A 144,179-nucleotide genomic window follows, 5' to 3' on the forward strand; every position below is an offset into this window, starting at 1 on the left:
GTTCACATCCACATGAGAGAAGAGACAAACAGAAGATACAGAAAAAATATTCTTGAGCTCCCAAATGAATCTGTTTTTCCCACGTTATTTATACAAACGTCTTCCAAATTCTACCATACTTCTTCCTCTTGGCAGAACAACCTAGCTACATTTGTTATTCTACCCTAAATGCTATTTACTTTATTCACATGCTATTGATTCATGATAATGACATAGGATGAGGAAGAATACCAGCACCCAGGGCAACTGAGAGCAGTGCTTGCAGTCTGTTGACTAATAATTTGCTCCATTTAATCCTATTCCTACTCATCTGGCCACAAGGTTTTTTAGCTCATTTTTTTGAGTTCCCTGAAATGCAAAACATATACAATCTCTTCCTGCTTATATTGCCTGTATCTCTATGAATCTTGCTGATGAAAATTGAGTATTACAAACCCACATTCAGCTAATCCTACTAATCTAGTACATTTATTTTAATTCACAAAGGATTTCCAAATATATAAATATATGAGGATACCTTCCTGTTTATTTTATATCATGTATAATCAAACATAATGAATAAACTTAATATAAAAAATTCCTATTTCACCACAATGCTTCTCTTCAGGTAAATGTGACCCACCATTTTCCAATGAATTACATCTGCCTTTCACAATTTATTTCCCTATAAAAATAACTTTGTTTCTATATTTTCCCATTACCCTTCACTTCTTGGAGACTCTTGTACTTAGATTTAAATAATATTATTAGGGTAAAATTCTAATAGGAAAGAAATTTTGTATTCTATTACAAGTTCATCATTAAAAGAATATTGTCTATAAGCTTAAATTACACATTAGGGCCTATCTCTGGGAATGCTGTCTCCCAGGTAATTAGTTTTAAGCAAAAATACTTTTGTTTAGCACACAAGAAATATCCTGTCCACGGCCACCTATGAATAGCTGAAAAAAGGACGAAATTAACACATCCTCTCCCAAGGCTGACCAGAAACAGTAAATGCTTAATTTTACTCCTGACCTTTTCAGTTCAGTTCAGCTCAGTTCAGTCGCTCAGTCGTGTCCGACTTTTTGCGATCCCATGAACTGCAGCACGCCAGGCCTCCCTGTCCATCACCAACTCCCAGAGTTTGCTCAAACTCACGTCCATCCAGTCAGTGATGCCATCCAACTCTCTCATCCTCTGCCGTCCCCTTCTCCTCCTGCCCTCAATCTTTCCCAGCATCAGGGTCTTTTCCAATGAGTCAGCTCTTCAAATCAGGTGGCCAAAGGATTGGAGTTTCAGCTTCAGTATCAGTCCTTCCAATGAACACCCAGGACTGATCTCCTTTAGGATGGACTGGTTGGATCTCCTTGCAGTCCAAGGGACCCTCAAGAGTCTTCTCCAACACCACAGTTCAAAAGCATCAATTCTTCTGTGCTCAGCTTTCTTTATAGTCCAACTCTCACATCCATACATGACTATTGGAAAAACCAGAGCCTTGACGAGACAGACATTTTTTTGACAAAGTAATGTCTCTGCTTTTTAATATGCTGTCTAGGTTGGTCATAACTTTCCTTCCAAGGAGTAAGCATCTTTTAATTTCATGGCTGCAATCACCATCTGTAGTGATTTTGGAGCCCAAAAAAATAAAGTCAGCCACTGTTTCCACTGTTTTCAAGTTTAAGAGAAGTTTGAATTCTAACTTGGGGAAAATTATTCTTTGGGACATGAGTCCACCATCTTTTCAGTCTGCCAGCTTTCCAAGTACAGTCACCACTCCTTGCCCCAATAACATGTCTTTATATTTATTGAGCTGTCATGCAGTGAGCAGTATGAGCAGGACTTGGTAACAAAATGTATATTTGTTATGTTTTGTTTTGTAGATTACAAAAAGATTAAGACAACTTGAATAATTATACTGATAAAAAAGTCAAGAGCTGATATATTGGGTTCTAATATAACTTTACTAATTTCTTTAATATAAGAACTTTCAATCAATTTGAAAATCTTTTTTAAAGATATGTATATATCGAATATCTCTTTAACTTTTTTACTTAACTATGCTATATGCCATATTCAGAATTAGCAATTAACACTTTGAAATTGAAATTGGCTTAAATGGAATTGGCCTAGAAAAACCTGCCTGTCAATATCATCTTGACAAACTATCACTGACCTCCTACATTCAAAGCCAGGGAAGAAATCCAGCAAAATAAGAGATTTAAGGTAACTTGCCTGCAAGAAAGTCTATTTTCTTCACTGGAGAGTTTAACTGAAATTTTGTTTTCAGTGGTACTGCTAAGCAAAATTACCAGTGTAACAGTTTGAAGAAACATAATATATATTTTCAGAAGCAGCAGACAGGGAGAAAAAACTTAAATGAAAGAAATAAAACACCAATTCAAATAAAAGTTAGAAAAAAAAGGAAAATAATCAAGGAAAAACTTGTAAGACAATAAGATAGAAATGAAAATAAGTTAGAAAATAAAATAGAAAATCCAAGTATATTAGTAATTACAGTAAATACAAATGGACTGAGAATGACTTGAGCAACAAAATTTACAGGCTTACTCCTATACTCCAAAATTTAAAAAATCATTCTCTTCAAGCATATGTGAAAAAATTTATAAAAGTTAACCTCCTATTAGGCTATCAATCCCAGCAACAAATTTCAAAGTATTTAGTGACACCCAGACTGATTTTCTAACCTTGATGTTATAAAAAGATGACATTAAAATATACATTTGGAAACTCTAAAACACGTTCATGTCAAAAACAAACTATGATGAAAATTACAAAGCATGTAAAAATAGACAATAGTTAAAGGACCAAATACAAAATAACAAAACCCGTTAGATGCAGCTCAAGTGGTCCTTTTATACTAAAAAAAAATAAATAAATGAAACTGAGTTAGCTAAAATTAGAAAAAGAAACATATAATATTTAAGACAGAATAATGAAAAAAATTAAATACAGAAACAAATATCAGAATAGAATATAGCTAGGCGATCAGAATGACTCAAAGGAAGAGAAGTGAGTGTCATAGTTGTCAGACAGGTAAGGGAATGAAGGGGACCAGATGCTGCAGAACCAGTCAGGTCATAGTGAAGGCTTTGCCTTGTACTCTGAATAAGGTAGGGTGTCTTGGGAGGGTTTTAAAGAGACTAGTGACATAATAATTGATATCTTCTATTGAGACTAGACTAAAGTGGGGCAAGGAGATAGTCAGGGAGACCATTTAAGAGATTACTGAAGAAGAAAGAGGGGAGGACAACAAGACAGTAGAGGAGTAAGTGAACACGGAGTACATGTCTTTCCATGGATACATTGGGAATACACCTCCAGACACAGAAGTGCATGCAGAACACCAGCTGAGAGCGGACCGGAGGACCTGACCAGAGGAAAAGAATATATAGAACCACGCAAAACTCGGTAGGATGAAGGAAGTAGGGGAGAAAAAACGGGAGTGTTAGTAGGGCTGGGCCTGCCCTTGGGGGTAGGGGAACTGAATCAGGGATCCGATCCCCACACTGGGGCAACTGTCTGAGTCAGAGGAGAAACATTTAAGGCTGAGAGTGAAAAAGCTGATCTGTGGCAGCCTAAATGGAATGAGAATCAGGCAGTTCTTGTCATGGCCATACATACCCTGAACAGGGAAGCAGGTCCCCTGGAAGGCACAACAGCTGGAAGCTGGAGTTTAGGGATTGTGGAGCAACCCCAGGGCAAGCATTGCTATTGACTGTGGAGAAGTGAATCGAGGGGATGTGAGGGAGGTGGTTGCTGTGGGAAATACCTGTGGAGTAAAGCTGGGCAGCCTTGGAAGCAAGGTGATACTGCTGAGTCATGTGTAGGGGGTGGAGCCATCACCATAGCCTCTCCTGCCACATGCCAGCATCAGCAGCTGAACAATAGAGAGGCTGGCCCATCAAATGCCTGATGCACTGAACTACAGAGCAGGACCCCACCCAAGGTGTCCCTTTAAGTGCCTGATGCGCAGATCTACAGAGTAGGACCCCAGCCAGGGGGGCCCCTCTATGTGCCTGATTCGACGAACAACAGAGAAGGACCCCAGGCAAGGGAGCCCTCTAAGTGCCTGAATGGGCAGAGCTATGGAGAAAGACTGGGCAAAGAGGCCTTCTGATCACCAGCTACAAGAGGCTTGAAAAAAGACTCTGATAGGGTCATAACCCCTGTGGTGAAGGCAGTCCATGTCCCTGCACACTTGGCCCCACCAGGATCCCCACAAGCCCAGCAGCTATGCCACCTTCACACTCAACCCTCACTAGGGCAGAGCTGCCACAAGCAAAAAAAAAAAAAAAAAAAAAAAAGACTTGCATCTATGTGTGCAGGGTCACTTTGGTAGTGCCCAACTTTTTATGACTCTGTAGACTGTGGCCTGCCAGGCTTGTCTTTCAGGGGAGGGGGTTCTCCAGGCTAGAATATCAGAGCGTATTGGCCAATGCTGGTTGCCATACCCTTCTGAAGCACTATATTTCCTGCTGCCCTAGCCGCCAACTCCCCTGAGTACATGGTGCTGCCATAATCCCTATGACCCAAGCAGCTGCACCACCTCCACAACAGACCCTCACAGGGGCAAACCCAAGTCCTCCAGGGCATCTTCAGAAGCAGCCCCCAGTGGACAACCCACACGCAGAGGTGGAAATAAAATCATACTTGAAACCCAGGGACAGTGTGGGGAAGGAGGAAGACCCAAAAACTTCCCACCAGCTGTAAAGCTGCAGATTAAATCCACATTATCAACTAGGCAGACTCTGTGTCTATGGAATATATAGAAGGTCACTGAGAGCTCCCACAAAAGAAAATGCACTAGTTTTGATAATGAGTGATGTTGAACATCTTTTTATGTGTTTCTTAGCCATCTGTATGTCTTCTTTGGAGAAATGTCTGTTTAGTTCTTTGGCCCATTTTTTGATTGGGTCATTTATTTTTCTGGAATTGAGCTTCAGGAGTTGCTTGTATATTTTTGAGATTAATCCTTTGTCTGTTTCCTCATTTGCTATTATTTTCTCCCAATCTGAGGGCTGTCTTCTCACCTTACTTATAGTTTCCTTTGTTGTGCAAAAGCTTTTAAGTTTCATTAGGTCCCATTTGTTTATTTTTGCTTTTATTTCCAATATTCTATGTTGGTGGGAATGCAAACTTGTACAGCCACTATGGAACACAGTGTGGAGATTTCTTAAAAAACTGGAAATAGAACTGCCATATGACCCAGCAATACCACTTCTGGGCATACACACTGAGGAATCCAGATCTGAAAGAGACACGTGCACCCCAATGTTCATCACAGCACTGTTTATAATAGCCAGGACATGGAAGCAACCGAGATGCCCATCAGCAGACGAATGGATAAGGAAGCTGTGGTACATATACACCATGGAATATTACTCAGCTGTTAAAAAGAGTTCATTTGAATCAGTTCTAATGAGATGGATGAAACTGGAGCCCACTATACAGAGTGAAGTAAGCCAGAAAGATAAAGAACATTACAGCATACTAACACATATATATGGAATTTAGAAAGAGGATAACGATAACCCTATATGCAAAACAGAAAAAGAGACACAGAAGTACAGAACAGACTTTTGAACTCTGTGGGAGAAGGTGAGGGTGGGATGTTTCAAAAGAACAGCATGTATATTATCTATGGTGAAACAGATCACCAGCCCAGGTGGGATGCATGAGTCAAGTGCTCGGGCCTGGTGCACTGGGAAGACCCAGAGGAATTGGGTGGAGAGGGAGGTGGGAGGGGGGATCAGGCTGGGGAATACGTGTAACTCCATGGCTGATTCATATCAATGTATGACAGAACCCACTGGAAAATAAAATAAAATTAAAAAAATAAATAAATAAAAAGAAAGAAAATGCACTAGTTTTGATAGCTGTGGACAACAGAGGCACGAACACACAGATTAGAATCTGAGCTGCCCCCAGAGCAGGCCCATAGATCAGCACAGTGTTGGAGGGCATCCTAGGGAGTTGAGGTGGCCCGTGACTTCTAGTGAGGCAAAGGATTCTGACAACAGTGACTCAAGAAAAACATTTATTATTCTTATGTTTTGAATTGCTTTGTATATTCTTTTGGATTTTTTTTCCTTTTTTCCCCCCTTTCCCCTCCTCTGTTGTATCTGTCAATTTTATTGTCATGATGAAATCTAATGTAGCTTTTGAGCTTTTATTTTTTTTCAGTCACAATTTTTATTGCTGTTATAAACCTCTGCATCTACATTGGGCTTTTGTAGCTCTGTGGAGTTTTTCTTTTTTCTTTTCTATTTTTTTAATTTTAAATATTTGTGGGCTATTATTATTTTTTCTACATTTATTCCTTTTCTTGCTTTTTCTACTGTTGTTTTCCTCTTGCAGTTAATCTTTAACATATATAAATCTTTATGTACCTCTATTTAACTTTACATATCTATTCTTTCTTTCTTTTCTTGCTCTCCTTTCCTCTCAACATATTTGTCAATTTTATGCTCATTGCTTTATTCCCCAGTTGGCACCTTGCTCTAATTTTGTTTCCCAGTTTGTGCTTTAGTTAATTTTGTTCTGGTAGATGTAATATTTGGTTTCCTTTCTTTGTCGGGTCAATCTTTTTTAGTTTATTTTTGTTGGACTGTTTTGATTTTGCTTATAGGTGTACATGTGCATATTGTCACACTTTTTGTTGTTACTAAACCTCTGCCTCTATGTTGGGCTTTTGGAGTTCTGTGGAGTTTTCTTTTTTATTCCACTTTATTCTTTCTTCTTCCATTTAAAAAAAATCTTTTTCATAAATTTAATTTTTAATTTTTTAAAAAAGCCTACTCTATTTTTCTACATTTATTCCTTTGTTTGCCTTTCCTACTGTTCTTTTTCCCTTGAAGTTAATCATTAATGTATATAATTCTTCTTCATCTACCAATATTTAACTTTGCATATCTACTTTTTCTTTCTTTTCTTTTTTTCCTTTCCTCTCAACATATTTGCTAGTTTTATGTTCATTGCTTTATTCCCCACTTGGTACCTTGGTTTAGTTTTGTTTTCCAGTTTGTATTTTAGTTAGCTTTGTTATTAACTGGTAAATATGATTTTTTATTTACTTTATTCACTGGGGCAATCTATTGTACTTTATTTTTGTTTGACTGTTTTCACTTTGCTCATAGGTGTATATATATGTGTGTGTATATCCCATTATTTTAATTATTATTTGCCTGATTTTGAAACTGGCATTTGGGGTTCATCTTTGGTGTCTCGTTTTTGGATATTTGTTTTAATCTCACTTAAAGCCTCTTGTAAGGGTGTGGAGAAAAGGGAACCCTCTTACACTGTTGGTGGGAATGCAGATTGGTGCAGTCACTATGGAAAACAGTGTGGAGATTTCTTAAAAAACTGGAAATAGAACTGCCATATGACCCAGCAATACCACTCCTGGGCATACACACTGAGGAAACCAGATCTGAAAGAGACATGTGCACCCCAATGTTCATCGCAGCACTGTTTATAATAGCCAGGACATGGAAGCAACTGAGATGCCCATCAGCAGACAAATGGATAAGGAAGCTGTGGTACATATACACCATGGAATATTACTCAGCTGTTAAAAAGATTCCATTTGAATCAGTTCTAGGGAGATGGATGAAACTGGAGCCCATTATACAGAGTGAAGTAAGCCAGAAAGATAAAGAACATTACAGCATACTAACACATATATATGGAATTTAGAAAGAGGATAACGATAACCCTATATGCAAAACAGAAAAAGAGACACAGAAGTACAGAACAGACTTTTGAACTCTGTGGGAGAAGGTGAGGGTGGGATGTTTCAAAAGAACAGCATGTATATTATCTATGGTGAAACAGATCACCAGCCCAGGTGGGATGCATGAGACAAGTGCTCGAGCCTGGTGCACTGGAAGGACCCAGAGGAATCGGGTGGAGAGGGAGGTGGGAGGGGGGATCGGGATGGGGAATACATGTAACTCTATGGCTGATTCATATCAATGTATGACAAAACCCACTGAAATGTTATGAAGTAATTAGCCTCCAACTAATAAAAAAAATTAAAAAAAAAAATAGCCTCTTGTGGAGTCTTCATTCCTGACAAGAGATGAAACCCTGAGCCTTTGGAGTGGGAGCACTGACCCCAAGACCCTCGACTACCAGAGAACTAACCCTGTGGACTGTCAAATAGTGAGAACTCACGCAAAGGAAACCACTTGAATACAAGATCCAGCATCACCCAACCAACAGTTGCACCCTGTGCAGGATACCTCATGTAAACAAAAAGCAACAAACACAACAAAAATACAAACTCAATCATCAGCAGACAGGAGTAACACCTCACTTAGCTTTGCCCATTAAAGGAAAGACAAACAAGCAATAAAAAAACTCAGCACAAATATCACCCTATATGAAGCTTACATAAACCACTGGACTACCTTAGGAGGGCAGAAACCAAAAGGAAGAATGAATTCAAACTTGAAGCCTGGGAAAAGGAGACCTCAAACACAATAAGTTTTTTAAAAAAAGGATAATGAAAAGGCAAAGAAATACTACACAAATGAAGAAATAAACTAGAAATACAGAAGTCCAAATAAATAAAAAGGAAATAGGCAAACTACTTGAAAAATAATTCAGAATAATGATAGTAAAGATAATCAAAAACCTTGAAAACATAATGGAGAAAATGCAAGAATCAATTAACAAAGACCTAAAAGAATTAAAGAATAAACATGCAGAGAGAAACAACACAATTACTGAAATTGGAAATACTCTAGAAGGAATCAATAGCAGAATATCTGAAGTAGAAGAACAAATCAGTAAGCTTGAAGATAAAATGATGGAAATAACTTCTGACGAGCAGAATAATGTAAAAAGAACGAAAAGAACTGAGGATAGTCTCAGAGACCTCTGAGACAATATGAAATGCACCAACATTTGAATTATAAGGGTCCCAGAAGAAGAAGAGAAAAAGAAAGGGTATGAGAAAATTTTTGAAGAGATTATAGATGAAAATTTATAGTTGATTATAGTTTAAAATTACAGTTGAAAATTTCCCCAACATGGAAAAGGAAAAAGTCAATCAAGTCCAAGAGGCACAAAGAGTCCCATACAGGGTAAACCCAAGGAGAAACATGCCAAGACACATACTAATCAAACTAACAAAGACTAAACACAAAAAGAATATTGCAAGCAGCAAGGGAGAAGCAACAAGTAAAATGCACGGAAAACCCCATATGCTTAACATCTGATCTTTCAGCAGAAACTCTGCAAGCCAGAAGGGAATGGCAGGACATATTTAAAGCAGTGAAAGGGAAAAATCTACAGCTAAGATTAAGGTATCCAGCAAGGATCTCATTCAAAATTGATGGAGAAATAAAAAGTTTTTCAGACAAGCAAAATTTAAGAGAATTCAGTACCACCAATCCAGCTTTACAACAAATGTTAAAGGGACTTATATAATCAAGAAATACAAGGGAAGAAAAAAGATCTACAAAATCAACCTCGAACAATTAAGAAAATGGCAATAGGAACATATATATCAAAAATTACTTTAAATGTAAATAGATTAAGTGCTCCAAGCAAAAGACACAGACTGGCTTAATGGATACAAAAACAAGACCCATATATATGCTGTCTACAAGAAACCCACTTCAGACCTCAGGACACATATTAACTGAAAGTGAGAGGATGGAAACATATGCAAATGGGAAGCAAAAGAAAGCTGGAGTAGCAATCCTTATATCAGAGAAATAGACCTTAAACTAAAAAAGATTACAAGAGATAAGTAAGGACACTACAGAATGATCAAAGGGTCAATCCAAGAGGAGGACCTAACAATTGTTAAATATCTATGCATACAACATAGGAGCACCTAAATACATAAGACAAACACTAACAGACATAAAAGGAGAAACTGATAGTAACACAATAATAGTAGGAGACTTTAACACCCCACTCTCACCAATGGACAGATCATCAAAACAGAAAATTAATAAGGAAACACAAGTCTTACATGACATATTAGATGTGATGAGTCTCATTGATATCTTCAGGATATTCCATCCAAATGCAGAAGAATACACTTTCTTCTTGAGTGCACATGGAACATTCTCCAGAATAGACCACATCTTGGGTCATAAATCAAACCTCAGTAAATTTAAGAAAACTGAAATCATATCAAGCATCTTCTCTGACCACAACACTATGAGACTAGATATCAATTACAAGAAAGAAACTGTAAGAAACACAAACACATGAAGATTAAACATCACATTTCTGAATAACCAACAGGTAACTGAAGAAATCACAAGGAAAATTAAAAAAAAAATCTAGGAACAAATGACAATGAAAACATGACAACTCAAAAGCTATTGGATGCAGCAAAAGCAGTTCTAAGAGGGAAGTTTATAGCAATACAACCCTACATCAAGAAACAAGAAAAACATAGAATAGACAAGCTAACTTTACACCAAAAACAATGGGAAAAAGAAGAACAAGAAAACCCCAAAATTAGTAGAAGGAAAGAAATAATAAATATCAGAGCAAAAAGAAATGAAAAAGAAATGAAAGAAACAATAGTAAAGATTAATAAAACTAAACGCTGGTTCTTGGAGAAGATGAACAAAGTTGACATGCCTTTAGCCAGACTCATCAAGAAAAAATCAGCAAAATTAGAAATGATAAAGGAGAGGTTACAACAGACAATGCAGAAATGCAAAGGATTATAAGACTATTATGAACAACTATACAGCAATAAAACTGATAACCTGGAAGAAATGGACATATGCTTAAAAAAGTTCAGTCTTCCAAGACTGAACCAGGAAGAAATAGAAATTATGAATGACACAATTACAAACACTGAAATTGAAGCTATGATCAAAAATCTCCCAAAAAACAAAAGCCCAGGACCAGATGGCTTCACAGAAGCATTCTATCAAACATTTAGAGAAGAGCTAATGCCCATCCTTATAAAATTCTGTCAAAATATTGCAGAGGAAGGAGCACTTCCAAACTCATTCTATGAGGCCACCATCACCCTGATACCAAAACCAGACAAAGACAACACACAAAAAATAAAACTACAGACCAATATCACTAATGAACATAGATGCAAAAATCCTTAACAAAATTTTAGGAAACAGAATTCAACAACACAATCAAAAGCTCATACACCATGATCATGGTGGGTTTATTCCAGGGATGCAAGGTTTCTTCAATATATGCAAATAAATCAAAGTGATACACTATATTAACAAACTGAAATTAAAAACCATATGATAATCTCAATAGATGCAGAAAAGCCTTTGACAAAATTCAGCACTCGTTTATGATTAAAATTCTTCAAAAAATGGGCATAGAATCAACCTACCTCATCATAGTAAAGGCCATATATAAGCCTACATCAAACATTATTCTCAATGATGAAAAACTGAAAGCATCCCCCCTAAGACCAGGAAGAAGACAAGGGTGTCCACTTTCACCTCTATTATTCAACATAGTTCTGGAAGTCCTAGCTACAGCAATCAGAGAAGAAAAAGAAATAAAAAGAATCCAGATTGGAAAAAAACAAGTAAAGCTCTCACTGTTTGTAGATGACATGATACTGTACACAGAAAACCCTAAAGATAGTATCAGAAAATTACTAGAACTAATCAGTGAATTTAGCAAAGTTGCAGGATACAAAATCAATACAAAGCAATCATTTGCAATTCTATATACTAACAATGAAAAATCAGAAAGAGAAATTAAGGAATCAATCCCATTCACCATTGCAACTAAAAGAATTAAATATCTAGGAATAAACATACTTAAGGAGACAAAAGAACTGTACACAGAAAATTATAAGACACTAATAAATTAAAGATGACATAAATGGAGATATTCCATGTCCCTGGGTAGGAAAAAATCAATATTCTAAAAATGACTGTACTACTAAATGCAATATACAGATTCAACAAGATCCCTATCAAATTACCAATGGCATTTTTCACAGAACTAGAGAAAAATATTTCACAATTCATATGGAAACACATATGACCCCAAATAGCCAAAGCATCTGCATATCTTAGGTTACTGATATTTCTCCTAGCAATCTTGATCCCAGCTTGTGCTTCATCCAGCCCAGCATTTCTCATGATGTACACTGCATATAAGTTAAATAAACAGGGTGACAATATACAGCCTTGATGTACTCTTTTCATATTTGGATCAAGTCTACTGTTCCATGTCCAGTTCTACCTGTTGCTTCCTGAACTGCTAATAACCTCAGATATGCAGATGACCCCACCGTTATGGCAGAAAGTGAAGAAGAACTAAAGACCCTCTTGATGGAAGTGAAAGAAGAGAGTGAAAAGGTTGGCATAAAGCTCAACATTTAGAAAACTAAGATCATGGCATCCAGCCCCATCACTTCATGGCAAATAGATGGAAAAACAGTGGAAACAGTGACTGACTTTATTTTGGGGGCTCCAAAATCACTGCAGATGGTGACTGCAGCCATGAAATTAAAAGATGTTTACTCCTTGGAAGGAAAACTATGATCAACCTAGATAGCATATTAAAAAGCAGAGACGTTACTTTGCCAACAAAGGTCTGTCTAGTCAAGGCTATGATTTTTCCAATACTCATGTATGGATGTGAGAGTTGGACTATAAAGAAAGCTGAGTGCCAAAGAATTGATGCCTTTGAACTGTGGTGTTGGAGAAAACTCTTGAGAGTCCTTTTGACTCCAAGGAGATCCCACCAGCTCATCCTAAAGGAGATCAGACCTGAGTGTTCATTGGAAGGACTGATATTAAAAATGAAACTCCAATACTTTGGCCACCTGATGCAAAGAGCTGACTCATTTGAAAAGACCCTGATGCTAGGAAAGATTGAACGCAGGAGGAGAAGGGAATGACAGAGGATGAGATGGTTGAATGACATCACCGACTCGATGGACATGAGTTTGGATAAGCTCTGGGATTTGGTGATGGACAGGGAGGCCTGGCATGCTGCAGTCTATGGGGTCTCAAAGAATCAGGCACAATTGAGTGACTGAACTGAACTGAGCCAAAGCATTCCTGAGAAAAAAGAATGGAGCTGAAGGAATCAACCCTCCTGACTTCAGATTTTACTACAAAGCTACAGTCATTAACACAGTATGGTATTGGCACAAAAACAGAAATACAGGCAAATGGAACAAGATAGAAAGCCCAGAAATAAACCTATGCACCTATGTATACCTTACTTACTTTTGACAAAGGAGGCAAGAATATGCAATTGGGTCAAAGACAACCTCTTCAGTAAATGATGCTGTGAAAACTGGACAGCTACATGTTAAAAGAATAAAATTAGAACACTTCCTGACACCATACACAAAGTAAACTCAAAATGGATGAGAGACCTAAATATAAGACCAGAAATTATAAAACTCTTTGAGGAAAACATAGGCAGAACACTTGATGACATAAATCATAGCAAGATTCTCTATGACCCACCTCCTAGAGTAACGGAAATAAAAGCAAAAGTAAATAAGTGGGACCTGATTAAACTTAAAAGCTTTTGCACAGCAAAGGAAACTATAAACAAGGTAAAAGGACAACTCTCAGAATGGGAGCATATAATAGCAAATGAAACAACTGATAAAGGATTAATTTCCAAAAAATACAAGCAACTCATACAACTCAATGCCAGAAAAATAAGCAACCCAATCAAAAAGTTGGAAAAAGACTTAAAGAGACATTTCTCCAGAGAAGACATACAGATGACTAACACATGAAAAGATGCTCAACATCGCTAATTATTAGAGAAATGGAAATCAAAACCACAGTGAGATATTACCTCACACCAGTCAAAATGACCATCATCAAAAAGTCCACAAACAATAAATGCTGGAGAGGGTGTGGAGAAAAGGGAACACTCTTTCACTTTTGGTGGGAATGTAAATTGTTACAGCTATTATGGAATGCGGTATGGAGATTCCTTTAAAAATTAGGAATAAAACAACTGTATGACCCAGTAATCCCACTCCTAGGCATATACGTTGAGGAAACCAAAATTGAAAAATACACATGTATCCATCCCATTGTTCATTTTAGCACTATTTACAATAGGTAGAACATGGAAGCAACCTAGATGTCCATCAACAGATGAATGGATAAAGAAATTATGGTATACATACACAATGGAATATTACTCAGCCATAAAAGGAATGCATTTGAGTCAGTTCTGATGAGGCGGATGAACCTAGAACATATTATACAGAGTGAAGTGAGTCAGAATGAGAAATAAATATCATATTCTGACACATATATACAGAATCTAGAAAACTGAAGATTTTATTTACAGGGCAGCAATAGAGAAACAGACATAGAGAATAGACTTATGGACATGGGGAGAGGGGAGGAGAGGATGAGAGCTATGGAAAGAGTAACATGGAAACTTACATTGCCATATGTAGAATAGGTAGCCAACAAGAATCTGCTGTATGGCTCAGGAAACTCAAACAGGGGCTCTGTATCAATCTAGAGGGTTGGGATGGGGCAGGAGATGAGAGGGAGGTTCCAAAGGGAGGGGATATATGTATACTTATGGCTGTTTCGTGTTGAGATTTGACAGAAAAGTATAAAATTCTATTATCCTTCAATAAAAAAATAAACTAAAAAAGAAGAGGGAGTGGAGGCACACACACACACACACACGCACAGCAGATCCACACTGTACAGCAGAAACTAACACAATACGGTAAAGCAATTATCCTCCAATTAAAAATAGACTTTAAAAAAAGGTTACTTCAATAATCCAGGGAGAGATGGTGGTGGTTTAAGCCAAGTTAATGGCAGTGGGAACAGCTAGACACACTCAAATCTGGAATATATTTCAGGTATAGAACTGATAAGATCAGCTCATGAACTGTAGGAGACAGGAAGAGTAAAAGAAAAGCAGGCCCCAGAAAGGGCTGCAAAAGAAATATATAATTATTGATGAACTGGATGGTGTAAGGCATGAGACTCTAGGAACAAGTCCAGAGGGAACAGTTTATAATCTTAAAAACAAGATATGATCTTGGGGTTGGAAAACCAACCCCAGACTGTTTTCCAACTGGCTTCTCAGAGACACATGTTTTACATATCTGGAGGAAAATCTATAGATAAGAATATTATTCTTAGTTACTGATTTGTTATTGATTACTGTTTCTTAGTTACTCAATGGTTAATGATCACTTTGTTCTTTGGCCCTGAAGGCCACATGAGATATAGCTTAACTCCCTGCACATTCTTTCCTTCATGGTAGCTGCTGCTGCTGCTGCTAAGTCGCCTCAGTCCTGTCCGACACTGTGCGACCCCATAAACGGCAGCTCACCAGGTTCCTCCGTCCCTGGGATTCTCCAGGCAAGAACACTGGAGTGGGCTGCCATTTCCTTCTCCAGTGCATGAAAGTGAAAACTGAAAGTTAAGTCGCTCAGTCATGTCCGACTCTTCGCGACCACATGGACTGCAGCCTACCACGACTGAGAGTATAATAAAGCTGGCTTGGATTCAGTTTTGGCACCTCCACCTTGGAGCAGTGTTGGTCTCCTGATCCTCGCTTTTCACTGAATCCTTGTGTGTTGTTCCTCATTGTCCAGCCATATCGCGCTTTTGGAAACCCTGCTTGTCAAGCTTGTCTCGACAATGAACAATACATAGGGTGTGAGAGAAATGTCAAGAATGATAGTCCTCTTTGTCCTGAGGATGGAAGTTGTCATTAATTAAAATGGGAAAGAATATAGGAGTGATTTACATGATTTGGTGCATATTAAGCTCAGTTTCGGAGAAGGCAATGGCACCCTACTCCAGTACTCTTGCCTGGAAAATCCCTTGGACAGAGGAGTCTGGTAGGCTGCAGTTCATGAGATCGCTATGAGTCGGACACGACTGAGCGACTTCAATTTCAGTTTTCACTTTCATGCATTGGAGAAGGAAATGGCAACCCACTCCAGTGTTCTTGCCTGGAGAATCCCAGAGACAGGGGAGTCTGGTGGGCTGCCGTCTACGGGGTCACACAGAGTCGGACACGACTGAAGTGACTTAGCAACAGCAGCAGCAAGCTCAGTTTATTATCAGATAGTCAAATGAAGATATCAAGCAGGCAGTTGGAAATATAGGTTAGGATTCAGACATTATTTCTAACATAGCTAAGTCTTTACATATAACTTGAGTATGAAGAGTAGTGACTCAGATATCAAGTTAACTTATAGTAACACTGTAATCAATTATCCTCATCCTATTTCATCTGAGAAGATCCCCTGGAGTAGGAGAGGGCAACCTGCTCCAGTGTTCTTGCCTGGAAAATCCCACAGAAGATTCTGGTGGGCTACAGTCCATGGGGTCACAAAGAGTCAGACATGGTTGAGTGACTGAGTGCACACACAGACTTGTATACTCCAGGATCACAGTGAATCCTCAGACTGACAGAATGTATCGCCTTTTAACTCTTCTGACTCAAGATCCAAACATTTAACTAGGGTGGGACATTCAAATACATTACAAAACTATTTTTGAACCAGTTTCTTAAAATGCTATCAATGAAACTTTTATCTTTCTAATTAAGCAGTTATAATTGTTGGTTGAAATGGCACTTTCCAAGTTGGTAACTATTTTTGAAAATCTGAAATCTATAAACACATTTTAAAGCTAATTAGTACTCAGTAAATTGGTCCAAGTTACAGTTTCATGATCAGTTCTCTTTATTTAGATTCCACAGTTGTTTTCCTGCAAGGGAAGATTAAATATAACACTGTTGAAACAGTTATTCAAAATAAAATAAAATAAAAAATACCTGTGACCAGTACAGGGCCTAAATTTATTCAATGTTTTCTAATATTTACGCTTAATCTTCCTCTCTTTAATCATTTCTTGGGATAGTCAATGAAAAAACTTCCCTGCCCAGTATCACTCCAATAACTCCTTCCCATCTTGAATGGATTTTGCTTCAATAACTTTCTTCTTTTGGTGCCTGATGGCACAACTGCAAAATATTGTCAAAATTTACCCTTTGTTCTTGAAAGTCTCCATTACACTAAAAATCCTCTTAAATATTCCCACTTTCTCTTGATGCTGTATTTACATGTAAAGGGTCAGGATGCTTTTTCATATATCATTAAGTATTCCATATGACTTTAAATGCAAGTCTTTAATTACCCAAAGCTTCCTCCAACTCTGCAAACAGTTAATGTTCTTCCTCAGATTCTGATCTCCTCCCATTATTCAACTGTAGCCTGGCAGTAAAATCTGTTTGCTTATTTTTTTCATAAAGATCAGTCTACCTCTATCCATCTGGGCATCACCTCCTGTAACTTCTAGGAAACAATAATTTTTTGGCTCATTAATAACCAAAGGCAATACTGACCTGTCTGCTTGGTCCCTTTGGAAGAGCTCCATCCATTATTGTCTACATTTGATGTCTTCCAACATGGTCACATTCCCTTTAGTGAAAGGTTGGAGGGCTAGATCTTCTAACCAAACAAGAGGGAATAACACAATTTTAGGCAGTAGACTAACAAACATAGAAACAAGATACTCCAACTGATCAAAATAAGGAGAAGCAGTAGTTCTAATGTGTCATAATCTATACTCTGTGCCATGAATAAAGTTGTAGCTAGAAGTTAGAAAACACAGATCTTAGCACAAAGGGAAAAAAGCCAGAGTTCACTTGAATGGCATCCAAGCCCTTCTCCCTGATGAAAGCTTACAAGGCATATGCATGGCCTCACCCTATATTATTGGTCATCTCTGACCCACACCTTTGTCCATTGTCATGTCATAAGCATGAAGGGAAGCAGTAACCAGAGCAACCTAGGGTGGCATGTGCAGAGTTTATCATGACCAAAACCTCTTTTCTACTTAGTCTCCAACTATGTTCCTTGTTAACCTGACTTCTAAGGTCATATAAGCATGGAAGTATAAAGTAGCTTCTTCCTTGTCTTGCCTGTATCTTGTCTTAATGACAAAAATGTGTTTTTACTAATAAAATCCTGGATTTTAGCCCACAAGGATCCTCTGATCATGGGCTTCTCCAGGCAAGAATACTGAAATGAGTTGCCAAGCCCTCCTTCAGGGGATCTTCCTGACCCAGGGACTGAACCCACATCCTCCTGTGGCTCCTGCTTTGCAGGTGGATTCTTTACTTCTGAGCCACCAGGAAGTGGCATATATACATATACATGTACATATATACATACATACATATATATATATATATATACACATATATATATATACACACACACACACATATATATGTGTGTGTATGTATATGTATATACATATATATATATATATACACACACACATATCTATATGTGTGTATATATATACACACACATGTATATATAAGTTAAATAAGTAGGGTGACAATATACAGCCTTGACGTACTCCTTTTCCTATTTGGAACCAGTCTGTTGTTCCATGTCCAGTTCTAACTGTTGTTTCCTGACCTGCATATACGTTTCTCAGGAGGCAGGTCAGGTGGTCTGGTATCCCTATCTCTTTCAGAATTTTCCACAGTTTATTGTGATCCACACAGTCAAAGGCTTTGGCATAGTCAATAAAGCAAAAATAGATGTTTTTCTGGAACTCTCTTGCTTTTTGATGACCCAGCAGATGTTGGTAATTTGATCTCTGGTTTCTCTGCCTTTTGTAAAACCAGCTTGAACAGCTGGAAATTCACGGTTCACGTATTGCTGAAGCCTGGCTTGGAGAATTTTAAGCATTACTTTACTTCCTAAAGGAACTCTGTCCTGGGTGTTCATTGGAAGGACTGATGTTGAAGCTGAAACTCCAATACTTTGGCCACCTGATGCGAAGAGTTGACTCATTGGAAAAGACCCTGATGCTGGGAAAGATTGAGGGCAGGAGGAGAAGGGGAGGACAGAGGATGAGATGGTTGGATGGCATCACCGATTCGATGGACATGGGTTTGGGTGGACTCCGAGAGTTGGTGATGGACAGGGAGGCCTGGCGTGCTGCGGTTCATGGGGCCACAGAGTCGGACACGACTGAGCGACTGAACTGAACTGAACTGAACATGTACATATATGCATACATACATACATACATCTCCAGAATCTCTACCTCAGGAACTGATGACCACCAATAGACCTTGTATAATCACCAAAATAAAAATAATAACCATAACAAGAATTCCCAGTAAGTTATATCCCCTATCATTGTAGTTTTCAGTAAGCAGGACAGTCAACCTTTGTTCAACTAAGAAAGAGTAAAACAATCTCTTTAAAACAGTCTTTTATCACTGTGTAAAGAAACATTTAAAGTGTAGAGTCACAAAACATAACTACTTTTATGTTCAAATCATCTACTCAGTAGTTCACTGCAGAAAAAGTGCTATGTTAAACAACTTCTCATATACCCTGTAGACATGCTCAATCCAATACCACAGCTAAATGCTGACCAAAGAAGCCTATAGAATCATCAGTGTTAAGTGGGAAGCTATTCCATTGTATACAGCTATATAAAATATATAGATATTCCTTTATATATAGATATCCCATTTTATATGACAGTATGACAGCCCTTTGCTGTCAGTACCGTAGCCACTAGTGACATAAAGTTACTAAGCACTCAAAATATAGCTGACTGTGATGTGCCATAAGGGTGAAATGCACAGCATATTTAGAAAACAATTGTATTTTTTATTTTATTGTATTTTATATTGAGTACATGCTTTTAATGACACTATTTGACACTATTTTGGATATATTGGATTAGATAAAAGAAAATATTTTAAATAATTTCACTCATTTCCTTTTATCTTTTTTAATGTGGTTTCTAGAAAATTTAGAATCACATACAAGGATACACAAATTGGACATTGCTGCTCTGTACTAATTTTGAGCATATTAGGTAACAGTTTTGAAAGTTCTTTCACTGTCTGTCATCTCCCTTAATACCATGTTTTTCCAAAGAAAATTACTATGAAATAAAGTTTGCTTATTGTAGTATGTGATAAACAATTCCTTATTTAAGGAGGGAATCTGTTTGAAGCTAAATAAAATGTTCTGTCATTTTCTCAGAGTTTAAAACATGAAACCGGTAACTTTTATTAGATTCCAGTTGGTATCATTGGTTGATAATCATTGTGTGTGATTCTCAACACACAAGACAGATAACTTAAACAAATGGTGGAAACACAGGGGAGATGCTCCATCTTTTCAGTCAGTGCTATATTTTTCCTCATTTTCAATTAGCACAAGCAATTTTCTTGACATAGTAGCAGCACAACATGACTACATATGCTAAGTGATGTGAATTCATTGAGTGAATTCAGACCGTGAGATTTCCCTTGGAGATTAAATTACCTTTGAAATTCTTCTGCTGAAGCAGCATGATTTTCTCTTCCACTCAGTTCTTGGCCTGCAACCCTTAGTGATGTAATTTCATCCCAGGGAAAATGCATCTAAATGGCTGTGTGGTACTCTCTGTGCACTACTTAAGTCCAATATCCACAAATATTATGAATGATTTTTTTTTAGTCTGCTTTGCCATTCATCCAGCTGTCCTCAGGAACTACAGACAGAAAAGAATTAGAATCACTAGTGGCCTCTTCCCTCAATATCACGCATAGCAGATTTTCTTAAACAAAGACATGAATGATATGAGCTCTGTTTTTAAGCTAGGAGTTTTCTTCATTTCATTAAAGTTGTGGAGCAAAGATATTCTATCAGACTCATAAAATTTAGGGAGACTTTGGCCAGGTGTATCACTTCTATAAGTGATGGAATGAATACACAGAACTATATAAAAAAGATCTTAATGAACCATATTACTACGATGGTGTGGTTAGTCACACAGAGCTAGACATTCTGGAGTGTGAAGTCATGTGGGCCTTAAGAAGCACTGCTGTTAGTAAAACTAGTGGATGTAATGAAATTCCAGGAGAACTATTCAAATCCCTAATAGATGATGCCATCAAGGTTCTGCATTCATTATGTCAGCAAATCTGGAAGAGCTAGCAGTGGCCACAGGACTGGAAAAGGTCAATCCTCATCCCAATTCTCATGAAGGGTAGTACCAAAGAATGTGCTAACCTTTGGACAATTGCACTCATCTCCCATGCTAGTAAGGTCATGCTTAAAATTTTGCATGCTAGGCTTCAGCATTATGTGAACCAAGAACTTCCAGATGCCCAATCTGGGTTTAGAAAAGAAAGAGGAACTAAAGATCAAACTGCCAACATTCGCTAGATCATAGAGAAAGAAAGGGGATTCCAGAAAAACATCTATCACTGTTTCATCGACTTCACCAAAGCCTTTGAATGTGTGGATCATGACAAACTGTGGAAAGCAATTAGAGAGATAAGAATACCAGACCATCTTACCTGTCTCCTGAGAAAACCTGTATGTGGGTCAAGAAACAAAAGTTAGAACTCTGTATGGAACAACTGATCAGTTTAAGATTGAGAAAGGCGTGCAACAGGATTATCTGCTGTCACCCTGTTTGTTGAACCTACACACTGAGCACATCATGAGAAATGCCAGGCTGGATGAGTTACAAGCCAGAATCAAGATAGGCAGGAGAAACATCAGCATTCTCAGGTGGATGATACCACTCCAATGGCAGAAAGCAAAGAGGAACTAAAGAGCCTCTTGATGAGGGTGAAGGATGAGAGTAAAAAAGCTGGCTTAAGATTAAATATTAAAAAAAAAACTAAGATCATGTCATATAGCCCCATTAATGCATAGCAAATAGAAGGGGAAAAGGTGGAAGTAGTCACAGATTTCTTCTTCTTGGGCTCCAAAATCACCATGGAGGGCGATTGCAGCCATGAAATCAGAAGATGATTGTGTCTTGGCAGGAAAGCAATGGCAAATCTAGACAGTGTATTGAAAAGTAGAGACATTACTCTGCCAACAAAGATCTGTATAGTCAAGGCTATGGTTTTCTCAGTGATCACGTACTGTTTTGAGAGCTGTACTGTAAAGAAGGCAGAAACCCAAAGAATTGATGCCTTTGAATTGTGGTGCTGGAGAAGATTCTTGAGAGTCCCTTGGGCAGCAAGATCAAACCAGTCAATCTAAGGGAGATCAAACCTGTGTAATCACTGGAAGGACTGATGCTGAAGCTAAAGCTCTAGTATTTTGGTCATCTGATGCGAACAGATGACTCATTGGAAAAGTCTGTGATGGTGGGAAAGATTGAGGGCAGAAGGAGAAGAGGACATCAGAAGATGAGATGGCTAGATGGCATCACTGATGCAATGAACATGAACTTGGGCAAACTCCAGGAGATGGTGAGGGACAGGAAGGCCTGGCATGCTGCAGTTCACAAGGTCACAAAAAGTCGGACACAACTGGGTGACTGAACAACAACAACACCAATTCTACACACTACTCTTTTCTGATATCCTCTGATATATCCCTTATTGCTGGACAAAGACTGGATCTGCTATATACTGAGTAGGCTGAAGGAAATGAGAAGTTCCCTTAATTATCTAGATATGTGACTCACTCAGCTGTGTCATTTACTCATGCATCTAGAAAAGACAAGTAAAAGTTTTCAGTTTTGAATTATTATTTTGGTTTCATCTAGATCTAGATCTAGTCATGTTTTAAGTTCTCACTCACTTTTAGGTGAACATGCAGATTTCAGTATTGATATGGAATTGTGTTAAGTATGAAAATACAGATTTATAGATAGACAACACAATTCCATATCAATATTGAAATTTGCATGTCCACTGAAAAGCAAAATATACACTCCAAAATCAGACTGGGTAGCCCTCAATGCCCTGTGGAGTGATTCCAGGGGAGTACAGAACATGCAATTTCTGAAAATACATATTAAATATGTGTAATTGTTGCAAGATTTGGGCAGCATGTGTTGTGCTTATGGATAAACTCAAGTAAGATAGTATTTAGAGGATATGGTGGTTATACCTAAGAGTAGAATAAAGTTAAAATGGTTTTGAGGTCAAAACATTCCAATAATAGACAGTTGAAATCTTAATCTCTCTGGTACTCATCCAAAATCGTGGGCATGTTTCTTTCTTGTATGTTTGCAATGATTATGGTTGCTTTATTCAGGAATTCTCAAATTTATTATAACCACAAAATCTTGTTCCAGGGTTAGCAAACTTCTTCTGTAAATGTAGCAGGAAAATGGACAAGTATTTTCAACTTTGTTGGCCGTGTAATCCCTGTTGCAACTCTTCACTTCTGTCACTGTAGCATGAAAACAGTCATAGTCAATACATAAAGTAATGGGCCTGTCTGTGTCTCAATAAAACTTTATTTACAAAAACAGGTGATGGGCTGAAGTTGGATGGTAAGTGATAGTTTCTCAACCCCTATTTCATTCCAGTGAAATCTCACATCAAATCGTGATAGATTGTAATAATTATGAGTTGAAGTTCAAACACACAGGTAAGTAATACTACATTTGTTTCTTCCCATCATCTTCCAAATAAAAACTTCTATAACACCACTTGATAGCTAATTTTATCTCAGTAATTCTTGAATTTTATCCCTACCCTCCCCCCCATGATTTTACGTAGCAGCAATATAAAGCAGTGAGTTGGAGTAAGTGGGCCTCATTGTTCACATGTCATCTGTTTGTACTTGTTACCAGCAAAACCTCCATAAACAGGCCTCTTCATTCCTCACTCTCTGCTATTTGCTACCATGCTTGAAGCACAGATATTGGTGAAAACACTAGGAAATTCCAAAGACACACCACGCAGACATGATTCACAATGGCTTGGCACTTATTTTGGGTGCCTCTAGGGTTCTTTTTAATGTATTTTTTAAACTGCGTTATTGATTTATTGACACATACAAAGCTGTACTTATTTAGTGTACACAACTCGATGAATTTGGGGATAAGATATGCCTATAAAATCATCACCACCATCTCAGTCATAAACACATCCATTCCTTCTCAAGGTTTCCTCTTGCCTGCTTTATTGCTGTAATTTGTATGTGTGTATGTGTGTGTGTGTGTGTGTGTGTGTGTGTGTGTATGTTGTGGTAGGAACACTTAACATAAAATCATATATATGGAATTTAGAAAGATGGTAACAATAACCCTATATGTAAAACAGAAAAAGAGACACAGAAGTACAGAACAGACTTTTGAACTCTGTGGGAGGTAAGGGTGGGATGTTTCAAAAGAACAGCATGTATATTATCTATGGTGAAACAGATCACCAGCCCAGGTGTGATGCATGAGACAAGTGCTCGGGCCTGGTGCACTGGGAGGACCCAGAGGAGTCGGGTGGAGAGGGAGGTTGGAGGGGGGATCGGGATGGGGAATACGTGTAACTCTGTGGCTGATTCATATCAATGTATGACAAAACCCACTGAAATATTGTGAAGTAATTAGCCTCCAACTAATAAAAAAAAGTTAAAAAACAAATCTCTCCTTTAGCAAATTTTAAGTATACAATATAGTTTTGTTAGCGACAGGCACTATGGTCATTAGTAGATCTCCAGAAGTTATATATCTTGTATGACTAAAACTTTGTCCCCTTTGACGATCCCTCCCCATTTACCCTTCCCCACAGCTCCTGGCTTCAAGAGTTCTGAACCTAGGGTTTGACAAATGGAACTTTTCAGGTCACAGCAAGGCTGCTTGATTTTTTCCAGACTAGCAGTAGTGTCTCTCTGACAGTTCTCTCTCTGACCAATAAGATCCAGATATAAAGTGCTAACACAATTAGGTTGGCCCCATCTAGACCACCTCCCTTAATATAGTTGACTGTAGCATATAACCTAAATACAGGACTGGTAACAAATCATGTTCAAAGTTCCAGAGATTACACAGGTCACGTATATTAGGGGATGAGAATCTTGGAAGACATCTTAGAATTCTGCCTAGAACACTTGGGCAGATACCTGGAACCCTAGAGTTCCTCACATCCCAATTTGAAAATCCCCACTTTACATGATCATGGATCACTTTTGACAAGGGTACTAATTTGTCAGGGTGAATGCTATTTTTTCGTAAAGTAACATTACAGAAGGGTCTACTTTGTTCACCCTTGGTTGTCATTATCTGTTATTAATACTCAAGAATAGCAAGTTGAGTTAGAAAACACATTCTTCCTTGATTCCTAAAAGCTAAAATTTCCTCTTTGTTCCTGAAATCAGCATCTTTATTTGGTTACATTTTTCCTCACTAGAAATATTTTCAGCAAATTAAACCTCCCAAATATGATTAAAATAACTAGAATTTAGGTGTTCTCCTTCCTGTAGATAGGATAAATACACTCATTTAAAATAATGTATATTAAAGGTACACTCCTCTTTCCATTCAATTTTCTTTCTCTACTTCATTTATGCATTCATTTAAATTTTTCTGAGCGAGAGATGCAGATTCTTGAGATAGTGAGTGAGTGGATAATGGCATAAGGATAATACTTACAGTAAAAGAAGACTCAAGAATGGAACTCAGGGCTGCAGCACTATTTAAGAAGAGACTAAAGAAAAAAGGCTCTCACATAAGCTCATGCTTAAGCAGTGGCCAGGAACCAGTCAAAGAAGCCAAATAGCAACATCATCAAGCTCAACAGAGAGGTCATGGCACTATCCATCAGGAGACACAACTAGAAGGACATCGGTCTCTCTGAAGAATCTTTCAGAGTTCTGTCATGAGAACACTAGCTATCCTAGGTACTCTGAGCAAATATAGGGATTTAGAGACTGAAGCACCTATTGAAAGCCAAGGGGAGAAAAGAGGGTCATAGTTGAATTTTTTTAGGAAATCCGGAAGAAGAGTGGTTACTAGGACCCCAACACCACCAATAATTTCATCTGCTTTCAACCCTGAAGATGATCCAGGGGCTGCCAATTTCTAAACCTCTACCCACACATGCCAACAGAGAATAATGACTTCTCTTTCTAGTCCACATCCCAAATCTCATGTGAGTGGTTTTGTTGCTGTTCAGTTGCTCAGTCGTGTCCAACTCTTTGCGACCCCATGGATTGCAGCATGCCAGGTTCCTCTGTCCTTCACTGTCTCCCAGAGTTTGCTCAAATTCATGTCCACTGAGTTGGTGATGTCATCCAACCATCTCATCCTTTGTCGTCCTCTTCTCCTGCCTTCAATCTTACCCAGAATCAAGGTCTTTTCCAATGAGTTGGCTCTTAGATCAGGTGGGCCAATGTGAGTGGCTAGAAGAAGGAGAATATAACCCAGAATGGTGGAGGCAAGTGATTCTGGAAAAGGCAATTTCAGGTTGATGTAGAAAGGAGAATGGTGTGGTCAACTCACCCAGTGGTAAACAAAGACATTCCAGCAAACTCTTTAAGAGGTGATTACTAAGATTTTTTAGTCTTTTATATATGCTGGCACTCCGTTAAACATTGTATATGCCTTATCTCTTTTAATGTGATGTGCGTTATTATTCTTGCTGCAAAGATAGCAAATTGAAGACCCAGTGGGTCAAGGTTACTCAAGATTACATGGTTAATAAATGCAAGAATGGTGATAGAAGTCCATGTCTGTCTTCAAAACCACTATGTATTCCAACTGATTACCTACATTATATCCAATAAAGTAAAAGACAACTGACAAAGTTACATAAAATTATGAAAATTTTTGCTATCAAAATGTTCATACTGTGTATAAAAGTCAAAGATATCTTGAACAACATGCATTCCATTCTGTACATTTATATTCTTAATAACTACAAACTTTAACATTAAATCCTTAGGAATGAGAAGTATACTCTGACAGGCCTTGCCTCTGCAGTCTCCCCCACAGTTGTGACAATTTCAGTCACGTGACTTCTCCAGGAAGGCAGACCCTCTAAGGTTACCCCATTCTCTGCTTTAGTATAAAATCCTGGATCTTAGTAAACTTCTGAGAAAGGGGACTTTAACGATGGTACATATTTTGGGATAACTTGTTATTAAATTAGTTGCCAAAAAATTAGGATTGATTTCAGTCTTGAAAAATCTTTACTGTGATCTTACCAAGATAAACACATGTCTCATTTATACAATTAGGTTGAATATATAGATTGGAGATTGGAATTTGCTGTGTATCTGCAACATGGCCACATTACATTAATCAGAGAGTAGGCCTATGATTCATTATTGATTTTTCTTCCTGATATGATTGATACACAATGCAATGTTTCTTTTGCTGTTGTATTTCTCAAAGCAGCAAACTATTTGCACATCATTATTATTTTCATAATTTAATGACTTACTTTTTAATTCCTTTTTAATGGGACAGGAAACTTCATCCCAATATGTTATGGAAATCACAGCTAAAACTGTCTTTTGGAAAGACTGTGATATTATTTTTCCTAAAAACTGCTTCATTTTCATAAGATTTGAACTATAGTTATATTTAGATTCCTCACTAGCTCTTTCAAAGTATATATTTCTATTGATACCAACAATTTAACCTTATAATTTCCAAGAGTATTTAAATTCTCTCAATTTATATAGGAGATAAAGTTGAAAACAATTCAATGGAATTTTAAGGGTTGAAGAGCTTACTGGGGTCAGAAAAACTCCTGAATTAAAAAAAAAATGGTTAACATTGAGTTTTTTTGGAAGAAACCCCACAGAATAAGGTGAGAACCTGAGCAGTTATATAAATCTAACTGCAAGATATACTGTTTATCTATAGAAAAATAAATCATCATACAGAAGACAAACAAACCATAAAAGTACATTAGGTTTTCCTCAATAACTATAAATTATTTTGCTTCATTGAATTTTCAAATTGATTTTGTTAATTTTCACTTCACTCTGTTTTGTTGAGTTTCCTTCATGGCAGAGTAGGAAAGAATATGCCTACCAATACAGCAGACACAGTTTCTATCCCTGAGTCAGGAAGATGCCCTGGAAAAGGATCCCTTTCCAGTGTTCTTGCCTGGGAAAGCCCTTGGACAGAAGAGCCTGGTGGGTTACAGGCCATGGGGTCACAAAAGTTTCAGACACAACTGAGCACATAGCACACACATGCACACAAACACATACACACATATGACAAACCTTCCATATCTCATTTCAGTTCACTTCAGTTCAGCCGCTCAGTCATGTCCAACTCTTTATGACCCCATGGACTGCAGCACGCCTGGCTTCCCTGTCTATCAGCAACTCCTGGAGCTTGCTCAAACTCAAGTCTACTGAGTTGGTGATTCTATCTAACCATCTCATCCTCTGTCGTCCCCTTCTCCTCCTGCCTTCAATCTTTTCCAGCATCAGGATCTTTTTCAATGAGTCAGTTTGAAGCATTTGGTGGCCAAAGTATTGGAGTTTCAGCTTTGGCAGAAGTCCTTCCAATAAATATCCAAGACTGATTTTCTTAAGAATTGACTGGTTTGAACTCCTTGCACTCCAAGAGACTGTCAAGAGTCTCCTCCAACACCACAGTTCAAAAGCATCAATTCTTCAGTGCTCAGCTTTCTTTATAGTCCAACTCTCACATCCATACAGGACTACTGGAAAAACCATGCCTTTGGCTAGATAGACCTTTGTTGGCAAAGTAATGTCTTTGCTTTTTAATATGCTGTCTAGGTTGGTTATAACTTTTCTTCCAAGGAGCAAGTGTCTTCTAATTTCATGGCTGCAGTCACCAACTGCCATGGTTTTGGAGCCATCCAAAAATAAAATCTGTCACTGTTTCCACTGTTTCCCCATCTATTTCCCATGAAGTGATGGGACCAGATACCATGATCTTAGTTTTCTGAATGTTGAGGTTTAAGCCAACTTTTTCACTCTCCTCTTTCACTTTCATCAAGAGGCTCTTTATTTCTTCTTCACTTCCTTCCATAAGGTTGTTGTCATCTGCATATCTGAGGTTATTGATATTTCTCCTGGCAATCTTGATTCCAGATTTTGCTTCATGCAGCCCAGCGTTTCTCATGATGTACTCTGCATATAAATTAAACAAGCAGGGTGACAATATACAGCCTTGAAATACTCCTTTCCCAATTTGGAATCAGTCTGTTGTTCCATGTCCAGTTCTAACTGTTGCTTCCTGACCTGCATACAGATTTCTCAAGAGGAATGTCAGGAGGTCTGATATGCCCATCTTTTTAAGAATTTTGTGCAGTTTGTTGTGATCCACATAGTCAAAGGCTTTGGCATGGTCAATAAAGAAGAAGTAGATATTTTTTCCGGAACTTTTTTTGCTTTTTCAATGATCCAGCAGATGTTGGCAATTTGGTCTCGGGTTCCTCTGCCTTTTCTAAAACCAGCTTGAACATCTAGAAGCTCATGCTTAATGTACTGCTAAAGCCTTACTTAGAGGATTTTGAACATTACTTTTCTACTGTGTGAGATGAGTGTAATTGTGCAATAGTTTGAGAATTCTTTGGCATTGCCTTTCTTTGGGGTTGGAAATGAAAACTGACATTTTCCTGTCCTGTGGCCACTGGTGAGTTTTCCAAATTTACTGGCATATTGAGTGCAACACTTTCATAGCATCATCTTTTAGGATTTGAAGTAGCTCATTTGGAATTCCATCACCCCCACTAGCTTTGTTTGTAGTGATGCTTCCTAAAGCCTACTTGACTTCACATTCCAGGATGTCTGGCTCTAGGTGAGTAATCACACCATTGTGATTATCTGGGTCCTAATGGATTAGATGTGAGAGTTGGACCATAAAGAAATCTGAGTGCTAAAGAATTGATTCTTTGAAACTGTGGTGGTTGAACGGACTATTGAGTGTCCCTTGGACTGCCAGATGAAATCAATCAAATCTAACGAAATCAGTGCTGAATTGGAAGGACTGATGCTGAAGGTGGAGCTCCAGTACTTGGGCCACCTGAAGCTTCTAACTGACTTATTGGAAAAGAACCTGATGTTGCGAAAAATTGAAGGCAGGAGGAGAATGGGCCAACAAAGGATGAGATGGTTGAATGGCATCACCGACTCGAAAGACACGAGTTTGACTATCTGGGATTTGATGAAGGACAAGGAAGCCTGGCGTGCTGTAGTTCATGGGGTCACAAAGAGTCAGACACAACTGAACGACTAAACTGAACTGAATTTACTTTGATTCATGGACCTAACATTCCAGGTTCCTATGCAATATTGTTCTTTATTGCATTTGCCTTTACTTCTATCAACAGTCACATCCACAACTGGATGTTGTTTTCACTTAGATTCCATCTCTTCCTTCTTTCTGGAGTTATTTCTCCACTCTTCTCCAGTAGCATGTTGGGCGCCACTGACCTGGGGAGTTCATCTTTCAGTGTCATACCTTTTTGCCTTTTCATACTGCTCATGTGGCTTTCAAGGCAAGAATACTGAAGTGGTTTGCCATTCCCTTCTCCAGTGGACCACATTTTTTCAGAACTCTCTACTGTGACCCGTCCATCTTGGGTGGCCCTATATGGTATGGCTCATAGTTAGGGACTGAGAACTCCCAGGAAATTTGACTTTGGAGGCCAGAGGTATTTGATTACAGAACTTCCACAGGACTGGTGAAACAGACTCTTGGAGGGCACACACACACACACACACACACACACACACACACACACACAACGTGTGCACTCCAGGGTAAAGGAATAGTGTCCCCACAAGACACTGAACCAAACTTGCCTGTGAGTGTCCAGAAGTCTCTGGCAGAGTTGTGAGTCGACAGTAGCCTGCTGTGAGGTCAGGAGCACTGAATACAACAGTGTAGGTGTAAGTCTTTTTGAAGGAGGTGGCCACTACCATAATTACCTCTACCATTGTTTGGCCTTAGGTTAAACAACAGAGAGGGAACAGAGCCCTGCCCATCAAAACAAAATTGGATTAAAGATTTACCTATCATGGCCCTGCCTATCAGAATAAGACCCAGATTCCCTTCATGAAGCTTCCACAAGCTTCTTATCATTATCCATCAGAGATATTATGTACAACCCTGTTAACTATTCTTTTTCCTCAAGTTCTTCATCCCCAATTTATCTAATAAAATTTTCATATATATGTAACCACGTCAGTATCACAGCCCATTCTCCATACTTAGTTTCAACAGTAATTATTAATTATCAACAAAAAGACTAACCAGTAGCCAATTTAAGAAAGAAATGGAAAATTTCATTTAAGCCAACCTGAGGATTATAATCAGGGAGACAGTCTTTCAGGAAGCTCTGAGGATTGTTCTGCCCATTAGAAATCAAAGCATAGTTATCTAAGTCTTTGAGACCAAAGATTATGCATCAAATGATGGATTATTGACAGTTTAAAGGATCCAGATCTACATTTACCAAGTGAATAGTGGGTCTTGGGTCATCACGGCCCCTTACAAGATTAAGAAGAAAAGTTATCTTCTAAGGAGTTGAGACTTCTGATGAGATCAAGTAGGCTGGTTTCTCTTAAGGAGGTTTGGTTAATGTATTAAACAGGAATAGTGTCTCCTAAGGAGATCTGATTAATGCAGGTATCCAAATATACATTAAACTGGAGGGAGGAGATTCAAAGGACAAAGAAAATTTTACATTTAAACTTTTCTCATCTGGCCATAAAATATGAATTTTATTTATTCAACTGGATATGTAAACAAGATTGTTTTATAACCAAATTTTCAGAGTCAGTCTCTACTTTCATGTATTACATGAGACTATCCATTTAAGAACTTAAGGACAATTCAGTATTGCCATTTCTAAACATACCTGGCATTTGCTCACCTCTGATTTTTTACTTTTCTATTCACTATGCATAGGAGGTTCTGCTAGAAATCTCCACAGTTTACCTCTTTCTAGTCTTCACTTAAATGTAAATTTCTCAGCAAGGCCTATGCTAGCAACCGTAATACTCCAACTCCCTCTTTTCAATAATCCCAATATTACTTACCTTGCTCTATTTGTTTTCCTTCTCTAAAATACAAATGTGCAAAGGCAGAGATTTCTATCCATATTATTCATCAATGCCTCCTTGACACTTAAAATAGTATCTGTAACACAATATTTGCTCAATAAATATTTTTATAAAATAACTGACTTTTTTCACTGAAAGTTTGACCTGAAATGTCTATGATTACAAAAATCTACATCTCACTTAATAATTCCTTAGGGTTAAAAGTGATTACAAGTCTCAATTACATAAGATCTATAATATAGTCAACTCTTCTATTCTAGGTAAATAAAAAATAAACTGGGCTATTTCTTATGTTATTATCCCAGCTTAATAATATTAATTATCCCTTCATCTCTTTCAGTCAACCAGTTACTTTAGATTTACTTTTCAAGCAATTTACTTCAGAGATTTAAACCATGTAAGTCCTAAGCAAATAATTCATTAAACTTGAGAAAGAAAGCAAATGTTATTATGTATATTGTTTATATGTAGGGCTTCCCTGGTAGCACACCTGGTTAAGAATCCACCTGCAACCCAGTTCAGTTCAGTTCAGTTCAGTTCAGTCACTCAGTTGTGTCCAACTCTTGGTGACCCCATGGACTGTAGCAAGCCAGGCCTCCCTGTCCATCACCAACTCCCGGAGTTTTCTCAAACTCATGTCCATTGAGTCGGTGATGCCATCCAACCATCTCATCCTCTACCATCCCCTTCTCCTCCTGCCTTCAATCTTCCCCAGAATCAGGGACTTTTCAAATGAGTAAGTTCTTCACATCAGGTGGCCAAAATATTGGAGTTTTAGCATCAGTCCTTCCAATGAATATTCAAGACTGATTTCCTTTAGGATGGACTGGTTGAATCTCCTTGCAGTCCAAGGGACTCTCAAGCGTCTTCTCCAACACCACAGTTCAAAAGCATCAATTCTTCAGGGCTCAGCTTTCTTTATGGTCCAAATCTCACATCCATACATGACTACTGGAAAAACCTTAGCTTTGACTAGATGGACCTTTGTTGGCAAAGTAATGTCTCTGCTTTTTAATAAGCTGTCTAGGTTGGTCATAGCTTTTCTTGCAAGGAGTAAGTGTCTTTTAATTTCATGGCTACGGTCACCATCTACAGTGATTTGGGGGCCCAAAAAATAAAGTCTGTCACTGTTTCCATTGTTTCCCCATTTATTTCCCATGAGGTGATGGGTCCAGAGGCCATGATCTTAGTTTTCTGAACGCTGAGGTTTAAGCCAAGTTTTTCACTCTCCTCTTTCACTTTCATCAAGAGGTTCTTTAGTTCTTCTTCGCGTTCTGCCATAAGGGTGGGGTCATCTGCATAACTGAGGTTACTGATATTTCTCCTGGCAATCTTGATTTCCAGCTTGTGCTTCATCCAGCCCAGCGTTTCTCATGATGTACTCTGCATATACGTTAAACAAGCAAGGTGACAATATACCTGCAATCCAGGAGACCCCAGTTCAGTTCCTGGAATTGGAAGATCCCCTGGAGAAGAGACAGGCTACCCACTCCAGTATTCTTGGGCTTTCCTGGTGGCTCAGATGATATAGAATCTGCCTGCAATGTGGGAGACCCGGGTTTGATCCCTGGGTTGGGAAGATCCCCTCCATGGAATGTCTACCCACTCCAGTATTTTTGCCTGCAGAATTCCGTGGAAAGAGGAGCTTGGCAGGCTACAGTCCATGGTGTTGTAAAGAGCCTGATGTGACTTTCACATTAATTGTCTGCCTTTTATTTCCATGAGCCTAATTGATGATATTATGACAATCACTTCCTTTGGTAACTAATATATAATGTAAATGCACATGTTTGGCATAATGCCCAAAAAAGGTAACCTGAAAATGCTTTCATGATAGAAATCCATAAATATGAAGCAGAATATAACAAATGTACATTGTTATAACAACATGCATTGCTAAATTTATAAGAAATAAATGGTAATTTCCTGTGATAAAAATGAATAGAGGATTAAAAACCTAGAAGAAGCTGAGTTCGGACATCCAGGAAAATAGAAGCTATTACTGAAAATAGAACAAGTAATTTAATTAGGAAACTGGTTATGTAATAGATGAAAGGGCCAAAAGACAAGTATGATATAGTGAATAAACCAAGAGACTAGCTACATCGGGAAACCACATCCTAATTTTATGGCTGAGAGGTAATGGAGTTATCAAGAAAAGTGAATTGACTGAGTTCTCATAGTAAATGGTGGAAACAGTTTGGCTACAGGAGCTGTGTTCTTACCCACTGTAATATAAAATCTCACTGAAGAATAACGTGTAGATAAGGAAAACAATTAAACTGATATTTTAAAGTGGAAAATATAATAATTAAGTTATAAAATATAATAATTAAGTTATAAAACATAACAAAAATACTAAATAAGAAGCTACAAATGATTCAGTTGAGAGAGTCAATCCCTAGGTAGATTGATAAGAAGTTCAGGGTTCCCAAGGAGGAGAAAGGGGTCTGAGGCTCTCGAAGTGGAGATTGGGGGTCTGAAGTTCTCAAAGAGGAGAAAAGGACAAACTTTTTTTCTTTCCTCTGCATTCCCTGAAGTGAAATGAAATGAAGTCACTCAGTCATGTCCAACTCTTTGCAACCCTGTGGACTGTAGCCTACCGGGCTGCTCTGTCCATGGGATTCTCCAGGTAAGAATACCGGAGTGGGTTGCCATTCAGTCAATTACACAACTCGGTTTAAACTCTGTACTAGGGATTATACAACAACAATACTGGAGGACAGTTTCTCCTTCCTGAAAACCTTCTGACTAATCCTGATATCTTAGAAAGTCCTGAGAAGTGATCAATGAGGGGAAATTAACCCTACCAGCTAATAAAACATTGTATAAAGCCTCATTGATAAGAAATTATATGGAGAATGTACAAACAGAACAATGCAGCAAAATGAAAGTTCCTGAAATACCCAAAGATATATATGGGAATGGTATGACATATTGGTTTGAAAAATGTCTTTTTAGTAAATGGTTTTGAAATAGCTATGCAGCCACATGAATAAAAAATACTTCTTTCATCAAGCACCATGATCAACTCTACATGTGCCAGATGTTTAAAAGAAACCAATGAGAACATAAAAGAAAGAAAAAGTGTCAAAACTCTTTATAACCTTAAAGTAGAAAAAGCCTTGCTAATGACTGTGAATCCAGAAGTTATCAAAGATCAACAGTCTGTTAAAATACCCATTAACTTCTGCATAAAAAAAATTATCAATATCAAATGATAATGACATATTCAGAAATAACTTGAAAATTATATTACATACAAAGTTTTTATCTCCCTAAAGTAGCATTAAAGAGACTGATAATCCAATAAAAATGAGGAAAGTATATGAATAAACAGGTTATAGAAATTACAAATTGCCATTAAATGTATTAAATAGTGGTCAGTGTCATTCAAAATAAGAAAAATACAAATTAGAAATGAAAATTTGAGGTAATATATTTTACCTGTCAGATTGCCAATAATCTAAAAGTTTGACAGCTCTATTGTCAAATTCAAGGGAAACATGCATTCTGCCATGCATTGCTGATAGAAATGCAAGATGGTACAACTCCCCTGAAGGGTAATTTGTAAATATCAATGTCTATTCAAATTACAAATGCAATTTACCCTTTTGGGAAGTGATATTTCCTCTGGGAATTTTATTCTACACATATGAATGTAATAATTAGACATTAGAAAGGTATAAGTTTATTCACTGCTACATGATTTACAATGTGGGAAATAAAAAACAATCCAAATGTTCATTCATAGGGAATAATTGAATAAACCATGGTACAATCATATAATGGAGTTCTCTTTAGCAATTCAGTCAAGAAGCTCTCTATACACCTACATGGAAAGCTCTTCAGGATACCATGTGAAATTTAAAAAGAAAAGGCACTGTCCAATGGGGCGAGAGGAGGAGAGGGTGAAATATATGAGAGTAACATGGAAACTTACATTACCATATGTAAAATAGATAGCCAACAGGAATTCGCTGTATGTCTCTGGAAACTCAAACAGGGGCTCTGTATCAACCTAGAGGGATGGGATGCGGAGGGATGTGGGAGGGAGGTTCAAGAGGGAGGGGATACATGTATACCTATGGCTGATTCATGTTGAGGTTTGACAGAAAACAACACAATTCTGTAAAGCAATTATCCTTCAATTAAAAAATAAATTAAAAAATTAAAAAGAAAAGGCAATGTCCAAAAGTATAGTATAATACATTATGTGTATGTTATCTTTTCCATAATAAAAACACAAGAAAAATAAGAGCATATGTTCATATTTGCTTATTTTTCCTTAATAAAACTCTGGAATGGAGCAGAAACTGATAAAAGTAGGAATCCATGTGTATTATAGGAGAGGAATGAGATATTTTATTGAATCATTTTACTCTGTTTTGTTAACTATATGAATGTATTCATTACTTCTTCAAAAGTAAAACTATATTTTAAAGTTGAAAAGATATAAACATTCAACAAAAGAGAGAGGAGACAACAAAATTTTTAAAGCTGGAAAGCATATAACAAGGGAATAGACGATTTAAGAGACCAGTAATACAGTAATACCAGTAATATAGGAAGACAAGAATCTAGTTAATTTGGGTCACAGAATCCCAGAATGAGTCAGAATTGAAAGTAAGTGTAAATGGGTGGAACTGAAAACTAGAAAGTTAACTAAAAGTCAGTAGAAAAGTAGGTTTATATACCTATCTTACCATCAATCTGGCAGAAGAGTATACTCCTGGGAGATGTTAAAGCAAAGAAATTGTGTAATACCAGGCACAACTGGTAGTAGGCACACCATACAAAAAAATAGGGAAAGAGAAGAGGGAGCCATAATGGGAAGTAAGAAAGGAGAAGAAAAGAGGTCAAAGAGGTGAAGAAAGAAAACTAACAGTCACTGAGTAATTATTATGTGCCAGAGACTATTATAGCATTTTAATTATGATAGCTCATTTAATCTTCACAACCACTTCGTGAATTATGTACTATAATATTCTCTGCATCATATATGAAGAATTTATGATACAGTAAATTTAAGTCATTTGACTAGGATACAAATCTATTAAGTGACAAAGCTGGGAATTAAGAAGACAGCCTGCTTCCAGAGCCATAAGTTTAAATACTACATATATTAAAAGGTAAACATGACAGGCCACTTGCCATCTTGGTTCTTAGAAAATTCACAGCTGAGCATGCTTAGTCACCTCAGTCATGTCTGACTCTGTGACCCCATGGAGGTAGGGCCCCAGGCTCCTCTATCCATGGGATTTTCCAGACAAGGATATTGGAGTAGGCTGCCATTTCCACTCGTCCACCACCACTGCTATTGGTATGACTGCCAGCATTCCTCTGGAGAGTGTAGTCACCCAAAAGAGTCTCGCTGTGAACCATGTCAGTCCCACACATGCACACCAAAGAAAATCCTCCAACTCATTTTATGAGGCTAGAACAAACCTGATATCAAATCAGACAAGGACTATCAAGGGAAAAGATTATAAATAAATTCTGATAATAATTATAGATAGACTTAAAACACTAAATATTAGCCAAGTGATTCCATCAATGTTTAAAAAATAATATATCATGGCCAAATATATTTGAAGGCAGGAATACAAAGATAACAACAGAAAATATATTAATTTAATTCAACTAAAAAAATCTATGAATTATATTAATAGATAATTGATTTTAAAAAAACACATCAAACTGATAATGGAAAGAACATCCTAAACATGAGAAAGGGTATATATCAAATATTAGCAGTAAATGTCTCATTTAATGGTGAAACTATAGGAACTGCTGCTGCTGCTGCTAAGTCGTTTCAGTCCTGTCCGACTCTGTGCGACCCCATAGATGGCAGGCCACCAGGCTCCTCTGTCCCTGGGATTTTCCAGGCGAGAGTACTGGAGTGGGGTGCTATTGCCTTCTCCAAACTATAGGAACACTTACTTCTAAATGGTCTAATATTATCATTAGCAACATAATACTGGAGATCCTCGATAACATAAGACAAGAAAATAAATACAGTCAGCCCTCCATATCAGCAGATGCAGAACCCACAGACATGGAAGGTTGACTGTATTAGCTTTAGAAAGGAAAAAAATCAAAGTTATTATTCACAGGTAAGCTTTGGCAAGGCAAGACAGCATTTTTTATTATAAAGATAACAGGAGCTTCAAATTTTCCCAGATATTAGACCAATCATTTAATTCATTCATTGAACAAATATTTATTAAACACAAACTATATACCAGGCATAGTTATTAGACATTGAGAACCCAGCAGTAAACACAAAAATTCCTTCCCTCATGAAATTTATATTCCAGCAAACAGACAGGAATCAGTAGTACTTCTGTACACCAATAAAAGGTAAAACAAACCTATTTAAAATATGCAAATTACATTAACAGCAAGACAATAAATACCTAGGAATGAATATTTAAAAGTTCAAGTCCCTTATGAAGAAATTCATAAATTTCATGCAAAAACATGAGCAGACATAAATATCTATGTTCTAGAATGAGATTAAACATGTGACGGTTCTCAAATTAAAACATGAATTCAACCTCTAGATCTCAGTCAAAAAACCCAACAGCCTTTCTCAAAGGCTGAAAAACTGATCCAATAATTCATATGGAAGAGCAGGACAGACTATTCATGGCATTACTCATGTGTATGCTCAGCCAAATCTTCCCTTGCCTGCTTTCTCAGTGTTAAAGTGCCAGTCGCACAGTCGTGTCTGACTCTTTGCGACCCCATGAATGTACGGTGATTTCAGCCATGAAATTAAAAGACGCTTACTCCTTGGAAGGAAAGTTATGACCAACCTACATAGGATATTAAAAAGCAGAGACATTAATTTGCCAGCAACGATCCATATAGTCAAGGCTATGGTTTTTCCAGTGGTCATGTTTGGATATGAGAGTTGGACTGTGAAGAAAGCTGAGCGCCGAAAAATTGATGCTTTTAAACTGTGGCATTGGAGAAGATTCTTGAGAGTCCCTTGGACTGCAAGGAGATCCAAGCAGTCCATCCTAAAGGAGATCAGTCCTGGGTGTTCATTGGAAGGACTGATGCTGAAGCTGAAATTCCAATCCTTTGGCCACCTCATGCGAAGAGTTGACTCATTGGAAAAGACCCTGATGCTGGGAGGGATTGGGAGCAAGAGGAGAAGGGGATGACAGAGGATGAGATGGCTGGATGGCATCACCGACTCGATGGACATGAGTTTGAGTAAACTCCAGGAGTTTGTGATGGACAGGGAGGCCTGGCGTGCTGCGATTCATAGGTTCGCAAAGAGTCGGACATGACTGAGCAACTGAACAGAACTGAATGTATGTAGACTGCCAGGATCCTCTGTCCATGGAATTCTCCAGGCAAGAATACTGGAGAGGGTTGCCATGCCCTCCTGCAGGGGATCTTCCCAACTCAGGGATCAAACCCAGGTTTCCTGCATTATAGGCAGATTCTTTACCACTGAGCCACCAGGGAAGCCCCAAGAATACTGGAGCCATGACCTCCTCCAGGGGAATATTCTCAATATTGTGTTTATGTGACACTAAAACATCCAGTTTATTCCATTGACTTAGTCCAAGATTAGTCAATATAGGAGGAAAAATAAACATAAAAAAGCATCAGTTGGAGAATTCATTGCTTTTTGACTAGTTTATTAAGTAGAAATTATTAAATGGCTATCATGAGACATGATTGTGCATACTTTAGTAAGCTGCAAGTAACATTTCATAAGCGGCCTCATTACAATAGCTTTGGAATAATTTTCCATTAGAACAAAAGGTTTATCAATGGTCATCTTTCATTAGGCGAAAGAGAGGGGGAAAATGGGCAGATTCTTCCCTACCTAAAATACTGCTTTCTAAAATGGTTTTAACTTTTGCATAACAATATGACATAATGAAAAAGAAGATAAGTGCAGGCAAATGCAGCTTATTCCCATAAAATGAGAAAGTACCCTTGCAACTACAAAAGAATTCAGAATGCTAAAAATTAGGTCATCTTAGTATAATTTAGCCAATGAAACATCCTGATACCACAGGAAGACCAGGAAGAAAGCACAAATAGCACTATCTTCTTCATTTCAATTGATAATATTAGTGTGCATGATGGACTGGGAAAGATACAACCTTTTTTCCCCTCTGACAGGGAAGTAGATACTTATAATCACCCTTGCTTTTTAGAGATTCTCTACTTCTATGAACATTCATTCATTTAAAAGAAAACATTTATTGGTTGCCAACTCTTGCTAATAAATCAGACACATTGCCTTATTGATTAGTTATCTTTTGCTGATTGACAAATAACACCAAACCTTAGTGGCTTAAAACAACAGTAAATATTATCTCTTATTGTTTCTCTAGGTCAGAAATTCCAGTGTTCACTTCACTGGGCAGTTATGGTTTATGTCTCTCAATCAGATGCCAATCATCTGAAGGTTTCACTGTGGCTGAGATATAAGTTTCCAAGGTCACTCAATTGCATAGCTAGCAAGTTCGTGCTGGCTGAGAGCTGGAGAGTACTGTTCTCTATGTGGTCCTCACCACAGGGCTACTTGAGTGTTCTCATGTGGCAGCTGACTTTTCCCATTGCAAGTGATAGTAGAGCGATGTGGAGCATGTTGCTCTTTACGACAACCCTGGGAGTCATAAGCTACCACTTTTGTCATATCCTATTGATTACAGTCAGGCCTGATTTACTGTGGGAGAGGATAACATAGGGGTATAAATACAAAACACAAAGATCATTGGAAGCCATATTGAAGTTTGTTTCCATACCTTCTTTCCAAACAGCTCACATCATGTAATTCCAATACAGTATGATAAGTGCTATGGCATATAATTTTTAATCCTTAGATTTGACTATCCCTAGAGAAAACTGCTGCTGTTGCTAAGTCGCTTCAGTCGTGTCCGACTCTGTGCAACCCCATAGATGGCAGCCCACCAGGCTCTCCCGTCCCTGGGATTCTCCAGGCAAGAACACTGGAGTGGGTTGCCAAAACTAGACTTTTCCTATTACTCTTCTCCAAAGACCTAAGATACAACAGGGATTTAAGACCCCAAAACACTCACCTTATCCTAATTTTGCTTTTGGATAAAGCTGACAAATCTTAAGAGCTGTTGTTTACAATTTTATCATTTTGACAAGGAAGAAGTTAAACTTTTAATATCAACCTCAGAGAAGATGGCATTTGAGGTTAACACTGAAAAAGTCAAACAGAATGCTTAAGGCAAGCTTATATTTCAAAACTGGCATATTGAAACAGGAATGATGTTTTCAAAATCAGATTTTAAACTTAACCTGGTTTTCAGTATGCTGCTACTGCCGCCAAGTCACCTCAGTCATGTCTGACTCTCTGCGACCCCATAGAGGGCAGCCCACCAGGCTCCCCCGCCCCTGGGATTCTCCACGCAAGAACACTGGAGTGGGTTGCCATTTCCTTCTCCAATGCATGAAAGTGAAAAGTGAAAGTGAAGTTGCCCAGTCGTGTCTGACTCTTAGCAACCCCATGGACCGCAGCCCACCAGGCTACTCTGTCCATGGGATTTTCCAGGCAAGAGTACTGGAGTGGGGTGCCATTGCCTTTTCCTGGTTTTCAGTTTAGCTTCCTGAAAATAATATTCCAATTTAAAATGGGTTTTATAATTGCCTGTTAGAGGATTAACTCCATAGCTGTTGAGAATTACTGTTATCCCCAAATGCTGTACTACTCAAATATCAAGTTTTGAGCTCAAAGTATAACCATTTCTCCCAAAGGTCTCTTCTAATTGGACCAAACTGTACAAGTGGACAAGAAAAGAAGAGGGAACACGGTTTCACCTGTTTGTCCCTCTCCAGGTTAATTAGTGAGCTTATGGTGCTGAGAATGATGGATATTAGGGGTATTGCCTAATTAGGTAAAGAGAGTTCAAATGGGAAAACAGGCAGTAATTATTAAGGGGCAAGTGCTTGAATGTGTTTTGAGGAACTTTACTAGAAAGGAAGACTAGGAAATCTAAAAGCCAAAATCCCAGAGCTTTGCCTCCAGTACAATAAAGACTCAATACTTTCATGCTCCTTTGTAATAAAGTTTTCATAGCAAAACCATGTTATGGTTCTGATCTAACTTAACCTGCTGCTGCTGCTGCTAAGTCACTTCAGTCGTGTCCGACTCTGTGCGACCCCATAGATGGAAGTCCACCAGGCTCCTCCATCCCTGGGATTCTCCAGGCAAGAACACTGGAGTGGGTTGCCATTTCCTTCTTCGATGCATGAAAGTGAAAAGTGAAAGGGAAGTCGCTCAGTCGTGTCCGATTCTTAGCGACCCCATGGACTGCAGCCTACCAGGCTCCTCCATCCATAGGATTTTCCAGGCAAGAGTACTGGAGTGGGTTGCCATTGCCTTCTCCGCTAACTTAACCTAACCCCTTGCTATTCAGTTGTTTCGTATCTGCTAGGGGCAATTGCTAGAGTCTCAAGAGAGGTGAAAAGCAGACTCTACCTCTTACTTTCAGGATGCAACCACTTAACTTTCTACACAAAGTAGAGTGGTGTTCAGAGATTAGAACATAAATTCTCAAAGCTTTACCCATTCGGTTATAGCCATAGCTCTAATACGTTATTCATAAGAGTCTGCTGATTATTGGAAGTGAATTTGTATTTGTCTCTTTCTTTTCAATTTGGACTGAGTTTCTATCTTGTGTCCTGTATCTGATTACTTTGTAAATGTGTTAATATCCTATTTGGACTGGCTATCCTGATGCTCCAGGCTTCCCTTGCTCAGCTGGTCAAGAATCCTTCTGCAATGCAGGAGACCAGAGTTTGATCCCTGGGTTGGGAAGATCCCCTGGAGAAGGGAAAGGCTACGCACTCCAGTATTCTGGCCTAGAGAATTCCATGGACTGTATAGTCCATGGGGTCACAAAGAGTCGGACACAACTGAGCCACTTTTACTTTTCCTGATGCTCATCTTTACTTTCTTAAAGCAACTTGCCTCATTGCTTGGCCAGTTCCTGTTGGCATCACATACTAGGACTTAAAATCACGTCTTTACTCACTATACTTGTTGTTTGTTACTTTTCTTAGTTCGTTTTCAGCTGTCATCTGAATGCACTTGAAGGCAAACCCTAGTATCCTTGTTTTCTATGTATTTTTTGAGGCTGCTTCTCTATCCCACGGTCAATTCTGTGGGATAACTGATCTTTTTGCTTAAGTCAGCTAGAATTAGTTTCTGTTGTTTGCCACCAAGAACACCAACTGAGACTTAGAGCAGAACAGATACCATGCCACAGGTATCCAGGGATATACTAAAAGCTAGGATTACTCGGTGTAGACTGAATGCCCTGATAGAGCCTATGAATATTTACAGATAACATCCAGTAGCCCATGGCATACAATGACAAAGCGGATTATTAAATTAGGCATCTAGGCATCCAGAATGTGGTAATCAATGAAGGTAAAATTTGGGGGGAGTAGTGTCACTTTTTAGGACACAGGCAGACATTCAAGGACCCTGGGGCAGAGGTGGATGCTTCCAACAACTCTGGACACCTTATGGAAAAAGAACAAGATTTTCAAACCCCTACATCTAGAATCAAAGGCAAGGGTTTATGAGACCATGATGCTAAACAAATCTATTGTCTCTCGCATTTATGGGGTTAAGAAGAAAACCCAATGTGATCCTGTGAGTTGCCAAATCACAACTGCAGTTAAATACACAGCCTCACCCATTCCATACTAGAAACGTTATGGCAATGAACAGAAACAAGTTGGTCATAGATAATAGAAAGGATAATATCAGTGGATACAGAGGTCTCAGAGTATCCCCAAACCCAAATACCCACAACCAAAAATACCCCTGCCTCTCTTAGAAAATAAAAGTATGTAATCCATGGATACATAATCAAGCTTTTAAGATGATTAATTTCAAATGCTTAACCTAACACACAGTGTGGTGAACTGCACAGAGAGTTCACCACAATTAAGCATCATTTAGATTTATAGTTAGTCTTCAAACTTAAATTGTTTATGAAACTCTGTGAAAGGTGCTCAGTCATATCCAACTCTATGAGACCCTATGGACTACACAGTAGATGGAATTCTCCAGGCCAAAAGACCAGAGTGGGTAGCCTTTCCATTCTCCAGGGGATCTTCCCAACCCAGGTATCGAATCCAGGTCTCCTGCATTGCAGGCAGACTCTTTACCAGCTAAGCCACAAAGGAAGTCTTGTGTCAATGTAAAAATAATTGTTAAAGAAGAGACATATGATGGTAAAACATGGTTCTTTGAAAGTAATGAATACTGAGAGCATTAATATGGTTTATGAAATCCAGAGGTTAATGGGAGGAGAAAGAATTACATACAGTTTCTTTCACATGTTAAGAAAAAATTAGACAAAAAAATACAGAAACAAAACACCTTGAAACAGAGCAGTTGAAATCTCTGTTCAGGTTTTTAGCCTCCCAGTTGCTAACTGCTGCTTGCTTCTTTAGAATGTCGCCCTGCTTTTGTGCAGGTCTGAAGCAAGCTAATTACATGTTTAATGGGAAACATATTGGAAGATTTCTCATTCTATAGTTCTCGCCTCTCTGAAGATTTTCCCCTCAGTATCCATTCACTCTAATAGTCACAAACTTGCTTCTAGAGGATCGGTCCAGTAAAGTCGCCACTTGTTTTCAGCCAAGTGGGAAGTGTTTTCAGCTGCTCATGCATGCTTCCCTTTTTCCAGGGACCACATCCCTTAAAAGAGTTTTCTTTTCTCCTCTTTTCCAGAACAATTCAGTCCTCAAAATAGTAAACGACCCAAGCAAGGCAGCTTCCCATGTCTGGAATCTGGAAGAAGCTATGGTGGCACAAGGAAAGGTGTCCAAGCCTGACTAATATGAGGTGGGTGTCACCATGGAAGGGAAGCCCAACCTGGGGAAGCAGAAAGCAAGTGGAAGAATGAGGGTATGTGCAAAAGGATGGTCAGTGCAGTCTGTCAGAACACAAGCAGAGTGGGTGTGGCATCCAAAGGTCATGATCAACAAGGTGTAGTACAAGACCTTAGAAATGGGAGCTCTGGATCTGACCCCTGGCTCTGTTGCATTGTCTATGACTTTGCCACCATCACTTAATATCTTGGCTACTTTTTTAGACATTGAGCCATAGATATGCTGACCTTATCTAGCTCTGATGTTTGACAAGAGTTTAAAATGAAATTGAAGTAGCATCAGTACTTATACTCTATACATAATGTATGTACATATATCCTACATGTACCATATACATGTGATCATATAAATAAAATTATTTTGAGAATGGTAGTGCATTATACAAATGAGTTACTGTCTATTGGTAATAATGATTTTTCTCAGAAAAATCAGAAAACATCTTGCAAAACGCATCACCTATTACTATTGAGTTCTTTTTCAAAGGTTTGTGTAACTCCACAGGAGACAGATCACAAGCTTTGGAATTTGTATCCCAGCTCTGCCAGCTACATGATATTGAGCAAGTTACTTAACTTTTTGAGCTTTGATTTTGATATCGAAAATAATTGCACAGCTTCATTATAAGAAATATGTTACAATATATGCACCCAAAAGTTAAGGGAAAATTATTACCAACTTAGGAAAGCTAATACCAATTTCTGAAAACTTAACTTACTACCATTGAGAAATTTAGGTACTAACTCATTTTTATGGAGGTTTTCAACATACTAATTAACATTGAATATTTCCCTATGTGACATTTTCTTCTATTTGTAAATGATCACTGTTTTTAAAACATCTTAAAAAAACAAAACATTATCTCATGTCCTTAAAGATCAAGAATTTGTGGAAGAATGTTAGAAAAATAATGCCTAATAATTGATTAATCCCAATTCAAATTAAGTAGAGCATATGAGCAGAGCCAAACTAATAGCAAGGAAATAATGCTTTTCATATCTATTTTTAAAATGCCATTTGTGGATAATAACAAGAGACCAACCACTATTTGTTTGGCCACCTCATCATTTTGATAACTGCATGTCTGTTCATTTAAAATGTGAAAGGCTGACATTTTTAGTCAATAGTTTGAAATGTTAATGTTGTGTTAATCTGGGAGCAAATCATTTCCTATTTAAATGGATCGATTTTGTCCAGGAGAGAGTTGTAATCACTAATGATGTGGTAAGTCATTTAGAAATAATTTGAATGGCTGTGGAACCAAAGGGTCTGTCACTGAAAGAGAACAGGCGATAGTTTCATAAAAAGGTTTAATAGAAAGTGCATGTCAATAAATGGTGAACATTTATTGTCCTTAGTAACAAATAATATTTATGTATACTAATAATGTGGTACTAAATAAATACAAACAATCATGGCAAGGAAAATGGTAAAGACAAGTACACTTGACTGACCTTCCAATAAAATTTCTCTTTTTCCCAGAAATTGCAATTATTCTTGGCAGGAAACTCTTAACTTGCAAGAATATCAGAAGGAGAAACTAGCAGCAGTGCTTGTAAGAGATACATATTTAGTCTGAAGATGAAGCCTCTAAACAAAGACTTAACCTGCCACAACATCTGTTTGACTCATCTGATTTTTTTATTCTAATTGCCTCTAATTAGTTATCATACTTAAGCACAAAGGAAACATAAATGCTTCTTATATTGATATTAGAACAACCATCCCTCACACATGGGGCTTCCCAGGTGGTGCTAGTGGTAAAGAACCTGCCTGCCAATGCAAGAGACTCAGGAGAGTGGGTTTGTTCACTGGGTCAGGAAGATTCCATGGAGGGAGGGCAGGGCACTCCAGTATTCTTGCCTGGAGAAAACCATGGATGGAGTAGCTTGGTGGGCTACAGTCCAAGGGGGTCACAAAGAGTCAGACATGACTGAAGTGACTTAGCACACACTTACGAACCCCCACATAACCTATCCAAGTTCATCTACCTAGTACCAGGGACAGAGGTGGAGAAAGCAAGTGAACTGACTCAGGACCTTGTTGCCAACACATGAATATGAGAACATTCCATGGCAATATGTGAGACATACTATTCCTTTCAAAAAAAAAATCACTGTTAATGTGGAACCAAAATTTAACAGGTCATCCAGTTTTCCTTTTGATTTATTGTTGCTGCTGTTGTTGCTTTTATTTTGCTTTTTGGCTGAAACTTCTAACCTTAAATCAGAAACTTCTATACTTGACTCTGCTGCTTATTAACAGTATGATCTTGGTTGAATTGCTTTCCCTTGGATTTCCAAGTTCTTCAGCTAGACTAATAATATGCAATTTCCAGTTTTATATTTTTACTCTGACGAAAATCTCTACACTTAGTGAATCATTTCCAGATCACTTATGGATGACTGCTGAAAAATCTATTGATTATCTGAAGAAATGTTACAATTTGGAGGCTGAGAATAAAATTAATCCTGGTGGCTTTAGTTATTCAGAGGAGGAGATGACATCAGATTAACAGTCAATATTCTGTCTCTGTAATGACCTTGGAAATGGCCAAGCCTGCTCCCACTCAAACTATAAAATATTTTAATTCTATTATCCTCCTTCCCTCCCTAAATCTCCTTGCTTTGAATATCATGTTATCAGGTTAAATTACTCCCTGTTGCAACCATTTGTAGACATCAGTGTCACTCTCTATCATTACTGGAGATTTTATATCTTGGCTGTCACTCTCTCCGTTACTACTCCAACCATAATTCTTCATAATTTCATTATCCACATGGATGATGCTTCAAATACCCTGAAAGTTCATTTCTTTGATTTCTTCTTCCCAAATGTTGTTGTCTTCCACCCTGTGTTATCCCCTTACTCCCATGGGTATACCCAAGACCTCATTAGAACTAAAGATGTAACCACTCCATAATCTCAATTTCAAATACTTCATTCTGTCTACAGGATACATCCTATATTTACAGTTCACTTCTTCCAGTACCCCAGCTCCAATTATTTCCTTCCAACCCAGGCCCAGTATCCTTAGTTAACTTCTCACTATACCTTGCCCTTTTATGTCTTCATTTCCCTCTAGTTTAAATTTCACAGTCCATCAGTATGTTAGACATTACAACTATCTATTAATATCTGGTTTTCTTCCACTTCTGGAAACTGAGAAAGATTATCATTCTATACCTCTTGAAGTTAGAAAAGGTTCTTAATGCTGCTAGACACTTTAAAGGCATTTCTGTAATTCACTCCTTCCCAGACTCCCATATAAACTTATTTTGGGCATTATCCTTGTACTTCAAATATCCAACAGTTTCTTCTGAACCTTTTCTCAGATGATGGCATTGCTTGAAAAAAAAAAAGGGGGGGGGGACAGACAGATGAGTCCAGAAAAGAACCTCACAAGTTATGACAACCTAGATTATATATACCCAATAAATACGCACATAAGTCCTGCCTTTCTTCTTGTTAATACTAGCACATTGCCCACGTCTCACTGAAAGGTCATATCCTCCTCTTTATCTCAAGACCTAAACTCAGGAAGAGAACAACACTCTTCCAATCCTCCTTCTTTCCAAAATCACAATTTTCTTCTCTGTTGGATTTATCCCATCAGCACGCAAATGTGCTATAATTTCTCCTATCATTTCAAACTGCTTCTGACCTTACATCTACTTGTAGCTACACTTTTCTTCTCTGCTCCTCTTAAACCTCAAATTTCCTCAAATGGCTTGCCTACACTCCAAGTCTCCAGTTCCTCTCCTCCCATGCTATCTTGGGCCAATTTCAGTCAGGCCTTCAACCCTCACCTTTACACCAAAACCATACTTACCAATGTAACAGATAACCTCCATGGATTTATACCCGGTCATTGTCTCACTCCTTCTCTTATCTACCCTATCAGTAGCATTTGACACACTTGATCTATGAAACCTTTGCATAATCTCTTAACTTTGCTTCCTTGACACCACACTCTCCTAACATCCTTTCTATGGCTGTGGTCATTTCTCCTCAGTTTCCATAGCAAATTCCTCTTCATCTCACTAAACTTCCAAGGGTAGGAGGACCTCAGGGCTCATTCTTAGAATGTTTTATCACTTATTTGGTGATCTTGTCCATCCTGGCAGCTTAAATGTAACTATTCACAGACAACTCCAAAATATATATCTTCATTCTGAACCTCTCCTCTGAAGTAAAAACTCATATATACTCTTGGATAAATAATGGCATCTCAAACATAACCTATACCAATCATGCTCCTTCTTTTTCCCAAACCTGTTTCTCACATAGGTTTCCCAGTCTTAGCTCCATCCTTTACATTTCTCAAGCCAAAAACTTAAGAGTTATTATTAACTTTCTCATATCCCATATCCAATCCATTAGGAAAAATGTATTTGCTATACCTTGAAAATATCCAGAATTGAATTATTTTCCCCACTTCTTCCACTGTTTTTCAACCTAGCTCTCACTGTGCTTTGCCTGGGTTATTTTAGTATCATCCTAACTGTTGTCCCTCTGTTGATTATTGTCCCTTATAGTATATACTGAACACAGCAGCTAGAGAAATGCTTCTAAAACTAAGTAGATCCTAGCATTTCTCCTAGACAGCATATTACAAACCAGAGACATTGCTTTGCTGACAAAAGTCCATCTAGTCAAAGCTATGGTTTTTCCAGTAGTCATGTGCGGATATGAGAGTTGGACCATAAAGAAAGATGAGCACCAAAGAATTGATGCTTTTGAACTGTGGTGTTGGAGAAAACTCTTGAGAGTCCCTTGGACTTCAAGGAGTTCAAACTAGTCAATTCTAAAGGAAATCAGTCCTGAATATTCATTTGAAGGACTGATTCTGAAGCTGAAGCTCCAATACTTTGGCCACCTGATGCAAAGAACTGACTCCTTGGAAAAGCCCCTGATGCTGGAAAAGATTGAAGTCAGGAGGAGAAGGGGATGACAGAGGATGAGATGGTTGGATGGCATCACCGACTCGATGGACATGAGTTTGAGCAAGCTCCGCGAGTTGGTGATGAACAGGGAAACCTGGCGTGTTGCAGTCCATGGGGTTACAAAGAGTCGGACATGACAGAGTGATTGAAGTGAACTGAGCATTTCTCCATTAAAACCTTCCAGTATCCCTTCATCTCACTCAGAAAAACCAAAGTCCTTGCAATGGCTATAAGGCTTTCTGTGATCTGGCTGTGTTACCTCTTTCAGAAGCCAACTACTTACTCACTCTGTTTTCAGAAACACTATTGTTCCTGAAGTCAGTCAAACACTTCAGAAACGTATTTCTCTTCTGTGGCCGTTGCACTGACCCTTCCCTATACCTGAGAATGCTATTTCTCCAGTTAGCTGCATGACACACTCCAATGCTTCCTTGAAGTTTTATTCAAATATCAACTTCTCAGTGAGGTTCTTCCTGGCCACCCTATTTAAAGTTGGAATTTCTGTCCCACTGACTGGCACTCCCCATCCTCCTCTACCCCACTTTAGTTCTCTCCATAGAACCTTATAATATAAAAATAATACAAGTTAGAAAGCATAGATAGAGGGAAAATAATTTTAAAGAGAAGCCACTCTCTTCACCAAGACACGTCCTTACCATCCTGATACTGCTTTCAGGTTACACTGTAATACTGTATTAATACTTACTTTTCAGGTAAAATATAAAAATCTTTCTGTTGGAATAAATATTAATTTGTCACATCATTCAGTTCTTTTAAATTGTGGTAAATTATGTTTCAGCAAATTGTTGTCCTGCACTGTGTCATAGTCTCATCCCGTGCATCTGCAAAACCTTAAAAAGTTTGACACATAAATATAACTTGAATATAAAAATAAATAGCATCTTGTAATTATCTTGTAATTATATAATATATAGTACAATATAATGTATGACATAAGTATAAATAGAATATAAATATCATTAGAATATCATATGCATTTTATGAAGCTATTTAACTCTTATTCACAGAGATGAAATTTACTACTTGAAGGTATGCACAAAGTAGCTATTGAATCTGACTTTTGCATACTGAAAGGCATGTTTACTGCAATGCCTAATTTTGTCAGACATATACTGCTAAGTATATTCATCGTTAATGAGACACACACACTACATTTTAATAATTGTAAACAATTATTCTAGCGAGGGACAATATGACACAGAAATGTGAAGACCCAAATTTCAAGAAGTTTCTTTTGAAAATGTGCAGATAGAAAAAAGCAAAGTTGACAAGCGTGAGTGATTTATTGAAAAGAGCCCCGATTGTTTACACTGGGAAGACCCAGAGGGATGGGATGGGGAGGGAGGTGGGAGGGGGGATCGGGATGGGGAACACATGTAAATCCATGGCTGATTCATGTCAATATATGGCAAAAATCACTACAATATTGTAAAGTAATTAGCCTCCAACTAATAAAAATAAATAAAACTAAATTAAAAAAAAGAAGTTTCTCTCTTGGCAAACTAAAGGTGCTAACTTGATACCTACCCTCACTCAAAGTACCAACACACATGTAAGGTAACGTAGCTGAATAAGAATTACATCAGAGTAGGAGTCAGGAGGCCTTGAACTCCATTCCTAACTCTTGCAGGTATTCTGCTGTGTGACCTGGGCCAGTGGTTCTCAATTGGAACCTATTTTGCCCCCCCTGGGGACAGTTAGAAATATCTGAAGACAGTTTTCATAATCACAATTAGGGTGTTGCCACTGGGATCTAATGAATAGAGGCCAGAGGGGCTGCTTGATATTCCACAATGTGCAGGACACACCCACACTTAAGACAAGGAATTACCCAGCTCAAGACGTCAGTAGTGCCAAGATTAAGAAACCCTAAATTAAGAAATCATTTTCTTTCTCTAGGTTTTGGTTTCCAAAAGATTTTCACCATGTCTCAAAAGTGAAAGAGTGAAAGTGTTAATCGCTCAGTCATGTTCAACTCTTTGTGACCCCATGAACTATAGCCCACCAGTTTCCTCTGTCCATGAAATTCTCCAGGCAAGAATACTAAAATGGATAGCCATTTCCTTCTCCAGGGGATCTTCCCGACCCAAGGATGGAACCCGGCTCTCCTGCATTGCAGGAAGATTCTTTATCATCTGAGCCATCAGGAAAGCCCATGTCTCAAAAACTCTCCACTAATAAGCTCAATATAATGACTGCACTTGTGGGAGAGTATTATGACATTCAATACAGTTCAAAATGACTTAGAAACAGCAGTTATTTTCAAACCCATTTCAGTAGCATCTGATACAGAGACAGGAAAAATGTGACTTGCTTGAGAAAACCTGGCAAAAGAATAGAATGCTGGTCTCTGGGGTTCCCAGTCAACTGGACTGTCAGTCTCATCACACAGCTTCCAAGAGACACTGTGACACTGTGAGAAATGCCCGGCCAGAAATATTTGCTAATGTTTTGGTAACAAACTGTTAATACAATACAATACCTGTTTTGATTCTTTGATCTGTATAGAGTGAGTAAAGTTTTCCTTCTTATTTCTGGATTGTCTTCAGAGACCTCAGGCACTTGAGTTTATCCAACAGTCCATTTGATTTTCTTCTATGTTGCTAATTCAAGTGTTTCTCCATAAACCCCAAGCCACTGTACTATTAAATAATCGATTGCACAGATCTACCTTTCAAGTTTTACAGAGCAGTATCAAAAGTTTTATGTCCCATGGAGTTCTTTCATGGAAAATGATAACATTGGGTAGCATATTTTATTTATCTACTACTGACTTGATTAATCTTTTATTAGGGAATTGACCATATATACAAGATCCTACAAGCTGTATAAACTGTAGTCATTTTAAAAGTACTTTAAGGGGACTTCCCTGGGTGTCCAGTGATTAAGACATGTTTCCATTGCAGGGGGCATGGGTTCAATCCCTGATCCAGGAACCAAGATCCCACATGCCACACCATGCGGCCAAAATAAATAAAGTACTTAAAGATGAATAGCTCCACACAAACTGACTCTTCCTGTTAAACCACCAGAAGCCCAATAAAAATACAATTTAGAGTGCTTAGCTGTTCAAAATATTTGTACTGTATATATACACTTTTGTTGTGAGAAACAGATGTATAGGTTTCAGAAGTCTATCATATCTAGGTAACCAACTTACTCTGATGGCTTTATGGGAAGCATAGGTTACCAATTATTATCTCTCTATTGGAGCTGAATTACCCTTATTAAATAAAGCTAGAAGATTCAAGACAGTGATAACTAACTGCTACTGAACTAGTTGTGACAGATTATTTAGTTTCAATTTTAAAGTCACCCATTATTTGACAAAAAGTGTCACTGAAACAGGCAGCTGAAACCATCACTATTTCTATTTTATTTTTAACTGGAGGTTAATTTGAGATGTGAAAAGCAAAGGAGAAACACACTTTTCAGGTCCAACATCTTTAATGGATAAGGAAAGCCAGCTTTGTATCAAGTAAGCACCCAATTAGACAAATGGCAGACAAGGACATGGATCTGAGAAGGGTGATTTTATTTCACTTTTTAAATTGAATTTCTAAAATTTACTTACTTTAATTGAAGGATAATTGTTTTACAATGTGTTGGTTTCTGCCATACATCAACATGAATAGCCACAGGTATACATGTGTTCCCTCCATCCTGAACCCCCTTACCACCTCTCATCCCATCCCATCCCTCTAAATTGTCACAGAGCACTGGGTTTGAGCTCACTGCACCATGCAGCAAATTCCCGCTGGCTATCTATTTTACATATGGCAATGTATATGTTTCAATACTACTCTTTCAATTCATCCCACCCTCTCCTGCTCCCTCTGGGTCCACAAGTCTGTTTTCTATGTCTGCGTCTCCAGAGAAGGGTGATTTTAAGTTGGGTTTTGATATCTCATCTTCTTGAGAGAAGGACAGACCTTCCATTAAAGGGATAGCTTGCTGGGCTAACAAAGAGGTGCCACTTGAAACTTCAGCTATACCTGGGAAAGACTCATGCATGTGCAAAGAGAAAAAAAATCACGTATTGATGAAAAACTATCCCAAATGTAATTACAAAGTAATTAACTTCTAAATTCTAATGTTATATTTTAAACAGGAAGTGTTGCATGCATGTGGCTAAGTAGATTCAGTCATTTCTGACTCTGTTTCCTATGAACTGTAGCCTGCCAGACTCCTCTGTCCATTGGATACTCCAGGCAAGAATACTGGCATGGACAGGCTGGATGCATGAGACAAGTGCTCGGGCCTGGTGCACTGGGAAGACCCAGAGGAATCGGGTGGAGAGGGAGGTGGGAGGGGGGATCGGGATGGGGAATACACGTAAATCCATGGCTGATTCATGTCAATGTATGACAAAAACCACTACAATATTGCAAAATAATTAACCTCCAACTAATAAAAATAAATTAAAAAAAAAAAACTAAAAAAACCAAAAACCAAAAAGAATACTGGCATGGGTTGCCATTTCCTTCTCTAGGGGATCTTTTTGACCCAGGGATCAAACCTAGGTCTCCTGCATTGCAGGCAGATTCTTTACTCCTGTGCCATCAAATTAATTACTGAAAATTTCATGCAAAATTCAGATATTTGATTTTTTGTTTGCCTCTTTTTTCTTTTAAAATTGTTATTTTGTATTGGGGTATAGCTGATTAATAATGTTGTGATACTCTCAGGTGAACAGCGAAGGGATTCAGCCATACAAATACCATTCTCCACATACAAAATCCATTCTCCCTCAAATGAGACAAAATAGTTTCAATCCTCAACTGCCTGTGAAATACATTCAGGGATAGCTTATTTAGAGATGATAACACTGAATTTAAGCTGATTAGTATAAGAAACTTTGTAATCTGAAATGATATAATGCCATCATTATAATTAACACACTTAATTCAACCTTTTTTCAACAAGCTGAAGAAGTTGGGGGGGGTGGGTATTGGGGAATCATGGGCCTTTTTATGCATTAAGTTTTCTATATAATGCTTCCAGAGCAGTAACTGAGCAGTCCACCCAGTGCTTTTACTTTTATGTTTGTTTTTTTTGTTTGTTTGTTTTTATTTTTCAGTGGGTTTTGTCATACATTGATATGAATCAGCCATCAAGTTACACGTATTCCCCATCCCGGTCCCCCATCCCACCTCCCTCTCCACCCGATTCCTCTGGGTCTTCCCAGCCCACCAGGCCCGAGCACTTGACTCATGCATCCCACCTGGGCTGGTGGTCTGTTTCACCACAGATAATATATTCATCGCAGCACTGTTTATAATAGCCAGGACATGGAAGCAACCTAGATGCCCATCAGCAGATGAATGGATAAGGAAGCTGTGGTACATATACACCATGGAATATTACTCAGCCATTAAAAAGAATTCATTTGAATCAGTTCTAATGAGATGGATGAAACTGGAGCCCATTATACAGAGTGAAGTAAGCCAGAAAGATATGTTTGTTTTTGTTTAGTCAGTAAGTCATGTCCAACACTTTTACAACCACTGTGGACTGTAGCCCGCCAGGCTTCTCTGTAAATGGGGTTTCACATGCAAGAAAACTGGAGCAGGTTGCCATTTCCTTCTCCAGGTAGATATTTCATACCTTTTTAATTAGGCAAATATATTGAAAGTTTCTGAAAGTGAAATCAATGTAGATTTTTATTTATGTTGGGGAAACATGAGGGATCCTAATAGAGTTGTGTGACATCTCCATAATTCTGCATCTTCACTCTGCTCTCTGGGGAACTGATCTTAAGTGTCTTGACTTCTTTGCATCAGTTGCAACTGTGGATTACCTTCTCGCTTTGGATCCTGATCACTGAAGTTTTCATTCTCCTTATCTGACCATTCTGCTCACTTCTGTTCCTCCTCTTATACCCTAAATATAGGTGACTTCTTCAGCACAGAACAAGTCACTGACTCTCTTCTCAATATTGTGTTCCTTAGCAGTTATAGTCTCTTATCTCATAGCTTCAACTACCACTACTATCAGTAGCATATCCCTCATGCCACCTCACACAGCTAATGCATCTCTACTAGCTCTTCCATCTAATGTGGTCATCACTACATTGGTACATCGACATAGCCCTGTTAAATGTCTTGTTTGAAAAAACTGAGCAAAATAAAATAGAATGTTGATCACCTGAGTCACCAATCAACTGGACTGTCAGCTTTCTCATATTGCTTCTAAGAGGTGATATGACATTGTAAGAAAATGCCTGGCTGATATGCTGTGCTTAGGTTTTGGTCATGAACTAGAACAAGATCTGTTTTTTTTTTTTTTTTTTTTCTTTCTTTTTTTCTGTATAGCCTAGGGGAAGCTTTCCTCCACAAATTTATACTGACTTCAGAGACAGCATTCACCTGATTTCATCAAACAGTCCATTTGATATCTTTTCCATATTGCTATCTCAAGTGTTTTCTGTATGAATCCCAAGCCACAGTAAATATTCCTTGTTTTTCAGATAACTTGGAAGCTAATCCTGCTGCTCACTGATTTGTATTTTTATCTCCTACAGGGAAAAATAATCATATCAAGATCAGCTCTTTTTTTCATTGATTGCTTACCTTGCACTAGACAAAATTACTCTGTGAGGTGAGTGGTTTTTTTTTTTTTTTTTTGAGTTGAGTATTATTATTACCAATATACAGATAGGAAAACTAACCTCCAAAGCTATCATGCAACCTCTCCAAAGTTGCATAGAAAGTGGCAGGGTCGGGATTTAATTAGAGTTATGAGTTCAAAACCTAGTCCCCTGCCACAATGTATTAGCAGGCAGAGTCTTTGTTGTTAATTGTCCTGATTACTTGCTCATTTAGAAGCTCTCTCAGTAGCATGGCTGTTGGATTACCTCATGTAGGAGTTTAAATTAGAACGGGGTTTGAATTTCAGGGAAACAAAAAAATTGTGTGACTTGCTTTATTGCGATATTCACTTTGTTGCAATGGCCTGGGCTGAATCTGCACTATTGCAGAGGCATACTTGTACTGCCAGTGAAAATAATCATCAACTTGGAATTCTTCAATTTAATAATTAACATATTCTTTAAAAGGAACGATTGATTAAAAGCATATACAAACTAAAAAACTGAGAGGATTCACTGCCAGTCGACCCATATAAAAGAATAAAAGGAGCTTTCAAGAAAAAAGAAAATCATATGAGCCAGAAATAAGAAAATAGAGGGAAGCCTGAAAACCAAGGGAAAATTCATGTAAAACTAAATAAATAGTAATCACACAGAAGCAGTAAGTTCCTATGGGCTATAAAATAAAATTAAATGAAAATAAAAGCACAGATGATGGAAAAGGGTAAATTTGCAAAAAATGTTCACAGCAACATTGTAATAACAACAACAACAAAAAAAAAAAAAAAAACAAGAGAGAGAGAGAGAGAAAACCCAATCTGTAGTAATAAGAAAATGGGTGGCTAAATAGTACGAAAGGCATATGATGATAAATAAACTACTTATAGACACATCAGCATAAATAAATCATAGAAATATAAGGTTGGCTGAAAAAACAAGATGACAACTAGCTACAGTATGACATCATTTTCCCAAAGATTAAAAAATGAACAATATACTGTTTAAAGATGCTTATAAATATAGTAGACATTAGAGATACCAAGAAATTAGAGATAGCAAGGGAACATTTCATTCAGAGGTGGGCACAATAAAGGACAGAAATGTTATGGACCTAACAGAAGCCAAACATATTAAGAAGAAGTGGCAAGACTACATCGAAGAACTATACAAAAAATTTTTATGACCCAGATAACCACAATGGTGTTATCACTCAACCTAGAGCCAGACATCCTGGAATGTGAAGTCAAGTGGGCCTTAGGAAGCATCACTATGAACAAAGCTAGTGGAGGTGATGGAATTCCATTTGAGCTATTTCAAATCCTAAAAAATTATGTTGTGAAAGTGCTGCACTCAATATGCCAGCAAATTTGGAAAACTCAACAGTGGCCACAGGACTAGAAAAAGTCAGCTTTCATTCCAATCCCTAAGAAAGGCAATGCCAAAGAATGTTCAAATTACTGCACAATTGCACTCATCTCACATGCTAGCAAAGAAATGCTCAAAATTCACCAAGCCAGGCTTCAAAAGTACGTGAAACATGTACTTCCAGATGTTCAAGCTGGGTTTGGAAAAGCCTGAGGAACCAGAGATCAATTACCAACAACACTGGATCATAAAAAAAGCAAGAGAGTTCTGGAAAAACATTTACTTCTGCTTTATTGACTACACCAAAGTATTTGACTGGGTGAATCATAACAAACTGTGAAAAATTCTTCAAGAGATGTGAATACCAGATCACTTTACCTGCATCCTGGGAACTCTGTATGCAGGTCAATAAACTACAATTAGTGCCACACATGGACAGAGTGGTTCCAAATTGGGAAAGGAGTTTGTCAAGGCTGCATATTGTCACCCTGCTTATTTAATTTATATGCAGAGTACATCATGTGAAATGCCAGATGAAGCACAAGATGGAATCAAGATTTTGGGGGAAATATCAATAATCTCAGATATGCAGGTGACACCACCTTAATGGCAGAAAGCTAAGAAGAACTAAAGAGCTTCTTGATGAAAGTGAAAGAGGAAAGTGAAAAAATTGGTTTAAAACTCAACATTCAAAAAACTAAGTTCATGGCATCCGGTCCCATCACTTGATGGCAAATAGATGGGGAAACAATGGAAACAGTGAGAGACTTTACTTTCCTGGGCTCCAAAATCACTCCTTATGGTGACTGCAGCCAAGAAATTAAAAGACACTTGATCCTTGGAAGAAAAACTCTGACCAACTTAGACAGCATGTTAAAAAGCAGAGATGTTACTTTGCCAACAAAGGTCCGTCTAGTCAAAGCTATGGGGTTTTTCCAGTAGTCATGTATGGTTGTGAGAGTTGGATCATAAAGAAAGCTGAGAACTGAAGAATTGATGCTTTTGAACTGTGGTGTTGGAGAAGACTCTTGAGAGTTCCTTGGACTTCAAGGAGTTCAAACTAGTCAATTCTAAAGGAAATCAGTCCTGAATATTCATTGGAAGGACTGATGCTAAAGCTGAAACTCCAATATTTTGTCCACCTGATGCTTAGAACTGACTCATTGGAAAAGAGCCTGATGCTGGAAAAGATTGAAGGCAGGAGGAGAAGGGGACGACAGAGGATGAGATGGTTGGATGGCATCACTGACTCAATGGACATGAGTTTGAGCAAGATCCAGGAGTTGATGATGGACACGGAGGCCTGGTGTGCTGCATTCCATGGGATCACGAAGAGTCAGAGACAACTGAGCAACTGAACTGAACTGACTGATTTAAAAAGAAAATCAAAGGTAAACATAAATTTGGGGGAGTGTGTATCACTTTCAGGGGAGGCGGGACAGGGATACAGGAAAGATAAGAGAATAAAGGTACCTGCAAAGGACTTGGGAATCCTCTGCTTCCTAAATTGGTTTTCAAGTTGTTAAGTGTTCATTTTATTATTAGCCTTTCTATTGTACAAAACTGTCATTCTTTGGTATGTACTAACTTTCTATTAGATGATGGAAACAAACATTTACTAAAGACAATATTCATATTTTGGAAAACATTTAAAGACTTAAATTTACAAACATAATATTCCCTGTTTCAACTGGCAGTACTTTGAAGAGATAACATAGAATTGTTAAAAGCTTTGCATGTTTGACCACATAAGTTGTGCTCTTTAAGATAAAATCAAGTTTCATGCTTCATCAACAAATAAATTTAATGAAACGAAAATGTGTACTGCTTGAAGAATCATAGTATTTTCTATAATTTTCTAAACATCTGTGTTTTAAGGACAAACTTGCATAAGTGTTAAAAAAGCAAAAGAGGCTATATTTATACAAAAGCACTTTCCATTGCTCATTATAACCTTTTATTTTTTAAATGTGTACAAGTTTGTTTCAAAGTCACTGGATCCTCAGAATATTTTGAAAAGAACAAAAGGAATGAAAACAAATTTTGAGGTAGAAGGGAACAGATGAAACAACTTCAGAAGTACATAAAAGAAAGGCAAAATAAAATAAAAAGTAAATGATATGAATAAATAAAAAGAAACTTAAAACAAAAAGAAACATAAATCAACATAAAACAAACAAATCAAATAAAAATAAGAGAAACATAAAGCTAATAAAATAAAAAAAATTAAAATAAACATAAAAAGAAAAAGGAAAATTACAATTGTACTACTGATTGTTTCAACAGCGAAGCTTCATCCTTTTAGAATCTTAGAGCAAGTAATTTGGAATTTTAAATAAATAAACTTATATTTATTTACTCTGGTCCTAGAACTATTCTCAGGCTATGACTGTATTCACTGCTGGTCATAATTATTTATCAGCTCTTTAATGTGAGCCAGCTTATTATAGAGATATTGGCATCTGAGTTTTTCTTCAAAATAATTGTGATTCATCTGTTTCATCTTCTGATATTCTAATGAGATTTTTTTATTAATAGCTTCATATTCTCTTGAATCTGGAGTAAACTGTTCCTTTTTTGAAGTTAGAGAAACAAATATTTTAGAAAAAGGAAGCAACTTTTCATGCAAGGCCTTATATTCCTCATAATCTACTCTAAATTCCTGCTCATAACGCTCACGTTGCTCAGAGGAAATTATAGATACATAGCTAGTCAGATAATCTGGAAGCTCAGATGTTGAACAAGTCTTCCCAGTGGGAGTGCAAACCTTTGCAACTTCTTCACTTGAATTTGGTTTTGCACCTTCATCTTGTCTTTCACTATCTGTATGCTGTTTCTCCAAAATCTTAATACTGTACTCTTTGCGTTTTGCTTTATATTCCATAAATTTGTATTTGAATTTCTCACCAGTCAGTGAATGTTGTTTCTCCATATGCTTCGGATAATTCATTGTAACCGAAATAGAGGCTAATGTTTGCAGAGTGTTTACCCTGCTGGCACTCAAAAATTTTACTGCTTTGACTAAACCTGTCAACACGTGGGTCTTGAGTCTCAGGTCCTTTTGTAATGCTAGAATAACTACACTTAGAATAGACAGGCTGAAGAGAATTTGAAGTCGGAATGTGGATGTTGGGCAATGATGGACAGCTAAGACCAGTGACAGATTCAAAGCATGGTGGGTGACCCAGGGCAGATATTTCACTGGCGTTATTCAAATGACCACTTGATGCTGACTGTTGTTTAGTTGTCAGGTGAGATATTCTAACTTTTTTGTCCTTTGAATAATCAATATCAGCTGAATTGTAAAGCTGTTCCTGAGAAGGAAAAAATATTTCATCTGTACTGGAACCTATAGAAGATTTTGGATGGTCAGTACCAGTAACATTGAGAAATGGATTTACTTTTCTGGCAAGCACTAACTCCAATGCCTGCCTGTCCAGCTCATTGTACCCAGGCCAGTCTCTTTGGAGCTCTTTAAAAACACAATTCTTTAAAGAATATGAAAGATCCTGAGTATTCAGATGAGCTACTTCCTGCAAAATTTTTCCAAGGGAGTCCTTGTCCTCTGCAGTCATGCCGTCTCTCTGAAGTCGAATAAGAAGTTCACGTTTCCTGTAGTCCTTCAGTGCTAATAAGTGAATCACTCTCTCCCGATAGGGCCGCGTGTGAACACTATTGGGCACGCGTGATTTACGAACTGTGTAAGCCAGGTTAACAGGAGCTGTTCTTTTTCTCTCAGGCACTGGATCTGGAATGACTTGAGGTGCTTTCCGAATTGGCATTCTTTTTGCTACACGTGGTCTTATGTATTTCCATTTGTTGCAGGATTCCTCATCTGCCTGTCTCTTTCTCACTTGCATCAACAGCTCAGAGTACATTGCTGTACACTCCATGTCTTTATCTTGCAGCAAATGCAAGCAACTGGGCTGTAAAGGACAATAGCTGGAGACATCTTGTTGCATATGGTCTTGATGGTTGTCTTTATCCACATTCGACAACTGAAAGTGAAACCTGTATCCATCAGTAGGTGAAATGTCTGGGGAAATTTTCATAAGCTCTGGGAGTCCTTGGAACTGAAGATAAGACTGAGGCATTACTGTGTTTCCATGGTTGCCACAGGAATCAATTGCCTGAATGGCTGGCCTGGGAAACTGCCTGGGCAAGTCATGGACTTGCCTTGACTCTGTACAGACTACCTTATCCACTGCCACCTCTCCTTCCTGAAGTACCACTTCTCCCACTTCTCTGTCTCTGGAAGCTTTCATATAGTCACATCTGTAAAGATCAAAGTTTACACAGTAAGATACTTTAGAAAAGAATGCCCTTCTTTGGTTGAAAATGTTTCTCTTAGGCTGTTGCTTATAAAACTAAGAGACTTTTTGCCCATGTAACAAAAGCAAGAAGTGCCTGGTTGAGATAGAACTTGGAGAGGTAAATGTGGTGGAAAGATCTAATCACTTTCCAATGTTCTTCCTTTCACATTTTTTATTCCTCTTCAGGAGGAACTGTTAACCTTAAGTGGAAAGTGCTGAATTATTCTCTGAGCTCAGTACATAATCTTTGCCCAGTAAACCTAACATCAAGTAGAAGTACTTAATGGGAGGATTAATAGAGGTTTCAAGCTTATGGAAACTAGAGGAGAGGGCTTCCACATAGTATAATTAACATTTACTTCTCCTTGCATTTACTCTGACATGCATGTGGGCTGTTGAATCCTTCTTGGAATTGGAGCCTGCCCTGTCAACGGGCAATCTCACTTGATAGCTAAACATGCTATTTTGTTTAAATAGTGGGTAAAAGCCAACAATTTAGAGGTGGTCATTTCTCTTTCTCAATTAACCATTACCAATGAGTGGAAGGACTTTTCAGCTCCTTAGCTTGCCCCTTCTGCCCATTATTCTGCTTCTTTACATTCTTCCTAAAGATGATCCTCAACAGATCACAGGATTACCCAGGTAAATTTGCCCATACTGAAAGAAATCTTGCAGCCACTCATGCTACAGATGTACAATGGAATTACAGAATGTACACAGATTATAAGAAATTTCAGCCAGTTCCAAAAAATTTCACCCTAAACAATATAAGGCACAATTCTCCTTCCTCAACGTCTTCACATTCCTCACCCATCTTATTCTCAGATTTGTCAACCTTTACTGATGACAGCATCTTTCACCTTATCACACAACTATAAAACCTCAACATCATCTTCTGCTACTTCCTCAAATATACTTCTCATTAATTTCCCTCCAAAACAATTATTCAGCCACCAAATATCATTCATCCAATAGATAGCTACCTAATATCTATCATGTGCCAAACAGTATTCTAGATGCTTGGGAATATGGCAATGAACAAAATTGAAGCAAACAAAAATCCTTGTTATCATACTGCTCATATTCTTATCAAGTCTTTCTGCATAACATTCAAATCCACCCCTTCCTCTCCCACACCACAGCCATTGTTCTAATTTAGGCCAAAAGCATCTTATCCAAATCATGTCCTCTCTTCTTAACTTGATTTCTTGCCTGCCATCTTTTCTTCTTTCTGTCTTCAAAATATCAACTATAATTCCAATCAACTTTACTCGAAAACAAGTCATTGTTCTCATTACTTAAAGAATAAAATTAATGAAAAGGTGCTCAATATCACTAATTATCAGGAGAATGCAAATCAAACCACAATGAGCACCTCAGACCTATCAGAATAGCTATCATCTAAAAGACAAGAGATAACAAGTGTTGGTCAGGATGTGTGGAAAAATGAACATTCATGAACTGTTGGTGGGACCATAAATTGGTACAATTACAATGAAAGACAGTATGAATGTTCCTTAATCAGCTGAAAATAGAACTACCATGTGATTCAGCAATCCCACTTCTGGGTATATAGTCAAAGGAAATGCGAATGAGATTTCAAAGATATATCTCCATTCCCATGTCCATTGCAGCATTGTTCACAAAAGCAAAAAACTTAGAAACAACCTAAATGTCCATCATTTGTTGAGCAAATGAGGGCATCATCAATACTTTCTACTTGTCTCATTCATATTAGGTTCAGCCCATTAAATTTCTACTTAGCCTTAGAAGTCCCCCTCAAATGTCACATCCATCCATAAGACCTTTCTCTACTCAAAACTAATACTTCCCTTCATGACAGTCCCAGAGCACAGTGGATCTATGAAAAACACCACACATCTTATCATTTATTACTCATGTGTCTGTCTCCTCTATTAGATTCTGATTCTATACCTGTGGCAACTACATTGTACACAAATTTGTATGACCCTTCCTTTTTGTCCCTAGTACCTCCCTCTTAAATTAGCAGGTGCACAGTAGAAGGTACTCTCTAAAATATTTGTCAAAAGAATGAATAATAGTACATTTGCTTTACTCCTGTCAAAGATATATTACAGTCACACCAAGAAGTTAGATTAAGTCTGTTAATGACAGTGAGATGTTCTGTTCCTCTTCAAGAATTTTTTCATATTCTTGTTTACGCTTATATTTTAAAAAACTGAAATCACTGTTGCATGGAGAATGCAAAATACTTCAGAAAAACCAATGAACTACTGAAATATATTCAGCAATATAATGTTCTAATGTATGCACACATGCTTTTTTTGACTCTTCTTGGAGACCTCTAGTAGGCACAGAAAGTAATCATATATCCTTCACTATCTTTATGCAAAATCTGGAAGAATAAAATACTTCTAGGATAGTTCTATTTCCACTGGAAATAACAACAACAGAATTTTACTTAGTAAGAAACTGGAAAGGGAGGCATAAATATCAAAATAGTACTAACAGACATAAAAGAAGACTTGAAAACATGAAGAAAGATTTCATGATTTCTGAAAAGATAACTGAATATTGTAAGGATGTCAAATATTTTCAAATTATTACATGCGTTTAGCAAAATCACAGTAAAAACATTAGCAGGATTATTTTCTTTAAATCTATCAAAACTATTATAAAATTCAACTGCAAGAAGAGCTAACAGAATTCCCACAAAGGAGCTGATAACATGAAGCTACAATAATACAGTAAGGAACTAGCATAACACTTTGAAAATGATAAAAGTGAACAGATATCTGAGATAGTCCAAGAATTTATTTAATAAACCATTTAAAAGACCATCAGTAATCAATGTAGAAGGGTAGATCATTGCATGAACACTACTTAGACAAGTTGTCAACATTTTAGGAAAAAAAATAAATTGGAGTCTTCTTTCAAAACATTGTAAATTCCGATGTATCACAGAGTTTAAAAAAAAAAAAAGCATAAATATACCTGAAATACAACATTGCAAATTAACCATAGTTCAATAAAAATAGTTTTAAAATAATAATAAATAAATGTTCATATACACACAAAATAAAACCATAATATAACAAAGAATTAGAAGTTAAGCATATTGGCAACAATAACATGGAAAAAATGAACATAATTTCTTGCATACACAATAATTGTCAAATTAAAGTACACTCTAATTCTATCTCACCAAGGTCAAAAATTGGTATCAAAATAAAGAAAGCTTAAGAAATAAAACTAGATTTCTCTGGAGGCACACAGGACTGTATAATAATTGCTGCTGAAAAGTTATTTGTACAGGCTTTAAGAAAAAGCTAATCAAAATCAAAACCACAATGAGGTACCATTACACGCCAGTCAGGATGGCTGCTATCCAAAACTCTACAAGCAATAAATGCTGGAGAGGGTGTGGAGAAAAGGGAACCCTCTTACACTGTTGGTGGGAATGCAAACTAGTACAGCCGCTGTGGAGAACAGTGTGGAGATTCCTTCAAAAACTGGAAATAGAACTGCCTTATGACCCAGCAATCCCACTCCTGGGCATACACACCGAGGAAACCAGATCTGAAAGAGACATGTGCACCCCAATGTTCATCGCAGCACTGTTTATAATAGCCAGGACATGGAAGCAACCTAGATGCCCATCAGCAGACGAATGGATAAGGAAGCTGTGGTACATATACACCATGGAATATTACTCAGCCATTAAAAAGAATTCATTTGAATCAGTTCTAATGAGATGGATGAGACTGGAGTCCATTATACAGAGTGAAGTAAGCCAGAAAGATAAAGAACATTACAGTATACTAACACATATATATGGAATTTAGAAAGATGATAATGATAACCCTATATGCAAAACAGAAAAAGAGACACAGATGTACAGAACAGACTTTTGGACTCTGTAGGAGAAGGTGAGGGTGGGATGTTTTGAAAGAACAGCACGTATATTATCTATGGTGAAGCAGATCACCAGCCCAGGTGGGATGCATGAGACAGGTGCTCGGGCCTGGTGCACTGGGAGGACCCAGAGGAATCGGGTGGAGAGGGAGGTGGGAGGGGGGACTGGGATGGGGAATACATGTAACTCCGTGGTTGATTCATGTCAATGTATGACAAAACCCACTGAAAGGTTGTGAAGTAATTAGCCTCCAACTAATAAATATAAATGAAAAAAAAAGATACAGAAGGTTAAAAAAAAAAAAGAATAAGCTAATCAATCAAATTATTGAATACTATCCTAACTTTCTTATTAAGTAGGTAGCAGTAATAAATTATATTCTAAAAATTGACTCTCTTTCAGAGGTCCCAAGATAGTGGAACAATAGGACTGAGAGACCACTTTCTCCCCCACAAATTCATCAAAAGATCATTTGAATGTTGAGCAACTTCCACAAAACGACTTCTGAATGCTGATAGAGGACACTAGGCACCTAGAAAGGCCATCCAATCTCTTCAAAATGAGGTAGGACAGAATATAAAAGACAAAAACAGAGACAAAAAATTGAGTGACAGAGACTCATCCTGGGGAGTGAGTCGTGAGGAGGAAGTTTCCACACAGTAGGAAACCCTCTCACAGATATATGTAGGGGGAGTTTTGGAAATTCAGAGGGCAACATAACCATGAGGAGGAAAAAAAAAAGCACAGAATACACACCTAACCACTAGGGTAGACAGAGAAGTGGCCCAGATGCTTGTGTCTGCACCAGTGAATGGGGACTGGGCAAGGAGGCACACACTGAATCATCAGTCCTTAGGGTAAGGACCAGGTCTGAATGCCCTGAGGACAATCTGAGGGAGTAATGTGAGACAGCAACCCAAACCCTGGGATCACCAGAGAGACAAAAATAAAGAACAATTCCCACAAAACACTCTAAGGCCTCACGATGATCCCTGCTGCACTCACAGAACAAATAATTGAGCAAACCAGCTGCCATATAGGGCCCTACCTCCTGGAGACAGAGAGGCAGTTGTGCAACAGCCAGAGCTAGAAGGCAAGGGGCTGCTGCAATCTTGACCCAAGAGACTGCATCTTCCACCAAACTGTGAGCAGGATCCCAGTTGCTAACCATATCTTCCTAGGATCCTGGACAGTTGACATCTGCCAGGAGGGTCAGAGCCTAAGATCAGACCCCAGAAGAGACACATGGCACACCTGGGACTGTGCTCTCGTGGCGCACCCAGGAAACTGAGTGGCCAGGACCAGGGAGGTGAATAAGATGCATGGCCCACCTGGGACAGTGTGCTCACCAAGCACCCGGGTCACCTGAGCTGTACGGACCTGGGAAGGGCACAAAATGCACAGTCCTTACGGGTCTATGCCCCTGTGGAACACATGAGAACCTGAGTGCTTAGTCCTGGGAACTGTATGAAATGCAGGGCTCACTTGGGACAGTGCCCCTGCAGAGTACCCTGGAGCCTGAGCAGTGTAGACCTGGGAAGTACATGCTGCCTTGGGCTGTAGCAAACCCAGTGTGGTCCATCCACTGCAAACACTCCCCACACATGCCAGTGGTATTTGTTTGCAGTGTTCCTCCCTCCCCACAATACAACTGAACAAGTGAGTCTAAATAAGTGGCCACCTTCGCCACCTAGTGTCAGGGCAGAAATTAGACACAGAAGAGACTTGCAAACAGAGGAAGCCAAAATAAAGAAGGGGGAACTGCTCTGGAAGTAACAGATGCATCAGATTAAACCCTGTGTTTAATACTGGAGACTGTGCATTTGAGGGGCACCTATAGACCTTGAGAACAACTACAAGCTGGAACAAGGGACTGGCTGACACTGAACTGATCCCATGCTACCTACAATAGCTCCAGAGAAATTCCTACTATTTTTACTATTATATTATTATTTACTATTTATTATTTAATTTTACTATTATTATATTATTATTTACTATTATACTATTATTTTTATTATTATTTTCCTATTATTTTTACTATTATAACTTAATAAATTGTTTTAAAAATTAATTATTTATTACTTCTTTAACTTTCATTTTTATAGCCTACTACTACCTTTCAAAAAAACACCTATTTTTTAAAACAAACTCCACGTTTTAAAAAATTTTTTTGTGATTGATTATGTTTTGTATTTTTATATTGTATTTTTGAGAGTCTAAAATTTATTCTAGGTTTCCAATCTTTGCTTTTTGACATTTCTTTATCAATCTTTTACCTCTAAGAATCTAATCTTCAGTATCAATTTTCCCTGAGGGATTTGATAACCAACTTGATTGCTCTCTTCCCTTTTGACTTTCCCTTTTCTAATCCCTGGTGGTGCAAACGGTAAAGTGTCTGTCTGCAGTGGTAGAGACCCGGGTTCGATCCCTCGGTTGGGAAGATCCCCTGGAGAAGGAAATGGCAACCCACTCCAGTACTCTTGCCTGGAAAATTCCATGGACTGAGGAGGCTGGTAGGCTACAGTCCATGGGGTTGCAAAGAGTCGGACACGACTGAGTGCCTTTGCTTTCACTTTTCTAATCCAGGTCACCTCTATCTCCTTCCTTCCTCTTCTCTTCTCTATATAACTCTGTGAATCTCTCTGAGTGTTCCTGGCTGTGGAGAATTGTTTTGCCAATAACCTAAGGGTTTTATCTTCTAGGCTATATGGATGGAGAAGTCTTGAGGCTACTGTAGGAGGAGGACTGAAAGCCAGAAGAAGGAAGCTTAACTACAAAACTTTATAACATCAGAGAACTCCTGACTCCAAGGAACATTAATAGACAAGGGCTCACCCAAAAGTCTCCACACCTACATTGAAACCAAGCTCCAGCCAAGAGCCAACAAGTACCAGTGAAAGACACACCATGCTAATTCTCCAGCAAAACAGGAACACAACCCTGAACATGAAAAAAATGGGCTGCCCAAAGCCGTGCCAAACCTATAGACACTCCAAAACTCACTACTTGACACTTTACTGCACTCCAGAGAGAATACATCCAGCTCCATCCACCAGAACACAGACACAAGCTTCCCCAAACAGAAAGCCCTGACAAGCCATCAGTGCAACCCCACACACAGGGAGCAGACTCCACAATTAAGAGGAACAATGAACTTGCAGCCTGCAAAAACGGAACCCCAAACACAGCAATCCAAATAAAATGAAAAGACAGAGAAATATTCAGCAGGTGAAGGAACATGATAAAAACCCACCAAACCAAAACAAAAAAAGTAGGAGATAGGGAGTATACCTGAAAAAGAATTCAGAATAATGACAGTAAAGATGATTCAAAATCTTGAAAGCAAAATGGGGTTACAGATAAATAGCATGGACACAAGGATTGAGAAGATGCAAGAAATGTTTAGCAAGGACCTAGAAGAAATAATGAAGAATCAATCAATAATGAATAATGTAATAACTGAGATTAAAAGCACTCTGGAGGGAACCAACAGTAGAATAACTGAGGCAGAAGACAAGAAAAGTGAGGTGGAAGATAGAATGACGGAAATAAGTGAAGCAGAGAGGAAAGAATTAAAATAAATGAAGACAGCCTCACAGACTTCTGGGAAAATGTTAAACAGCACAACATTTGAATCATAGGTGTCCCAGAAGAAGATAAAAAGAAAGGGTATGAGAAAATACTTGAGGAGATAATAGTTGAAAACTTCCCTAATATGGGGAAGAAAATAGCCACCCAAGTCCAAGAAACCCAGAGTCCCAAACAGGATAATCTGAGGGTAAAACACCCAAAGACACACATTAATCAAACTAACAAAGATCAAACACAAATACTAAAAGCAGCAAGGGAAAAGCAACAGATAACACACAAGGGGATCCCTATGAGGATAACAAGTGATCTTTCAATATAAACCCTTCAGGCCAGCAGGGAATGGAAGGACATACTTAAACTGACGAAAGAGAAAATCCTACAACCAAGATTGATCTACTCAGCAAGAATCTCATTCAGATGTGAAGGAGAAATCAAAAGCTTTACAGACAAGCAAAAGCTGAGAGAATTCAGCAACATCAAACCAGCTCTTCAACAAAAGAAAAAGGATTTTCTCTAGACAGGAAACACAGACAAGGTTTACAAAAATGAACCCCAAACAACAAAATAAATGGTAAAGGGATCATACTTATCAATAATTACCTTAAACGTAAATGAGTTAAATGCTCCAACCAAAAGACAAAGCCTGGCTGAACAGAAACAAAAACAAGACCCTTATATATGCTGTCTAGGAGAGACCCACCTCAAACCTAGCAACACATACAGACTGAAAGTGAAGTGCTGGAAAAACTTATTTCATGAAAATGGGGACCAAAGGAAAGCAGGAGTAGCAATACTCACACCAGATAAAATAGACTTTGAAATAAAGACTGTGATAAGAGACAAAGAAGGACACTACATAATGATCAAAGGATTAATCTAAGAAGAAGATATACCAATTACAAATATATATAAACATTTCATCATGATAATAATGGGGGACTTTAATACCCCAATCACAGCTTTGGACAGTTCAGCCAAACAGAAACTTAGCAAGGAAACACAAGCTTTAAATGATACAATGGACCAGTTAGACTTAACTGATATCTATAGGGCATTTCATGCAGAAACAATGGAATTCAACTTTTTCTCACATTCACAAAGAACATTCTCCATGATAGATCATATCCTGGGCCATAAACCTAGAATTGGTAAATTTTTAAAAACTGAAATCATTTCAAGCATCTTTTCTAATCATATTGTGGTAAGATTAGATATCAACTACAGGAAAAAGATTATTAAAAATACAGACAGAGGGAGGAGCCAAGATGGCAGAGGAATAGGACGGTGAGACCACTTTCTCCCCTACAAATTCATCAAAAGAACAATTCAATGCAGAGCAAACTTCACAAAACAACTTCTGATCGCTAGCTGAGGACATCAGGCGCCCAGAAAAGCAGCCCATTGTCTTCGAAAGGAGGTAGGACAAAATACAAAAGATAAAAAGAGAGACAAAAGAGCTAGGGATGGAGATCCATCATAGGAAGGGAGTCTTAATAGAGGAAGTTTCCAAACACCAGGAAACCCTCTCACTGGCGGGTCTGGGGGAAGTTTTTGAATCTCGGAGCGCAATCTAACTGGGAGGAAAATAAATAAATAAATAAATAAACCCCACAGATTACGTGCCTAAAAGCAACTCCCAGCAGAAAAGTACCCCAGACGCCCGCATCCACCACCAGTAAGTGGGGGCAGAAGGGAGAGGAGCGGGTGGCATTGTTTAGGGTAAGGACCGGGCCTGAGTGCCCTGAGGGCAATCAGAGGGAGCTTTTGTGAGATACCAACTTAAACTGTGAGACAGCAAAAGAGAGAGAGAAAATTATCTGGCCTGAACACACTGTCAGCCGTTCATAGAACAAAGGGTCTGAGCAAGTCCAGAAGAGCTAGCCGGCTGTGGACCGGCCCAGCCCCGCCGGAGGCAGGAGGCAGTGGGGAGGGGAAAGGGGCAAATTCGGCCCCAAAGATGGAATCCCCTACCACACTGCAAACAGGCCTCGTTTCTAACCAAAGACTTCCTAAGATTCTGGATGGTCGACATCCGCCGGGAGGGTCATGGCTAAACACAGGGCGCACGCACTTGACCAGCATGGGCAGGGACTGGGGCTGCGGACGCGGAGGGGAGAAGGCACACCGCATCCGGGGAGAGTGCGCCCGTCAAGCTCCTGGCTGCCTGAGCTGCTCGGGCCAGGGAAGGCACAGAATGCAGGTGCAACCGAGTCCGCGCTTTTGTGGAGTACCCAAAAACCGGAACCGCATGCAACGCAGGTCACGCTCCATATAGAGCAGCCAGGAGCCTGAGCAGCATAGACGGGGAAAACAGCACCCCTCCCCTTCCCCGCAGCGCGACGGAACTAGCGAACCTGAACAAGAGACCACCTCCGCCCACATGTGTCAGGGCGGAAATTAGGCACTGTAGAGACCGGCAAACAGAAGCCAAATAAACAAAGGGAACCACTTTAGAAGGGACCTGTGCAACAGATTAAAATAACTGTAGATAACACTGACTACACCGGAAGGGGCCTATAGATATCGAGAAGTGTAAGCTGGAACGAGGAGTTATCTGAAACTGAACCGAACCCACACTGACCGCAACAGCTCCAGAGAAATTCCTAGATATATTTTTACTTTTTTTTTTTTTAATTAAAAAATTTTTTTTCATTTCTTTTTTATTTTTTCTCTTTTATTTTCTTTTAAAATTCCTTATTACTCCCCTATTACTCCTTAACTTTCATTTTCATATAGTTTTATGATTTTTTTAATTAGGAAAAATAAATTTTTTTCTTTTTTTTTCTTTTTTTTTCTTTTTCTCTTATTTTGTTTTAAAGTTCTCTATTACTCCTCTACTACTCCTTAAGTTTCATTTTCATTTCACTATAATCTTGCAAAAAAGAAAAAGAGAAGCCCTATTTTTAAACCGAACTTCATATATATTTCTAAAATTTTTTTGTGTTTTTGTTTTTAACATTGTAATAAGAGTCTAACCTCTACTCTAGATTTTTAATCTTTGTTTTTCAGTATGTGATATAAATTTTGGACATTTAAGAAGTCAATATTCAGTTCCCATTTTAACTCAGGAGGGTGATGATTACTCTCTCCCACTTTTGACTCTCCGTTTTCTACCTCAGAACACCTCTGTTTCCTCCTTTCCCCTTCTCTTCCCAATCCAATTCTGTGAATCTTTGTGGGTGTCTGGGCTACGGAGAACACTTTGGGAACAGACAACTGTGTAGATCTGTCTCTCTCCTCTTGAGTCCCCCTTTTTCTCCTCCTGCTCATCTCTATCTCCCTCCTCCCTCTCCTCTTCTTCATGTAACTCTGTGAACCTCTCTGGGTGTCCCTCACGGGGGAGAATCTTTTCACCATTAACCTAGAAGTTTTATTATCAGTGCTATATAGTTGGAGAAGTCTTGAGACTACTGGAAGAATAAAACTGAAATCCAGAGGCAGGAGACTTAAGCCCAAAACCTGAGAACACCAGAAAACATCTGACTACATGGAACATTAAGTAATAAGAGACCATTCAAAACCTCCATACCTACACTGAAACCAACCACCACCCAAGAGCCAATAAGTTTCAGAGCAAGATATGCCACGCAAATTCTCCAGCAACACAAGAACATAGCCCTGAGCGTCAACTTACAGGCTCCCATATCACACCTAACACATAGACCCATCTCAAAACTCCTTACTGGGCACTCCATTGTACTCCATAGCAAAGAAATCCAGTTCCATGCACCAGAACACCGCCACAAGCTTCCCTAACCAGGGAACCTTGACAAGCCAATCGTCCAACCCCACTCACTGGGTGAAACCTCCACAATAAAAAGGAACCACGGACCTCCAGAATACAGAAAGCCCACTCCAGACACAGCAATCTAAACAAGATGAAAAGGCAGAGAAATACCCAACAGGTAAAGGAACATGAAAAATGCCCACCAAGTCAAACAAAAGAGGAGGAGATAGGGAACCTACCTGAAAAAGAATTTACAATAATGATAATAAAAATGATCCAAAATCTTGAAAATAAAATGGAGTTACAGATAAATAGCCTGGAGACAAAATTGAGAAGATGCAAGAAATGTTTAATAAAGACCTAGAAGAAATAAAAAAAAAAAGAGTCAATTAAAAGTGAATAATGCAATAAATGAGATCAAAAACACTCTGGAAGGAACCAAGAGTAGAATAACAGAGACAGAAGATAGGATACGTGAGGTAAAAGATAAAATGGTGGAAATAAATGAAGCAGAGAGGAAGAAAGAAAAAAGAATCAAAAGAAATGAGGACAACCTCAGGGACCTCTGGGACAATGTGAAATGCCCCAACATTCGAATCATAGGAGTCCCAGAAGAAGAAGACATAAAGAAAGGCCATGAGAAAATACTCGAGAAGATAATAGCTGAAAACTTCCCTAAAATGGAGAAGGGAATAGCCACCCAAGTCCAAGAATCCCAGAGAGTCCCAAACAGGATAAACCAAAGGCGAAACACCACAAGACACATATTAATCAAATTAACAAAGAACAAATATTAAAAGTAGCAAGGGAGAAACAACAAACAACACATAAAGGGATTCCTGTAAGGATAACAGCTGATCTATCAATAGAAACCCTCCAGGCCAGAAGGGAATGGCAGGACATACTTAAAGTAATGAAAGAGAATAACCTACAACCTAGATTACTGTACCCAGCAAGGATCTCATTCAGATATGAAGGAGAATTCAAAAGCTTTACAGACAAGCAAAAGCTGAGAGAATTCAGCACCACCAAACCAGCTCTTCAACAAATGCTAAAGGATCTTCTCTAGACAAGAAACACAGAAAGGTTGTATAAATGTGAACCCAAAACAACAAAGTAAATGGCAACGGGACCACACCTATCAATAATTACCTTAAATGTAAATGGGTTGAATGCCCCAACCAAAAGACAAAGACTGGCTGAATGGATAAAAAAAACAAGACCTCTATATATGCTGTCTACAAGAGACCCATCTCAAAACAAGGGACACATACAGACTAAAAGTGAAGGGCTGGAAAAAAATATTTCACGCAAACAGAGAACAAAAGAAAGCAGGAATCGCAATACTCATATCAGATAAAATAGACTTTCAAATAAAGGCTGTGAAAAGAGACAAAGAAGGACACTACATAATGATGAAAGGATCAATCCAAGATGAAGATATAACAATTATAAATATATATGCACCCAACATAGGAGCACCGCAATATGTAAGGCAAACGCTAACAAGTATGAAAGAGGAAATTAATAGCAACACAATAATAGTTGGAGACTTTAATACCCCACTCACAACTATGGATAGATCAACTAAACAGAAAATTAACAAGGAAACAAAAACTTTAAATGACACAATGGACCAGCTAGACCTGATTGATATCTATAGGACATTTCACCCCAAAACAAGCAACTTCACCTTTTTCTCAAGTGCACACGGAACCTTCTCCAGAATAGATCATATCCTGGGCCATAAATCTAGTCTAGGTAAATTCAAAAAAATTCAACTCATTCCAGTCATCTTTTCTGACCACAGTGCAGTAAGTTTAGATCTCAATTACAGGAAAAAAACTGTTGAAAATTCAAAAATATCAAGGCTAAATAACACGTTTCTGAATAACCAACAAATCATAGAAGAAATCAAAAAAGAAATCAAAATATTCATATAAATGAATGAAAATGAAAACACGAAAACCCAAAACATATGGGACACTGTAAAAGCAGTGCTAAGGGGAAGGTTCACAGCAATACAGGCTTACCTCAACAAACAAGAAAAAAGTCAAATAAATAACCTAACTGTACACCTAAAGCAACTAGAGAAGGAAGAAATGAAGAACCCCAGGGTTAGTAGAAGGAAAGAAATCTTAAAAATTAGGGCAGAAATAAATGCAAAAGAAGCTAAAGAGACCATAGAAAAAATCAACAAAGCTAAAAGTTGGTTTTTTGAAAAAATAAACAAAATTGACAAACCATTAGCAAGACTCATTAAGAAACAAAGGGAGAAGAACCAAATTAAAAAAATTAGAAATGAAAATGGAGAGATCACAATAGACAACACTGAAATAAAAAGGATCATAAAAGACTACTACCAGCAGCTCTATGCCAATAAAATGGACAACTTGGATGAAATGAACAAATTCTTAGAAAAGTATAACTTTCCAAAACTGAACCAGGAAGAAATAGAAGATCTTAACAGACCCATCACAAGCAAAGAAATCGAAACTGTAATCAGAAATCTTCCAGCAAACAAAAGCCCAGGACTAGACGGCTTCACAGCTGAATTCTACCAAAAATTTAGAGAAGAGTTAACAGCTATCTTACTCAAACTCTTCCAGAAAATTGCAGAAGGTAAACTTCCAAACTCATTCTATGTGGCCACCATCACCCTAATTCCAAAACCAGACAAAGATGCCACAAAAAAAGAAAACTACAGGCCAATATCACTGATGAACATAGATGCAAAAATCGTTAACAAAATTCTAGCAAACAGAATCCAACAACATATTTGAAACAGCATACACCATGACCAAGTGGGTTTTATCCCAGGAATGCAAGGATTCTTTAATATCTGCAAATCAATCAATGTATTACACCACATTAACAAATGTAAAGATAAAAACCATATGATTATCTCAACAGATGCAGAGATAGCCTTTGACAAAATTCAACACCCATTTATGATATAAAACTCTCCAGAAAGCAGGAATAGAAGGAATATAACTCAACATAATAAAAGCTATATATGACAAACCTGCAGCAAGAATTACCCTCAATGGTGAAAAATTGAAAGCATTTCCCCTAAAATCAGTAACAAGACAAGGGTGCCCACTCTCACCACTACTATTCAACATCGTGTTGGAAGTTTTGGCCACAGCAATCAGAGCAGAAAAAGAAGTAAAAGGAATCCAGATAGGAAAAGAAGAAGTGAAACTCTCGCTGTTTGTAGATGACATGATCCTCTACATAGAAAACCCTAAAACCTCTACCAGAAAATTACTAGAGCTAATCAATGAATATAGTAAAGTTGCAAGATATAAAATTAACACACAGAAATCCCTTGCATTCCAATACACTAACAATGAGAAAACAGAAAGAGAAATTAAGGAAACAACACCATCCACCATTGCAACAAAAAGAATAAAATATTCAGGAGTATATCAGCATAAAGAAACAAAAGACCTATACATAGAAAACTATAAAACACTGATGAAAGAAATCAAAGAGTACACAAATAGATGGAGAAACATACCGTGTTCATGGATTGGCAGAATCAATATTGTGAAAATGGCTATTCTACCCAAAGCAATCTGTAGATTCAATGCAATCCCTATTAAGCTACCAACAGTATTTTTCACAGAACTAGAACAAATAATTCTCAATTTGTATGGAAATACAAAAAACCTCGAATAGCCAAAGTAATCTTGAGAAAGAAGAATGGGACTGGAGGAATCAAACTGCCTGACTTCAGACTCTACTACAAAGCCACAGTCATCAAGACAGTATGGTACTGGCACACAGACAGAAATATAGATCAATGGAACAGAATAGAAAGTCCAGAGATAAATACACAAACCTATGAACACCTTATCTTCGACAAAGGAGGCAAGGATATACAATGGAAAAAAGACAACTTCTTTAACAAATGGTGCTGGGAAATCTGGTCAACCACTTGTAAAAGAATGAAACTAGAACACCTTCTAACACCATACACAAAAAAAAAAAACCTCAAAATGGATTAAAGATCTAAATGTAAGACCAGAAACTATAAAACTCCTAGAGGAGAACATAGGCAAAACCCTCTCCGACATAAATCACAGCAGGATCCTCTATGACCCTCCTCCCAGAATATTGGAAATAAAAGCAAAAATAAACAAATGGGACCTAATGAAACTTAAAAGCTTTTGCACAACAAAGGAAACTATAAGCAAGGTGAAAAGACAGCCCTCAGACTGGGAGAAAATAATAGCAAACGAGGCAACAGACAAAGGACTAATCTCAAAAATATCCAAGCAACTCCTGAAGCTCAATTCCAGAAAAATAAATGACCCAATCAAAAAATGGGCCAAAGAACTAAACAGACATTTCTCCAAAGAAGACATACAGATGGCTAACAAACACATGAAAAGATGATCAACATCACTCATCATCAGAGAAATGCAAATCAAATCCACAATGAGGTACCATTACACCCCAGTCAGGATGACTGCTATCCAAAAGTCTACAAGCAATAAATGCTGGAGAGGGTGTGGAGAAAAGGGAACCCTCTTACACTGTTGGTGGGAATGCAAACTAGCACAGCCACTATGGAAAACAATGTGGAGATTTCTTAAAAAACTGGAAATAGAACTGCCATATAACTCAGCAATACCACTTCTGGGCATACACACTGAGGAAAACAGATCTGAAAGAGACACGTGCACCCCAATGTTCATTGCAGCACTGTTTATAATAGCCAGGACATGGAAGCAACCTAGATACCCATCAGCAGACAAATGGATAAGGAAGCTGTGGTACATATACACCATGGAATATTACTCAGCCATTAAAAAGAATTCATCTGAATCCATTCTAATGAGATGGATGAAACTGGAGCCTATTACACAGAGTGAAATAAGCCAGAAAGATAAAGAACATTACAGCATACTAACACATATATATGGAATTTAGAAAGATGGTAATGATAACCCTATATGCAAAACAGAAAAAGAGACACAGATGTACAGAACAGACTTTTGGACTCTGTGGGAGAAGGCGAGGGTGGGATGTTTCGAGAGAATAACTTCAAAACATGTATATTATCTATAGTGAAACACATCACCAGCCCAGTTTGGATGCATGAGACAAGTGCTCGGGACTGGTGCACTGGGAAGACTCGGAGGGATTGTGTAGAGAGGGAGGTGGGAGGGGGGATTGGGATGGGGAATACATGTAAATCCATGGCTGATTCATGCCAATGTATGACAAAAACCACTACAATATTGTAAAGTAATTAACCTCCAACTATTAAAAATAAATGAAAAACAATACAAACATATGAAGGATTAACAACGTGTTTCTGAATAACCAAGGGATCACAGAAGAAATAAAAAAGGAAATCAAAATATGCATAGAAACAAATGAAAATGAAACCATGACAACCCAAAACATATGGGATTCAGTAAATGCAGTGTTAAGATGGAGGTCCATAGCGATACCAGTCTACCTCAAGAAACAAGAGAAACATCAAATAAACAACCTAACTTTACAACTAAAGCAAGTAGAAAAAGAAGAAAAGAACTCCAAAGTTAGTAGAAGGAAAGAAATAATAAAAATCAGACCAGTAATAAGTGAAAAAGAAATGAAGGAGACTATAGTAAAAATCAGCAAAAATAAAAGCTGGTCTTTGAGAAGATAAATAAAATAGACAAACTGTTATCCAGACTCATCAAGGGGAAAAGGGAGAAGAATCACATCAATAAAATTAGAAATGAAAATGGAGAAAACATAACGGACAACACAGAAATACAAAAGATCATAAGAGACTACTATGAGCAACTTGGAAGATATGGACAAATTCTTAGAAAAGTATAACCTTCCAAAACCGAACCAGGAAGAAATAGAAAATCTTAACAGACCCATCAAAGCATGCAAATCAAAGCTATAGCAAAAAATCTTCCAACATACAAAAGCCCAAGACCAGGTGACTTCTCAGGTGAATTCTACCAAAAATGTAGAGAAGAGCTAACAACTATCCTACTCAAACTCTTCTAGAAAATTGCAGAGGAAGGTTAACTGCCAAACTCATTCTATGAGGCCACCATTACCCTAATACCAAAACCAGACAAAGATGTCCCTCAAAAAGAAAACTACAGGCCAATATCACTGATGAACATAGGTGCAAAATTCTCAACAAATTCTAGCAAACAGAATACAACAACATATTTAAAAGATCATACATCATGACCATGTGGGCTTTATCCCAGGGACACAAGGATTCTTCAGTATTCACAGATCAATCAATGTGACATACCATATTAACAAATTAAAAGATAAAAATCATATGATTATATCAGATGCAGAGAAAGCCTTTGACAATATTAAAAACCCATTTATGATATAAAACTCTCCAGAAAGCAGGCATAAAAGGAGCATACCTCAACATAAAAGCCATATACGAAAAACCCACAGCAAACTTTATCCTCATTGGCAAAAAATTGAAAGCATTTCCTCTAAAATCAAGAAAAAGACAAGGGTGCCCACTCTCACCACTACTATTCAACATAGTTTTGGAATTCCTAGCCATAGCAGTCAAAGAAGAAAAAGAAATAAAAGGAACCCAGATTGGAAAAGAAGTAGAACTATCACTGTTTGCAGATGACATGATCCTCTACATAGAAAACACTAAAGACACCACCAGAAAATTACTAGAGCTAATCAATGAAAATAGTAAAGTTGCAGGATATAAAATTAACACACAGAAATCCCTTGTATTTCTATACACCTACAATGAGAAAATAGAAAGAGGATTTAAGGAAATAATCCCATTCACCATTGCAAGAAAAAGAATAATATACTTAGGAAAAATTTTACCTAAAGAAACAAAAGACCTACGTATATAGAAAACTATACAACACTGATGAAAGAAATCAAAGATGACACAAATCAATGGAGAAATATACCATGGTCTTGGATCAGAAGAATCAATATTGTGAAAATGAGTATACTACCCAAAGCAATCTATAGATTCAATGCAATCCCTGTCAAACTACCAAAGGTATTTTTCACAGCATTATAACAAATAATTTCACAGTTTGTATGGAAACACAAAAAACCTTGAATAGCCAAAGCAATCTTGAGAAAGAAGAATGGAACTTGAGGAATCAAACTGCCTGACTTCAGACTATACTACAAAGCTACAGTCATCTATACAGTATGGTACTGGCACAAAGACAGAAATATAGATCAATGGAACAAAATAGAAAGTCCAAAGATAATTCCACGCACTTATGGACACCTTATCTTTGACAAAGGATGCAAAAATATACAATGGAGAAAAGACAATCTCTTTAACAAGTGGTGCTGGGAAAACTGGTCAACCACTTGTAAAAGAATGAAACTAGAGAACTTTCTAACACTATACACAAAAATAAACTAAAAATGGATTAAATATCTAAATGTAAGACCAGATACTATAAAACTCTTATAGGAACAGATAGGCAGGAGACTCTCTGACATAAATCACAGCAAGATCCTCTATGTTGAGCATCTTTTCAGGCCAGGTTGGGTGCATGAGACAAGTACTCAGGGCTGGTGCACTGGGAAGACCCAGTGCATGGGGTGGGATGGGGAGGGAGGTGGGAGGGGGGATTGGGATGGGGAACACATGTAAATCCATGGCTGATTCATGTCAATGTATGGCAAAAACCACTACAATATTGTAAAGTAATTAGTCTCCAACTAATAAAAATAAATGGGGAAAAAATGATCCTCTATGACCCACCTCCCAGAGTAATGGAAATATAAATGCAAAAATAAACTAATGGGACCTAATTAAACTTAAAAGCTTTTGCACAACAAAGGAAACTATAAGCAAGGTGAAAAGACAGCCTTCAGAATGGGAGAAAATAATACCAAATGAAACAACTGACAAATAATTAATCTCCTAAATATAGAAGCAGCTCATGCAGCTCAATACCAGAAAACTAAACAATCTGATCAAAAAATGGGCCAAAGAACTAAACAGACATTTCTCCAAAGACATACAGATGGCTAATACACAAAAAGATGCTCAACATCACTCATTATTAGAGAAATGCATATCAAAACCACAACGAGGTACCATCTCATGCCAGTCAGAATGGCTGCCATCTAAAAGTCTACAAGCAATAAAGGCTGGAGAGAGTGTGGAGAAAAGGGAATCCTCTTACACTATTGGTGGAAATGCAAACTAGTACAGCTACTATGGGGAAGAGTGTGGAGATTCCTTAAAAAACTGAAAATAGAACTGCCATATGATCCAGCAAACCCACTGCTATGCATAGACACCAAGGAAACAAGAATTGAAAGAAACACATGTACCCCAATGTTCACTGCATCACTGTTTACAGTAGCTAGGACATGCAAGCAACTTAGATGTCCATCAGCAGACAAATGGATGAGGTAGTTGTGGTGCATATACACAATGAAATATTACTCAGCTTTAAAAAAGAACATATTTGAATCAGTTCTAATGAGGTGGATGAAACTGGAGCCTATTATACAGAGTGAAGTAAGTCAGAAAGACAAACACCAGTACAGTATATTAATGCATATATATGGAATTTAGAAAGCTTGTAACAATGACCTTTATGCAAGACAGCAAAAGAGACACAGATGTAAAGAACAGACTTATGGAGTATGTGGGAGAAGGTTAGGGTGGGACAATTTAAGAGAACAGCATTGAAACATGTATATTACCATATATGAAATAGATGACCAGGGCAAGTTTGATGCATGAAGCAGGACACTCTAAGCTGGTGCTCTGGGACAACCCAGAGGGATGGGGTGAGAAGGGATGTGGGAGGGGGTTTCAGGATGGAGGGACACATGTACACCTGTGGCTGATTCATGATGTATAGCAAAAAACTACCACAATATTGTAAAGTATTTAGCCTCCAATTAAAATAAATTAATTTTTTTAATTTAAAAGTAATTGAATTTCTCTTAAAGTGTCTAGCTTGCCTTGTTATTAACATGTAATCAATGTTTAGTTCACAAGGCCTTGTGTGATTTGTTGAGATGACAAGCAAAATGACTACACATTAATGTATTTTGAAAGGCCACTAGACAATCACTGTCCCATTTTGGCAAGCCAACATAATCCTACCTGGCTCTCCAGCAAATGCTGAAGCAGCTAATATGACAAAACATTATGAATCAATCTTAGTATGCTTTGGTGACACTTCAAAACCTGCTTTTGACCACTGTTCTTCACTCCAGTCAATCTAACAAGGCTGACAAACTCTAAACTCTGAACAGTCCTCTGTAAGAGAGTAGGCATCATGGAAAGTTATTCCTCCCCCCTTACACCAGGTATCCTAGATCGTACTGATATTCATCCTATACCATTTACTAGTTTTGTAGTCAAACAGAGTAGTAACCAGTTAGATCCAGTCTGAATCATCCGTCAGTTATCAAACCTCTTCAGACCCGGCCTATTTTAGGACTAATTCTCCAATTTCTCACCTATCCATTGTCCTGATCCAAATTCTGAGCTTCAGGAAAGCTCTACTTTCTTCTCCATATGTCTTCACACTGTTATGAACTTCATTTGGTATGGAACCAAGTATGTTCTTACCCTTCTAGAACTCTGACATCACAGTTAGCAGCCCCTCCTCTAGCATGACTCACCTCCTGAACCTTAAAATGGAACTCTCCTTTACCATAAAATGCTGCTTTATCTACAACTCTCTCAAAATGAGCCCACTTCTTTTCTCTGACTCTTTGTACCTCATGTTGGAAAATGAGAACATTTCTTTCTTGCTTTCTAGTGTTAGTGATAGGAAAACAATTGATTACTTATTCACTCATGAAGTTACCCCCTCTGCTGAGGTGCAAACCAGTTAGTTATAGTCCTTATACCATCAAATTCCAAACTCTGGTCTATTGTCTCTAGTTTACTCATACTACTCTTTTCTCAGCAATATTGTATGGCTTCAGCCATACTGACTTTTCATTGTTTCCCTAAAACATACCAGTCTCATTCCTGCCTTGAGGATTCTGTATATTCTGGTTCCATGCTGGCTGTGTTCTCATTACCAATCTGCCTCCTATGCCTCCACAGACACCTATCTCTGTCAGCGAAGCCCCTAGTAATCTTCTTAGTCTCAGTTTAAACATTCTTAATAAAGCATCTATTAGTCAGGGACTCAGCAAGAAACAGATGGCATGTCCAAACTAGAATAATTAAAGAATGTTAGGGTAACTAAGACAGTATTTACAGACATGGACATATGTAGGCAAACTTTAAGAGATTCCACACCCTAGGGCAACTAATACCACTATAGCAGGAGACAAGGTAGGAGGGAATTAAATGGTAACTGTGACATGGAGAAGCACAGATAGTCAGGGGACAAAACCAGCCCAAGACAGTCATGTGAGGAGGGAGCTAGAGAAATGAATATATCTACCTTTTTATCCTGTCTTGTTCTATTCTACCAAACAATCACCACTAGCCAAACTCAACCAGAAATTAGAGAACACTGTGTATTCCACACAGGTCAGCTTCCTGTAACAGAGCAGATCTTCACTGATACTCTGGAACAAATCAGTTTTCCCTATTAAACATCATGTTGCACTCTGTATTTATTTTCTTTATAGACAACTGAGTACATACTTTGTCCTTTTAGTAAGTATACTCATCCTGAGGTATTAAATTCTTGGAAGGGATTTTATATATTTTATAATATACAGTCTATATATTTTATAATATGCAGCCTAATGTTTTAGCTCACAAATATGAATTTGTGACAACATTCACATTTCTCTTGCTACATATATACCAATGAAAGTGAAAGTTGCCCAGTCCTGTCTGACTCTTTGCGACCCCATGGGCTATACAGTCCATGGAATTTTCCAGGCCAGAATATTGGAGTGGGTAGCCTTCCCCTTCTCCAGGGGATCTTTCCAATCCAAGGATCGAACCCAGGTCTCAAAGTTCTCCACAACACTGCAGAGCATGGTACCAACATTGATGGCTTCAAAAGGCAATATTTCCATCAAAATTTGAAGGCACAGACTTGTGTGTATTAGGCTCATGCTTCTGTGTATGCATATGCACTGATTATAGATTAACCTTATTGTTTATAATGTTTCTTGTTTTTTGATTCAGAATTTCATAGTGTTATGAATAAACACTTCTCTGTACTCAAATTCCTTTTCCTAAATTTTCCACAGTAATCTGCTGCAGTACTATGGTCTGTTTTCCTGAAAATGCCATGAAATAGAATATAAGTCCACAAAGACAATTGGAAATGCCCTCTTTGAAGCAGTGTGTGGAGTATGATTAATTCAGTACTTCTCTTGTGTAGAAACCATTTCAAGGGAAGATTATGCTCCCACCTTCCTACCTCCTTGAAATTGCCTGACTCAGTGCTGAGACCCTTGTTCCTACCAAAGACATGTTGTATCTTTTTTCCCCCTAATTTTCTAAATAAAGAGTGAGAAAAGTCAAATATTAAGATCCATCCTCTACAGGAACCTGAGATAGTAGCCATTGTCCTGTATTCTGATAGATCTCCTCAACACTGATAGCCATTTACCTTTTGATTTTTAAGACGTTTTGCTTTCCATTCAGAACTCAGTATTACAAATGCAAATATTCTTCAAAGCCCTGATTAGAGTTCTAAAAATGCCTCCTTGCTAAATGAAATACCATTAAGACTGAAATTTCCCAAATCATGTCATAATGCTTAGCCCATTCTCAAGTGACCTTTTGGACAACTGTAGGCACTCTTTGTGCTGTCCAGTAAAGACCAGCATGCATAGGGCCAAACGGGTGTTTGCTGAATCAGTGCAGTAACACTGTTTGTGTTTTATCACTGTTTTTAGCAACCAAGACTACACAGTCAAAAAGGAAATATTCTAAACAGTGACTTCATTTTGTTAGCATAACTTCTGAATGTAATTTAATCTGTTTCAGATTTTTGGCTCAAAGTCACTTTAATGTCCTCATGTTTTTCTATATTATAGTCTATTTTATGAGCTTTCATGAATTAAAAAATATATCATTAAATAAGTATTCTGGTGTTCTTCCTGATGCTTTCAATTTGAGATTACATCTTTATCAGATTAGGAGAACCATCAAAGAGGGACAAACCCATTCAGATAATTTGGGGGACTAGCCATATTTTTAAAGTAATGTTAAGCTGGTGTTTTCATCCACTGAACCGATTCCTTGTGTTGATGATGTTTTAGAGATGGTTAGCTGGATTCAACATATTATATAGAATATTCTATGAGTAACCTCAAAGGGTAACAATGTCTCTCTATGACCTTACCATGAACTGAACTGCAAAAATCTGACCAGGATTATCAAAAGTGAGTAATTACACAGTATCATTCCTCAGATATTAGTGTGACTAATTATGCGGGTGAATATACCACATGTTTCCTTACTATTCCTTTATACTCAAAGAGACAAAGCTTGAAAGGACTTCAGCTTATTTTAGCCAATCCCTTCCTTTTATAACTGAGGAGGAAACTGATGTCCAGAAAAGAGAAAAAAGATACTTTTTCTCTTTTTCTATATCTTTTCTAAATCTATATCTATAGATTTTCTATATCTCAGGTTATCCTATTCCTCACTCAATGTTCTGTCCACATTTAGAATATGAATGAAACCAGATAATGGTAAAGAAAAAAAGTTATAGTCATAGAAGTAAATTGAAAAACTCAAAGCAAACAGAAAAAGAGACACAGATGTACAGAACAGACTTTTGGACTCTGTGGGAGAAGGTGAAGGTGGGATGTTTCGAGAGAACAGCATCAAAACATGTATATTATCAAGGGTGGAACAGATCACCAGCCCAGGTTGGATGCATGAGACAAGTGCTCGGGGTTGGTGCACTGTAGTTAGGTTTAGAGGGTTCAACATGGAAAGAAGTCATTTCAGTTGATCCAACCAACTCCTCACCCTGCATCTTAAGCCCAGAGTGGCATGAATGAAACATTCACTATGATACAGTCGCCTGTTTGCATAGATCCATGAGTAATGTACTGTAGTAATACTGACTTTGCTATATGTGGGGACATCATAAAAAATCACAAAACATTGGATCAACCACACATTTATGTTATATACAATTCTGCCAGTGTCAGAAGTACATGGCCATAAATGCCCAGAGATGAACTGAACTGAATTTATGGAAAATTTGACCCCAATATGTCTTTGAACAATGCAAGTAAATTTTTTTCAAACTCACCTCTTAACTTTGATGAAATTCTCTTTTGAGGCAATCTCAAACATAATTCCAACACCGATTTCCATAAGCCAAATAAATTACAAGGCAATTACTTAGGAAACACTTGAAAGATTAAGGATAGGAACAGTGACAAAAATTAATTGATTTTTGACTTCAATAATCTGTGACTGGATAAATCAGATGACAGGAGCCTCGGGTTTCAAAATAACTAGATATCTTGAGAGAAATTTAAAGTAACATCCATGAAAAAGCTCATTAAGTGTGAGTTTCATATAAAGGCTGCAATTTGGTATTTTATATATAAAATAGAATGGAAAAATAATGATATGTGCATGTAATTACCAACTTCTATTACCAGAGTTACTATTTATATTATGAGAGGAATACATATTATAGCAGAAAGATCCCAGCTCTTCAATTAAGACAGACCTGGCTTTAAATTTCGACTTCATTCCATATTGTGAAATTAATTATCTTCCGAGAAGTAAAAATTCCTCAGCTATAAAATATAGATCATTATATTAACTCACCAATTGCATTTTTGTGTCAAATTTTTCAGTAAATGGTAACTGAATCATGTTTAATGAATAAAATCAACCTAATATCACTTCAGTCACTAAAATAAAAAAAGATGCTGGAAATGCCAAATATATAAAATAAAGATGAGACATTTTTAGCACATTGATATTTCTCTACTTGCTGATCAGAGTGTTTCATTACTTCTTGAGAGTAACCTCTCTATGACCATTAAGCCAACTTCAGTACTTATTTTTGAGTTATTCACTTTTCTTTCCAACATAAATCAAAGACATCAACTTGAATTTGAAGTATATACTAAATACATACACAACCTTATGCAAAATAATTTCTTTGAGTCACATCTTAAATTATTGGGAACTGAATAACCATACTGGTGTGTATTTTGTCTTAACAAGAAGAGAAAAACATTAGGGAGGGTTAGACTGAACATAAAACTGTTAAAATGTCTTATTCCTTAGTACTTTTCATAGGCTACACAATGTCCTGAGAGGATTCATTATGAGAAAAATATCATTCACAGCTTTAAGACCTTACTCTGGAAGGAACTAATGAGAAAATAAAATTAGAAAGTGAGACTTCATCTTCACTTTCAAATAAGTGGTCTTAAGTTTTCTTTTATGGAAAAACTTTAATTTTTTTGTTGTTGTTGTTTTTCTTTTTTGTTTCTATGTATTCCCCATCCCGATCCCCCCTCCCACATCCCTCTCCACCCGATTCCTCTGGGTCTTCCCAGTGCACCAGGCCCGAGCACTTGTCTCATGCATCCAACCTAGGCTGGTGATCTGTTTCACTATAGATAATATACAAACATATGTGAACCATCAATTTTTGAAACTTTCAGGTGAAATCCAGCACTTCTTTACACAAATCAATGTGTAAGAGTGTAGAGGTCATGTGATCTTAAACTGTGACATTATCTGTTCAAGTCTTTGACCTAATCCATTCCCAGAGGAGTTTAGAAAATCTTTCACTACTAGACAATGTATTTTGTAGCCTATTTTCAGTCTTTCTTATGACAATAGTTTGGACTCTGGTTCAGTCCTGGAAGAAAAGAAAGAAGGAGTCCATTGGTCTGGACTCCAAAGGTGAGCATCTTAACACCTTTTACAGTATTCAGAATAAACCCTGAAGCAAAATGTTCTCATCTCTTACCTTACTTTTTATGAAGTATCTTAAGTCAGAAATTGGAAAGGAATTTAAAGGCAAGCCAGTATTAGAATGGAAAGAGCCTCATGCACACTTTTCCAACATCCCTAACATTTTGAAAGGGTCTTAGAATAGAGACAGAATATGACTCAAAATACATTGATGGCCTTATAGGAAAAAAATGATGTTTCCGCCCCGGCCCCCACACCCCATCATTACACACTGGAAGGAAAGAGTCTCTCAAAACAGACATTTGTACACATTCTAAACTGAAATTATATTGGAAAAAAGTATACTGTCTTAGCTAAGAAAACAAAGGGGAAATGTAACTATGATTAATCAACAAAGATGCTCCAGAGGGAAATAAAATACCAAATTTCCAGTCCTTACCCTTAAACACACAGCAAGAAATTTCTCAAACTATAAAAGGAAAACTTGAATAAGGTGAGCACTATAATATAAACCTTAAGCCTATCATAGTTACACAAAATCAAACTTTTCAGGGGTGGTTACCTCTAATAATTCATTAACATTCCCCATGTTCTGGCCCATAATAACCATCCTCAGATCTTTAACCAAGTAAATAAATAAATAAAATATTTCCTCTTTTGTGATAGCACACTCCCTAACTTCATAGAAAGAGATTTACTATGCAAAAACAAAACAAAACAAAAGCGCCAGGTGGTAAAGGGATCTCCTGATCATCTCTTTCTCAGAATCATTGAAACTCCTTTATTCATAAGATTAGAGCTACCCTTGTGTCTAAATCAAGCCCAAATGGAAGATCTCAAAGAGGTAAGAGCCTTTTCTTGAGGGCAAAATAATCTGATATAGGTAGGATTATTGGGACTGAAACCATGGACGTTCAGACTGCCTGATTTAAACCTGTACCCAAACTCATATGATACCCACATAAACCATAAGCTACAGAAGTACAGAATAGTTAGGAGCCTATTATAAAAAGTATCTAAATTTTCTATCAGTCTTGTAACACTCCTAACCTTGTAGTCAGAAAACCCATTGTGCAGAGATGTAGATTTGTTTGCAGCTTCAGAGTCATAATTAAAGTAGCCATTCTCTGCTCTCCTACAGCACACAAACCAAATACTATTGATTTAATAATCACTTCTTGATGTGAACCCAACAACTAGTTACAATTTACATGTGAACTAGGTGACACATAAAAACCACACTGCCTGGTTGATGCACATTTTCCTTTGAGTACCACCTAATTTCCTTTGGAGACAGATCCTTATAATAAATCAGGTGATTTCCTGGGTAACTGAACTTAATTGTTTAGTGACTTTTAAGTGACACACACATCAAAAAAAAAACTACCTTTTTTAAGAAAGAGGAGCACAAGTCAAAAAAATATGATTTGATACTTCCTTTTTTTTTGGTCATGATTTGATATTTTCAATTTTTGAGTAGGGGAAAGAAAGTGAAGTTGCTCAGTCATGTCTGACTCTTTGCAACTTTATGGACTATAGCCTACCGGGCTCCTCCATCCATGGGATTTTCCAGGCAAGGGTACTGGAGTGGGTTGCCATTTCCTTCTTCAGGTTATCTTCCCAGCCCAGGCATCAAACTCAAGTCTCCCATATTGCAGGCAGACGCTTTACCATCTGAGCCACTAGGGAAGTGTGATTTTTATTAATAAGTAGGGAAAATTATTAATAAAAATCACACTCATATAAGTACTCACATAATTTTAGATGGGACAGTAAAAGTTGGATTATATTTTTTTTTCTGAAATGATATGAGTGCCTATTTGTAGATATTTTTCATTTGTTTTGAGAAAATCAAGGGTGAAGATAATAAAATAGAAAGTTCACTGTCATATAGCAAATCAAAAAAGACTATATTTGCAGGTACTTTGATTCACTGGTTCAAGAAATTTTAATAGTTTGACATCTTAAATGGCAGGCTTCACTGGTTGCTCAGTGGTAAAGAATCTGCCTACCATGCAGGAGATCCAGACTCAATCCCTGGGTTGGAGAGGTTCCCTGGGTTAGGAAATGGCAACCCACTCCAGTATTCTTCCCTGGAAAATCCCATGGACCGAGGACCCTGGCAGGCTACAGTCCATGGAGTTGCAAAGAGTCAGTGAGCGCACACACACACATGCACACACACATACTCATACACAATCCTAAATGGCAATGCTTTCTTCTGAAAAAAAGTGGAGGAAACATAGGCTTTGTGTTAAAGGTAAGCAATGGACAGAGTGTCAGGAGTCCTGGGTTTTGGTCTTACCTTAGACTCTCTAAATGTGTCAACTCAAGTGATTTTTTTCTTTAACCTCTTTTGGACTTAGTTTCAAATTCTAAAATATTAGATTGTTAGACTAGATGGTCAACATGGACCGTTTTAGTTCTGCAATACAATGAATGGTTATGAATATTTAATTTCAGTTTCTTAGTCATCTGTAAAAACAGTTTTAAATACAAGCTCTGTGGCAGGAAATTTTCTCTATGGTAGCAACTACCAGGATTGTGTTACTTTGTGACAGCAGAACTGGGAGTTTTCAGCACAGGTGAAGATGCTTATTATCTTACCACTGTGTACCATCACAAATACAGGCAGATGGCATTTCTGAATCAGAGACATTAAAACAAGGTGCTTGTAAACAAAAGGGAGAAAAACCATGGACTCTATTTATTCTACCTGAACCAGAGTTCACTTTTCTTTAGCCAGTCAACAAACAGACTGCATAATCAAGAGGGTTTTAATTGTTGGGTATACAAAAACCAATGGGAAATGTCCATTGGCTTTGAATATTCCATAGTATCATGAGGAAAGGAAAAAATGAATTCAACTTGATGTAATACAAAAGTGTTATAAATGTTATCATGGAGTTAAAACACAGCTTATATGAACACATATAAGCTTTATTCTATATTAAAGATAGAATAAAAATTCCTTATCTGTTATATATAAGAGGGGTAATAGCCAGGAGTGTGCCTCTCTCTTGTGTTAACTCCAACCATACCAGTCACTTTACCTATATAGACCCTATAATTACGCTACACTAAATTTGCCATATTTCCCTTTTATAACTATGCCATTATATACATCATTCCCTCTAAAATCTCTACCCATCCCTACAATTCAACCATCTATAACCAGAAACATATCCTGATTTTCTTAGGCAGTAGCTTACCACCTCCAGCTTCTTTCTTCACTTACAATCCTATTAGGTCATTTACCAGATTACATTATAATTTATCTATTAACATATCTGCATCAAGCACCTCCAGCCAAAATGATAGTAAAAGCCATCAAATTTGCAAACCATCTTTTGTTACTAGAATTCAATTCACTTTATGTGTTAATTTTACTCCAACTGTTACTATTCTAATCAAGTAGTCCCTTTGCACTAACCATAGTATTTTGATAGTTTTGCAACAAATATATTTATAGAAATGCTTAAATATCCTTATAGGACAGAGTTTAAATAAGTTTTTTTTGGAGTCAGGAAACATGTGATTATTACAGCACAGTTTCATATATTAAATAAAGAAATTAATGCTACTTTGTAAATAAATTTCAAATTTGAGTAAGTAAGAAAAGCTTCATGGAAAATAGAAGCTTTGAGCCAGAAGCTGGAGTCTGGGTTTTCAGCATGCCTGTGAGAGTAAAAGAAAGGGAATCTAGGTAAAAGGGGTAGGTAGCCTGAGCAAATGTGTAGGCTGTGATTATGAAAAGGGAAAAGGATGATTAGCCTCAAGTGGTAGTTAACAAAAGACCCCTGGTGCAATGGAATGGGAAGTGAGGCTAAAGAGAAGCTATGAGATACCTTAAATGCCATGCTGAGGAATTGACAGTTAATTCTGTAAGCAATGAAGAATCTTAAGAAGTTTATAAGGAACCATGCTAAGAGGATATACATATTTTTGAAATTTCATTTTTCTAGAATGGGGATTTGATTGGAAAGAGTCTGAATGGAAGCCTAGAGCATTAGAAAGGTATGATAATAACTGAGGAAAGAAGTTATGGTGGCCTGTCCTGAGACAGCAGTAGTAGGGATGGAGAAAAAATATATATAAATAATGACATGTGTAACCCTTGGTCATTAGATGCCAGTGGTGGAGAAGATGATGGAGGAGTCAACAGTGACTATGAGGGATTTTTCACCTTTTTATTTTGAAGTAATTGTAGATTCACAGAAAGGTACAAAGATAGTATGGTAGTAGAGAAAGATGCCATGCAGCCACAACCTTCACATGGTTCACCCTTCCCCCTTGGCCCATGGTTACACCTTATATAATTAGAGGACAATATCAAAGCCAGGAAATTAACATGTGTCTGAAGTGTGAATATATTACTTTTTCATTTCATCATATGTGTAAATTTGTGTAAAGTTCACCATGAAAATCAAGACACAAACTATTCAATCACCACAAATGTCACCCTCATACTACCCCTTTATAGTTAAAACTATCTCTCTGAGCCTCACAACTCCTAAACCCTGGGAACTTCTAATGTTCCTCTAGCTACATAATTTTATCATTTGAGAATGTTTTATAAATGAAGTCATGCTATTTGGGACCTTGCAATTCTCACCACCTAGGGCTCTCACAATTCATCTGAATCCTGACACCTCTACCTGGAGTTAATATTTAATATCAGAGTCCATAAATTTAAGGGCTCATTTTCATAAGACTAACCTCAGCTTCAGATGCCAGTCACAAAGGGTACCCAGGCTACCCAAACTTCTGCCCAGCCAACTACAAATTTGAGGGTGCCCACAGTCACCCTTTCAGTTTCATTAATTTGCTAGAATGAGTCACACAACTCAAAACAGCACTTCACTTACGTTTGCTGCTGTTGTTCAGTCACTGAGTCGTGTCTGACTCTTTGAGACCCGATGGACTGCAGCATGCCAGGCTTTCCTGTCCTTCACCATCTCCCAAATGTTTGCTCAAACTCACATCCACTGAGTCGATGATGCCATCCAACCATCACATCCTCTGTCATCCCCTTCTCCCCTTGCCCTCAATCTTTCCCATCATCAGAGTCTTTTCCAATACAAGTTTCTTATAAAGGATATTGCTCAGGAACAACCAAGCCAAAGCCAAATGCATAGGGTGAGGGTTGGGGGCTGGAGAAGGTGAAGAGCTTCTCCCCGTGTAACACCTCAAAACGTTCATGCACCCACAAGCTCTCTGACTCTCACTGTCTAGTTTTTATAGAGCTCAAGGTCCAGCCCCTCCACCACCTTCTCACAAGTAGGGGGTGGGCATAAAAGTTCCAACCCCCTAATCACTTTTTCTGGTGACCAACCCCATCCTGAAGCTATCTAGGACCCCCATCCTAGGTCATCTCATCAGCATAAATGCAAGCGTGATTGAAAGTGTTTGGTATGAATAACATGAGTAACAAAATACTGAGTTGGCCAAAAAGATCATCCAGGTTTTTCTGTCAGATGTTATGAAAAACCCAAAAGAACTTTTTGACCAACCCAATACATTCCCTATTTCTCAGGAAATTCCAAGGATTATATGAGCTCTGTGCCAGGAACTGGGGACAAATACCAAAATATATATATAGGCTTCCCGGGTGACCCTTGTGGTAGAGAACTCGCCTGCCAATGCAGGAGACATAAGAGACGTGGGTTTGATCCCTGGGTTGGGAAGATCCCCTGGAGGAAAGCATAGCAACCCACTCCAGTATTTTTGCCTGGAAAATCCCATGGACAGAGGAACCTGGTGGGCTACAGTCCATGGGGTTGCAAAGAGTAGGACATGACTGAAGCAACTTAGCACACATGTATATAGTATATATTATAAATATATATACAATACCATATATATATCATCTTATATATATACTATATATATAAAATACCATTTTACATATGTATTATAGCATGGATCTTTTGAAATTGACTTTTTCACACAGCAAAATGTGCCTGAGATCCATTCAAGTTGTTGTATCAACAGTTGGTTTATTTTCCTTAATTTTATGCCATGGTATCTATGTACCATAGAGTTTGTTTAATCATTCATCCATTGGTCAATACCTGAATTGTTTCTTGTTTGGGGCTGTTATGATTAAAATAGCTAGGAACATTCACCTACAGGTTTTTAAAATTTTATTTATTTATGTGTTTTGGTTGGTGGCTCAGATGGCAAAGAATCCACCTGCAATGTGAGAGACCTGGGTTCGATCCCTGGGTTGGGAAGATCCCCCAGAGGAGGGCATGACAACTCACTCCAGTATTCTTACCTAGAGAATACCCATGGACGCAGGAGACTGGTGAGCTACAGTTCATGAGGTTGCAAAGAGTTGGACACGACTAAGCGAGATGGATACTGTGTTTTGGTTGTGCTGATTCTTCCATGCTGTGCTTTGTCTTTTCTCTAGTTGCAGTGAGCGATGGCTACTCTTGGTTGCAGTGCACAGGCTGCTTCTGGTGGTGGCTTCTCTTGTTTCAGAGCACAGGCTCTAGGTTCATGGACTCAGCAGTTGCAGCGTGTGAGCTTTAGTTTCATGTGGAATCTTCCTGGACTACGGATCAAACCTGTGTCTCCTGCATTGTCAGGTGGATTCTTATCTACTGCGCCAACAGGAAATCCTTCAACTACAGGCTTTGTGTGGACATAAATCTTCATTTCTCCAGGATAAGAGTTGTCTTCGAAGGCCATTGTCAGATCGTGTAGTAACTGTATGTTTAGTTTTATTTAATAAATTGCCAAATTATTTTCCAGCATGGCTATAGTGTTTTACATTTTTTTACGTATAGTATTTTACAGCAATGTATGAAATAGCTTCTTCACATCCTCAAAAGTTTGTGGTATTGGCAAGCTTTTTTTTTTTTTTTAATTTTAGCTGTTAGATATAGTGATGTCTCATTATGGCTGTAATTTGCATTTCCATAATAGCTAGTAATCCTGTACATATTTTAATGTGCTTATTTGCCATCTGTATACTCTCTTTGGTGAAATGTCTCTATGTCTTTTGTCCATTTTCTTACTGGGTGTTTGCTTTACTGTTGAGTTTGAGAGTTTTAAAATATATTCTAGATATAAGTAATGTGTAAGATATGTGGATTACAAATATTTTCACCCATTCTATAACTTGGTTTTTCATTCCCACTGCAGGGCGTTTTATAGAGGAAAAAGTTTTATTTTTTTTTTATGAAGTTCAATTTATTGTAATAAAAATGGGCCATGTTTCCATGTTGAGGAAAATATCAGAATCTAGGGACAGGTGAAGCATTATATCACAATACTTTTTGAGTAAAAAAAATGTATTATACGGACAGAAATAATGTCTGTATCCCTTGTATATTACTTCAAAATTGTTTTCTTATGTGGACGCTGAAATAATCATTCTGGATAAGAGTTTTTCTAGATGTTTGAATACAGATGAGTACAAATATCTGAAGAGGTGGGAAAAGTGAGTAGTTCTGAAACAGTGATCCACTTGTCCCACTTCTATGTCCTTGGCATAAACTGTAAGTCCTGGGTAACAGAAAACCTTTGCAGTATGGCTATAAACCAAAACAATGCAACTCAGATATTCCTTTAAAAAAGTTTATGGAGTGAGAGTTCAGGGTTAGCAAATGTAAACTTTTATATAGAGAATGGATAAATAATAAGATCCTACTATATAGCACAGGGAACTTGACTCAATTTTCTATGATAAACCATAATGGAAAAGAATATTTTAAATGAAGATTGTGTGTTTATATATGTGTGTGTGCATGTGTCTCTAACTGAATTACTTTACTGTACAGCAGAAATTAACACAATGTTGTAAATCAACTTTACTTCAATTAAAAATTGGGAAAAATTTATAATATGTGATTATGTTCATAATTTACAACCTCATCATACCCAGTTATTTTAGGTGGCTCCAAATAGTACATTTAACTTGGAATAAGACAACTGTAAATGTATTCATTGATTTATTTTTTCATTCATTCTTCTACTTATTTGTACAACTATCCACTCAACTCACATTCTTTTAACATCTACAATATTCCTGCCATTGTCCTCACTACTGGGAACATAGCAAAGCACATCTTTGCCTCATGATCTATAAGCTCACAAACCAGTAAGGAAAATGAGATGTGTATATGTATATACAAAGAATTACAGCTCAGGCAATATAAAATATGAAGATTTGTTATTTTACATTCACTTATTGAGAAAAATTCCTGACCATCTATTATATACCAGAGGTTGTGCTAAGTGCTGGGTGTACAGACACTGATACTTTTTGAATGCATTTTTGTTATATAAAGTTTTCTAAAGAATAACTTTTATTGATTAGAGAAGTAATTTGAAACCATGTAATTATATTTAGGATGATTCAAAAAATATATCCCCATACTGGTCATTAACTTAAGAGGTGCTCCTGTAGTGTATCTCTAGGGTGACTTTTAGGGAGAATAAGGGTTATTGGATGACTTTTAGAGACTGAGTCAAACATATCTCTTCTATCACCCTTTCTGCTTCATAAACTTGGCTGTGTCAAATATATGTGGCCTACACACGGTCGGTATAAAACAACTAAAAGAAACCATTACGTGCTTGTAGTCAGGAGAGATAATGTCTGGTGAAAGATGAAGGATCTTCATTTCCATAATTTATTCACAATGGAAGATTTTCTTTTTTAGATTAAATCAAAACTGTTAAACACTCTCTTCCTCAAAGTAATTCAGAGATTAATAATACTTTCTCATTTATACAGAAAAAAATGGACACAGTGAATAACAAAGAGGGCTCTAAATTGCCAACTTTAAAGACTGTCCACTGGAGGAAAACCAACCTTCGAAATACAAATAAAGACAATAAAGACTTTGCAGTCAATGTACAAACTTAGGTAACTGCAGACAGCATGACCAAGAATTCCCTACCACCAATATAGGAAAAAATAATATGAAGCAACAGTCACATCACTGCAGACAGTAACAAAATGCAGATTATCATGAGGTACAGAAGACAACTGATAAATAACATATAACCAAAACAACCACACAACTAGACCCAGACTAGAATTGTGTGTGTGTAACATATATATGTGAATATGTATATGTATATGTGTGTATATATATTATTATATATTAATATAGTATATCTTACTATGTATTTTACATACACATATATATTCACATCCATGTGTGTATATACATATATATATATCCCACTTTATATATCCAACTAACCTCATAGTAAAATAGTTTAAGGTATTACAATATTGCTTTCAGGGGTCTGGTAAATGAAGGGGTAAATGAGATAATCAGCCTATTTTGTAACAAGATTTAGTCAAGTCTATGAGGGGCACTCATTACCTAGCACTGGCAAATAAATCCTTGGTCTTTGTGCTGCCTTAAGAAATCTTTTTGGGATTTATTTCTTCAAAAATGCTGTTCTAGTGCTTCTTAATATATAATGTACTGAAAGAAAGAATTCTACCCTAAAGTTTTTGCAAGAAGGCTAAGGGAAATGGATAGTCTTGTCCCTATGTCAGGCAAAAGAGGAATCTCCATGATGCAGGGGTGACCACAATGGCAGCTTGTTACAGCAGTTTCCAATAATGGGAAAGTTAGTAAATATAACTGTTAATACTATCAAGTAAGATGACTGTCAACACAGATTCAGGTCCTGGAAGGTAATCTGGGAATCTTCCATTTCTAGGAATGAAGTAATAGAATGTTACTATTCTAATAGAAATAGAAATAGAATGAATTTCTTGAGGGACCACAAAGGAAAATTAGGCAGAGAAGCAAGAAAATATTCCAAAAGAATAATGCTAAAGCCCAACTAGGGCTTCTCACTCTTATTCTCTCACCATGAAGCTCCATTTCCTGTCTAAAATATTCTCCATTGTCCACTTAGCAATACATCCTTCTGGGTTCAACTTGGATACCATTCTCTCTGGATAAGATTACGATGATCCACAAGCTCTGGGTAAAGTGCTCTGTTCTATTCTCCCCAGCACCCTGTCTTCTACCATAACAATATTGCATGCATTGTAATTGCCTACTTATTCATTTGCATACTATTCTAATTTATAGTATATTGCTATATTATACAAATGGAGTAACCTTCATAGTCAACAAAACGGTTGAAAATGCAGTACTTGGGTGCAATCTCAAAAATAACAGAATGATCTCTGTTGTTTCCAAGGCAAACCATTCAATATCAGAGTACTCTATGTCTATGGCCCAACTACTAATGCCAAAGAAATTGAAGGTGAATGGTTCTATGATGAATGATAAGACCTTCTAGAACTAACACCAAAAAATCAATGTTCTTTTCATCATAGGAGACTGGAATGCAAAAGTAGGAAGTCAAGAGATACATGGAGTAGCAGGCCCGTTTGGCCTTGATGTACAAAATGAAGCAGGGCAAAGGCTAACAGAGTTTTGCCAAGACAATAGAGTGGTCATAGCAAACACCCTCTTCCAAAAACACAACAGATGACACTACACATGGACATCAGCAGATGATCAATACCAAATCAGATTGATTATATTCTTTGCAGCTGAAGATGGAGAAGCTCTATACAGTCAGCAAAAACAAGACCAGGAGCTAACTGTGGCTCAAATCGTGAACTCCTTATTACAAAGTTTAGACTTAAGTTGAAGAAAGTAGGGAAAACCACTAGGTCATTCACTTCAGTTCAGTTGCTTAGTCGTGATGGACTCTGTGACCCCATGGACTGCAGCATGCCAGGCTTACCTGTCCATCACCAACTCTGGGAGTTTACTCAAACTCATGTCCATTGAGTTGGTGATGCCATCCAGCCAACTCATCCTCAGTCATCCCCTTCTCTTCCTGTCTTCAATCTTTCCCAGCACCAGGGTCTTTTCAAATGAGTCAGCTCTTAGGATCAGGTGGCCAAATTAATGGAGTTTAAGCTTCAGCATCAGTCCTTCCAATGAATATTCAGGACAGATTTTCTTTAGGATGGACTGGTTGGATCTCTTTGCAGTCTAAGGGACTCTCAAGAGTCTTCTCCAACACCACAGCTCAAACGCATCAATTCTTTGGTTCTCAGCTTTCTTTATAATCCAACACTCACATCAATACATGACTACTGGGAAAACTACAGCTTTGACTAGATGGACATTTGTTGGCAAAGTAATGTCATCTGCTTTTTAATATGCTGTTTAGGTTGGTCATAACTTTCCTTCCAAAGAGCAAGCATCTTTTAATTTCATGGCTGCAGTCTACCATCTGCGGTGATGTGAAAGGCAAAGAGAAAAGGAAAGATATACCCATCTGAATGCAGAGTTCCAGTGAATAGCAAGGAGAGATAAGAAAGTCTACTTAAGTGACCAATGCAAACAAATAGAGGAAAACAATAAAATGGGAAAAACTAGAGATCTCTTCTCTTTAAAAAAATTAGAGATACCAAGGTAACACTTTATGAAAAGATGGGCTCAAAAAAGGACAGAAATGGTAGGGACCTAACAGAAGCAGAAGATATTAAGAATAGATGGCAAGAATAGACAGAAGTATACAAAAGCGATCTTAATGACCCAGATAACCACAATGGTGTGATCACTTACCTAGAGTCAGACATTCTAGAGTATGAACTCAGGTGGGCCTTGGGAAGCATCAGTATGAACAAAGTTCGTGGAAGTGATGGAATTCCAGCTAAGCAATTCAGTTTCAAACCCTAAAAGATGATGCTGTGAAACTGCTACACTCAATATGCCAGCAAATTTGGAAAACTGAGCAGGGGCCACAGGACTGGAAAAGGTCAGTTTTCATTCTGATCCCGAAGAAAGACAATACCAAAGAATGTTCAAGGTGAAAATGAAAGCGAAGTTGCTCAGTCGTTTCCGACTCTTTGCGACTCCATGGATTGTAGCCCACCAGGCTCCTCCACCCATGGAATTTTCCAGGCAAGAGTACTGGAGTGGTTTGCCATTTCCTTCTCCAGGGGATCTTCCTGACCCAGGGATCAAACCCAGGTCTCCTGCATTGCAAGCAGACTCTTTACCGTCTGAGTCACCAAACTATCACACAATTGCATTCATTTTACACACTAGCAAAGTAATGTTCAAAATTCTCCAAGCTAGGCTTCAACTAGCTTGTGAAATGAGAACTTCACATACTAGGCTTCAACTAGTATGTGAAATGAGAACTTCCAGAACTTCCAAATGTTCCAGTTGGATTTAGAAAAGGCAGAGGAACCAGAGATTAAATTGCTAACATCCGTTGGATCATAGAAAAAGCAAAAGAGTTCCAGAAAAGCATCTACTTCTGCTATATTGACTACACTAAAGCTTTTGCTTGTGTGGATCACAACAAACTGTGGAAAATTCTTCAAGAAATGGGAATACCATACCACCTTACCTTGGGATTCCCTGATGGCTCAGAGAGTAAAGAGTCTGCCTGCAATGTGGGAGACCTGAGTTCAGTCTCTGGGTAGAGAAGACCCCTTGGAGAAGAAAATAGCAACCCACTCCAGTATTCTTGCCTGGAAAATCCCATGGATGGAGGAGGAGCCTGGCAAGCTACAGTCAATAGGGTCGCAAAGACTCGGACATGACTGAGGACTTCACTTTCACTTTTACTTGCCTCCTGAGAAATCTGTATGCAGGTTAAAAAGTAACAATTAGAACTGGACAGAGAACAAGGACTGGTTCCAAATTGGGAAAGGAGTATGTCAAGGCTGTATATTGTCAGCCTGCTTATTTAACTTATATGCAGAGTACATCATGTGAAGTATCGGGCTGAATGAAGCACAAGCCAGAGAATCATGATTGCCAGGAGAAATATCAATAACCTCAGATATGCACATGACATCACCCTAAAGGCAGAAAGTGAAGAGGAACTAAAGAGCCCCTTGATGAAGGTGAAATAAGAGATGAAAAAGCTGGCTTAAAACTCAACATCCAAAAAAAGAAGATCATGGCTTCTGGTCCCATCACTTTATGGCAAATAGATAGGGAAATGATGGAAACCATGACAGACTTTCTTTTCTTGGGCTCCAAAATCACTGCAAATGCTGACTGTCACCATGAAATTAAAAGACGTTTGCTCCATGGAAGAAAAGTTATGAGCAACCTAGAGAGCATATTAAAAAGCAGAGATATTAGCTTGGCAATAAATGTCTGTATATTCAAAGCTATAGTTTTTCCAGTAGTCATGTATGGATGTGAGAGTTGGACCATAAAGAAGGCTGATTGCTAAAAAACTGATGCTTTTGAACTCTGGTGTTGGAGAAGACACTTAACAGTCTCTCGGACTGCAAGCAGATCAAACCAGTCAATTCTAAAGGAAATCAGTCCTGAATAATCATTGGAAAGACTGGTGCTGAAGCTGAAGCTCCAATACTTTGACCACCTGATGTGAAGAGTCGACTTATTTGAAAAGACCCTGATGTTGGGTAAGATTGAAGGCAGGTGTTGAAGGCGTTAACAGAGGATGAGATGGTTGGATGGTGTCACCAACTCAATGAACCTGAGTTTGAGCAAGCTTCAGGAGGTGATGAAGTACAGGAAGCCTGTCATGCTGCAGTCCATGGGGTCACAGATTCAGACACGACCGAGCAATAGCAACATACAAAGCTCTGGTGTCTATAGAAGAAGGAAAGACTTTTTTCTTGTTTACCATTGTATCTAGCACAGTACTCACTCCACAAGAAATTATTACTAACCATTTGCTGAATGAGAAGAAATGAATTATTCCTCTATATGCCAAGAATCACTCTGGGTACTGTGCCTGTTACCTGATTTAAATACTAATGTCCAGCTTTTGACTTCAGGATGTTGGGGACAGTTTTGGAGGTATCTACTTAGTATTCCTGTCTGTGATACCTCTTAACAAGCCAAATATACTATTTGGATGTTACTCCAATTAACAAGTATGTCAACTTCAATCAAACTTGAGAACTGGAGTAATGAACACTGAGTGGTTTCTGGAGAACCAGCAGATCCATTGTAATCAAGACATTAGCCAGTACTTCATTTATTGGGCTACAGGAAAATCCAAATGAAGTTTTTGACCAACCCAATATTACCTGGCTTAGAAGTCCCTACTCTAGCAAGGGGACCATGATGATATCTCAGGTTTCCAGATATTAATGTCTACTCAAAATGTGTGCCCGTGGGAATTCCTTGATTGTTCAGTAGTTAGGACTCCATACTTTTACTGCCAAGGGACTGGGTTCAAACATTGGTCAGGGAACTAAAATCCCATAAGCCACGCAGCATGGCCAAAAAAACCCAAACCAAACCAAAACCAAACCAGAATATATGCCCAATATTCCACAAAATGTTGAGTATTCCCTTTTCCTCAGTGTAAATTCATCCAAGTAAAAATGGCCACTGGTCCACTTAGGCAAGGCCTGGAAAAATCATTACAGTATACATGGCCATTGTATGGCATGGTCATTACTCCTAGAGAGCCTTCAAAGTCTTTAGTTAATGGGTTATACATCTGAAATTGGCTCAGATTCAGGCACTGAGCAAGGGATCATGAATTTTTATTGGGCCAATGGCCACCAGCCTCCTGTTCCTCCATTCTTGCAATTTTTTTAGTTGTAGATATTAAGCAACACCCTTTTGTCTACCTTCTGCTCTGTTCTTATTACTAGCTCCAATATGCTCTATTAATCTCTACAGATTCTTTAGGTCAAGCCCCTTGTTTGCTTCTCCAAACTTGGCGGTCATTGTAGTAATTTTATCATCATGGCTTCTGGCAATTAAGCACTACCACCTGGCCACTATTATTTGGGAGCCTCATCATTCCCTTGAACATTAAAACAAACAAACAAACAAATCAACAAAACTCATCTCTGTGATCACTGCTATAATCATTAGACCTGGTCTGTGGAAGCGAGTCAGCACTTACTGGTGTCCCTTCATGAACACACAAAAATGTGTCATCTGGGCCCTTCTGTGAAAAATCACCATATAGAAAATCTGTTGGCATCATGTATCATATCTGTTCAAGCATGCTCATGTCCCTAAGATTTTTTTTATTTCTTCATTGTCATCTTCCAGAGAAACTTAGGAATTTCTATTTCACTCTATGTGTGCCATTGCTTTCTCCTGGTCTCTAAAGAGTCATCCTAACAGCAATTTTGGTCCATCCATTCAAGGCCTCACAAAAGTGTTAAATTCCTTGTTTTGAAAAATAAAATGCCCCCATGCCCCACGTCAATGAATTCGTATCTAGTATTCTGATCTGAACCTGTTGATCAAATACCTCCCAAGTCCAATCCTTAGCTCCTGCCAGTACACACTAGCTAATTCTTACAGCTCTTTTGATTGATAAACTCTTTCCTCCATTATCAATCCCCAATCTTCCCTAGCTATATCTTGCTGGGACTTAGTCCTAATTATTGGTCTGGCAACCAAGAAAATAGGTGGTGGCTGTTCCTAAAGGGATCACCTCTTGCCTGCATGAACAAGGTCTCTATAGAATCCTCTGTAGAGAAGGGAGGAGGTTGCTTTTTCATATTAGTGAGTTCTGGGAGACCTCTACAAGCTCGGATGTTTCAGGGGTGTCTTCAGAGCCAAAATTTAAGGGGCATACACTTAGACAAACATCCTCCTTTCATATTTTAGGGGCCAAGGTCCTGACCTTAACATAACAAACTAACCCTGAATAAGCATAAAAATGTCTCTGGAACTCTGGAAATTCAGCTATCAAGTCTTGAGTCTGTCTTCAACTGTTTGATCTTCCGCTGTAGGAAAAGACTTCTTTGTAAGCTATCAGCAAGATTCTCTGGCTCATACACTTAGATCATAACGATTTCTTAACTATCCTCAGTAAATCCTTCTTCAAGGTGGTAAAGAACTAAAATATTGCCTGCCATATCAGTAAACAAAGGATGTCACATTCATCAGCAATTGCAAGCCCGTGAACAGTAAGCTGATGAGCCCTGAAGGGATTCAAGGAGGAAAATAACACCTGTCACCTAGCAGTCAGCTGCTGCAGCCACCCCACAAGATGCACCTGGAAGAAACTCAGGATGATAAAGCAAAGGATGCTGGCCCCAGATAGCTGAGGTGCCTATCTGAGGAGTGATTTCAGTGATCCCAGACTCTTGCATCTTCCCATACATAGAAAAGAGCTAAAGTCCTTAACTTGAGATGCCTGGTTTTCTTTTATTATTAACAATAATCATTTGATGTTCTAACTACCTGGTCTTTTATTTTATTGCAGAAACTCCTATATATCCTGGCTTCCCCCCTTGCCTAAACAGTTTATCAGCATTATCTGAGATGCTGTGTCCTGGGCTTAAGTCATCAGTTTTGTTCACCAAATAAAATATAACTGTCAATTTTTAGGTTGTGCATTTTTTTTTTCAGTCAACAGTGGTGTGCATGCTAAGTCACTTTAGTCGGGTCCAGCACTTTGTGATTCTATGGACTGTAGCCTGCCAGGCTCCTCTGTCCATGGGATTCTCCAGGCAAGAATACTGGAGTGGGTTGCCATGCTTTCCTCCAGGGGGTCTTCCTGACCCAGGGATGGAACCTGTGTCTCCTGTGGCTATGAAATTAAAAGATGCTTACTCCTTGGAAGAAAATACATGACAAACTTAGACAGCTTATTAAAAAGCAGAGACATTACTTTGCCAATAAAGGTCGATCTAGTCAAAGCTATGGTTTTTCCAGTAGTTGTGTATGGATGTGAGAGTTGGACTATAAAGAAAGCTGAGCGCTGAAGAATTGATGCTTTTGATTTTTTTTTTCATAATGGTCACTTTTTTGCAACCTTACCATGTGCTGTCCATGGCCTCTGTCAATGAGTTATAGTCACTCACAAACCCCCACAGAGGTACTCGACCAATCATGGAGCATCCTCCTAAGGTCTTTGATTCTACACTCAGAAAACACCTACCAAACACAAAGTATTTGCTGCATAGTGTGCAAGGCACTGGGGATACACAGCATTGCCCTCGAGGAGATCAACAGAATTAGCAGTTGGCAGACTTGTTCTCACTGGAAAAGACTGCAGTTAATGGGGTCGCAAAGAGTTGGACACGACTGAGTGACTGAATAACAAGACTGGTTCTAGCCTAATGTGTTGGTGTGGCTAGCTCTCACAAGTCCTCAAAATTATATTGCTAAAGGTAATATTTTCTGTTTGGTTTTTGTGAAGATCAAATGAGACATGAAAATATCTGGAAACTAGAAAGTTCTATACACATTTGAGGGGTAAATAGTATTTATATGACAACTATTTTTTGATGGCTTTCTGCTTATTTCACCAGCTCTATGGTGCAGAACTCTGGAGCATAACTGGTCAAACTATTCATTTTAAATTTTTTAATTTAAATTTTTATTTTATTTTTATGTCACACAACATGTAGGTTCTTAATTCCTCAACCAGGGATCAAACCTGTGCCCCCTGTAGTGGCAGTACAGAGTCTCAACCACTGGACCACCAGGGAAGTCCTGGTAAAACTATTTTAGAGGTTCTACATGGGTAAAATTTCTCTTATTAGTGAAAATGTTTTCATCAGCTTGACCATTGCTGAATTATCAATTCTGTACACATTTTAGATTTCTATTTTACTTTTAAACACTTTGGGGGATATAGACTATAATGTTTATACACTCTGACTAATTCAGATGAAAGCACAAATTGAAAACCTGAATGCTTTCTTTCCTCAACTGTTTGCTCTGAAAAAGGTAATTATAAAAAAACTCCATTAATAACATTAAAAATTAATAATTGGATTCAATTTCTAGCTGTTAAATGTGAAGAAAATTAGTTTCAAAAATAAAATAGCAAATATATATTTAATTATTTAATTTTAATTAAATGATTAAGTATTTTATAATTCAGTAAACTACTTTTCTTCACATTTCATGGCCAAAAATGAACCAAAATATTTTTAGAATACAGTTTACATCTACTCATGTATAGAACATCATGAGAACAGTGTAGTCAGGGTACAGGAGGTTAAAGCAAAGTCACAGTGAACTCTCTAGCCAGATTTGCAAGGAGGGGAGTTATCAATTTTTGAGGATGAGCCTAACCTAAGATTTGATAGGTTTAGAGGACAAAATGCTGAAATATGAATTTCACTGAGTTGAAATTTGGTGGGTTGCAATATTTACTGGCTTCATATTTTCTTCTGGGAAATATCTGAGAAGAGAATAACCCTTCTGAGAACAAGAAATAAGTATAATATAATAAGGATCTACGGTATAGCACAGGGAACTCCACTAAATACTCTGTAATGGTATATATGGGAAAATTTTTGAAAAAGAGTGGATATATGTATAATTGATTCACTTTGCTGTACACCTGAAACTAACACAAAATTGTAAATCAACTATACACTAATAAAAAAAAATTAAACTCCCGTTTAAACTTACATAGTAAAAATTCACAACCTGATGTAAACATAGGAATGAAGTTTTATTATTTGATTCTTGTTTGCTTTCACTGAGTCCATATGATTAAATGAGTGGAAAGGCAAAAAAAAAAAAAAAAAAAAAAAGAAGAAGTATAATATGGTAATAGAGAAATAGAGGTTTTTACTGTTAAAGAGTGCCCTCATTCATGGATACATACTCACTTTGGCAAGATAGGTGTGAAACATTCTGCTAGATTGTGGGATTATTTAGCTCTCATTGTGCTTGCTAGAGGTCCCACTTCTAATTTATACAGTCAGTTATCTTTGTCACAGCATGAGGTCTTACAGCTGGGCAAGTCGTTTTGGCAAAAAGTCTAAGGTACTGAGACTGAGGGGGGCCAAAGGGAATTAAGTTGGCTGGGGGCCTGGGTACCTCAAGGGCATCTCACACGAAATCAGTTAATTTTCAGTACTTATATAGATGTTAGTAACTTCCTGCCTCTATTTCTAAATGGGATAGGGAAATCTTGGCTGCCTGTGAACTTGTCATAGCAACAAAGAACGATTTCATTCATCTCACCCAGGAATAGCTTCTGGTGTGTATGTGCACAGTGATAGAAGCTCGTTCAAGTGAATATTGGTTTGGGAGCTTTGGGGATTATGAAAAGAGGGCACAGCTGTGATTCTTCAGTGGCTAGGTGAATGAAGGCAGCCATCTAAGAGGGGTGGAGGAGCCAGCTGGAATGGAAGCAGGAGCAGTAGTGGCAGGAAAGATAAAGCTTAAGACCCTGGGAACCAATACACACAAGCTTCCCTCTAGCTCTTTACTGTTAAGTAGATTTCCATTGGAGGCCATCCAGAAAGGATTCCAACCTCTTATGCAGTCCCTTACAGCAGAGAGAAAACTAATAGTGGGGGTGGGGGAGACTGGGGGAAGTGTGGAAACACCAGACAAGGAGTCAAGAGAACAGAGGGAAATTCTGCTTCCCTTAGAGAGTTTTGGCCAATTCACTCCACCTCCCTTTGCTTTACTTTTCTTCACAGATTACAACAGTTAATAAGGTAGATTCTAAAGCCAGATTTTACCAGTTCAGAGACCGGCCTTGACATTTGTCAGCTGTGCATCCTACAGCTAATAGCACCTTTCTAAAATGCGGATATAATAATCATGCCTCAATTTAAACTCCCAAGTTGTTGCTAAGTCGTTTCAGTCACATCTGACTCTTTGCTCCGAGTTGTTAGGAGGATTCAATAAGTGACTATGAAGTAGTGAGTGCTACAGAAGCATTTGTTGAATTATATAATATTGGGGACATTTGCCAGAGGAGATCATCTAGAATCTTCTATTCTCTTATCATGAGACAAAGCCATGAAATTATGAAAAACAGAGCACGAAAGAGAGGGGAAGGATCAGGGTGAAACCCTTTTCAAGATAGTAGATGAAAGATACTTTGCAGGGGATTTTGGAAGAGATTGACATATTTTACATTCTTTGTAATTCTCTGAAAGCCCAGACATGAAAACTGTGAGCAATTCTCAGCAATAATTATTAACAGCCATAATACAAAGATGCAACCATTTCTTTGTGAGATGAAATATGTGTATTACAAGAGGAAGTTTACTTAATTCAAAGTTATTTCCAGACACAAAAATTCTGCCTAAGTTATGCAATCAATCACCATATGGAGTTCTATATTCACAATATGAGTTCAATTATTCATAGTTTCTAACTTACTTGATTTGGGGCCATATATTTTAAGGTTTTTGAAACCTAAATTTTAATATGACAGTTTCTTTTTCCTAAGTATCCAATATTAAATCATCTTACAATTTTAAGATATTACAATTGATGGCACCTTGAAGGAGAGATACCACAGAATCTCTCATTCACCAACAGCTCTGTGTTGCAGAATTTCTATTTCTGACTGGTGCAACTTAAAGGACTGGGTCTCCCTTCACCTTATCAGCCTCTATTTATGTAGAAGCTTTACCCAAGATGAGGTGGGCCAAGTGCTGTTATTGTTTAGTCTCTAAGTCATATCCAACTCTTTTGCAACACATGGACATTAGCCCGCCAGGCTCCTCTGTCCTTGGAATTCTGCAGGCAAGAATACTGGAGTGGGTTGCCATTTCCTTCTCCAGAGGATCTTCCTGACCGAGGGATCAAACCGGCATCTCCTGCACTGGCAGGCAGCTTCTTTACCACTGAGCCACCAGGGAAGCCCAGGCCAAGTGTACTTGGACCCAATAGTCCCAGCTACATCTTGCTCATAGGGTGAAGGTTCCAAGCCAGAATATCAAGGTGAAATGACCAGGGGCTAACCATCATAGCCCAGTTCCCCCATTCAAAGACCAAGAGGACACTTCAGGAGAAGCTAGTCACTGTCCTTGTTTGCCCCCTCTCTGGTGCAGTGGTACACAGGCTCTGCTCATGTGGAGAAGCAGGACATAAGAGCAGAGATATCCATAGCTCTTCCTAAGCAAACTGACTTTATTTGGCATAGAATATAGGAAAGTTCATAGATAAGGGAATTATGGAAAACAGTGGAGGTCTAGGTGGTAACCAACAAATGAAACAGTAGATCCCACCTAGAATTTTAAGGGAGAACAACAGAAAAAGAAACCAAGAAGAGCCCTTCTGAAGTCACAGAAAGGCTCAAAGATTGGAAACTCCAAGTGCTTCAATCATGAATTTGGCTGTCCCTAAAAGGTGGGCCAAGTTTATGATGTTTTCCATCTATATTGAGATGTAATTGGCATACAGCTTTGGGTAAGTTTAAGGTATACAACTTCATGATTTGGTATACATGTATAGTGCAAAATGATTACCACATAATGTTAGTTAACACATCCATTATCTTACAAAGTAACTATTGTTTGTGTGTCTAGTGAGAAAGTTTCAGATTTACTCAGCAGCTTTCAAGTATACAGTGCAGTATTGTTAACTGTAATTACCATACTGTACATAAGATCCCCAAACTTATTCATAGCATAACTGAAAGTTTGTATCCTTTGACCAATATATCTTCATTTCCCCTATCCCAGAGATCCTGACAACCACCAATCTACTGTTTCTATGAGTTCAGATTTTTAGATTCCACATATAAGTGAGATCACACAGTATTTATTTTTCTCTGTTAGGTTTATGTCACTTAGCAAAACACTCTCAAGTTTTATTCATGTTATAGGAAATATCAGGATTTCCTTCTTTTATGGTTGAAAAATATTCCATTATATATGTGTGTGTATACACACACAACATTTTCTTTATGCATACATCTATCCATTGACATACTTAGGTAGTTTCCATTTCTTGGCTATTGTTATTAACACTGCAATGAACATAGGATTGGAGATAACCCTTCAAATTAGTATTTTCTTTTCCTTCCAGTACACACCCAGAAGTGGGATTTCTGGGTGTGTAGTTTTATCTTTACAGTAGTTTTATATTTAATTTTTTGAGGCTCCTCCATATTGCTTTATTTGTAGTAACTGTACAAATTTACATTCACACCATTCACTTTTCTCCTCATCCTCAACAGCACTTGTTATTTCTTGGCTTTTTGATGATAGCCAATCTAGCAGGTGTGAGGTGATATCTCATCGTGGTTTTAATTTACATTTCCCTGAGATTAGTGATGTTGGGCACCTTTTTTTAAACACCTGCTAACCATTAGTTCAGAGAAGGCAATGGCACCTCACTCCAGTACTCTTGCCTGGAAAATCCCATGGACGGAGGAGTCTGGTAGGCTGCAATCCATGGGGTCGCTAAGAGTCGGACACGACTGGGTGACTTCACTTTCACTTTTCACTTTCATGCATTGGAGAAGGAAATGGCAACCCACTCCAGTGTTCTTGCCTGGAGAATACCAGGGACGGGGGAGCCTGGTGGGCTGCTGTCTATGGGGTCGCACGGAGTCGGACACGACTGAAGCGACTTAGCAGCAGCAGCAGCAGAAGCAACCGTTAGTATATCTTGTTTGGGAAAATGTCTATTCAAATCTTCGCCCATTTTAAAATCAGATTGTCTCATTGTTATTGGATTGTATGGGTCCCTCATATAATTTGGATATTAACCCCTTCTCAGATACGTGGCTTGCAAACATTTTCTCCCATTTGGTAGGTAGCTCTTTCATTTTTTTGATTGTCTCCTTTGCTGTGCAGAAGCTTTTTATAGTTTGATGTAATCCCATTTGTTGTTTACTGCTTTTATTGCTTGTAGTTTGGGTGTCATATCCAAAAAATAATTGCCAACGCCAATGCTAAGGAGCCTTTTTTTGTTTCCTTCCAGGAGTTTTATGGTTTCAGATCTTACATGTCTTTAATCCATTTAGAGTTAATTTTTGTATGTTGTATAAGATATGAGTCCAGTTTCATCCTTTTCCATATAATTTCCCCATTGAGTATTCTTGGCTTTCTTGTCAAATGTTAGTAGATGTTATATGTGTGGATTTACTTCTGTACTCTAAATTCTGTTCCATTGGTCTTGGTGTCTGTTTAATGCCAGTACCATACTGGCTTTTTATTACTATAGCTTTGTAATGTAGTTTGAAAACAGGAAATGTAATGCCTTCAGTTGTATTTTTTCTTACAATTACTTTTGGCTATTTGGGGACTTTTGTGATTCATACAACTTTTAGGATTGATGTATCTATTTCTGTGGAAAGTGTCATTAGAATTTTGATAGGGATTGCATTGAATCTATAGATGTCTTTGGACAGTGGATATTTTAATAATAATAATATTTCTATTATTCTGATGTATGTACATAGGACATTTTTCCATTTACTTGCCTTTTCATCAATTTCTTTCATCAGTGTGTTATAACTTGAGGTGTACAGACTTTTAGCTCCTTGTTTAAATTTATTTTTAAGTATTTTATTGCTAGATGCTCTTATAAATATGATTTTTCTTATTTTTCTTTCAGATAGTTGTTTGTGTAGAGAAATGAAACTGGTTTTTTTTAAAAAAAATCTTTTGGCATGTGTCTGTTTCATGATAAGCATCATCAAATACTAGAAATACAAGGGAACATTCTCAACTTGTTAAGACTAGTTATAAAAACACACAGCTAGCATATTTGTTTTATACGTGGGTAAAAGATAGCCTCTATATATTTGCCTTTTGTTCTTTACTTTTTCATAGCAGGTTAGGAAGCACACAGGTACTAAACTCAAATTTTTACACATGCAGTTGCTTTAAATATAACTTTAAAAGGAAGATTATTTTTAGCTATTTAGAGCCTTTCTGCTTTTCATATTCTGCAAAACTGCACCCAATATCTGCTGGTCATAAGTAAAATAAACCCTGTGTCTATTAATATACTACAACCACTACTAGCCTTTGGAGCTCTCTGACACAGAATCCCATGCTACTGAGCATATATCACCTAAACATATAAGCCCCCTCTCCAAGTACCCTCTTTCAAGGGAATCCTTTGCCCTCTCTTCTTCTGGGTGGTGAACAAGCCCTCCTGTCTCTGGACAGTCTCCTGCTCTAAGGAATTTCCCCTCTCATGCAATTCTGTCTAAACTTTGCCCAATAAAACTTATTGAGCAATATTGCCACCGCATTGTCACTTTTTTTTCCCCTTTGATTAAGTCCTAAAATATGTGAACTCACCATATACTTACTGGTAAAAGATTGAACACATTTTCCATAACATCAGGCCTAAGAAAAGGCATTACATCTTGCCACTTGTATTTATTTGCTTGGTCTCCCACAACAAAGTACCATGGACAGGGCAACTTAAACAACATAAACTGTGAGAAATCACAGTTCTGGGAAATAGAAGGCTAAGATCAAGGAAACAGTAGCGTTGGTTTTTCTGAGGGCCATAGGGGAAAGATCTGTTCCAGGCCTCTCTCCTTGGCTTGTGGATGGCCATCTTCTCTGTGTCTTCACCTATCCCTCCCTCTGTGTCCAACTTCCCTCTTCTTGTAGGAACATCAGTCATATTGGATTAGGGTCCACCCTAATGACTTCATTTTAATTTAATTACCTCTGTGAAAAGCCTGTCTCCAAATATGGGTACATTCTGAGGTACTGAGGTTTAGAATTTCAACATATGAATTTAAAAGACGGGTGCTCCTTGGAAGAAAAGCTATGTATAACCTAGACAGCATATTAAAAAGCAGATACATCACTTTTCCAACAAAGTCCTGTATAGTCAAAGCTATGATTTTTCCAGTAGTCATGTATAGATGTGAGAGTTGGACCATACTGAAGGCTGAGAGCCAAAAGAATTGATGCTTTGGAATTGTGGTGCTGGAGAAGACTCTTGAGTGCCCCTTGGACAGCAAGAAAATGAAACCAGTCCATCTTAAAGGAAATCAACCCTGAATATTCACTGGAAAGACATGCTGAAGCTGAAGCTCCAATACTTTGGTCACCTGATGCAAAGAACAGATTCATTGGAAAAGACCCTGAAGCTGAGAAAGATTGAAGGTAAGAGGAGAAGGGGGCGACAGAGGATGAGATGGTTAGACAGCATCACTGACTCAGTGGATACGAATTTGAGCAAACTCCAAGAGATAGTGAAGAACAGGGAAGCCTGGCATGCTGCAGTCCATGGAGTTGCCAAGAGTTGGACATGACTTAGTGACTGAACAACAACAATATTCATATGCCAGCCCTTCCACAAGGAACCCAGAATAGCTAAAACAAAGTTTAAAAGGATGAACAAAGAGTGTTCATACCCTCTAATTCAAAACTTACTACAAAATGACAGTACTCAAGCAAGAGAGTGTAGCAGTGGCATAAGGGTAGACATTTAGATCCATGGCATTGACTTGAGAGTCCGGAAATATATCATTATATTTTTATGTATTTATGACAAGAGTCCCTAAACCATGCCATGGGGAAAGAGCAGTCTTAATAAAAGTAGGTGAGTTTACATAAAAATCAAAGCTTTCACTTTCATTGAAAAATTAGGAGTTATCATAGCACTGGATCTGGATTTCACAGCACTGGATCTGGATTTTTGCTCAAGGGTGGGGAAAAAAAAAGATGAGTAGATGTGACTCTCTTTAAACAACGTCTGATCTCTCCACTTGCCAGACTTACACTCCATTGTAAGTCATTCATTTGATCTGTCTGATTTCTCATCTGGGGAGTGGTTAAATGCTGAGGAGTGTGTTAAAATCTCCAAACTATAAAGTGTATCTAAGTAAGTTTCAGTACTATCAAGGTGTATTGATACTTACAAAACTTCCTAATACAGGAGCTAGAAAAGTTATTGTTGATTGTGTATCTATCTAGTACATCTCTCAACTTACTTTCTAATTGTATAGTAACTAGCCTGACTTCCGGTATTAAGTCAGATGACCTCCACTTTGGATCAAGTTGTACCTGATATCTGAAAATAAGGACTTCTAGTAACTGTACTGACCACTTTTCAAACTTGAAAAATTAAGGAAATATCTATATATTTATTGAGCCAAATTTTCATACATATTTCTTAAGGTGGGCAAACCTGTTCACCAATATAGACATAGTATTGCTATAATATTTGCTGAGATGACATTAAAGAAAATTGCACTAGTATTCACATAGGGACAACAATCCATCTCCTTTACATTAAGGACAAACATTTCTTTTTCTTATTCAGACAGAATAGCATTACACACTTTAGTAGAATAGAAATTACAGTGATTTACACTATATACTGTGCCAGTTTTTAAAAATGCAATAAGATGATTTTAATAATTAATTACACAACAGGAACTAATTGCCTGTCAGAGGGTGATATGTAGTGGGAGTACTAGAATGGAACAAAGTGAATACTATATTACTATCATAAACATTCACTCAATGCTCCTACACCGAAACACACACACACACACACAATCATGAAAGAAAGGAAGGAATGTAAAAAGATTTTCAATGCAAACATGCAGATAGTGACTTAAAAAGCAAATATATTTAGTATATAATATAATAATAAATATATTAATATTTATTAATATATTTATTATATTATAATATATAATGTTATATTATTTTATTATATATTATTATTAATATATAATAAATAATAAAATAAATATAATATAATAAATAATATATATAATATAATATATATATATTTAGATAACAGTAACAATTATATTACCTAGAAAAGAGAATTCAAAACCTGTTTCTTATTACCATCCAAACAACATAATTAACCATTAAATATACTACTGATATTTCACACTGTAAATTTATTTTCTATGTTACTAACTGCATGTTCCTACATATAACAAAACTACCAGTATGAGAAACTGACAATGGGCTCTCCCTGAAGTTTCTCTAAAAAAAAGCTTAGAAAACATGAATATAATAATTCCTGGGGAAAATGCACTGCTTCTGTGGAAGTATATGTGGAAATACAGTTTTTTTGGAAATATGTTTTAAAAAGCAAAAGTCACTAAGTAATATTATTTCTTTTTTTTTTTTTAGTGGATATGAGTCACTTATTTATTTTTTTATTTTTATTTTTTTTAATTTTATTTTATTAGTTGGAGGCCAATTACTTCACAACATTTCAGTGGGTTTTGTCATACATTGACACGAATCGTATTATTATTTCTTAAACTTATCATGCAATATTTTTTGCTTCCCAGAGAATTATAGGTATTGACATCCAACCAAGATGAATACACTAACAAGACTATTATCTTGATCAAAAGTCACAATAATGTAAAACAAAAGTTCTACAAAATATAAAATGAGTGTTCCTAGGAATAATTTTAGACATTGGAATCCAATGAGTTTATGAAGGAAACAAAGCAAAGAACAATGGAGACAAAGGTCAACAAAAAAATAGACTGTTCCAAAAACCATTTACTTGAATTTACTTAATTTAGTTGAAATTGCTTACTATATTTATTCAACTTGCTTCTGAGTGGTCTCAAAACTTGGTATGAAGGGATGAATTAATTCCTAAAATGTAATTTATGAATGAAAAATGACAGTGTAAGGATTTACATTATTCAAAATAAGTAGTTCAAAAGGTATGGCAAAAACCATCACAACATTGTAAGTTATCCTCGAATTAAAATAAATTAATTTAAACAAAAACGGAGTGGTATGAAGGATGATAACTTGCTGTCCGAAATAGAATATCTCAGGTTCAGAGGGAAGCCTTGGGAGAAAATTAGAGGAATCAAAGTGATAAGATTATGAAACAGATCAGAGCACAAACTCTTGAAAAAGTAAGGATATAGGGATAGTGGATTCTAGTAAAGATTGTGTAACTAGCAATTTATGAAAAAAAAAGTAGTGCTGAAAACAGGGGCTTTTAATGATTACGGGCTTCCCTGAGGGATCCTATGGTAAGGAATCTGCCTGTAATGCGGGAGACCCAGGTTCAATCCCTGGGTCAGGAAGATTTTGATGTCTATATATCTGGGAGATTCTTATTCTTCTAAAAGCATACCCTCAGCAAGATTTTTATAGAAAATTCTTCATCTCAGAAGACAAATGAGTATGTATATCAGACTAGGTTTTTCTGTTTGTTTTGAAGTGAATTAACAAAAAAATATAAAAATGTGTATAAATAGCCAATTGTTTGACTCAAATGACCACAAATGTCATGAGGTGAGAGAGTCATAAGGCATGGTATAAGCAAGATTCTAACTCTGTTTCTTATTAATTTCTTAGCAGCAAGCTGGAAGGGGGATGGCTATTGGATTTGCAGACCTCACATAAACACATGGCAGTGACCAAAAGAAGACAGTTCATCTCTTACACAGAACTTCTCTAAGTGGGAGAAAACTTTCCTAGAATTGCCCCACTGCAAACCACTTCACACCAAAAAACACACCTCCCTTTGCCTCTTATGAGTTAAAATTTGGTCATATACAAATTCCCTATGGGCAGGGGCATTCTACATTCTGATTAACATATACCTGATTTCAAAACTCCTAAATGGCAAAGAAACAGGATTGCTTTATATTAATCAGGCCCACTTCTGGAGCTGGGGGTGGGATCAGCTTTCCGAAAGGGAAACGAACCACAATCCAGAGAGGGGGTGGATATCTAAATAAATATCAGGATATTTAGAAAGAATGTAATGAAGTGCATAGCTCCATTTTTTCATGTTTGCTGACACGCTTCAAGCTCCACCCCTCTTTCCTTTCCTCTTGTACCACAACTGGCCAAACAGATAAGAAAGCCTGTGTGCTATGTCTTTTAGCATCAGCTAAAAAAAAGTCACTCAGTCATGTCCAAAATTTATGACCACAGTCCATGGAATTCTCTAGGCCAGAATACTGGAATAGGTAGCCTTTCCCTTCTCCAGGGCATCCTCCCAACCCAGGGATTGAACCCAGGTCTCCCGCATTTCAGGCAGATTCCTTATTAGCTGAGCCACCAGGGAAGTCCTTTAGCATCAGCAGAAAGTTCAAACCTCTCAAGCCTGGTTCACTTATGGGAATCCTCATCCCAGCTTCATCTCCTAACTATAATAAAAACAAAAGCCAGTTGCCTCTCCTAGCTCTCAAGCCATTCCTGACCTGTTCTGGAACCACCCAGCTTCCTCCAGAAAGCCTCATTGGGTCATTAAATTAAATCTCTTCATATCCTCTTGGTGTCTATTGGCATTAACAGTCCTGACATTGGAAAGAATGTTGGGTGAGAATTCATGCTTCCACTGCAGGGTTATTATGACAAAGAGTGTAGTAGATGCTGGAAAACATAAAGGACATAAAGAAGAAAATCACAACTTTTAATTTGGACCAGGCAAGTACAGTGATTTGAAAGATAGTGAAAAGTTCATCATTCTAAGGTTTATAATAATGAAGAAATGGAAATCTCATATGGTTGACATTGACTAAGGACACTTGGAAAGGAAATTTCAGAATGTTCATGAATCAAGAAAAAGAGGATCAATAATTTAATTACAACTCTATGATTAAAGCAAATCCAATAAGAAATGCAACATTTAGGTTTAGGTGTCACATTGTGTCTATCAGAGAGGTAAATATTGATGCTACTATTAATAATGGTCTGCAGAACTAGGAACTCTGTTATATAATGAATGGGAATGTGAAATCATACAATGTTTTAAAAGGTTAATTTGGAACTATCTATCAAACTTATAAATGCACATGCCCAAAATCTAACAAGGAATATTTTAATTAAAAAAAATTGCAGCAAAGGAAAACCACTCATTCTTTATGTTTCCTATGCTCTCGCATGATGCTACTATGGGTCACTTCTGACACCATATGTGTGGGGTTTCCCGCACAGCAATTCAACACCATCAGCTGTGTGCGTGCATGCTAAGTCACTTCTGTGGTGTCTGACTCTTTTGCGACCCTATGAACCATAGCCTGCCAGGTTCCTTTGCCCATGGGTTTCTCCAGGCAAGAATACTGGAGTGGGTTACCATTTCCTCCTCCAGGGGATCTTCCCACCTCAGGGATCTAACCCACTTCTCTTATGTCTCCTGCATTGGCAGGCAGGTTCTCTACCACCAGTGCCACCTAGGAAGCCCCAACACAGGCTGGGTATCTTACAATTTAACTCAGTTCCTTCACCATGTGCCTAAAGGTAGTGTGAGATCCCACAAGTTAAGGGTTCAGTCCCACAAGACTCCCACCACTATGAAGTTTAATTAATTTGCTAAAGTGACTCACAGAACACAGAAAAACAGTCATCTTACTAGGTTACCAGCTCATCATAAAAATATATATGAATAAGGAATAGTCATATGGAAGAGAAGCATAGAGCAATGTAAGGGGAGGGGCATAGAGCTTCTGTGTCCTCACTGGGCCACCATTCCCCCAGCACCTCCATGTGTTCACCAGTCCAGAAGCTCCCCAAACCACATGCCACTGAGATTTCTTTGAAGCTTCATCATGTAGGCATGATCGATATCTTCTCTATCCTCTCTGAGAATGGGGGATGGGGCTGAAAAGTCTAAGCTTTGAATTATGGCTTGATCTTTCTGACGACCAGCACCCAACCAGGAGCCCTCATTAGAATAAAATATACTTCTATCACCCAGGCAATTCCAAAGATTTAGGATCTCTCTGTCAGGAACCAAGGCAAAAGACCAAATATTAGAACTAGATATTTGGAGTGCTTTATTAGGGAATTATAAGGGTTTGGGAACTCTGTTCCAGAAACCAAGGGAGAGACCAATATATATATTCTGTTATTTAAAAATGCATATATATTTTGAATCAGCAATAAAATGTCTAGGTATTTGTACAACAGATATAATAATATGTATTCACTGCTATGTTCTCAGCAATTTTGGTTGCACTAATGGAAAACTGGGAATATTTTAATTGTCCATATGTAGGAACCTGGTTAAATAATTTATGGTACAGCCATGTAAATAGATACTGTGCAGATAATAAAAATGAAAATCTATATGTAATTCTATGGAAATTTAACCATCATGTACTATAAGTAATTAAAAGGAAAAGTTGTAGATAGATATTTACAGTATGATACATTTATATTTTTAAAATTATCTATTTTTATACAATTTTTAAAGATTACTTCCCATTTGCAGTTATTACAAAACACTGGCTCTATTCCCCATGTTGTACAATACAATCTTGAGCCTATTTTATACCCAACGGTTTGTACCTCCCACACCCCTACCTCTGTACTGCCCCTCCCCACTGGTAAATACTAACTTGTTCTCTATATCTGTCAGTCTACTTCTTTTAGATAAATTTTTTTTTTAATCTACTAAAATTGGTGAACTCTCGGGAGTGTGATTCTCAGAGCTTGGGTGGGAAGAGGGTTCCAAATGTTTTTTTCTGTTTCATAGAGCTCTGTAATGTTTTAATTGCATACAGTCCTCTATACAGGTCTATACTTATTGAATTTGAAAGGAGCTCATAATTCAGAGATTTAAAATGCAGACGTATGGTCAATGCTGACAGTGAAGAAGAAAACAAGAGAGGCATAAGGAAGACTTTGTAAAAGGGGTGAAGATGGAAACACACACCAGGATGGATTCAATACCCTCATAACTTCAAAAGCTGAAGACCCAAGTGGGCTGCAGGCAACACTCCCTCCCCCGCCTCCCCTGCCTTCCTCCCCCCCAACACAAAAGCATAAAATCCAAGATGTCTGTCTTCTGCCTAAAAACATTCACACAGAGGCTTCTTCTGAAACATCATCTCCATGCACTAGATGCCCTTCATTTCTGGAGCCTCTCCCACTTCAAAAGGCTTTCTGAAGAATGTCTTTAAAAAAAGGAAGTAAAGTAAAAAAAAAAAAAGAAAGTAAAGTAAAGTAAAAAAAAAAAAAAAAAAAAAAGGAAGTAAAGTAGCTTAGTTGTATCCGACTCTAAGCTAGGGATGTTGGACAGTCAACCTCTAGAAATTCCTAAAGGAACTCAGGTTTAACACATTCAAGCAAAGTTAATTGGTTACTGTGTCAGGAGGGAGTTAGACTGAAGGGAGAGCATCGCCAGATGCAGCAAAATGCACTACAAGTGGATGACATCCATTTTCCCCGAATCAAGAACCATATTGTTGGAAGTCACAGCCAGACAGATTTTGAGCCAATTTAAAGGAGGATTGGAACAGAATAGAAAGCCCAGAGATAAATCCACAAACCTATGGACACCTTATCTTCGACAAAGGAGGCAAGGATGTACAGTGGAAAAAAGACAACCTCTTAAACAAGTGGTGCTGGGGAAACTGGTCAACCACTTGTAAAAGAATGAAACTAGAACACCTTCTAACACCATATACAAAAATAAACTCAAAAAGGATTAAAGATCTAAATGTAAGACCAGAAACTATAAAACTCCTAGAGGAGAACATAGGCAAAACACTCTCCGACATAAATCACAGCAGGATCCTCTATGACCCACCTCCCAGAATATTTTAAATAAAAGTAAAAATAAACAATGGGACCTAATGAAACTTAAAAGCTTTTGCACAACAAAGGAAACTATAAGCAAGGTGAAAAGACAGGCTTCAGATTGGGAGAAAATAATAGCAAACGAAGCAACAGACAAAGGATTAATCTCAAAAATATACAAGCAACTCCTGCAGCTCAATTCCAGAAAAATAAATGGCCCAATCAAAAAATGGGTCAAAGAACTAAACAGACATTTCTCCAAAGAAGACATACAGATGGCTAACAAACACATGAAAGATGCTAAACATCACTCATTATCAGAGAAATGCAAATCAAAACCACAATGAGGTACCATTACACGCCAGTCAGGATGACTGCTATGCAAAAGTCTACAAGCAATAAATGCTGGAGAGGGTGTGGAGAAAAGGAAACCCTCTTACACTGTTGGTGGGAATTCAAACTAGTACAGCCACTGTGGAGAACAGTGTGGAGATTCCTTCAAAAACTGGAAATAGAACTGCCATATGACCCAGCAATCCCACTCCTGGGCATACACACCGAGGAAACCAGATCTGAAAGAGACACGTGCACCCCAATGTTCATCGCAGCACTGTTTATAATAGCCAGGACATGGAAGCAACCTAGATGCCCATCAGCAGACGAATGGATAAGGAAGTTGTGGTACATATACACCATGGAATATTACCCAGCCATTAAAAAGAATTCATTTGAATCAGTTCTAATGAGATGGATGAAACTGGAGCCCATTATACAGAGTGAAATAAGCCAGAAAGATAAAGAACATTACAGCATACTAACACATATATATGGAATTTAGAAAGATGGTAATGATAACCCTATATGCAAAACAGAAAAAGACGCAGATGTACAGAACAGACTTTTGGACTCTGTGGGAGAAGGCGAGGGTGGGATGTTTCGAGAGAACAGCATTGAAACATGTATAATATCTAGAGTGAAACAGATCACCAGCCCAGGTTGGATGCATGAGACACGTGCTCGGGCCTGGTGCACTGGGAAGACCCAGAGGAATCGGGTAGAAAGGAAGGTGGGAGGGGGGATCAGGATGGGGAATACATGTAAATCCATGGCTGATTCATTTCAATGTATGACAAAAACCACTACAATATTGTAAAGTAATTAGCCTCCAACTATTAAAAATAAATGGGAAAAAAAAAGGATTTTCTAAGACGCTTTTAACTGGTCACCTTGCCTCTGGCATTAACTTACTGCCATCCATCCTTTGCAAAGCATCCAGAATTATCTGAGACATAGTTTCAGCCATGACATTCTGCATGAGGTATAGAATAGCTATAATGTTACTAATCATCAATATGAAAATATAATTAGCAAGGAACTTAAAGATGTTAGAAATATTCACACTTTGCCCTCTCCCTCCCAGTAGCAGACTCTGTTCTTAAGGATTTAAATGTCATTACTTCTGCATAATTGCTTTTCTTTGTTTATTTTGTGCTATAATTAGAATATCCACTTAGGTTTCATCTGTGACCTTGTTTATAGTCAGTTAACCACAAGAAAAGAGCATACAACCTGGGGTCCCAGTTTGGATTATCAACAATGGATATAGTAGGATATTCCAGAATTCTATTTAACCGTGTTGTCATTGTTTGGTCAGACATGTCAACCCATCTCCTTCCCAGCACACCACTAAATCTTATCATGACAATGATGAAGTCAAGGAGAGAAATTGAGGGGAAGTTACTATAATTTGGAAATTATGACATTTTTGGGAACACCTCCTTTCTCTGAACAGAGGGTATAATTTGACTACCATGTAGCAGGAAACAAATGAACAATATAAACTTAAAATTTTGCTGGTAAAATTATTTTTCACTTTAGGTTATAATAGTAATCATGAAATTCATGAACACATGAGAGATGAGCTTTCATCTCATAATGATTCTCCTGACTTTGGAACTATGTCCAAAGTACTTAACTGTATATTCCAGGCTTTCTAGAATCTGGGCTCATTAGCTCTGTCTGTCCAATTATGAAACCCTGAACTCTAGGCCTCTGGCTGCATTGTTTCCTTTATGGGAAATATCGTCCAACTCCTGTGCCCACACTATCTATCTAGTCACTTTTCACAAGTGAATTATCTCCTCTTTTATGAAGTCTTTCATAATCCAACTTTCCCCTTTAGAGAACTATACCCTGTATATGTTCTCTAAAACCTACAGTATTTCCATGCACTTACCTATCCATATTTGTTTCCCTTGACTAGAGTCAAGTCATTGAGGGCAAAGATTTTGCCATTAGAATGCTGTTTTTCTCATTAGTGCTTAGTATTGAGTTCAGCTCAGTTCACTCGCTCAGTCGTTCCTGTCCATCACCAACTCCCAGAGCCTACTCAAACTCATGTCCATCACATTGGTGATGCTGTCCAACCATCTCATCCTCTGTCATCCCCTTCTCAAAAATTTACCTGTTATATGACAGTTTAAAAAACAAAATTATTAACTAATATTTTTCCTTTTCAGTAAGAAAAATTGATATGCCAGTGTGATGAAATATTTGAATTGTGTGTTCAATGAATACATAATGTCTGTATGTTGCGGGGGGGGTTATAATATAGATCAAAATGGAGAATATTTCCAGTATCTTGTAAAGCTCTTCTAGTGTTTCAACAAGTCAATATTCTCCCAAAGTTTAAAAGTACATCCTCTGATCTCTAATATAGGACCATAAATTAATTCCACATTTTCTTGAATTTCATGTAAATCATCAACATGTGTCCTTCTCATCACACCTCTGTCACTCAGCATGTCTGGGAAATTAACCAATATTGTTGCCTGACATCAATTATAAATATAATATAGTGAAATGTATTTATCTTTTCCACTGTTGATGGACTAATAGTTGTTTCCAGATTTAAGCTATTATGTACACATCTGGAGAACACTCATGTACAAGTGTTTTGGCAGATAAGCTGTCATTTTGGTTGATTATATATCTAGGAAGAAAATTGCTAGGTCACAGCATATATGTATGTTTAGCTTCAGTAGACAGTGTCAAACATATTTCCAGTGAGACTGAATCAATTCATACACTCACCTGCAGTATCTGAGTATTTAGTTGCTCTGCACCCTTGCCACACTTGATGTTGTGAGGTCCTTTTCATTTTAGCCATTCAGATGAGGGTTTATTGTTATCATGTGTCTTTACTTTGCAATTACATGATGACTAACAATACTGAATAACTCTTCATATACTTATTGAACATTTATCATCTTCCACAAAGTTCCTGAGTTTATCTCACTTATTTTTCTAGCTTTATTGATATATAACTGACATATAACATTGTACATGTTTAAAGTGTACAATATGAGGCAGTCATATTCTTTACCTCACAAAGTGTACAGTGTGATGATTTGAAACACATAAATATTATGAAATGCTTACCACGAAAACATTAGTTAACAATCTTCACCTCACATAATTACCATCATTAGAGAAATGCAAATCAAAACTAAATTGAGGTATCACGTCAGCCAGAATGGCCATCATCAAAATGTCAACAAATAAATGCTGGGGAGGGTGTGGAGAAAAGGGAACCCTGCCACACTATTTGTGGGAAGGTAAATTGGCACAGTCACTAGGAAGGACAGTGTGGAGATTCCTCAAAAAACTAAAAATACAGTTGCTGTATGATCATGCAATCCCAGTCCTGGGCATATACCCAAAGAAAATTATAATTCAAAAAGATGCATGCACCCCAATGTTCACTGAAGCATTATTTACAGTAGGCAGAAGCTACATAAATATCCATTGACAGATGAATGGATAAAGAAGATGTGGTACATATATATAATTGAATATTACTCAGCCATCAAAAGAATGAAATAATGCCATTTGAAGCAACATGAATGGACCTAGATGATCATACTAAGTGAAGTAAGAAAGAGAAAGACAAGCATATGATATCACTTATATGTGGAATCTAAAATAAACGTGAAACCAATGAACATATCTATGAAATAGTAATAGACTTGGAGACATAGAGAACAGACTTTTGGTTGCCAAGGAGAGAAAGGGGGTTGGGGAAGTGAAGGATTGAGTCTGGGATTAGCAGATGCAAACTATTGTATGTAGGATGGATAAGCAACAAGGACTTACCATATAGACAAGGAAATATATCCAGTATCCTGAGATAAACCATAATGAAAAATAATATGAAAAAACAATATATTTATGTATAACTAAATCACTTTGCTGGACGGTAGAAATTCACATATTATAAATCAACTATACTGCAATAAACTAAAAAAAAAGAACCTAGGCCATTCATCTTATAATGAGACAATAAATCTCCCTATTCTTTAAGCCTCTTTGACTTGGATATTCTTTACTTGTAGCCAAACCACTTGATACACTTAGCTTGTATAAAATTCTAAGTTTAGGGTTTTCATGTGAATGTTCTACTAAAACTAACAAAGTCTGGACACTTAAAGTTCATTCTTAAGACTAACAACAGAATGCCTCCCAAAAAACATCTAGATACTTGCTGCATAAGCATCCTTGATATTGAATTTCCTCTAGTAAAAACATAAGCACTTAAATTTTAACCAACTGTAGAAAAGATAACCTTCAATCATTGTTTTGGATACAATGTAAAGTCTTCAAAATGTTAGTTGCTTTTTTTATTATAATGAACTCATGATATGAAATTAGATATGAATATAGTAATCAGAATATGATGGTTTACTGAAGTACCTTAGATTGATTTTCATGCCTTGCTACGTTGATAATCTAGCTTAAAACTCTGTTTTACACAGAAAATTAAACAAAACAAGGCTGACCTAAACTTAGAAATGCAGAGAAAAGATTATTTGTGATCTCCTGAAATATACCACTGTAGAATCATTAACATGCAATAAACTTTTGAGTTTAGAATCATTAACTAAAGTAAAATAAAATAAAACACTTTGTTTCTTTGCTTCAAGTGCAAAACAAAGCAGTTCCTGACTTTCCCAAGGGAATAAATCCATTTAAGAAATGCAGAAAGAGCTTCTAAGCTGTGTTCAGTTCAGTTCAGTTGCTCAGTTGCATCCAACTCTTTGTGACCCCCTGGATTGAAGCACGCCAGGTCTCCCTGTCAATTGCCAACTCCCATAGTTAACTCAAACTTGGGTCCATTGAGTCGGTGATGCCATCCAACCATCTAGCCCTCTCTCACCCCCTTCTCCTCCTGCCTTCAGCCTTTCCCAGCATCAGGGTCTTTTCCAGGGAATCAGTTTTTCGCATCAGGTGGCCAAAGAATTGGAGTTTCAGCCTCAGCATCAGTGCTTCCAAAGAATATTCAGGGCTGGTTTCCTTTAAGATAGACTGGTTGGATCTCCTTGCAGTGCAAGGGACTCTCAAGATATCTCTCCAACATCACAGTTCAAAAGCATCAATTCTTTGCTGCTCAGCTTTCTTTAGTCCAACTCTCACATCCATACATGACTACTGGAAAAACCATAGATTTGAGTAGATGGACTTTTGTTGGCAAAGTAATGTCTCTGCTTTTTAATATGCTGTCTAGGTTGGTCATAACTTTTCTTCCAAAGAGCAAGCATCTTTTCATTTCATGGCTGCAGTCACCATCTGCAGTGATTTTGGAACCCCAAAAACTAAAGTCTGTCACTGTTTCCACTGTTTCCCCATCTACTTGCATGAAGTGATGGGACCAGATGCCATGATCTTAGTTTTATGAATGCTGAGTTTCAAGTCAACTTTTTCACTCTCCTCTTTCACTTTTATCAAGAGGCTCTTCAGTTCTTCCTCACTTTCTCCCATAAGGGTGGTGTAATCTCCATCAGGTGAGGTTATTGATAAATCTCCCAGCAATCTTGATTCCAGCTTGTGCTTCATCCAGCCCAGAATCTGGCATGATGTACTCTGCATATAGTAGGAAAGTCAAGAAAGTAGGAAGTCAAGAAACACCTAGAGTAACAGGCAAATTTGACCTTGGAGTACAGAATGAAGCAGGGCAAAGGCTAATAGAGTTCTGCCAAGATAGTGCACTGGTCATGGCAAACACCCTCTTCCAACAACACAGGAGAAGACTCTACACATGGACATCACCAGATGGTTAACCCAGAAATAATATTGATTATATTATTTGCAGACAAAGATAGAGAATCTCTATACAGTCAGCAAAAACAAAACCAGGAGATGACTGTGGGTCAGATCATGAACTCCTTATTGCCAAATTCAGACTTAAATTGAAGAAAGTAGGGAAAACCACTAGACAATTCAAGGATGACCTAAACCAAATCCCTAGTGATTACACAGTAGAAGTGAGAAATAGACTTAAGGGACTAGATCTGATAGACAGAGTGCTTGATGAACAATGGACAGAGGTTCGTGACATTGTACAGGAGACAGGGAGCAAGACCATCCACAAGAAAAAGAAATGCAAAAAAGCAAAATGGCTGTCTGAGGAGGACTTACAAATAGCTGTAAAAAGAAGAGAAGCAAAAAGCAAAGGAAAAAAGGAAAGATATTCCCATTTGAATGCAAAGTTCCAAAGAATAGCATGGAGAGATTTAAAGAAAGCCTTCCTCAGTGAACAGTGCAAAGAAATAGAGGAAAACAATAGAATAAGAAAGACTAGAGATCTCTTCAAGAAAATTAGAGATATCAAGGGAACATTTCATAGAAAGATGAGCTTAATAAAGGACAGAAACGGTATGGACCTAACAGAAGCAGAACATATTAAGAAGAGGTGGCAAGAATACACAGAAGAACTACACACAAAAAAAAATCTTCATGACCCAGATAGTCACGATGGTGTGATCACTCACCTAGACATCCTGGAATGTGAAGTCAGGTGGGCCTTAGGAAGCATCACTACAAAGAAAACAAGTGGAGGTGATGGAATTGCAGTTGAGCTATTTCAAATCCTAAAAGATGATGCTGTGAAAGTGCTACACTAAATATGCCAGAAAATTTGGAAAACTCAGCAGTGGCCACAGAACTGGAAAAGGTCAGTTTTCATTCCAATCTTAAAGAAAGGCAATACCAAAGAATGTTCAAACTACTGCACAATTGCACTCATCTCACACACTAGCAAAGTAGTGCTCAAACTTCTCCAAGCTAGGCTTCAGCAAAACATGAACAATGAATTTCCAGATGTTCAAGCTGGTTTTAGAAAGACAGAGGAACCAGAGATCAGATTGCCAACATCTGCTGGATCATCGAAAAAGCACAAGAGTTCCAGAAAAAAAATCTATTTCTGTTTTATTGACTATGCCAAAGTCTTTGACAGTGTGGATCACAACAAACTGTGGAAAATTCCTAAAGAGATGGTAATGCCAGACCACCAGGCTCTTGAGAAAGAAATCTTGAGAAATCTGTATGCAGGTCAGGAAGCAACAGTTAGAAATAGACATGGAAAAACAGACTGGATCCAAATAGGAAAATAATTACATCAAGGCTGTATACTGTCACCATGCTTACTTAACTTATATGCAGAGTACATAATGAGAAATGCTGGGCTGGATGAAACACAAACTGGAATCAAGATTGCTGAGAGAAATATCAATTACTTCAGATATGCAAATGCGACCACACTTATGGCAGAAAGTGAAGAAGAACTAAAGAGCCTCTTGGTGAAAGGGAAAGAGGAGAGTGAAAAAGTTGGCTTAAAACTAAACATTCAGAAAACTAAGATCATGGCATCTAGTCCCATTACTTCAAGGCAAATAGATGGAGAAACAGTGGAAACAGTGGCAGTCTTTATTTGTGGGGGCGAGGGGGAGGCTCCAAAATCACTCCAGATGGCGACTGCAGCCATGAAATAAAAAGACGCTTATTTCTTGGAAGAAAAGTTATGACCAACCTAGATAGCATATTAAAAAGCAGAGACATTACCTTGCCAACAAAGGTCTGTCTAGTCAAGGCTCTTGTTTTTCCAGTAGTCATATATGGATTTGAGAGTTGGACTATAAAGAAAGCTGAGCGCTGAAGAATTGATGCTTTTGAACTGTGGTGTTGAAGAAGACTCTTGAGAGTCCCGTGGTGCAAGGAGATCCAAACTGTCCATCCTAAAGGAAATCTGTCGTGAATGTTCACTGGAAGACTTGATGTTGAAGCTCAAACTCCAATACATTGGCCACCTGCTGTGAAGAGCTGACTCATTTGAAAAGACCCTGATGCTGGGAAAGATTGAAGGCAAGAGGAGAAGGGGACAACAGAGTATGAGACGGCTGGATGGCATCACTGATTGAATGGACATGCGTTTGAGTAAACCTCGGGAATTGGTGATGGACAGCAGGTCTGGTGTGCTACAGCCCATAGGGTCACAAAGGGTCGGACATGACTGAGCATCTGAACTGAACTGAACTCTCCATATATGTTAAATAAGGAAGGTGACAATATACAGTCTTGACACATTCCTTTCCCAATTTTGAACTAGTCTGTCATTCCATGTCTGGTTTTAACTGTTGCGTCTTGAGCTGCATACAGATTTCTCAGAAGGCAGGTCAGATGATCTGGTATTCCCATTTCTTTAAGAATTTTTCAAAGTTTGTTGTGATCCTCAGTGTCAAAAGCTTTGGCATAGGCAATATAGCAGATGCTTTCCTGAAACTCTATTGCTTTTTTTGATGATCCAAAACATGTTGGCAATCTGATCTCTGGTTCCTCTGGCTTTTCTAAATCCAGCTTGAACATCTGGGAGTTCTCAGTTCATGTACCATTGAAGCCTCATTTGGAGAATTGTGAACATTATTTTTCTAGCCTGTGAGATTCTTTGGCATTGCCTTTCTTTGGGATTGGAATGAAAACTGACCTTTTCCAGTCCTGTGGACACTGCTAGTTTTCCAAATTTACTGGCATATTGAGTGCAGCACTTTCACAGCATCATCTTTTAGAATTTGAAATAGTTCAGCTTCAATTCTATCACCTCCTCTAGCTTTGTTTGTAGTGATGCTTCCTAAGGCTCACTTGAGTTTGCATTCCAGGATGTCTGGCTCTAAGTGAGTGATCACACCATCATGGTTATCTGGGTTATTAAGATCTTTTTTGTGTAATTTTGCTAAATATTCCTGCCATCTTTTCTTAATATATTTTGCTTCTGTAATGTCCATACCATTTGTGTTCTTTATTGTGCCCATCTTTGCATGAAATGTTCCCATGTTATCTCTAAGTTTCTTGAAGTGGTTTCTAGTCTTTCCCACTCTATTGTTTTCCTCTATTTCTTTGCATTGATCACTGAGGAAAGCTTTCTTTAAATCTCTCCATGCTATTCTTTGGAATTCCACATTCAAATGGGTATGTTTTTCCTCCTTTCCCTTGCCTTTCACTTCCCTTATTTTCTCAGATGTTTGTAAGACCTCCTTAGACAACCATTTTTCCTTTTAGGATTTCTTTTTCTTGGGGATGGTCTTGATCACTGCTTCCTGTACAATGTCATGAACTCCCATCTGTGGTTTTCCAGGCACTCTCTGATCTAATCCCTTGAATCTATTTGTCACTTCCACTGTATAATAATAAGGGATTTTATTTAGGTCATACCTGAATGGTCTAGTGGTTTTCCCTACTTCAGTTTAAGTCTGAATTTGCCAATAAGGAGTTCATGTTCTGAGCTACAGTCAGCTCCCTGTCTTGTTTTTGCTGACTGTATAGAGCTTCTCCATCTTTGGCTGCAAAGAATGTAATCAATCTGATTTTGGTGTTAACCACGTGGTGATGTCCATGTATAGAGTCTTCTCTTGTGTTTTTGGAAGTGTAGAATCTTCTCTTCTGTTGTTGGAAGAGGGTGTTGGCTATGCCCAGTGTGTTCTCTTGGCAAAACTCTGTTAGCATTTGCCCTGCTTCATTTTATACTCCAAGGCCAAATTTGCCTGGTACTGCAGGTATCTTTCGACCTCCTACTTTTGCATTCCAGTCCACTTTGATGAAAAGGACAACTTTGTTGTTGTTGTTGTTGTTGTTACTGTTAGTTGTAGAAGGTCTTGTAGTTCTTCATAGAAACTTTCAACCTCAGCTTCTTCACCATCAGTGATTGGGGCATAGACTTGGATTGCTGTGGTATTGAATGGTTTGCCTTGGAAACGAACAGAGTCATATGTCATTTTTGAGATTGCACCAAAGTACTGCATTTCAGACTCTCTTGTTGACTATGAGGGCTACTCATTTTCTCCTAAGGCATTCTTGCCCATGGTAGTAGATATAATGGTCATCTGAATTAAATCCGCCCATTCTGGTCCATTTTTGTTCACTGATTCCTAAAATGTTGATGTTCACTCTTGCCATCTCCTGTTTGACCACTTCTAATTTACTTTGATTCATGGACATAATATTCCAGGTTCCTAAAGCAATATTGTTGTTCACAGCCTCAGACTTTACTTCCATCACCAGTCACATCTACAACCGAGCATTGTTTTCGCTGTGGCTCTATCTCTTCATTCTTTCTGCAGTTATTTATCCACTTTTCACCAGTAGCATATTGGCCCCTACAAACCTGGGGAGTTCATCTTTCAGTGTAATATCTTTTTGCCTTTTCATACTGTTCATGGGATTCTCAAGGCAAGAACACTGAAGTGGTTTGCCATTCCCTTCTCCAGTGGACCACGTTTGGTCAGAACTCTCCACCATGGCCCATCCATCTTGGGTGGCCCTACATGGTATGACTCGTGGTTTCATTTGGTCAGATAAGGCTGTGGTCCATGTGATCAGTTTGATTAGTTTTCTGTGATTGTGTTTTTCATTCTGTCTACCCTCTGATGAATAAGGATAAGAGGCTTATGGAAGCTTCCTAATGGGAGAGACTGACTATGGGGGAAACTGCTCTTGTTCTGATGGGCAGGGCCATGCTCAGTAAATCTTTAATCAAATTTTCTGTTGATGAGTGGGGTGGTATTCCCTCCCTATTGTTTGGCTTGAGGCCAAACTGTCCACCACAGGAGACTCCTGGACACTCACAGTCACTTTTGACTTGTGGCTCCATCTCTTCATTCTTTCTGCAGATATTTCTCCATTCTTCACCAGTAGCATATTGGCCCCTACAAACCTGGGGAGTTCATCTTTCAGTTTCATACAGTCTCTTATGGGTACACTACTCCTTTCTCCTGGGTCCTGGTGCACACAAGGTTTCATTTGTGCCCTCCAAGAGTCTGTTTCCCCCATCCTGTGGAAGTTCTGTAATCAAATTCCACTAGCCTCCAAAGTGAAATTCCCTGGGGGCTCTCAGCCCTTTGCCACATCCCCAGGTTTGGAAATCTGTTGTGGCTTCTAGAACTTTTTATCAGTGAGAGAATTTCTTTGGTGTAATTGCTCATGTATGGATATGAGTGTTGGACTATAAAGAAAGCTGATCACCAGAGAATTGATGCTTTTGAACTGTGGTGTTGGAGAAAACTCTTGAGAGTTCCTTGGACTGCAAGGAAATCAAACCAGTCAATCCTAAAGGAAATCAGTTCTGAATATGCATTGGAAGGACTCATGGTGAAGCTGAAATTCCAATATTTTGGCCACCTGATGTGAAGAACTGACCCACTGGAAAAGAACTTGATGCTGGGAAAGATTGAAGGCAGGAGGAGAAGGAAACGACTGAGGATGAGATAGTTGGATGGCATCACTGACTCAACAGTCATGAGTTTGAGCAAGCTCTGGGAGTTGGTGATGGACAGGGAAGCCTGGCGTGCTGCAGTCCATGGGGTCTCAAAGAGTTGGACATGACTAAGTGACTGAACTGAACTGAAATTGTTCTACAGTTTTTGGGTCATTGGCTTGGCAACTCTATGGTGGGGTTAATGGCAACCTCCTCCAAGAGGGCTTATACTACATGCCACGTGTCCCAGGTTTGCTGCAGCCAGAGCACCTGTCCCCACAGCAGGCCACTGCTGCCCCTTGCCTCTGCAAGAGACACTCAAACACTCAAAGGCAGGTCTGGGTCAGTCTCTGTGGAGCGTCTGGTTCCTGGTGCGCACATGGTTTTGTTTGAGCCTTCCAAGTGTCTCTGTTGGGCATGGGGTTTGATTCTAAATGCGATTTTGCACCTCTTACCATCTTGTTGGGGCTTCTCCTTTGCCCTTGGATGAATATAAACTGTATGTAGGCATAAAATACTAGATCTAGGCTGTGCTAACTCTGGCTATGTACAGTGATGTCAGTGTAAGTACTCTGTTTTAGTACTGAGTGAAGCTAACAGAAGCATAGGTAATGGGATCTATTGTCTGATCAATCTCCCATATTAGCTAGGCCTAACAGGTAGCTTAGATGCTAAAGAATCTGCGTGCAATGCAGGAAATGTGGATTCCATCCCTGAGTCAGGAAGATCCCTTGGAGAAGGGAATGGCTACCCACTCCAGTATTATTGTTTGGAGAATTCCATGGTCAGAGGAGCCTGGCGGGTTGCAGTCCATGTGATCGCAAAGAGTTGGACACGACTGAAAAACTAACACTTCCACTTTTCAACATATATTGGGTAGCTCTTCTGGAGCTGCTCCTGAAAGTTCTTCATGTTTCTCTTACCTCTGTTTTGTCATGTCATGACAGTAGGCAACTAAGAGGATGTCAGGACAACAGTAAGAAGTTTGACCAAGTAATGAAACCACCAGAACCTAAATCATAACACTTGAGTCAAGGTAGAGAGCAAATGACCACTTATAAAGGCCAGAAAAATGGAAAATAACGTATGTTATCTTTTCTGCTTCAATAGATGAAATCATAATAGAGAAAACTTAATCATGAAAGTATTTCACTTCTCAGAAACAGGAGTTATTTCAATAGAAATCATTTAAAATATTACTTTCTTTTCATTTTCACAGCTACTATGAAACTTCTATTTATAAAGGGAAACATCACATGCAAACACATTGAGGGCCTACTATCATCTTAACTGCTTATGTTCACTTGTATATAAATATAAAGTTACAGTTATCCCAGTGAAAGCCATGTGTTGGGTACTTGCAGGAATATTAGGAAGTATCAAGCAGGATACCTGCTCTGAGGATTTACTACCCCTACACTGGGAATGAGACATATGTATTGCAGCTATAAGTAACAATAAACATCAACTTCAAATTTTTTTCTCAAGAGCAGAATGACAATGCTTACTTCAGAAGAAAGAGAGGGCAAGAAGAAAGGGAGCTTATGATGGGCTGGTGAAAATGCAGGAGGCTTGATGTAGGGAATGAAAGTGGAGTTGACCCTTTAAATTGGTAGTACTGAGATAATTATAGAGGGAGATAAGTATTTGTGGTCAGATGAATAGCATAGATAAATGTAAAGAGGCAGGTACAAATATCATTGGAAGGACTGATGCTGAAAGTGAAGCTCCAATACTTTGGTCACCTGATGCAAAGAGCTGACTCATTGGAAAAGATTCTGATGCTGACAAATATTGAAGGCAAAAGGAGAAGGGGGCAGCAGAGGATGAGATGGTTAGATAGCATCACTGACTCAGTGGACATGAATTTGAGCAAACTCTGAGGGATAGTGGAGGACAGAGGAGACTGGTATGGTACAGTCCATGGTGTTTCAAAGAACTGGACATGACTTGGCAACTGAACAACAACGACAACAAATACCATGTATTTAAGGACCCAGTAGTAGGAATTTAGGTAGTGAATAGAGGTAGAGAAGATTGGTAAGATTCACTGGGGTCAGACTATAAATAATTATGAAGGCAAGGAGCAGGAGCTTGCTTTTAAGCTATAACCAATGGAGAGTCATTGAAGTATTTTGAAAAGAAGAACAATCCAGTCAAATTGATTAAGAGCATGGTTACCTAGCAAGGCAAGTTGGGAGGATGGAAGTTGGGATGGTGTGGGCAGTAGACCTAAAACCAAATTTGCTAATGTACTAATTTACATTAGTAAATCGCTATGATAATCCATGCATTGAATGATGAGAACCAACCAACATGTGGATGATAGTACTTGGGAACTAATATATCATAAGCATTCGTGTAAGTCAGAAGTGACATGGGCCCTGCTATAAATTCCCCTGAGGTTTCCTGAGGGCATGCAGGAAGAATCAAAGTGATTGCAAGTATGATCCACCAGCAAGTGACAAAATAATGATGAGTTTCAGCATATTTCATCTCACATACAGGGCAAGAATTAAAAATCACAGGAAGAGTTGATCAAAGCAGGTACCAGAAAGCAAGTAATGAAATAGTGCTGAATGGAACCAAAAGTTGATATCAAGATCATGAAGTCTTCTTTTGTAGATATTTTTAGGAAAATAGATTTTGTTTTGTGTCTGTACACAAACCCACATCCCAGCACATTCTCTTCCAAGTGGGGCAAATTAAGAGAAATTAACTTGATGACATCTCTAGGTGTTTTCCAGTCTGTGATTCCTGGGTACCATATTTGTTTAATTAAAAAACTATTCAACATGCACAGAAGATATTACAAAGACTGTTAATATTAAAATAAAATTGCAGGGTCATTTTAAAATCATTATCAAACATTTAAATTTCCATTAAGGAAAATCAAACAATGAATCTTTAAAGACTCCTAAATGGGTGGCACTCCACATTGTTTATTCTTATACTCTTATGAATAGCCAATTGTAAGTAATCCAAATTTCAAAAAGACAACTGGCCTGGGGAGGTGTATACAAGTGATTAGAATTTCAAAGAGCTCAGAATAAATACCAGCTCTTTGATAGGATAATTTATGCATAAAGTAGCAGGAAGAGGTGTCTGAGTTGTTCTTGGAAAGTTCACACAGAGCTATATTAGGAGTTTAAAGCGACCTTTGGTAATTTCTTATGTGTAATGAAACTCTAGGAGAGATATTTTTTCTTATTAAGATGTGTTATTGCCCAATGGTATCAACAAGGAACAGCTAATTCATATTGCTCTTTCATAAATTAGAAAGCTATAGTATGTGAAAAAAAAAAAAAAAAACACCATGATCTGTGCAGCGGTATCATTGAAATTGATGAATATCATCAAAAACAGCCCAAAGAAAACGGAGATGAATTACCAATTCAGAGGGATACTTGTACTCAATGTCTTTTTGTGAGCACAAAGGACTCACAGGAAACTCTAAATCCTTGAATGTATAGAGCTATTTAGTAATCCATGGACCTTTGGGAAGGGAAAAAAGAGACTGAAATACCCATTGTATTTTGTAGGCCAGTTGAGGGTTTACCCAGGTAATGTTAAAGAGGGCATCACAAACAGTTCACAGTCTTGGACTAACATTTTACTGAAGGGTAAATATTAAAGAATGTAAGTGCATCATTGGAAAGAAAAAAAACAACAAATATTCTGAAAGTATATACAATTTATGGCCTATAGCAGTATCTATATCCACTCCCAGTCCTGAATTCTTACATTTAAATTGTTCCTTATGGGTACACTGGGGAGAATTTAAATTCCAAAGATCTATTTTGTCCTGGGAAATAAAACCCTCAATTTGGAGTCTGCCTATTGCTGAGTCAACAACAACAACAAATTCCCAAACTGCAAAGCTATGTGGCTGATAGGGAACATTTTAGGGAGAGTCACGGAATATCTCTATGAAACTTTCCCAGGCCCACAGCTGGTGCCGTTCCCATCACAGTGTGACTGTGTCTCTGTGACTGTCACAGAGACTGTGACACAGTCTCTGTCAGGACTCAAGAGCATCTCTCAGCCTGGGTCCTAGTGTCCCTACACTTGAGCTGCATCTGGCCCCTGTCCCTCCCAGAGTTTCATTCCATTATATTTCAGGACAAGGGAAGCGGCTGGCAGTATGCAACTGAGGACACTTTGGATTCTGAAGCTAAGCCAGGAAACCCCTATTAAAAGTCGTGATGAGGAACTGTCCACAGATTGTATGGGGTGGAATTCAAGCTAATCATGTTCTCTCTGCTCACACCAATAATCTGAGAACAAAGCATGCTCTTAAAACAAATACAAGATACGTGCTCATCACAGTGAGTGGGGAAAAGATGGAATCAGTCATCCAGGCAAGGTTTTGTGGGCCCTGAAATCTGAATGATAAAAGGGAAACAGGGATAGATCATTGAGATGCAGGCCAGGGAGGGGGGAAATGGGGAGGAAGAATAGGATATCACATGTACAACACAAGGTATTTTGGTTCAATGTTGGTCTTGTGTTTTTCTTAACTTCTAATTTCAGAAGTTGGCATATAACATAGGGCTTTGGTTGAGTGGCTTTGGCTCTAATAATGGGCTGGCAAAGGCTATATCTCCTGCTTCATTGCTAGCTGATATAACACCTCTTAGCAAGGATAGAATGCTGTAAGAAAGAAATAGAAAGAAAGCCAAAAGAAGAAAAAAGATGTATAGCAGCAAGGGCAGGGTTAACTCACTCTTGAGTGGTTCTGAAGAACAATTGAATGGGGCCTCTGTCATGAAACCTGAGTTTAAAATGCCTCCTTTGGGGTCTCACTGAGACTAGTCAGACCTCTGACAGGGATGGCTATGCTGAGACGTTTCTATTCTGGCTTTAAAGAATAAAAAAGCAGACTATCCAGGAAAAATATGGTTTACATTTCCAATAATCAATGGAACCCAACTACATGCTGGAATATTTTATATTGCTGCCTCTGTTTCCTGTGAGACTAACAGGTGAGAGGTAACAAAAGGTTACATTGTCTGCTTCAGAGATTTGAATTTCATGAATGGAATCGAACATTCTTGTCACAGATGCAGGAGCCCAGCCTCCGCTGTAAGAAGAAGGACGAGCTGACAGGCGGTTCCCTGTGTCAAAGAACTTGAGCCAGGCTTTGACTCCCAGACAGGCAGGATAGCTGGCCTCCTCAGCCTGGGAATCCGACACTCTCCACAGTATTTCCTCCAGGATGATCTGCCATGGTTTTAGACCTCACTGCATATTTAGCATCTAATTGCAGCCTAACACAGTGCATCGGAGTGTGAGATGACAGGTTAGACTAAAGGGATTCAAGTGCAAGTTTTCCTACTTACTAATTCTTCTCACTGGGAGCATCACTTAAGCTCTCTGAACCCCAGTTTCCTCCTCTTTAAAATGGCTGAATCAAGGAATTCCCTGGTGGTCCAGTGACTAAGACTCCACATTTTCACTGCCAAGGGCGTGGGTTCAATCCTGAGTAAGGGAAACTAAGATCTCACAAGCCACATCACCTATAATTAATTAAGTAAAATCACTGTATCAATAGCAATAACCACACAAGATCATTGGCAGTTGTAGTAAAAATAAATACATTAATGATATTAAAGCACATTATACCAAATCTAGCACAGAGCAAACACTTAAATATAACCAATAGTCTTCTTTTTCCAGATGATGACTCCAGAATATATCTGCTTTATCTACTTCTCAACACCAAGTGGTTAACATACAAGGAACAAGCTACAGCCTGACAACATGAGCTTTCCAACACATTCCTTAAGTTCTTCCCCCCCAAAATAAATGAGACTTCAAAAAGAACCAATGTAACGTGGCCAGATTTAGCAAATATAAAATGTTTCATTAAATGTGAATTTCAGATAAACAAAAATAATTATATGGTAAGTATGTCCCAAATATTGCATGGCATATGGATACTAAAATATATATTTGTTGTTTATCTGTAATTCAGATTTACTGGGCTTTCTGTATTTCTTCTGGTAGGCAAGAATCCCTTAGAAGAAATGAAGTAGTCCTCATAGTCAACAAAAGAGTCTGAAATGCAGTATTTAGATGCAATCTCAAAAATGACAGAATGTTCTCTGTTCATTTCCAAAGCAAACAATTCAATATCACAGTAATCCAAGCCTATGCCCCAACAACTAATGCTGAAGAAGATGAAGTTGACCAGTTCTATAAAGACCTACAAGACTTTCTAGAACTAACACCCAAAAAAGTTGTCCTTTTCATTATAGAGGACTGGAATGCAAAAGTAGGAAGTCAAGAGATACCCAGAGTACCAAGTAAATTTGACCTTGGAGTACAAAATGAAGTAGGGCAAAAGCTATGAGAGTTTTGCCAAGAGAACGGACTGGTCATAGCAAACACCCTCTTCCAACAAAAGGGAAGACTCTACACATGGACATCACCAGATGGTCAACACGAAAATCAGATTGATTACATTCTTTGCAGCCAAAGATGGAGAGGCTCTACACAGTCAGGAAAAAAACAAGACCAGGAGCTGACTGTGGCTCAGATAATGAACTCCTTATTGGCAAATTCAGACTTAAATTGAAGAAAGTATGGAAAACCACTAGACAATTCAGGTATGACCTAAATCAAGTCCCTTATGATTATACAGTGTAAGTGACAAATAGATTAAAGGGATTAGATCTAATAGAAAGAGTGCCTGAAGAACTATGGATGGAGGTTCATGACACTGTACAGGAGGCAGGGATCAAGACCATCCAGAAGAAAAAAAAATGCAAAAAGGCAAAATGACTGTCTGAGAAGGCGTTACAACTAGCTCAGAAAAGAAGATAAGCTAAAGGTAAGGGAGAAAAGGAAAGATATATCCATTTGAATGCAGAGTCCCAAACAATAGCAAGGAGAGATAAGAAAGCCTTCCTCACTGATCAATGCAAAGATATACAGGAAAACAACAGAATGGGAAAGACTAGAGATCTCTTCAAGAAAATTAGAGATACCAAGGGAACATTTCATAGAAAGATGGACACAATAAAGGACAGAAATGGTATGGACCTAACAGAAGCAGAGGATATTAAGAAGAGGTAGCAAGAATACACAGAAGAACTAAACAAAAAAGATGTTTATGACCCAGATAACCAGAATGGTGTGATCACTGACCTAGAGCCAGACATCCTGGAATGTGAAGTCAAGTGGGCCTTAGGAAGAATCACTATGAACAAAGCTAGTGGAGGTGATGGAATTCCAGTTGAGCTATTTCAATTCTTGAAAGATGATGCTGTGAAAGTGCTGCACTCAATATGCCAGCAAATTTGGAAAACTCAGCAGTGGCCACAGGACTGGAAAAGGTCAGTATTCATTCCAATCCCAAAGAAAAGCAATCCCAAAGAATGTTCAAACTACTGCACAATTGCACTCATCTCACATGCTAGCAAAGTAATGCTCAAAATTCTCCAAGCCATGTTTCAACAGTAAGTGATCCGTGAGCTTCCTGATGTTCAAGCTGGATTTAGAAAAGCCAGAGGAACCAGAGATCAAATTGCCAATATCCACTGGATCATCCAAAAAGCAAGAGAGTGCCAGAAAAACATCAATTTCTGCTTTTTTGACTACACCAAAGCCTTTGACTGTGTACATCACAACAAACTGTAGAAAATTCTTCAAGAGATGGGAATACCAGACCACCTTACCTGTCTCCTGAGAAATCTGTATGCAGGTCAGGAAGCAACAGTTAGAACCCAACATGGAACAACAGACTGGTTCCAAATTAGGAAAGGAGTATGTCAAGGCTATATACTGTCATCCTGCTTATTTAACTTATATGCAGAGCACATCATGTGAAATGCCTGGCTGAATGAAGCACAAGCTGGAATCAAGATTGCTAGGAGAAACATCAATAACGTCAGATATGCAGATGACACCATTCTTATGGCAGAAAGTGAAGAGGAACTGAAGAGTCTCTTGATGAAAGTCAAAGAGGAAAGTGAAAAAGCTAGCTGAAAACTCAACATTCAAAAACTAAGATCATGGCATCTAGTCCCATCACTCCATGGCAAATAGATGTGAAACAATAGAAACAGTGACAGACTTTATTTTCTTGGGCTCCAAAATCACTCCAGATGGTGACTGCAGCCGTGAAATTAAAAGACATTTGCTTATTTGAAGAAAAGCTGTGACCAACCGAGACAGCATATTAAAAAGCAGAGACATGACTTTGCCACCACAGGCCCATCTAGTCAAAGCTATGGTTTTCCCCATAGTCATGTATGAATGTGAGAGTTGAACTATAAAGAAAGCTGAACGCTGAAGAATTGATGCTTTTGAACTGTGGTGTTGGAGAAGACTCTTGAGAGTCCCTTGGACTTCAAGGAGATCCAACCAGTTCATCCTAAAGGATATCAGTCCTGAATATTCATTGGAAGGACTTTTGCTGAAGCTGAAACTCCTATACTTTGGCCACCTGATGTGAAGAACTGACTCCTTGGAAAAGAGCCTGATGCTGGGAAAGGTTGAAGGCAGGAGGAGAAGGGGATAACAGAGGATGAGATGGTTGTATGGCACCACCGACTCAATGGACAACAGTTTGAACAAGCTCCAGGAATTGTTGATGGACAGGGAAGCCTGGCGAGCTGCAGTCCATGGGGTCACAGACAGTTGGACACGACTGAGCAACTTAATTGAACTGAACTGAAAGGGTGGTTAATTTTATTTTGATAAATATTTTGCAAAATATATGTGCATCAAAACATTACACCTTATACCTTAAACTTATACAGTATAATGTGCCAATCATATCTCAATAAAGCTAGAAAAAAATCTTTAAAAGATTTGTGACATTGATATTCTGGTATGCATTTCTTTTACTGTGATATTCTACACTTAGCTGAGGTGAGAAGGCAGTAATATTGGTTATGCCACCAGCAATAAAACACCACCTACCACTTATGATATATATCTACTGGAAGCCATGCATTTTGATATGTGATTTATTACACGTTTACAATTCTGACAACTCTGCAAAGTAAGTGAAGCACAACAAGATTAACTGACTAGCCTAAGGTCACCAAGCTATTAATTATCTGGCTAAGATTAAAGTAAATTTCTAACTAAAATCAAAGTCTGCACTCTTTCTAGATGACACCCTACTGCTTCCATGTAGGGCTTATGGAAGTTTCTGTGTCTTCTACATTTCTAACAAAACTTCCTTCCATCACAATACCCTACTGCTGAGTCACATCTTGTTTTGCATTGCACTTACAGGCATAGGATAATTTTGCTGAAGGTGAATGACTATTGAGTTTTTGTTTCTATCTTGCATTGAAGAATAGGTACTACCTTGAATTGGGTCCACAAAAAAGTTCTGTTAGCATTGAATTATTGATTGTTGCCTGCCTATACAAGGGCTTCTCTGGTGGCTCAGTGGTAAAGAATTCACCTGCCAGTGCAGAACGTGAGCTTGATCTCTGGATCAGGAAGATCTCCTGGAGAAGAAAATGGCAACCAACTCCAGTATTCTTGCCTGGGAAATCCCTTGGGAAGAAGAGCCTGGCGAGCTACAGTCCATGGGGTCACAAAAGTCTGACACGGCTTAGCAACTAAAACAACAACTGCCTAAACATGATGCCTCCAGAGCTAAAGCTGAAGCACAATGATACAGAAGTTCCACAACTTCCTCTGCTATCTTTAGGCACTTTGTGGCAGGTATTATGATGCTATGTAAGCTGTATGTTTGTATGTATGTATATAAGCTATATAGTTGATCAGAACACTGAATTTTTTTTAACACTGAATTTTTAATAAGGATGAACCTATGTTATCAAGTATGTCCCATATAAACAGAACTTGAGTCTTTTTAATAGCACTCACAACCAAATTCTTATAAAAGTATGAGAGAGTAATACTGAATGTTAAGGGCTTACCCTTGCAACTCAGATGATAAAGAATCTGCCTGCAAAGTGGGAGACATGGGTTGAATCCCTGGGTCAGAAAGAACCCCTGGGGAAGGGAAAAGCTACCCACTCCAGTATTCTTGCCTGGAGAACTCTATGGACAGAGGAGCCTGGTGGGATATCATCCATGGGGTCGCAAAAGACTGAGCAACTAACACTTTTACTTTCTACCTCCAGTGCTTTTTCTGCATATCTCATCCTGAATATCTGAAACTTTGTACCCTTTGACAAACATTTCCCCATTTTTTTTTACTCTCTAGCCCCTGGTAACCACCATTCTATTCTCTGATACTATAAATTTTACTCTTTATATTCCACATATAAATGAGATTATACAGTATTTGTCTTTCTGTGTCTGGCTTATTTCACTTAGTATAATGCCCTCAAGATTCATCCATGTTCCAAATGAAAAAACTTCCTTCTTTCTTAAGGCTGAATAAAATTCCATTGCTTTTTATGTTTTTTCTCACATTTCCTTTTCTTACTCATCCAATGATGGGCACCTAGGTTGTTCCCATATCTTGGCTATTGTGAATAATGCTGCAATAAACATGGGAGTGCAGATAATTCTTCAAGATATTTTATTACCTTTGGATATTAAGGCATACCAGAAGTGGAATTGCTGGATCATATAATAGTTTTTCTGTTATATGTAGCCTCCATTCTGTTTTCCATAATGGCAATAACAACTTACATTCCCATAAGTAGTGTATAATGGTTCCCTTTTTCCACATCCTCACCAATACTTATCTTTTGTCTTTTTGGTAATAGTCATCTTAACAAGTGTGAAGTGATATCTCACTGTGATTTTGCTTTTTCTGATGATTCATAATGTTGTACACCTTTTGATATACCTACTGACATTTGTATGTATTATTTAGAGCAATGAGTTTTGGAGTACTGTACCCATATTTCATTTTGTTTGTTTCTTGCTAGGGAGGTCTTTATATATTTCAGATCTTAATCTCTTTCCAGATATATGGTTCGCAAATATTTTCTACCTCTCTGTAGTTTCTGTCTTTATTCTGTTGATTGTCTCCCTTTTGGGGCTGCTACTGCTGCTGCTGCTGCTGCTGCTAAGTCGCTTCAGTCATGTCTGACTCTGTGCGACTCCATAGACGGCAGCCCAGCAGGCTCTGCCATCCCTGGGATTCTCCAGGTAAGAACACTGGAGCGGGTTGCCATTTCCTTCTCCAATGCATGAAAGTGAAAAGTGAAAGTGAAGTCACTCAGTCGTGTCCGACTCTTTGTGATCCCATGGGATTTTCCAGGCAAGAGTACTGGAGTGGGTTGCCATTGCCTTCTCTGCTGCCCTTTTGCGGAAGAAGCTTTTATTTGAGGCAATTCCATATATTCATTTTTGCTTTTATTTCCTGGGCTTTTAATGATGATGTTAAAATATCATTGCCCAGAACAATGTTAAGAATTTTTTATGCACCTTTTTTATTATAGTTTTACAGTTTCAGGTCTTATGTTTAAGTCTTTAATTCATTTTGAGTTACTTTTTGTATATAAGGAAACAATTGTATTCTTTTTTGATGTGAGCGTCCAGTTTTTCCAACACCATTTATTAATGAAATCTTTTCCCTATCTTTGTGTTTGTGGCAACTTTATCCAGATTTATTGATCATACATATGAGGGTTCATTTGTGGGCTCTCTATTCTATCCATTGGTCCGTATGATTCTTTTAATGAAAGTACCATATTTATTACTATAACTTTATAGTATATTTTGAAATCAGGCAGTGTGATATCTCTAGCTTTTTAAAACTGATTATTTTACTTATTTATTTTTGTCTGCGCTGGGTCTTCATTGCCACGTGGGCTTTTTCTCTACTTGCAGAGAGCAGGGTCTACTCACAAGATGCAGTACACGAGCTTCTTATTGTGGTGGCTTCTCTAGTTGCAGAGCACAGGGTCTAGAGCCCTCAGACTTCAGTAGTTGTAGCACACAGGCTTAGTTTCTCTGCACACATGTAGGATCTTCCTAGATCAGATATCAAACTTGTGTCTCCTGCATTGTCAGGTAGATTCGTTACCAGTGCACAACCAGGGAAAACCTCTAGCTTTGTTTGTATTGCTCAAGATGGCTTTGGCTATGTGAGGTCTTTTCCATAGGAATTTTATGATTCTTTTTCTGTTTCTGTGACAAAAAATTGTCATTAGAATTTTGGTAGGGATTGCATGCAGTCTATACATGGCTTTGGGGAGTATAGACATTTTAACAATATTAACTCTTTCAATCTATGAACATAGGATATCTTTCCATTAAAATATGTATTCCTTTTTGCTCATTAATATTTTAGAATTCATAGTACACATATTTCACCTTCTTGGTTAAATTTATATTCCTAAGTATTTTATTCTTTTTGATGCTATTGAGATATTGCAAATGAGACGGTTTTCTTAATTTCTTTCCCAGATATTTCCTTGTTAGAGTATAGAAACACAACTGATTTTTTTATGTTGGTTTTATATCCTGAAATATCAC

This window comes from Muntiacus reevesi, chromosome X, assembly GCF_963930625.1.
Source record: "Muntiacus reevesi chromosome X, mMunRee1.1, whole genome shotgun sequence".
Classification (NCBI taxonomy): Eukaryota; Metazoa; Chordata; class Mammalia; order Artiodactyla; family Cervidae; genus Muntiacus; species Muntiacus reevesi.